Source organism: Puccinia triticina, chromosome 14A (assembly GCF_026914185.1).
Source record: "Puccinia triticina chromosome 14A, complete sequence".
Classification (NCBI taxonomy): Eukaryota; Fungi; Basidiomycota; class Pucciniomycetes; order Pucciniales; family Pucciniaceae; genus Puccinia; species Puccinia triticina.
Window position 1 is genome coordinate 1943644 of NC_070571.1, and position 140217 is coordinate 2083860.

The 140217-nt window shown below is 46.3% G+C and overlaps 23 protein-coding genes across 23 annotated transcripts; 11 read left to right on the plus strand and 12 right to left on the minus strand.

Annotated features, from left to right (window-relative positions):
• Nucleotides 1-9648: 9648 nt before the first annotated feature.
• On the minus strand, nucleotides 9649-10101 carry PtA15_14A167 (uncharacterized protein; the record flags this gene model as incomplete). The annotated part of the gene is made up of 2 exons (XM_053162855.1): nucleotides 9649-9817; nucleotides 9956-10101. The coding sequence occupies 2 exons, from the start codon at nucleotides 10099-10101 to the stop codon at nucleotides 9649-9651; spliced, it is 315 nt and encodes a 104-aa protein (XP_053026840.1).
• Nucleotides 10102-26803: 16702 nt separating this feature from the next.
• PtA15_14A168 (uncharacterized protein) lies at nucleotides 26804-27384 on the minus strand (the record flags this gene model as incomplete). Its single annotated transcript, XM_053162856.1, has 3 exons — nucleotides 26804-26829; nucleotides 26890-27319; nucleotides 27382-27384. 3 exons carry the CDS (start codon nucleotides 27382-27384, stop codon nucleotides 26804-26806), a joined length of 459 nt encoding a protein of 152 aa, XP_053026841.1.
• Nucleotides 27385-27800: 416 nt separating this feature from the next.
• On the plus strand, nucleotides 27801-29034 carry PtA15_14A169 (uncharacterized protein; the record flags this gene model as incomplete). Its single annotated transcript, XM_053162857.1, has 6 exons — nucleotides 27801-27803; nucleotides 27955-27986; nucleotides 28078-28180; nucleotides 28253-28379; nucleotides 28442-28783; nucleotides 28844-29034. The coding sequence occupies 6 exons, from the start codon at nucleotides 27801-27803 to the stop codon at nucleotides 29032-29034; spliced, it is 798 nt and encodes a 265-aa protein (XP_053026842.1).
• Nucleotides 29035-29850: 816 nt separating this feature from the next.
• Nucleotides 29851-33519, minus strand: PtA15_14A170 (uncharacterized protein; the record flags this gene model as incomplete). The annotated part of the gene is made up of 17 exons (XM_053162859.1): nucleotides 29851-29876; nucleotides 30147-30264; nucleotides 30381-30522; nucleotides 30623-30703; nucleotides 30789-30878; nucleotides 30941-31105; nucleotides 31193-31323; nucleotides 31391-31562; nucleotides 31651-31820; nucleotides 31918-32254; nucleotides 32328-32388; nucleotides 32464-32585; nucleotides 32674-32797; nucleotides 32894-32914; nucleotides 33003-33016; nucleotides 33139-33239; nucleotides 33334-33519. The coding sequence occupies 17 exons, from the start codon at nucleotides 33517-33519 to the stop codon at nucleotides 29851-29853; spliced, it is 2061 nt and encodes a 686-aa protein (XP_053026843.1).
• Nucleotides 33520-34913: 1394 nt separating this feature from the next.
• Nucleotides 34914-37047, plus strand: PtA15_14A171 (uncharacterized protein; the record flags this gene model as incomplete). The annotated part of the gene is made up of 10 exons (XM_053162860.1): nucleotides 34914-35184; nucleotides 35322-35349; nucleotides 35452-35571; nucleotides 35682-35697; nucleotides 35767-35819; nucleotides 35894-36236; nucleotides 36309-36477; nucleotides 36551-36650; nucleotides 36729-36807; nucleotides 36913-37047. The coding sequence occupies 10 exons, from the start codon at nucleotides 34914-34916 to the stop codon at nucleotides 37045-37047; spliced, it is 1314 nt and encodes a 437-aa protein (XP_053026844.1).
• A 5555-nt stretch (nucleotides 37048-42602) lies between these two features.
• PtA15_14A172 (uncharacterized protein) lies at nucleotides 42603-46856 on the minus strand (the record flags this gene model as incomplete). Its single annotated transcript, XM_053162861.1, has 13 exons — nucleotides 42603-42759; nucleotides 42832-43088; nucleotides 43164-43211; nucleotides 43300-43560; nucleotides 43625-44043; nucleotides 44148-44205; nucleotides 44286-44402; nucleotides 44471-44725; nucleotides 44796-44934; nucleotides 44992-45121; nucleotides 45198-45328; nucleotides 45403-45615; nucleotides 45691-46856. The coding sequence occupies 13 exons, from the start codon at nucleotides 46854-46856 to the stop codon at nucleotides 42603-42605; spliced, it is 3351 nt and encodes a 1116-aa protein (XP_053026845.1).
• Nucleotides 46857-47087: 231 nt separating this feature from the next.
• PtA15_14A173 (uncharacterized protein) lies at nucleotides 47088-49407 on the plus strand (the record flags this gene model as incomplete). Its single annotated transcript, XM_053162862.1, has 3 exons — nucleotides 47088-47202; nucleotides 49104-49183; nucleotides 49291-49407. The coding sequence occupies 3 exons, from the start codon at nucleotides 47088-47090 to the stop codon at nucleotides 49405-49407; spliced, it is 312 nt and encodes a 103-aa protein (XP_053026846.1).
• Nucleotides 49408-49450: 43 nt separating this feature from the next.
• On the plus strand, nucleotides 49451-50114 carry PtA15_14A174 (uncharacterized protein; the record flags this gene model as incomplete). The annotated part of the gene is made up of 4 exons (XM_053162863.1): nucleotides 49451-49473; nucleotides 49551-49666; nucleotides 49740-49937; nucleotides 50095-50114. 4 exons carry the CDS (start codon nucleotides 49451-49453, stop codon nucleotides 50112-50114), a joined length of 357 nt encoding a protein of 118 aa, XP_053026847.1.
• A 29675-nt stretch (nucleotides 50115-79789) lies between these two features.
• Nucleotides 79790-80570, minus strand: PtA15_14A175 (uncharacterized protein; the record flags this gene model as incomplete). Its single annotated transcript, XM_053162864.1, has 3 exons — nucleotides 79790-79981; nucleotides 80104-80226; nucleotides 80340-80570. 3 exons carry the CDS (start codon nucleotides 80568-80570, stop codon nucleotides 79790-79792), a joined length of 546 nt encoding a protein of 181 aa, XP_053026848.1.
• A 93-nt stretch (nucleotides 80571-80663) lies between these two features.
• Nucleotides 80664-80969, minus strand: PtA15_14A176 (uncharacterized protein; the record flags this gene model as incomplete). Its single annotated transcript, XM_053162865.1, has 3 exons — nucleotides 80664-80718; nucleotides 80770-80839; nucleotides 80921-80969. The coding sequence occupies 3 exons, from the start codon at nucleotides 80967-80969 to the stop codon at nucleotides 80664-80666; spliced, it is 174 nt and encodes a 57-aa protein (XP_053026849.1).
• A 556-nt stretch (nucleotides 80970-81525) lies between these two features.
• PtA15_14A177 (uncharacterized protein) lies at nucleotides 81526-81912 on the plus strand (the record flags this gene model as incomplete). Its single annotated transcript, XM_053162866.1, has 2 exons — nucleotides 81526-81670; nucleotides 81734-81912. The coding sequence occupies 2 exons, from the start codon at nucleotides 81526-81528 to the stop codon at nucleotides 81910-81912; spliced, it is 324 nt and encodes a 107-aa protein (XP_053026850.1).
• Nucleotides 81913-83969: 2057 nt separating this feature from the next.
• On the minus strand, nucleotides 83970-84613 carry PtA15_14A178 (uncharacterized protein; the record flags this gene model as incomplete). Its single annotated transcript, XM_053162867.1, has 2 exons — nucleotides 83970-84178; nucleotides 84268-84613. The coding sequence occupies 2 exons, from the start codon at nucleotides 84611-84613 to the stop codon at nucleotides 83970-83972; spliced, it is 555 nt and encodes a 184-aa protein (XP_053026851.1).
• A 2621-nt stretch (nucleotides 84614-87234) lies between these two features.
• PtA15_14A179 (uncharacterized protein) lies at nucleotides 87235-90115 on the plus strand (the record flags this gene model as incomplete). Its single annotated transcript, XM_053162868.1, has 6 exons — nucleotides 87235-87724; nucleotides 89182-89383; nucleotides 89446-89579; nucleotides 89656-89766; nucleotides 89849-89987; nucleotides 90088-90115. 6 exons carry the CDS (start codon nucleotides 87235-87237, stop codon nucleotides 90113-90115), a joined length of 1104 nt encoding a protein of 367 aa, XP_053026852.1.
• Nucleotides 90116-94434: 4319 nt separating this feature from the next.
• On the minus strand, nucleotides 94435-96062 carry PtA15_14A180 (uncharacterized protein; the record flags this gene model as incomplete). The annotated part of the gene is made up of 5 exons (XM_053162870.1): nucleotides 94435-94637; nucleotides 94710-94998; nucleotides 95066-95352; nucleotides 95432-95529; nucleotides 95743-96062. The coding sequence occupies 5 exons, from the start codon at nucleotides 96060-96062 to the stop codon at nucleotides 94435-94437; spliced, it is 1197 nt and encodes a 398-aa protein (XP_053026853.1).
• A 738-nt stretch (nucleotides 96063-96800) lies between these two features.
• PtA15_14A181 (uncharacterized protein) lies at nucleotides 96801-97573 on the plus strand (the record flags this gene model as incomplete). The annotated part of the gene is made up of 3 exons (XM_053162871.1): nucleotides 96801-96824; nucleotides 96884-97292; nucleotides 97356-97573. The coding sequence occupies 3 exons, from the start codon at nucleotides 96801-96803 to the stop codon at nucleotides 97571-97573; spliced, it is 651 nt and encodes a 216-aa protein (XP_053026854.1).
• Nucleotides 97574-102502: 4929 nt separating this feature from the next.
• PtA15_14A182 (uncharacterized protein) lies at nucleotides 102503-103557 on the minus strand (the record flags this gene model as incomplete). The annotated part of the gene is made up of 4 exons (XM_053162872.1): nucleotides 102503-102607; nucleotides 102668-102835; nucleotides 102907-103437; nucleotides 103516-103557. 4 exons carry the CDS (start codon nucleotides 103555-103557, stop codon nucleotides 102503-102505), a joined length of 846 nt encoding a protein of 281 aa, XP_053026855.1.
• Nucleotides 103558-114541: 10984 nt separating this feature from the next.
• PtA15_14A183 (uncharacterized protein) lies at nucleotides 114542-115362 on the plus strand (the record flags this gene model as incomplete). The annotated part of the gene is made up of 3 exons (XM_053162873.1): nucleotides 114542-114958; nucleotides 115051-115197; nucleotides 115258-115362. The coding sequence occupies 3 exons, from the start codon at nucleotides 114542-114544 to the stop codon at nucleotides 115360-115362; spliced, it is 669 nt and encodes a 222-aa protein (XP_053026856.1).
• A 3133-nt stretch (nucleotides 115363-118495) lies between these two features.
• Nucleotides 118496-118944, minus strand: PtA15_14A184 (uncharacterized protein; the record flags this gene model as incomplete). The annotated part of the gene is made up of 3 exons (XM_053162874.1): nucleotides 118496-118521; nucleotides 118663-118846; nucleotides 118912-118944. 3 exons carry the CDS (start codon nucleotides 118942-118944, stop codon nucleotides 118496-118498), a joined length of 243 nt encoding a protein of 80 aa, XP_053026857.1.
• A 31-nt stretch (nucleotides 118945-118975) lies between these two features.
• PtA15_14A185 (uncharacterized protein) lies at nucleotides 118976-119401 on the minus strand (the record flags this gene model as incomplete). The annotated part of the gene is made up of 1 exon (XM_053162875.1): nucleotides 118976-119401. One exon carries the CDS (start codon nucleotides 119399-119401, stop codon nucleotides 118976-118978), a length of 426 nt encoding a protein of 141 aa, XP_053026858.1.
• A 2567-nt stretch (nucleotides 119402-121968) lies between these two features.
• Nucleotides 121969-124699, plus strand: PtA15_14A186 (uncharacterized protein; the record flags this gene model as incomplete). The annotated part of the gene is made up of 9 exons (XM_053162876.1): nucleotides 121969-122047; nucleotides 122142-122272; nucleotides 122345-122450; nucleotides 122545-122683; nucleotides 122764-122866; nucleotides 122952-123789; nucleotides 123886-124090; nucleotides 124175-124577; nucleotides 124646-124699. The coding sequence occupies 9 exons, from the start codon at nucleotides 121969-121971 to the stop codon at nucleotides 124697-124699; spliced, it is 2058 nt and encodes a 685-aa protein (XP_053026859.1).
• A 4927-nt stretch (nucleotides 124700-129626) lies between these two features.
• On the plus strand, nucleotides 129627-130348 carry PtA15_14A187 (uncharacterized protein; the record flags this gene model as incomplete). Its single annotated transcript, XM_053162877.1, has 3 exons — nucleotides 129627-129648; nucleotides 129916-130250; nucleotides 130334-130348. The coding sequence occupies 3 exons, from the start codon at nucleotides 129627-129629 to the stop codon at nucleotides 130346-130348; spliced, it is 372 nt and encodes a 123-aa protein (XP_053026860.1).
• Nucleotides 130349-130752: 404 nt separating this feature from the next.
• On the minus strand, nucleotides 130753-134148 carry PtA15_14A188 (uncharacterized protein; the record flags this gene model as incomplete). Its single annotated transcript, XM_053162878.1, has 5 exons — nucleotides 130753-131057; nucleotides 131159-132516; nucleotides 132595-133412; nucleotides 133572-134054; nucleotides 134134-134148. 5 exons carry the CDS (start codon nucleotides 134146-134148, stop codon nucleotides 130753-130755), a joined length of 2979 nt encoding a protein of 992 aa, XP_053026861.1.
• Nucleotides 134149-134429: 281 nt separating this feature from the next.
• PtA15_14A189 (uncharacterized protein) lies at nucleotides 134430-136301 on the plus strand (the record flags this gene model as incomplete). The annotated part of the gene is made up of 6 exons (XM_053162879.1): nucleotides 134430-134579; nucleotides 134651-134815; nucleotides 134868-135410; nucleotides 135475-135583; nucleotides 135669-135896; nucleotides 135970-136301. 6 exons carry the CDS (start codon nucleotides 134430-134432, stop codon nucleotides 136299-136301), a joined length of 1527 nt encoding a protein of 508 aa, XP_053026862.1.
• Between the last annotated feature and the right edge of the window lie 3916 nt (nucleotides 136302-140217).

Here is a 140217-nt window from a genome sequence, read left to right on the forward strand (position 1 = left end):
TTTGGTCTTCATGTAACACTTTCAAATTGAAAAAAAATGGAAATTTAATTTAATTTTTTGTTTTATCCCTCCACATTTGATCACACATCTTCAGAAGCTAGTTCCAGGAATTTGAAAAAGGCCTCTGCACATGAAACTGATACTGCTGATGGTTACTACAGGGGAAATTTGATCCAGCAAAAATACCATGCTTCTCAATCTCATTTCCATGAAAGACAATCCCAACTCAAGAAAATGATTAAAATATCTTCAATTGAGGAGATATCAAATGAAGATTTCAGAAAATTTGGACAATTTCTGTCAACTACATTTCCATTTAGAAAGCAGACCACCATTGCTGCTAAACAACTGCAAAAATATGGTGAGTGCAAGGTGAAATTTCATTTAGATCAAAATGTTGAAGTGACTGAATCATTTTTCATCATTTGTTTTCTGATAAAACCCCCACTTCCTTGACCATGAAATAAAAACCTTAAGGTAATAATCTTGAATTTGACCAGGAACTTATAAGTGGAATATTAGTAGATATTGACAACACCATCAATGACATGCGGCCAATGTATGAACCAAGTGAACATCAAAAGGTTGAGGATTACATGAAGAGAATTTTTGAATTTCATGAAAATCACTCACATAACTATAGAAAAGGTTCCAAAGAAATGAAGGAGTTTTTGAATGATATTCATGATCATGTTCATTCTATGAATCGGAGAAACACTTCATCAGAAGATTTATATAAAATTTGTGTAACCATTGAAGATCTTGCTTATCAGATTATCCATTTGAGGTACCAGCAAGGAAAAATCAGAAAGCATCAAGTCAAAGATTTGATCTCTGGAAAATAAGATGCAATGGCAAATAGCATGGTTGTCAATTACAAACTCAAATATGGAAATATCTTTTCAAACAATCACCCCAAAGGAGTTACAAGCTATTTCACCAGTCAATCTATGTACAAAAACTGGCAATTCTTACATTACAAGACACTTATTGAAGGTGAGAAAAATTCATGATTCTCAAAATTCTACTATATGGAAAATTTCAATATACTGATGGTTCTTTTTCTTATCACTCACACACAAAGTGCTTGAAACCAGAAATCAAAGAAAATTTTGGTGGTCATTACAACAGGAGTTTATCAAAGAATTCTATGGTTCAAAATACCGCAGTGCAATTTTTGAGGATATTGATTGCTTTGAGGCTGCAGAATTCTATGCTTGCAGTTGGCATTCAAATATTCCTATAAATAAGTGGATTCAACCCAAAGAAGCTAGAAAATTATACAAACAGCATAAAGAGTATTTGGAACACCTACAGGAAGAAATTAAAAATTTGAAAGATATCTATATGGATAAAGATTATCCTGACCTTGAGAAAAGGTTATTTGCATTCCTTGATCTACAAACTCTTGAAGAAAACTACCCAGGAATTGGATTAGCAAGAAATTTATTGGAAAATGCTGACAAATTTGCCCCAGAAGAATACAAGAAGAATTTAGATTCAATGTCATTTTACTGTCACTACTTTCAAGACATTGAAAACATAACACGTTTTCTACAATACAAAGGTGGAAGGTCTGATGCTTTTGGGAAATTCTCCATTCCCAGAAGCTCCAAGTTTAAACCAAACAATCTTCTTGAAGATAATGAATCAGAAACTGAAAATTTGGTCAAATATGTCCAGATTACTCGTTCTACAGCTTCTGAAATAATTACTGAAAATAAATCTGAAATTATCAGGTCTTTATTGCATGTTCCAATGTCAAAATATGAGTGTATAACTGAAACGGTTATTATGGCTACATTGACAAATCCATGAGTGATCTAGGACTGTCTATGCTAGCCAAGCTCACCAGATTTTAGGTGTTTTTCAGCACAGTTTCATCAAAGTTTATATATTCACTGATTGAGGAATGGAAGGATCAACTACAGCCCAAATATTTCAAACCATTCATTCACAGATTTCATTTTTTTTTTTTTTTTGGTTGATCACTTGAAAAATAAACAAAAATACCTCCCCCTCAAAAATAAAAAAGGGTTCTTCAGATCAAGTATCCTGAAGCTGATAGGTTTCTCCTATCATTTATCTCTCTGAATGCAGGTGGATATTGAGAATAATTTTTTTTAAAATGGAACTCTCTTGGATATTACTAAATCTCATTTCATTCAAATTTCTTTTGTTTGAGTTTCCAGCCTTCTAATTAAAAGAAATTGGAGTTTTTTTACTCTTGCCTCTTTTTTATGGTCTAGTCTTGGGCGAGGAACGTAGAGAACTGGGGGATCTATCTGGGTTCAACTTCAGGGGTGCTGCATCCTAAGATGGTTATAGATTGTGTGAGAATACATGCCAAGGTGAAAAGTATCAATCCCATAAATTGAGAAAGATAGGCAGTCCAAGCTGCATTTAGAGATTGCCAGTAGCACACGGCCTGGCTTTGTACCCACCCAAAGTGATTCTCGCCGGGCCCTGGTGTCCAATACTGATGCACCATCCAAGTCAAAACCAAAATCAGCCGTTGTCCCCTCTGCTCAGGATGACAATCAGCACAATGAATCCACTGGCAATGTGGTATCAGCTCGACAGACCGTAAGTTCTCCTCCTAGCCCGATTCTTTGACTTCACTCCTAGTCTACTAAGTGTTCTATTCCTCTGCCACAGGGGTGTTCAGGTTTGAAACAAGTTAATCGCGCGGGCAAGGAAGTTGTTGTCAACACTGCACAAGACTCCGATGACGATAACCAGAAGGCAGTCAATCATGCTTTGAAGACCAAGAAGAACCCTGATAAAGACAAGGCCGGCCATCATCACGTGAGGCTCTACTTCTACACACCTGGCGAAGGACCAAAGCAGGTAATTTTGTATATCATTAATAGATCGATTTTGAATAAGAAACTATCATGTCGCTGACATTAGGACTATGAACATAGGATCCTGGCGACACAGCCTATGCATGTCAATGGTGCCCCAACGAATTCAAAGCCAACAATGGCTCCTACTACAACCTCAAATCCCATTGGGATGGTGCTAATATTAAAGGTTCAATCCGGGGATCTTGTCGTGGTCGGACCCAAGCCATCATATCCGGAGCTAACCTCCCTTTGACTGTTTCGGAGGCCATTTTGGCAAAGGCGAAGGAGAATTCATCGGGATTGGGGGCCGCAGGCACTCTTGTTGGATACATGACGAAAGGTCGCTTCAATAATCAAACCCTCAACAAGCTCCTGGTCATATGGATCGTGCGGCAATCACTCCCATGGTTGCGTATTGAGGACTTCCTCCTCCAAGTGTGTTTTGATTATGCTATCAACACATCTCAGATTCAATCTTGTGGCTGGGCTGCCTGGCAAGCTCACCTACTCTATATCGAACAGCGGGACCAGGTTATCAAAGCCATTATGGTAAAGTCTCTTTCTCCCTCAAGTCTTTTGACTTGATTTTTGATTCAAATGGTATCTTGCTTTATTTCCTGTTCGCTAGGACTCCGACTCTAAAATATCTGTTGTATCCGACGTGTGGACCACTAAGGGCAGTCACAAGGCGTACATTGGCCTAACTGTCTGCTACATCACCCCTGAATGGAAATCAGTAACTCAACATCTTTTGCTCAAGTATGTCTCTTGGCATCATAATGGGAAATACCTTGCCCCTCCCTTCGCCAATGTCTTAATCAAACATGGGCTACACAATAAGATAAGTATTTCCCAGCTATTTTTTTTAACTGAATTCTAATCAATACCTTTGAACTATACATAATTGCGCAGACCACCGACTCGGGCAGCAACAATTTTACAATGGCAAAATGTGTGGCTGAAATCTTTGAGGATCACGATTCAACCTACTGGAACGTTGCCGATAACCATCACCGCTGCATCTGTCACGTTATTGCACTAATACTGGGTGCAGGATTGAGAGCTCTCAAAATTTCCAAGAAGATGGTCCGACCTGAAAAAGCTGACATGTCATTTCCAGTTTTGGAGACCATCATCAAGGTCTCAGAGCCAACAGAAGAGGAGATAATTGTAGAAGGGATGGAATCAATGTCTTTAAAGCCGAGCCACTATATTGATCCTGACAACGCTGAAGCAGACACTCTTGAACCAGGCTGGGAAAATCACACAGAAGATGACAATGAACAATGTGAAGATCAGAGCGGATTTGGGTTTACTCTGAAGAAGGTTTGTCAACGGCTTGCATGGCATTCGAAATAAAAAGCTGAATAATTGATTATCAATATTATCATCCTTGATTTAGATCAACTATATCTGCCGCAGGATAGCTTTGTCACCGCAAAAGCAAGCCGAGTGGAAACTTTGGGCGGAAAAGCTAGATTATACAGGGCGCGGAGTCATTGGCGGTTACGGAATCAGATGGAACATTGCTTATGAAAGCAGGCAGCGTGCTTGTGAGGGGCGCAGGGTAAGTTTTATCTTATTTATGTATTCCAAACAAACATGAGCTAAAGGAATCACTCCTCAACACATAGGTCATCAAACAGTTGCTCGAGAACGAGTTGGACTTGTATGCTGGGAAATCCGCTAAATCCGCTGAGAAACATTTTTTTAAGTCGTACGAGTTTCATGTGAAGGAGTGGGAGGATGTTAACTCTTTAAATAACTTATTGAAGGTCTGATATTATAAATTCTCATTCCCTTGCCCGCTGATTGAAACTTATAGTATAATTCTCAACTCACAGGATTTTCTTGACATGACAAAGAGAATGGAAGGAGATGGTCCGAAACTGTCAATGGTTGTTTACGAGTATGTCCGGGTCATTGACAATCTGGAAAAACGCCAGGATAACGCAATCTCAACATCAAGCCCACTTGAGCCAATGTTTGAACCGATGCTCAAAGTGGCAAGGAAGTATCTGACCCTTGCACTCAACTGCGACACCGTTGTAATGGCCACCTTCCTCCATCCGGCGTGGCGCATGCAGCTCTTCATCAAAATGTTCCAGCCACACGTCAAAAGTATCAGCAAACTCATTTGTGATTTTTTCGATGATCGCAAGGCGCTCCTCAAGTCACTCAAGCCAGAAGATTCACCACCAAAGGAATCTCAATGCACCAATGACACTCAATCTGGATCAGAGTCCGATGGCAATGATTTCAATTTCTATCCGCAAGTCTCTGAAAGCGCCGAGGTGAATACAGAGATAGATCGCTACAACAACGGTGAATTCCCATTGGACAAAAAGGGTGATTTGCTTGTTTGGTGGAAGGTCAGTAGTGTTCAGTCTTATTATTAACTCGCTTGAATTCTCACTCATCCTAAATTATTTCCCCTGTAGAATCATAGCAAGGATTTTCCTACCCTGGCATCGCTTGCCAGGGATTATTTATCCTGCCCAGCCAGCTCAGCTAGTGTGGAGCGGACATTTTCAGCAGCGGCAAGAATATGCGCATCAGGGAGGTCGGGCCTTGCAATAAGGACGATCGAACGTTGCATCAATAGCCACATGTGGCTACGTGACGGAGTCAAGCTCGGTGGACCTTTTGAAGACTGCCAAGAAGTCATTGATGCGGCAAACAAACACCCCAAGTTCGATAAATACATAGTTAAACCCAAAGTTAAAACAACCAAAAAAAAACCCTGCAAATAAATCACAACCGTGAATCCAAGTCTATTAAAACCACAGTTTTGTGGAAAAAAAAATCAAGGGTTCCCCCTACAATAGACAAAATTTACAAAAAAAATGACGGGGTTTTCCCCACAAGGCAACAAATACAAAAAAATTGAAAGGGTTTTCCCAACTAAATAAATACAGGAATTATGTATAATTTGACAGGCTAAATTACACTGAAAATGGAAAAAGAAATATCAACCAGCAACCTAGCCCAACACCAGCCGAAGCTGCTGCACCCAGGCCAACATTGCCGCCCAACTCACCGGGAGGGACAAACAACATGTAGGGGAAGGCCCCCTGCAGCGCCAATGGCAGAATGCATAATGGGGGGGCCAGCTCTTTAACCCCCCAGGCTGTGCAAATGCATATGCAGCAGCGGGAGAGCGCGAGACGCACCACCAGCTGGAATTAGAGCAAAAATGGATGCGCCTGGGGGGATAAAAAGAATGGACAAAGCTCAGCTTATATATCCGAGCCTCACCCGCGGGTCTTGGGATTTTAGTTCGTTCACAACCCCAAAGCCACAGCAACAACACCACCAACACCGCCATGGCAACAACGCCACCACCATGGAACCACCAGCTTGTACACGCGGATAGTTTTTCAACACATCATTGCCAAGGCAAATCACTCAGGGTAAGTGGAACATACCAACCAAAGCCATTCCATATGTCAACTCAGCAACACTCAATCCCTCGGTCCAAACAAGCAGCGCGGCACACCTTGAGTACATATCCAAAAAGCAACCCTGAAAACAGTCTGACTTACTATTTTAGCTAGCATTGCTGCGTCGGCCATCCCTCCAGTTTACCAGCGTCCCGCCAATCACAATATCCATGAGGCACCGTCACAATACTTATCCCACTCGAGCTACAATACCCGCGTTGGCTGATTTTTTTTCAAGAAATCAAAACACCATCAAACTCACAATCTAACAAATTTCTAGCCTTGAATCCCTACACACCGACTCCCAAGAGTCAGACACATCAATCAGGATGAGGAACCAAAGAAAGACCACTACTCTCATTTCATACTCCGATTGGCTTTTTGTAAATTGTAAGTCGTTTTTTGTGTAAAACAGTGCTTGTAGCTGCTTTTTCATGGAATCATTTTTCAATCATCAAGAGATGAATTAAGAAATGTTTTGTAAATGCATGCGTAGAGAACCAGTTATTCCGTTACAGGCTAGAAACCAGTGAAACCGCGGAACAAGCTGGATTTGTTGCATCTTTGAATCTGGACGGGAAAGAAGTGAGTCCAGACGAGGTGGTCAAGGCCGGAATAGCATTCACCAAAGGTCAAACCCATTTTGGGGACAAGGTAGTTACTAGAACTTAGAAGGTACGTTCCCTGCATTAGTCTTGTTTTCCTAGCTGTCTCTTGCTCTTAGATTTGTGGCCGAGACTTCAATTCACATTAAATACATTGGACCAAAGTGTCTGATTTGGTTGGGCTCGTCGGGTTTACCTCTCTGGCGGATACGCGTTCGTCGCAAGTAAGGACCAGTCTTCAATCCTCACAGAAGGAATTCTCATCAAAATTTCTTCAGGCGTTGCCGGTGAATCACATTTTTTTTTGGCCCGATTTGTCACGCTGTTGGTATGATGATGATCAGTCTCTCGAATCAGATCACGTCCAAAGATTTGGCATACATGGACAAAGAGTCTCGTCCGTTACTTGTCCCGGAGCACTTATCAATCTGCTTCTTAGCTGGAATCTCTGGCTCGGACTTTGTTACTGCCAGTCTCAACCCGGACGGCGGTCAACTTGATGCTGCAATGATTGATGATCTGGCAAAGCAACACTTCCCTCCTTGCATTAAATACCTCTGGATCCTTTTACAACAGGAAAAACACTTGGAATATGGGGATTGCCAGCAACTCAGTCTATTTCTTAAAGTATGCTTATATCACAAGTTCTTCAGATGCATTCAAATGATACTGATTTTGGGACTCAGAAATTGCTGCTATTCCTGTGACAGGGAATTCAATTTCCGATGGAAAAAGCTATCATATTTTGGAGGCAGGTGTTCGGTAACATAACCAATGAAAATTTTCGAAAATATTACAGATATGCTGTTTGGCACAATCGCAGGCTTGAGTAAAGTCAAACAAATGACAACCCAAATCATATGTGACGATCATAACCGTATCCGATGGACCCCTCAAATCACACGGCTGTCTATTCAAGCACTTCAGTCAGGTCAATTTGACCCAAAATCTCAATCAGATTTACCAAATTGATCTCAAATCGGACCTAATGAAAGATATCATTGAGTTTGAAAAGAATGAGCACCATTATTTGGCTTTTATGGCTGTCTGGGAACACCAGCATAAATCTCTTGGTGTTGAAAAAAGGTGATGGTTTGGGTCAAGGAGAGTCAGTCTCACATCCAAACAGGTCGGATTTTTTTTATTCTTCATTTTTTGTCATGTCTTTTCTCCCCGGGTCAGGCAGTGAAGGTAACCCTGAATGTCCATTGGCAAACCTACAATTGCTTCTGTAGATACTATGAAGCCAGTTGAAATTTAAAAATGCATCCAATCCAACCCAGCCAACTTGATTTCAGTAATTAATTCAGTTGTAACATCAGTGTTTTTATGTGTATTAGCTGGCTTAATAGCATCCTCATCTAATCTCAATGTCTCATCTATTTTTTCCTCCAAATTTCCCACAGAATGTTAGCAGATTTTACAATACCAAAATTTGAGCCTTCTTATATGAGTTGCCACTTGGTTTTGATGATTATGTGTTTCTGTTTTGCTCAATTTTTGTTGGAACTATCCTATGTGATTGATGCACATATTGGATCAAGAACCCAAATAGTATTGAACCAAGTGAAAAACAGGAGTAAAGGATCTGAGAAAAAGCCATCATTAAATGAAGAATTGAATGCCGTATGAGAGAAGCAACCATCACCAGAAGACATAAAAACAAAAGCAGAAACCACAAAGGCAAAGAAAAGCAGAAAACACAAAGGCAAAGAAATTGTCAGCCCTCTGCTAGTTCCAACAGCGCAGAGGGCCAACAAGGAGTTGCGCTTACGCGTCCTCCAGCATGAGTAGCAGCACCAGCTTGGTGGTTGCTTAGTACGACAGCCGAGTTACTCGTATTGAGTAACTCAGTCTGCGCGATGTGTTTTATGCCCGCTTAACAGCGGGCAGGAAGTTAGGAGAAGAAAGGCTTCCGTGATTGGAGCGCGCTCTTCTCATATAGTAGGGGAGCTCTCGAGAGGGAGTTGGTCCCCCAGAGTTATTTGGTACCAAGCCCGTCCGCATTGCTGATCAGAATCAGCGATTGGGGCCTTACCTTCGATACTCGACCACCGACTTCACTTCTTCCTTCTCAGCTTCCTCGACTTCTTCACCCTCCGCCAGCCTCCGACCTTACTACTCGGTAATTTGTAAGTCTACGAGCCGGTAAGTTCGACAGGCTTTCCCTTCTCTCCCTTTTCTTTCTCTCCGGCTTCTGAATCGCTCCAATTCCAGCAAATCCTTGATCTGCTAGGCCCCGCTTCTCGCGAAGCGGTGTGGCTGCTCCTCCCGCCCTGTCGGTTGAGTTGAGAGAGACTTCGTTCTCGTGTGTTTTGTTCTGCTCGCCTTGCCAGCGTCATCCTTAAAGGGTACTAAAAGTACCATTCTCATTCAGGGCACCGCCTCATCATAGACGAGCCCTGACATTTGGGGGCCTCATCTCCTTTTCCCAGACCTCTGTCTTCGTCAGACCTCCTTTTCTTTGTTATCAACCTGCTTATCGAGCCCATTTCCCGAAGCCTTTTTTCTCCATCCGTTCTACTTTGCCAGTTCACTCGAACTGACTGGAGATCTCTATTCCGTTATTCTTATCGGCTACGTTGCTCCGCGAATCGTTTCGCTGAAAGCGCCATAGATAATCCTCGCTCCGCTCGTGACATAGCAACCTGATTCTTGTCCTTTGCCAAGCGTAAACATAGCAGTAAGCAAGTCTTCTCGACTGCCTTACACAACAATAACTAAATCCTATACGTTTCAAGTGTCGTCCCGTCAGACGTCGCTGCACAGCTTCTTTGTATCCAACCGTAGACCCAACCAGGCGTCGGCCAACAGAAGCTCGGCCCCGCCCGCGGTAGGAAACGCTAACTCTAGCGCCCCGGCCTCACCCGCAGTCAATACGGCGTCCACAGATAACGGAGTAGCTGCGCTCTTCAATTCACTTTTTGTCCCTACAGGCAACACGGCTAGGAGTCAGGCGGATCGTCCGGTTGCGCAAGAGAACCAAGCTGCGATTAACACGGCCCCAGCTGTGCTCCCTGTTAACCCGGTGTTGCGCCGAATCATTGATCATATTCACGCCCAAGCCCCAGTGGAAACCGTCCCAGCTTCCCCAGCGGTTAACGGCACCCCGAGCGTCAATCCAGAGGCGCAAGGCGTCCAAAACCGTATCGATCCACCGGCGGCGAGTCCTCCTCGTCCGGTGTCAGTAGCCTCAACGACCATTATCACTGAGGGTTCGTGCCCTGTACTGTATTTGCCATGGCACCACCAAAGAAAACCACATCTAATGCTGGTTCTAAATCTTCGTCCACCAGGGCCGCCAAACCCGAACTCGTCCCAGCCGGAGAATTTATTATCTTTGGTTTGGAACTGATGGGAGGGCGGAGCTGGATGAAGCTGATTGGAGCTGGCCTGGGTAATAAATTCTCCCAAACAGCCCTATGCAGAAAATGTTTCATAGCCTAGTGGTTTGTAGCTCTGCTGCAAACCAGGTAATAGGCAGGTTGCTGGTTTGATCCCCCCTGTCCCCATCCCCCATTTGGGGGGTAGGGGGCAGGTTTTAGGGGTTAGGGGTTGGGGGTTAGGGGTTATGTCAGGCTCGGTGATGCCAAGACACGAAGTCCTCTAGCTACACGAGTGACTGCGGCGAGTGGTCGCGTCTGTAGACGCGGTAAGATGATGGTTTATAAAGATTTATATCCCTGATGGGATGTAACGGAGGGGCCGCGAGAGCAGCGGAATGGTTAAGGTGCCCTCCGGGGCGGTTCTTACAGGGCCTGACAAGCAGGGGTAGTATGTCCTGTGTTGTCTGGGGTCCGACAAGCGGGGGTTGTTCGACAAGTTCCCAAGTATATAATTGATGGGGATTACTCCCGAGATGATAAAGAGAAAATGAGCTGGACTTACTGTTGGAGCAGGAGTCCAGCGACGAGCAATGAATCTAAAAACAATCTAACACAAGCTGAGAGCGAACTGATCAACGAATATGTTCGGCGAAGTAGTGCGCTGCTGGGCGGTTAAAGTGATTGATGATTCTGGGGAGCCAGAGTCCTCCCAACACCGGCTTTTATGCTGTTTCTGGGAGGCTCGTCGGCTCGCTATTCTCCTGGATGGCCTTCCAATACATTTTGTTGGAAGGCACAGCCTCTTTACTGGTCTTGCTACTCGTAAGACCCGTATCTCTTGGATACCGGTCACAAGGAAGATTCTTTCTTCTCGGAACTCGTTTAAAGAGTTCTACTCGAAATGACACGCTAGAGATCCTCTGCTCTCGAGTGGAGGATCACTAGGAGTCGGTTCCTATGCGGAGCTCTTCGGCGATTCGTGTCCGAGTCTTTCCGCTACTGTTGCTGCGACGGAGCTCGGAAGAAGATTGCTACCACGCGACCAGGTACTGTAGTTCTCTGAGTCGCGTGGCTTGATTGTTTAGCCGCCTACTGGCGGCTGTTGTTTCCATGCGACCAGGTACTACAGTACTCTGTATCGCGTGGCTGAGTGATTTAGCCGCTAACAAGCCCACGTAGTTTTCGCGCAACCAGTGGCTGTCTGCTGAGTATTACGTGGGTCTTCTGAGTGGGTCTTTTTATACATGCTCCCTTGTTTTTGTTACTTGTACCTAGTTGGGATATATTGTACAGAAGAGATTCTGGACCGCGCGGCGGTCCCGTTGGTGTCTAGCTTCTCTAGGAAGCTATTTGTAATATTTAAAACAATTTAAAACAAATCTATGCTGCGCAGAGATCCGCGCTGCGGTCTGCTCTGCACCCGGTTTACGGTGCTCTTGGCTGCGCTACCGGAGCTGCAGGCGGGGCTCTATTCTAGAATGGTAGCCCGGCTGACATTCCCCACCACCAAGATAAGTTACTCTTAACTTAGCTGACTTTCTAAAATTATTTACGTTTAGAAGCTCTGTAGCTACGTAGGTGAATTGCACCGTCCGGGATGTTGTCTTCTGGCAGCCATTCATCTTTATCTGCAGATTGGTTTCTGTATCTTACAAGGTATAACCTTGTATCTTTTCCTGAAATCCTCTCCTTTTTATCTTTGAGGATCTTATGTACCTTAAGTTGTTCTTTCTTTGAAGGTTCTTCTAATGTTTGTATCATGCGTTCTGCTAGGCCATCTGTCTGCGGATGGTATGCAGTGGAAAAAGCTAGTTTAGTACCCAGCATATCATGCAAGTTTCGCCAAAATTCTGATGTAAATTTAGGGTCCCTGTCACTTATAATAATTTTTGGGATACCTACGTCAGCCATTATTCTATTCCAAAATAATATGGCTACTTCCATAGCTGTATCATCTTTATGATGCGGGATAAACCTGGCTCTTTTTGAGAACCTGTCTACTACTACTAGAACAGAGTTGTAGGAGAAAGGTCCTCCAGGGGGTAGGCCAGTTACAAAATCCATGTTGATTATTTCCCACCGCGTTTTTGGTTCCGCAATGGTTTGTAATAATCCAAATCTCTTGCCGGTTTGCTTGTTAGACTTCTGGCAAATTTCACATGACTTAACATATTCTTTAACCTGGGTTTTCCAGTCAATCCACCAGGCGGTTTGTTTGACTCTTTCAACAGTACGCTCTTCGGAGAAGTGACCGGAACCAACATTGTCATGGCATTCTTGTAACATATTTTTTATGTGACTCTCTTTGCTTAGCACAATTACGCTAGAATGTCTATGGCGAAAATAAATTATGCCGTCTAAGAGTGTGAATTGTCCGGCTTTGTAAGGAGTAAGCCATTTCTCCGGTAGACTAGCAATCAATTCTGGCGCGCTGTTTTCATTGTCCAATATATTGATTAATTTAACTAGCTCCATATCTTCACTGTAACTAACTCTGACCTCTTCGAAGAATACATCATCAATGTCACATACATGAATGCCTAAGATTGGAAATACATCCTCATCTTCTGGGTCGTACGCTGGGTTATCTGGAGTATTGGGTAGAGCCCATCTACTTAGTCCGTCGGCATTAGTATGCTTAGCTCCCGCTCTATGAATTATAGTCATGTGGCCTCTATATTGCTGAATTGCGATTTGCCATCTGAGCATGTGACGGTTAGGTGTTTTCATATTCATGAGAGTTTTCACAGCAGTACAGTCGGTGACTACTATGATTTTACAACCTTCCAGATAGTAGTGTAATTTTTCTAATGCCCAAACAAGGCAGAGACATTCCATCTGACTAGCGCCGTATCTCATCTCTGTTTTACGGACTTGTCTTGATATGAACAAGATTGGTTTTTCTACCGGTACTCCATCTATAATGAATTCTTGGTGTAACGCGGCGCCTATTCCCTCAAAACAAGCATCTATGTACAGGATGAATGGTAGAGTGTAATCTGGTTGAGCTAAGACAGGGGCAGTGGTTATGAGTCTCTTTAGCTGCTCATAGTCTTCTACTCTCCCGTAGGTCATCTCAAAAAATACATCCTTGCTACATAGTTCATACAAACTTTTGGTTATGTTTGCAAACCTAGGGATGTGTTGACGGTAATAGCTACAGAATCCAAGAAATGACTGCATTTCCGTAATAGTCTGTGGCATAGGTTTGAGTAGTACTGCCGCCACTCTATTTTGATCTATAGCTAGTGATAAACCTGAGACAATATGGCCTAAGGCTTTAATTTCTTTGAATCCAAAGTTGCATTTCTTAATGGACATTTTCAAACCGGATTTTATTGCCGTTTTGAGTACTAATCTTATTTTCTCAAGATGTTCCTCCCAGTCCGTAGAATATATGATGATGTCATCTATATACACCATCATCCAGCTTTGTCGGATAAAAGATCCGAATATGGTATCCATCATACGCTGAAAGTGGGACGGCGCATTTTTAATACCAAAAGGCATGCGCAAATATTCGTAAACACCTAAGTGGCAGATAATTCTCATAAATTGCCTACTCTCTTCCTTAATAGGAATTTGGTGGAAACCTTTAAGCACGTCCATTGTCGTGATAAACTTCGCGTTAGCCAAGTTATGTAACAAGTGGTCTATACGGGGGATAGGGTAATTATCCGCTTTCGTATAATTGTTAAGCGCTCGAAAGTCTCCTACCATGCGGGACTTCTCATTATGCCATGCTATTATTACTGGTGTAGTTATTTCCACTTGCTCATTATGGCCTACTTTCCTCAATACTTTAAGTTCTAGAAGTTCCTTAATGTGAATTTCTAGTGCTTCACGGGACTTAGGGCTTGAGGGATACGCCGCTCTCCTCAGCGCGGGGGGATAAGGAGGTTTGCAAGTAAGTTCTATCTCAATGTCATGTCCGGAGATATTACCTATGGGCTCCTCTTTTGTGCAGAAAGCTTCTTCATGTTCAAAGCAAATTTTTAACACATCTAGATGTTGGTCTTTGCTCAGTGTGTCACTGACGGCAGCTTGAGACATGTAATCTTGACGGAAACGGTTCAGCTCTTTCTCGTCTTGGTTTCCTTTTACAGGGCTCTGGAAATTGATGTTACATATCTCAAACTTCCTTTTCCAATCTCCACCTATAGTGTAGAACCTGTCTTTACTTTGGAAAACATCTATCCCGTAAAGACAGAATGCATCATTTCCCAAGATTAGGTAATCACACACAGCATCTTCTAACACTACAAATTCTATATGTAGTCTAAGTGAACCCTTGGTGTGCGGGAAAATTAGTGGCATCTTTACAACTCCTATAGGCTTAAGTGCAGAATTACAACTACTAAACTTGGCACGCGGGGTTGGGAGTAATTTCTCCCGCCATCCTGGATAGTACCGGCTCAACAAGTTGGTACTGGTACATGAACAGAAGGCTCCAATATCTAGGAGAGCTTTAACTTCTTTACCATCATAGAGCACAGTAGTGTAACTTGTTTTGCCTAGGGTATAACTCATACCTTCTTCTGGCTTATTAGTCATCAATTTGGCATCAGATACATGTCCAACTCCAGAGGAAGGGTTCCATTTTTGTGGCAAGTTTGAATCACCTTGGATTACTGTAATGTGAAGGGGGTCACCCAAGTCTGCTTGAATCACGTTGCAGCGGGCTATTGGTTCGGATCCACAATCCCCGGTGACACTCTCCCGGTCATTTTCAAAATGTACTATATCAAACTGGGATCCAGTGTCAGAGTCGCCTTCGTCATCTGTAAACACCTCAATGTTGTTAATCCTTCTGCGGGGTTTGGGGCACTCAGGTCTCTTATGGCCCTTTTCCCCGCAATTATAACACTCAGGAATATTAGCCCTTTTTGGCGCAGTTTCAGCAGGTTTTGTGCCGGTGGGCGCATTATCTCTATACACAGCACTCTTTCTTTCTTCATAAGATTTGGGCTTCTTATCTAAACCTTTTGCAGCAATCACCAATTCTATAACTGAGACTAACTCTGCTAAGTCTACGTCAGGATCTCGCAGGCGACACATTACATCATGCTCTAAGTCACCCCGACACTTTTTCAAGATTTTCTTGGTGACAAATTTTTGAGAAGGTTGATCATATATGCAGTCAATTCTCTTCTTTTGTGTCAAGCACCATTTGTAAGGCACATGTTTCATAGGGTCAAAGAAATCGGTTTCATATGCGGCAAGCATTTTATCTTCCCAGACGTCAGTGCCGTATTGTAAGTGGATCAGTTTCTTCCATTCCTTCCAGCTGATTTTGCCAACTGATTTCTTTTTTCCTACAAACCAATCTAAGGCCATGCCTTCAAACAATCGGGGTAATCTGGATGTCACTATTTCATCTGACGCTTCGTAGGACTCAAGGAGATGATCTATGTAATTCATAAAGTATATGTGATCATATTCTCCTTCGCCGGTGAATTTGGGCCATTCTTTGATGGGTGGCAAGAGTTTGTTCATTGCAAACATATCAAAGTTGCTCAAATGTGATGAGGTCTGTCTTGCTTGGTTTTGGTAAGGAGGGGTTTGTTCAACAGGTTCCTCTTTTTTGGGAGGCATTGATCTTTCTTTATGTTGAAAGACTCTCTCTTTTGTGTTCAAGAAAGGGTTATTGAATTGTAATTCTTCTTGAACAATGGATTCCGCCTTATTGGTCATGTGGGGCGGAGTTTGAATACCAGAGGCTGCCTGTTTAAGGGACTTAATCTCAATTTTCAAAGTGCTAATTTGTTCCGAAACAGACTGAGTGATTTGTTTGGCAACTTCTTTGATTGTGTCATCCTGGTTGCTGACAAGGTCAATCAGAATTCTTAACTGAGCAGATTGGTGCTCCTCACGCTCACGCTGAGCTACCATTATCTCAGATTTAATCATGGTGATTACTTCATTTTTGAAGTCCGCCAGGCTGATGTCAAGATCAGTTAATTTGTCCTGCGCTGTGAGATTGGAGTCTCTTACTGCAGCAACAGTTTTAACTATGTCACGGAGTTCTCTCTCAGTTTTCTGAACTATTTCTCTCAGTTCTGGGATCTTAACAAAAGGTTCTTGGGACAATTCCAGAGATTTTTTTACGCCGGTCTCAATCATGTTACTCGTGGCTTTATAACAATCAATAATTTTGGAGACAGTAGTTTTATGGTAATTATTTGAGTTGTAATGTAATTTGTCTAGATTACTGTATACATTCTCAAACAAAGAAAAAATAAAGTCTCTGTCTATTGTAGGTGATCGTAAGCTTTGTCTAGTGTGTCCGCCACCTTCATCAGACGCTTCCATCGGATGACGTTGTCTCTGGCTGCTTGAGTTGGGGGTGCTTTGCGCTTTTTCCCGGTGTTTCTGGCTGGGTAGAGTTGCTTCATCACCGTCCAAGGATTCCAACCCTCGACGTAAGACTCTAGCTGTTTTTGAGCCATCAACTTCTGCGCCATTTTCTGGCTCTCTTGAGCTCTGCGGAGAGCTGTTCGCAGCTCTTCTGTCGCTCCTCCTTTCGCTTGGAGAGCTACACACTCCTGCCAGTTCAGGACGTGGTCGCGGACTAAGTCCTTGGTCTTGTCCAGCTTGATTAGCTGTTCTTTCGTCTTGAGGATAGTCCTCGCCGGATTGGTCGAGGTGGTCGTCGAGGTACTCGGAACCGGAGCTGGGTTCTTCTTCTTGAACTTCAGGGAGCTCAGCTTCGGAGTCTTCTCCTTGGGAGGCTCGACGGCTACCTCCGCGGCTTCCTCCTCCTCCGCGGCTTCCTCCTCTTCCGCCACTTCCTCGGCTTCCGCCGCCGGTGGCTTGTCTAGGATGCCTCTTGGGGGTGGACAGAGGTCCTTCGAGATCGGGTCTGCTCGATCGGGTGGACATGTTAGTTTATGTTTTTTTATTTATTTATTTATGTTTTAGTGTTTTTATACGGATTATTTGCAAGAGAAACTTGGACTAACCGAGTTCGTCCGCTTCAGAATCGCTTAATACGGGATTCTCAAACTTCTCGGCTTCTTTTGCAGTAAAGGAGCTTGTTTTTTCCTTGTTTTGTTCGGCCACTAAGCGGAAGAATCAATAATTTGTTAGAATTTTTCAAAGTAAATTTTTAAGTACGCAAAAAAAAAAAGCGATTTACTTCTTTCCTTTTTTCTTTGAATTCTATTCAACCGGTGTTCGTTGAGTAGAAAGTTCAGAGTGATTCGAGCCTCTAAATCTTTTTTCTTGCTCTTTTCAACTAGGATCGTGCCGAGTTGGATTCTTTCTTCGCAGGTTAACTTTTCAAAGTCGTCCGGCTGGTAGTTTTTAATAAACTCTTTGTTTCTGAGTTTAAGATAGCGGAGGTAATATTGAATCAGCTCGGCGTTCTGTTGTAAATGAGCCACTGATGTGGAAAAATAAGAACGCAAAAAGCAAGTTAGGGAGGTTCAAAAGCGAGTAAAGAGATGATAGGAGATAATTCTGAAGGATTAGTAGCTTCAGAATTGTTCAGGGGTAAGTTGCGCGCGAAAGAGCTCGGTTTTTGAGCTTTACTAGACTAAAAGGTCAATCTAATGGTGCGATATAGCGCGCCGTGCTCAAACTGCAGAGTTTTCTAGACACAATCTAACGGTGATGTAAGCTAAAAGAATTTTAGAGGTAGGTTTGGTTTGGTTAATCGTCAGATAGACGAAATAGTAGGATTTTTTCTGGTTTTTTGGGATAAGTTCCCGGCCAGACCCCCAATTGTCAGGCTCGGTGATGCCAAGACACGAAGTCCTCTAGCTACACGAGTGACTGCGGCGAGTGGTCGCGTCTGTAGACGCGGTAAGATGATGGTTTATAAAGATTTATATCCCTGATGGGATGTAACGGAGGGGCCGCGAGAGCAGCGGAATGGTTAAGGTGCCCTCCGGGGCGGTTCTTACAGGGCCTGACAAGCAGGGGTAGTATGTCCTGTGTTGTCTGGGGTCCGACAAGCGGGGGTTGTTCGACAAGTTCCCAAGTATATAATTGATGGGGATTACTCCCGAGATGATAAAGAGAAAATGAGCTGGACTTACTGTTGGAGCAGGAGTCCAGCGACGAGCAATGAATCTAAAAACAATCTAACACAAGCTGAGAGCGAACTGATCAACGAATATGTTCGGCGAAGTAGTGCGCTGCTGGGCGGTTAAAGTGATTGATGATTCTGGGGAGCCAGAGTCCTCCCAACACCGGCTTTTATGCTGTTTCTGGGAGGCTCGTCGGCTCGCTATTCTCCTGGATGGCCTTCCAATACATTTTGTTGGAAGGCACAGCCTCTTTACTGGTCTTGCTACTCGTAAGACCCGTATCTCTTGGATACCGGTCACAAGGAAGATTCTTTCTTCTCGGAACTCGTTTAAAGAGTTCTACTCGAAATGACACGCTAGAGATCCTCTGCTCTCGAGTGGAGGATCACTAGGAGTCGGTTCCTATGCGGAGCTCTTCGGCGATTCGTGTCCGAGTCTTTCCGCTACTGTTGCTGCGACGGAGCTCGGAAGAAGATTGCTACCACGCGACCAGGTACTGTAGTTCTCTGAGTCGCGTGGCTTGATTGTTTAGCCGCCTACTGGCGGCTGTTGTTTCCATGCGACCAGGTACTACAGTACTCTGTATCGCGTGGCTGAGTGATTTAGCCGCTAACAAGCCCACGTAGTTTTCGCGCAACCAGTGGCTGTCTGCTGAGTATTACGTGGGTCTTCTGAGTGGGTCTTTTTATACATGCTCCCTTGTTTTTGTTACTTGTACCTAGTTGGGATATATTGTACAGAAGAGATTCTGGACCGCGCGGCGGTCCCGTTGGTGTCTAGCTTCTCTAGGAAGCTATTTGTAATATTTAAAACAATTTAAAACAAATCTATGCTGCGCAGAGATCCGCGCTGCGGTCTGCTCTGCACCCGGTTTACGGTGCTCTTGGCTGCGCTACCGGAGCTGCAGGCGGGGCTCTATTCTAGAATGGTAGCCCGGCTGACAGGTTAGGGGTTAGGGGTTAAGGATTAGGGGGGATATAAAAAAAAATTGGGCAATACTGGTCAGAAGTGTGTGGTAACCTTGTTTTCTGCAGTTCTGACACAGCTCCTCCCAGCTCCATCCAGCCCTGCCCTCCCATTGGTTTCAAACCAAAGATAATAGCAAATTTATCTTTGGTTTAGAACCGATGGATTGAACAGCCATGTCTTGCTCACTGGATGAAAAGTTTGCTCACCCCCCTTGATTGGAATCATGCCTGCAAATGAAGCAAGACATCCAAAGCCGCAAGTGACAATGTTGGAACACTTGAAAACAAATTTTCCTCCTTCTTCCTCTCACTTTCTACTTAGCTGCTTGATTAATATCCAATAGGGGGGTTCACGATTGGATAAAACGTTTCTGGTGAACCCCTAAAAATTTTCTTGCTGGTGCATATTCACACTTAAAATTAAGCATAAAATCCCAACACAAACAACCACCAGAAGCGATAAACCGCTACTGGTCATCCCCCCGCCATCATAAAAATTTAGAAGTGCGGCTCCCACATCAGACCCCCCCCCTCACCCGATTCCGGCAATCCCACCATTTCCAACAGCCAACGTCACACCTCTGACACTCCGCCGCCGTTTCACCCACCTCGATTGATCTTTTTTTTTGGCTCAGTGTTCCCAAATGAGCATATCCAGTCAGGTATGTACATCTCCATTCCCATCCCTTTTGATCATAACTCACCCCCGACTGATCCCTTCCCCAAACCTTAGTTGGATCCCAGCTTGTTTGATAGCCCATCCGGCCTGTCTCCCAACGTATCCGACCTCCGCCTCCAATCCAATTGTAGCCCGTCGCTCTCGCTGAACACCATTTCAATGTCAGGCACCAGATCTCAATCGCCTCCCCTGGACCCTGCGCCAGCGAGTGGGAAGCCAAAACGGGCCCGCAGGACTAAAGCGCAGATGATCGCACATTGGGCGGAGCTTGCTCGAGCCGAGGCAGAAGAGGCAAGAATCAAGACTCACGGTGTTGCCGATAGGTACAAAGGCAAAGGCGGAAAGAAGAATGCCCCCCGCTCTCGTAACCCTCGCCGTACTTCTCAACCGTCGAAAGGTGCGACCACCCAAATCGGATCTGCCCCACCTGCATCCCAGACGACTGGCTCGGACGCTAACCCGCCGTTTGTGACTGAAGACTACGAGCATGTATGCTCTTATCTCGAGGAGGAGGCCAACTATACCCGCTTGTATGGTGATGGGGCCAAGACGGTGGTTGGCACAACCAAGGTCACAAAGGCAGCGGCGTACGACATGTTTGCGATCTACATTAACGATAAGTCTAACTCCCGCCTGCATCTCACCGGGTCCCAGCTCCGCCAACGAATCAATGGCTACAAGAAGCGGTTTGCAAAGGCCAAAGCGTGGGCCGATAATACCGGAGCCGGGATCAAAGAGGGTGAAGACCTGCCTACTCTGGCCGAGATCCTCGAGAGTAAGTGCCCGTGCTACGAACGGATGTACTCAATCTTTGGAGCAAAGGCAAACATCACCCCTTTGGCTGAGTTCGACTCCATGACGGGAGGCAATCTGTATGATGGCTCCGATGAATCCGATGCTCCTCAGTCCACTCAGGAGATCTTCTATTCGGGCTGGGATGAGACTCAAGACAAGCTGCCCCCCTCGGGCATCATCACTCCAAACATCCGGCTCCTTCCAGATACGCTCGCACAACCTATCGACGGCCCAAACTTCGTCGGTGAGGATGAAGAGCTCCCTCCGCCCCTTGATTTGAGTGGGACTGCTGCAGATCCCTCCCCAAGCTTGATATCTCAGCGTTCGATCCATCAAGCAACACATGGCAGTGCGGCCCCGAGTGGCTATCAATCTGCGGCTGACGAGGCCGCACCAGCTGGCCGCCGAGCGTTCGCTAATCAACAATCAGCTGATTCAACTCCTGTGGGACCCAATCGCAGCAATCAAACGAAATCCAAGAGTCTTGCCTCCGCCTTCGAAAGCGCCAACACCGAGAAATTTGCTTACCTCAAAGAGAATATGTCCTGGGATAAGGAGCGCGAGCGCAATCGCCTTCAGCATGAATCAGATCGCGAAAAGCTACGCCACGCGCAAGAGGTGGATCGCGTGCGAACCAATTGGTGACGGCCCAACTAACATTGGCTCAGGCAAGGATGGAAAGTGCACGCGAGTTCATAGGTCAGGGCAAGACCGCCGCCGAGGTTGAGGCGCTTTTGAAGGTTATTTATGGATGAAGCCGAGTGGTTTGTCACTCTTGTTCCCTCTTGACATAGTACTTCGACACAGACTAATACTGATATTTTCTTGGCGGCCCTCAGTTCGTGTAGCGGTCTCTCTTGACGCGAAGGAGGACGGATTTACTCCCACAATTGATATTTGCCACGTTTTAGATATGCCCCCCCCCCAACAATCACTGTGGTCATCCGATCCCCTCTCCCTTCACCTGCTGTGGTTGTAGCGGTCTCTCTTGACTGCCCCCCCCCCCAAACGTCTCCTCTCTCTTCACCTGCTGTGGTCTGATGTTTTCCGTTATCGGTTATGATTTCCTATCCGTCTGAATACCACGATATGTTTGTTGGCTTCCTTGGAATATAACTCATATTGCTCGCTTTTATGGAATCAAATTATTCCTTCATACATGATCATATGAGCGACTCAGGGGCCAAAAAATACCCCAAGCCACATCCAAACACACGGCTCAGTTGTGGTTTGGACAAGCTGTATTGCCTGTATTCCCTGTATTGCCTGGAGGTGGACGCCCAGGCTAACTCAACAGCTCTTCCTCCCACCAGCTCCCAGAAACCCGCCGGGAAAATGGCTATTAGGTATCAACGAACTGCCCGCAATCGCACTCACAGAGAACCCAGAAGAGCCTCATGGTCTAACGATGGCATCAACGGCGGGCCATCCAGCTTGATGATCCTCCTTGACTGGCTCGCAGTACCTGGCAACTACGACCGATGGAGGGGCGAGGGCCGTTTGTGGTTTGACTGTGCAAACCGAGAGCTGGTGACCGATGAGATTCAAGGGATCATGCTTGATCATAATATCCGACGAGATAATAGAGGTAAGACCAGAATTCCCTGTTCTTACCTACCCGTACAAGCTGAAGTGACCGTGATTTGGGCATACATAGCTATAATTGATCGAATCCGTTACCTTCAAAGGAGTTACCAGATAGCTCGTGATTTCATGGCCCGAAGCCGAGATGAGCTTTATGCCAGCCTAGGCGATGAGGGTATGCGGATCCTTTGCAGTGAGTTTCTCCAGGAATTCCCTACAAGCCACGCAAGGACTGACGAATTAGGGCCTTGCTACCTCAGACTATACCCTCCAACGATGTCCGCATTGGGATGTCCTGCATTCAGTTATGCACCGCGAAACCCTTAGGGATTTTGTACGCGTGTACCGGCAAGGGAGAGGCTCATCCGACGATGAAGCTCAACAAGTTGTGCCTGAAAGGGCAGACCGCGAGGACGGCAACAACTCAGATGCTACTACTATAAGCTCCTGAACAAGATATCCAGCACTACTAGTTATGAAAAACGTGGAAAGAAAATTAAATGTGAAAGAGAATCAAAACAAGAAAGAGGATGGATAGAAAGACAATCAAAACAAGTAAGAGGATGGATACCTATAGTGAGCAGAATCACAACGGCAATACTCCCAGGGAGTAATTGGTCTGAAGACAACGTGACTGTACACTATCACAATGAGATCTTGCGGAGTCATTGATTGAGTTTTCCGCAGGATGAGAATCTTCAGCCGGGGTATCCAAGACGTCCCAAGAATCGCCTAGACTAGCGAGCATGTTGTGCAGAGTGACACAACAGTGGACCCATCGGATAATTTCTTTCATGTCTGATGGCTTTTGGATAGCCAGACGTAAGTGCTGGAGGGAGGCCCATCGGCCCTTGAGGATCCCAATTGTGTGCTCGTTTCGCACGCGGGACCGCGCAAGGCAGTAATTAAACTCCGTGTTCTCCTTGATGTATGCGGCGGGTGCCTTGTACGCCGGGATGCAATGGCGAGTCAATTCATAGGCCGAGTCGGCAATGAGGTACTGGCCTGCGTGCAATAATGCGGTCAGTATTAGTTTAACCACAACCACATAGCACATGATCCCTCACCTGGGTCAAAATGAGCCTCGGGCTCTAACCAGAGCTTCATTTTCTTGAATACTAGGCTATCCCCGCAGGAGCCGGGCCAACCGGTCATGTACGCCGTGATGTACCGATTGCAGTCGCAGACTATCTGGCAGTTGATCGAGTAACGTTTTTTTCGATCAAAAAACACCTCGCCATCGATGCTCGGGCGCTGGTAGAGGGGGATGGTTGTGCCATCAACAAAGCCAACACAGCCTTTGAATCCTTCTGCCTTCATAACGTTGGAGATCTCTCTTCGTCTGTTTGCATCCGGCCATATCAGGTGAGAACCAGACAAGTCGTTGATCGCGCGAACCACCCGGCGAGTAATTTTGACAACAGTTCCACGGCCCACGCAGAGGTTCCTGGCAAATCTTCCCACCGAGGCCCCATTGCCGTTGGAACCAAGCCTTTCGAGGGTGAGGGCTAACTGGTGAGGTATTGGGAGCTGTTGTCGAGGTATGTTGCTCTGGAAGATCGGGTTAGCGTATATCTTTTCAAGAAGCCAAATGAAGCCCGATTGCGTCGTTCGGACCGCTTGTTTGAAATCTTTGTCCCTCATCTCAAACAGGCGCACCAAGTTGTATTCGTCGTGTGTCTTTCCCGGCGATCGAGTGTGCAAGTACCGGTTACTGAGCACCAAGCCGAGCATATCAGATATGGTTTCTTCATCCTCGAACAGGAGGTCCAACACCAAAGCATGCCCGGGATCGTCAGGAGCCACTGTCGCGCCAAGGGAAGGGACCGTTGGTATCCCCAAGATAGAATCGAGCATGTCGTCAGTCTCTTGATGATGAAGGAAGATGATCATCATGAACAGGTCACGAATGACCTGTTGCCGCTTGCTATACTTGTGCATCAGAGGTGAATGCCGGGGCGAGCAGGTGATGACGATACCACTTGGCTCGTGTGCTTGGAGGTGGCCAGGCGAGCGGGTGATGAAGGGATGGGTTCCAAGGTCGTCAAGGGAAGCGAGCAGTTTCTGATGGGCGGGTGATGGCCGGATGTGTGCCGGTCCAAGGTGAGGGTGGGTGTTTGGGGGCTTCTCCTCTGGCAGGTGATCGGATGCCAGTCGGTTTCCGTTGCTGAGCCGCCAGTAAATTTTGCTGGTGGGTCTTTTCTGGTGAGTTAAAATTGAGTTAAAATTTTAGGTGCGCAGCGTGCGCAACTCTCCTGGTGGGGTGGTTAAAAATTTCTGGTGAAATCCAATCGTGAACCCCCCTAATGCCAACTAAAAAGAAATCCGGTATTTTGTCACATGTGGTTTTGTTTATTGGTGTCTAAATGCCCTTTTTTTGTGCATACAGCGGATATACACTTATGGTCTTCAAAGGTGAAGTTCATGCATGTATAAATGCATAAATCATAAATTCATAAAACTTTGTTTGCAGGGGATCTCACCAATCTGCTTAAGTAATTTTTGGCTTTCCCAGCCAAAGAATTTTTATGAATTTATGATTTAGGCCCCGTTTGGACACCTGGTGTGATATTATAAATTGCATAATAAAATAAGGGTGTTCAAAGTTGAAATCATAAAATTTTCAATGCATAAAATCATAAAATCATAAAACTTTCAAGTGATGATTTCATATGTACCATTCTAGAAATGTTGCTCTAATTTGAGTGCTTGGGTGCAACATATTTTTTCAGCTTAGAATTTTATGATTTTATGGTGTTATGATTTTATGCAAGTCAACTTTGAACACCCTTATAAATACATAACACCCAAAATGAATTTTGGGTGTCATAACCGCCAACAAATTTATCATTTGCCTGTTTGGCGCATCCACTCCAGAACACCTCTGGAGTCCAGTTATTACAGGTCTGTTTGGCAAACCCAACCAGATCAGTTTCATAATACCCACAACCAACCCTCTGGATGGCCTGTTCAACAGGTCATTCAAAGGAGTACATGAATGTGTACCCTCTTGATGACCAGTCAACCGGTCATTGAAGAGAACACAACAACCTCTGGATGACCGTTTGGACAGGCCATCCAGAGGACTTCACCTCTCGATGATCGGACAACCGGTCATCGAAGAGGACTTCGCACCTCTCGATGACCGGACCAGTCATTGAGAGGGACTCTACACCCTCTCAATGACTGCTCAACCGGTCATTGAGAGGGACTCTACACCCTCTTGATGACTGGTTGACCGGTCATCGAGAGGGACTCTGCACCCTCTCGATGACTGGTTAACCGGTCATCGAGAGGGACTCAACACCCTCTCAATGACTGGTTGACCGGTCATCGAGAGGGACCCAACACCCTCTCGATGGCTGGTTGACCGGTCATCGAGAGGGACTCTACACCCTCTCGATGACTGGTTGATCGGTCAACCGGTCATCGAAGTGGACTTTACACCTCTCGATAACCGGACCAGTCATTGAGAGGGATCTACACCCTCTTGATAGCTGGTTGACCGGTCATCGAGAGGGACTCTACACCTCTCGATGACTGGTCCGGTCATCGAGAGGGAATCTACACCTCTCGATAACTGGTCCGGTCATCGAGAGGGGAAAGTCCTCTTCAATGCCCGGTCAACCGGTCATCGAGAGGTGAAGTCCTCTTCGATGCCCGGTCAACAAGTCATCGAGAGGTTGAACCACCTCTCAATAACTGGTTGACCGGACATCGAGAGGTGTAGAGTCCCTCTCGATGACCGGACCGGTCATCAAGAGGTGTTGTGTCCTCTTCGATGAGCGGTTGATAGGTCATCGATAGGTTGTGTAGTACGGGCCATGGCCACATATCACCCGGAAATAGAGGTCAGGACCTCTATTTCCGAAATGGCTGGGGATATAAATAGCCTGCAATATGGGGTGATGAATTTTACAATATTATTGGCTGCACCAAACATGAATAAAGCAGGTGCTATACCCCGAGCACCCCCGGTTATAAGTCGCGCGACTTATAACGGAATTTGGGGCGTCCAAACGGGGCCTTACACATTTATGCATGCATGAATTCCAACTTTGAAAACCATAACTGCAGTGCGCGACGTCAAATCCAACTGCACTTTTTCTGAAAGAAAAAAGAGTAAGGTTACTCCTCCTCAGTCTAAATCGTACTCCGAGGAGTTTACTCAGATTAAATCAGCCCCGATGCGGTTGCCGAGGAGGATTAGTTACGCCAATCCCAGCTTAATCCGCAACCGAGGGGTGCTGAGGTTCCACCCTCATGGTGGGAGCAGCCTTCGCACTGCAATCACAAGCTTTCTGGTAGGATCTGGCTCAGGGAGGAGTGGATCAGGGTCTCAGGTTCTTCTAGCTGTTTAGTAAATTGCTAGATGGAGAGAGTTTGAGGATCTCCCCCCGGCTTCCCCATAAGGATGGAAGCTGTGACATGTATGTGCAGGTTGACATGTACCGCGGTTAGTGCGCTCAAGTGATCCAGCAAAAACAGAAAACCGTAGATTGGCAAAAAAGGGGCATCAAATCATAGACGACGACCACGGCGACCACCTGAATAAAGAAGCCTGTAAGCATGGTCTCAGGGTCATGATGACAGATCGAGTGGCTTACCTTTTCTACGAGTGCTGTCAGTGGGGACAGGGGTGACATCTTCGATTCGGCCAATTCGCATGCCAGCACGGGCAAGAGCTCGGAGAGCGGCTTGTCCACCGGGGCCGGGGGTCTTAGTCTGAGTTCCACCGGTAGCTCGGAGCTTGACGTGGAGGGCGGTGATACCGACTTCCTTGCAACGAGCGGCAACATCTTGAGCGGCCAACATGGCAGCGTAAGGCGAGCTTTCGTCCCGGTCGGCCTTGACTTTCATTCCGCCGGTGACACGGGAGACGGTTTCACGTCCAGAAAGATCGGTGACATGGACGAAGGTGTCGTTGAATGACGCGAAGATGTGGGCAACGCCGAAGACAAGTTCACCTTCACGGACTTGAGGTCCAAGGGCGACGTTCACCTCTTCCTTGACAACTTTGGTACCTTTCTTTGGTGGCTGTGGACAAGAACGGTTAGTTTGTGGGTATGGGGAGTATGACCAACGATTATGCAACAAACCATGGCGACTCGTGGGTTTTGCTGATCTACCTAGATTGATCCTCAACTGGGGCTGACTTCGTTGGAAGCAGGGGCCGTGTCGAGTGAGGTGGTTGCTCGTGTGTCGGTGGCTGCTGGCTGGCCGCCGGCCGGGCGGCCGTGTTACCGCTGTTGGGGGGACTCGAAACCTAATCGTGTGACATTCGCCTTAATTCGTGCTGACGCATACTGCGGCAGGCACAGAGATGGTGGGCAGGACTGCGTAGCAGGCCTGTCCCGGATTTGCCCCCCGGCGCCCATGACCTAACCTGATGAGAAACACGCCGGCGACTGGTCCGAGTCACCTAAGGTCATCCCGATAGCACACTGGCCTCCGGCATCAAGCACCCCCGACCAGCAAGCACTCCGACTCGACCTCTCCAGCCGATCAAGACTTCACAATGGTAGGCTCCCCAACTCTATCTTGATCCATTCATCTGTTTCTCTCCGCTGGTCCCACTCGTCCACGAGCCATGAACCATGCCACATGAGAAGCGGACAGAAATATAGCTTTGGAGATCATTGGCCTGACTCCCTTGCTTCCTTGCTCTGCAGGGTGTCCGAGGGCAGAAAAAGCACATGAAGCGGTAAGTTAAGCCAACATTTTCCTCCATCTCGACATATATGACCCGCCCGGATACCCGTCAAGTGGTGACATTTATTCCTCATCCTAACCAGTCTCGCGGCGCCATCGTCGTGGATGCTCGACAAGCTCGGTGGTACCTACGCTCCCCGATCCAACCCGGGTCCTCACAAGCTGCGAGAGAGTCTTCCTCTGAGTGTCAGTGCCCTCACCCCACTCCGCGTCAGATCTGTCTCATCCGAATCTTCAGCTGACTCTTTGGCTGTATAGATTCTCCTCCGTCACCGTCTCAAATATGCCTTGACCGGGCGTGAAGTGACCTTGATCGTCGCCCAACGACTGATCAAAATTGACAACAAGGTCCGAACCGACCCCAAGTTCCCCACCGGTTTCATGGGTAGGTTCCTTGCCATTTAGCTCTCCGCTTCCGTATGCTGAAGCCTCCGCATTTCATCGCAGATGTCATTTCCATCGAAAAATCCGGTGAACACTTCCGAGTCATGTTCGACATCAAGGGCCGATTCACTGTCCACCGAGTCAGCGCTGAGGAAGCAACTTACAAGTTGTGCAAAGTCAAGCGTGTCCAGCTTGGAAACAAGGGCGTCCCGTTCATCGTCACTCACGATGGTCGTACCATTCGATACCCTGACCCAATCATCAAGGTCAACGACACCGTCAAGTTCGACTTGGTCCAAAACAAGATCGTCGACACCCTTCCATTTGAAGTTGGAAATCTGATCATGTGCACTGGTGGTCGTAACCAGGGCCGAGTTGGTACCATCCTCAGCCGAGAAAAACACAGTGAGTGCAACCCTATTCGAATGCTGATCCACAGGCTGAATAATAGTTCTCTTTCTCCAGTCGGTGGTTACGACATTGTCCATGTCCGAGACGTCATCGACCGAGCCTTCTCCACCCGTATCGGCAACATTCAGGTCATCGGCACCCACGGCAAACCAGCCGTCTCCCTTCCTCGCGGCGGTGGTGTCAAATTGACGATCGCTGAGGAGCGTGACCAACGCCGAAAACAAAAGGAGAAAGAAGGCCATTAATCTTGTTCATCGCCCCTTTGTTACCTCCATAGCCTCATGTGCCCCTTGTCACCCATGCCTTGACGTCAAAAGAGTCAATTAACCATTATGTTGCCCACCCCTGCAATTCATCTCGCAACGATACGCACCACAATGAGTCTGGAATTTGTATGTCTCCTTGGCTTCCCCCACCTGAAGCCGAAGAGATTCGGACCCGCGGTGGGTAGCCACCGGGTACGAAGCCAACTTCTACCCTCCTGGAGGAGGTCACGACGCTCCCCCAGGAGGGACTTCCCTCTCAAGTCGCATGTCCCGCCCTACAGAATTGTGGCAAATGGCAAGGAGGCTCTCCATTTTCCCCAATATCTCTCCCTAGAAATGTCCTATAAATGTTGTTACAAATACATTGTGGATTTCTGTAACCAATCCGCCCCCTTTGTGCCCGCGCAAGCTCAGGGAATTTCAAATTTTGTGCGTAAACGCGCCTGGAAGACCCCTTCAGAACTAGTCCACAGTAGGTGGATTGGGCTAGTAATTATGAGGGGCAGTAAGCTAAAACAAATAGCAGGCTACAAGTCTGTCTACTCAGTTTTTTTTTAAAACCACAAACTACACTTTTTAAATCATTTTCAAAAAACAAAAAACTTTTTTTTACAAGAAAAACTTGAGTCTGTAGGGCCAATGATGTGACAAAAAAAAAAACCAAGAAAAATAAATGGTCTATGAAATTGTGCAAGGGATTGTATGAGGTGAAGTGGTTTTGTAGATATTTGAGGGTGCTGGTTTATTGGAATTGAGGGGTTGAAATCAGTGACATCTCATCAAATTCCTGCCCCCCTATTGCGCTCTATCTTTTTCAACCACTAGAAGTCCAAGTTGTTTGTAAGCCTTTCCCAAAGCATAAATTGGCCTAATTTGGACATTGTTTTTGTTTTACATAAATTAAGATGTTTTGAAGTTAGTGATTTGTTGATAGCTTTGTTCAAAAAAATATTTCTCAAAATAAGATGTTGTGACGTACCAAGAAAAATTGAAAAGAGGGTAGTTCACAATAATTGTCTCATTAGATGAGCCTGTGATTGATTTGTCTTCCCAGTTACCGGAAGGCTTTTGTTTATCCATGAGTAACTTACAAGCCCTTTTGACAGGGCGATGATCTGGATACTTTGCTGCCAGCAATCCCAAGATAGCCCAAGAGGTTTGAACAACTTGCGAGTTTGTGCCCTGTATATAAACTTTCTGGGCGCAGGACTGAAGGTTTTGAATCCATATACCACCCACCCCATAAGTTTATATAGGGTTTTGCTTGAATTTCTTTTGCAACAATGTCAAAAGATAACGTAAATAAATATTCAAGTGATGCCTACCTCAAATCTTTCACTCCAGCCTCCATCTTTCATTTGCCGTTCTAGCAAGAAGTTGCACGCCTTTTGGGCTCGCGGGCTATTTTTGTAGGTTTCTTGATTGATGGAGAGTGATTCAAGACCAAACATGGTTGCATAGGTGAAGCTACATAAAGTACATGGTTTTCCCAGAAATCCAAGGTTGAAGAAATCAATCATTCATATCATCCTAAATTCATAGAATTATGGCTGCCATTTATGCTCACCAAACTCCCCAGGATCCGTACCATGACCCATCCTGCCTCTGAGTTGAGTGGACAAATTTTATTGCTGATTGGATAGCCTCACTGTAATAGTAGATTTTGCAGTTAAATCGGATTCTGGAAGAAGACATTATAATCTATGTTATTTTTGTAAAATTCTGATCCTCACTTTACTTCGAAAGTTCGGAACTCCGGATAGTACTTGGAAAACATGCTCATTGCAGTTAAACAGGCAGTTGTGCATTCGGTGTAACTATATCTGTAGGGAGTGATACTTACTTCAGCTTCACTTTTCAAAGGGAATTGTAAGCAATATCATACTCTATCATTGCATTCGCAAACAGCTCCGATGGATTCAGCCATTCTAACCACTTTGGTCCTCGTGTCAGCTCGTATGAGGCAAACCCCCCATCGGAATTTTGAAGTCCTAGGATGACTTCAATTGCCAGGTAAAGACGCTCGATTGTTACTAACTTGGGAGTGTAGCTGAGAAAAAAATTATAAACTCATGTGTCAAGTCAAAAAACAAGAGCAAACAGGATAATAATGATAAAATGAAGGCCTGGTGCTTACACCAGTTCTTGTTGGAGTAACATCACAGATTTCAAGGCCTCTGCTGTGCAATCGCTGACGGTGTATGATTGCTTCTTAGTACTGAAAGGCCAAGCACCTCGAGTCCTGTGACGGTGAGAAGCATGGAGATACTGAGAAAGCAATGGAGGATCAAAATCTGAGAGGATGTCAGAGGAAAATTCAAAGGGCAAAACAGACCTTGGGATTATCCATAATTTGACAGCGGTCAAGCCAACCAAGGGCTTTCACAATTGTTTCTTGAACGGACTGGTCTTCAGTATCAGCTATCCCAGTTTCTACAACCGCTTGTGTGATGAACGATAAATCCCACAACTGTGATCCATTTGTTGCCATCATAAACATCCCTTTGCTGTTGATAAGCAATGCAGCAGCGACAAAAATACAATGAGATCATGGATTAAAAACAGGCGCTCGATGGAATTGTGTTGGATTCCTACTTTGTCATCCATAGATAGTCTCTTAAGCCAAGCTGATGTCTTTCAAATGCCTTACTTTCAGGTCCCTCTCGGTCCCAGCAGACCATTAGATTGAAGATTTTGTTGATTGGTCCCAGATGTGTGAAACTCGTATTCTCATCTTCCATTCTGCAAAGTTGATAAACGTGATTCTGATGATAAATCCATTGAATTATTTTTATTTATAATTAAGAAATAAATGATGAGCTCTAAGTGATAAATTTTCTTTATTTAGAAAAAAAGATTTACCAGACCCATTTCTCTTAGTCTTTGGGGACAGATTTTTTCCCAATACGCCATGATTGGAAATATGCATTTTAGAGCCGGATGATGTGCGGAATGCAAGTCTGTTTTGGCGATGGAGATGCGACACTGAGGCCATTTGATAGCTTCATAAGGCTGAATATACAGCTCTGCTCTCAATGATTTGAGTAGAGGGTCCAATTCCGCTTTAATTTTTTTACCCGCCAGATAGCTCATTGGAGTGTAAACCTGGCGGGTATGAACCCACCACCTCGATGGATGAAAGGGCAGATAAGTGGGTAAAAGCCAGCTCTCTGGTGGCATCGGATTTACTCCTTCCCAGCTGATAAGAAATGGAGTCTGTTCAGCTAACCATGCCCTGGTCAACAAAAAATCAACATATGTGAATCACCCACTCATACACATTCAAAAGAGATAGCCACACTTTCCCCCATGTCGGAATACAAGAAGCCCCGCCTGTCCGTAGATAATTTGATCAAGATGTCATCAATCGCGTACCATAATTTGACCAATAAATAGAAGAATAGTCACCCAGTATGTGCAAAGTATTCCGCGCTTGTCTAAGCACAGGCTCCTGGGCATCCATGCCCAGTAAGCGGCAAGCCACATAGTTGAGAGAACTCCCCAGTACGGTTGATTTCTCAGAGATATTACTGAAAGAAAGGAATGGAACCTCGGTTATCAGAAAGAGGGGAGAATCAATGATGTGAATAGAAAGTGATACATAAGAGCTTTTCTCACAGTCCCCAACCTCGGTCACGAGCATCATTTCCTTGGCGTTGGTGATGAAGAAGATAACGCAATAATTCGGGTTTGAATCCCTCGGGTAATGCCGTCTTGGTAATGTAACACGAAATGACCAATCCTAATGTGGAATTCAGCCGGGAATCCTTATCAGCAAGTAGATACGTCCAAAGTATTCTTGTTCTAAAATTTTGCGTTAACTAGAATGTACATGTACCTGGCGTCAGAAATAGAGGGCCTATTGAGTTCAGAGAAGGATTTTTAGCTTTTCATTGAGATCATAAAGTGCTTTGTTTTTTAACTTTCTTTGAATTGAGAGCACATACCACCGTACTCAGAACTGCAGCCAGAAAAAATAAAAGAAGTTTCATCCGAATGCGGTCATTTTATACAATGATAGACACTTTCATCTAACAAGAAATCGTTAGGGGAACTATAGTGGTATGTATTTTCAAGCTTTACCTCCAATGTCCATCTGGGCTTTGAAGGCGTTTGAGAAACTTGAACCCGTTCCTTGCCGCGCTCAGTGGATTTCCTTTAGGGTCGGGCAAGAGAGGTGTTTCCTGTGACGGCAACGGAGGGAATCTCAGTGGCAGACAGTGCGCAAGGCAACTGTTGCGAGGAAAGGAAAAGTTCAGTTGAAGAAAAGTTACGCACATGCTGTATTGATAGCCAATATTTAGTCTCAAGCGTCTGTTCTCCCATTTCTCTCCCAATGGAAGTATCATAGGTCCATTTAACCCGACCTTCCTCACTGGAATCAAGATGCCACCTGCTGAGGTCAGTTTCAACCATTCCAGGGATCACGGTATTTTTGCTAGCTGTATCTTGACGGTTGTGCATGGTTTGAATTCACAATAAGTTGAAGTGGTCTACAAAGTTGATGATTTAATTTTTAGAACTGATTCAGCTTGGTTGAGGAATGTAGAGTCCCTTCACCACAGTTGTTCAACAATTCAGGTTATAAAATGACATACACAAACCCACAACATTTCACAAATCTACCGTGACCGAATTATCACAACATCTCAGGGGCACTCATCTCCTGGGTATTATCAGGATTCAGGAAATTTGTCGATGCAATGGTAGAGATGTAGGTTGCAACTGATCCGCCGTCGGTGTCCATTTGCCATCAGTTCCTTAGTTTTTCTGGTTCACCCGATTCACCCCAGGCGATTGATTTTGTAAAAGCATCCCATCTTTCTGGTTTCGCGGTAATATTATGTACCAGCTGACATCTTCGATCTAATCCTTAGAAACTCCACATTGAAAGACTTTGCTCCTCTGGACCGGCCAACTAGCCCAATGATTCGCGGGGGGGGGGGGGGGGCAGGAATGTGGGTGAAGAAAGGGAGGTTGGTAATTTCCTGGCCTTGCTTGGGTTGAGATCCGAACTAGGCGTCCTGATTACCCGCAATTTCCAAAATGTTTTGGGTGGTTTGATCAAGGCAGGCTGGCGATTGGCGTCTGTCAACACTGTCTCGGCTGACCAATGCGCATCCTGATTTCCACTTCTGCACATAAACCTGGCACCACTCAGTTTGATCTTGCCAGGCTAACTCAAGAAATTGATACCTACATAAGCCTACATATGTATGTAAATAGTGGAGGACTTCCCGTCGGTTTTAGAAGACCGGCAAAATGTGATTTTCCATTTCTATTTTCTATTCTCAAGCAGTTTCTCTGCTGAAAAATAGAAAATAGAAATAGAAAAAACTGAAAAGCCAGCTTTCTAAATTGGCGGGAAGTCCTCCAGTAGCGTCAATCAACTCTACATTGGGGGATGCTCGAGCTTCCGGAGCACCTCCGGCGCTGCAGAGAAGACTGTATTCAATTATTTACGCACAATCAGCCTTTTTTGTATGGTGGAGAAGAGACGCGCATTACTCAAGTCAGTATGTGTATACAGTCCTCAAAACCAAGACCACTGCCGCGGGCCAATGACATGAATTATGCATGTTAACAATGACATCGTGCCTCACACTGCGCCGGAGCCGTCAGGGTATGTAAACTGGGCGTGTGAGGTGCTACATTGTATTTATTTTGGGATGTACATAATGCACCACGACGATCGTGGCGAAGGTTTTCAACTGGGCCGGGCAGTCAGCGTCCCATTCGCCGCGCCGTTCAGCTAAGAAAATCGCCGTGGGGTGGGACGAAGAGTGTTCAGACAGACAAGAGCTGATATGGGAATTAGGGGTTCTGCGACTCTCTTTACGCATCGGACACGCATCATCATGGCCTCTCCACCACCCACCCTAGAAGCTATCCTCAATGGCTCCTCCCAAGATCCCAAGACCAATCCATTCCTGGTACTCATGCGCGGCCTGGATGCGAAGCAGAACCCACCCGTAGACGCATCACAAGCCAGAGATCTCCTCGTATCCGTCGCCACTTACATCATCATCTTCCTGGTCTGTGTCGCTATTATCTGTCTGCCCTATCTTCAGGGCGCCGGTGGTCACAGGAGACGACATTGGATGATTAAGCGTCAATACCTCGATGGCCGTAAGCTCTCTTTCCGCTTTATATACTTTTTTCCCTTCACTGTTTATCCAACTCCTCGCGGCCTACACAAAAACTGATGATTCACATTCTTTTTGCGCGTTTTCTCTGATGATTTGTTATGTCATCGACAACAACAGATTCACAGCCTTACTGGATTCCTAACAGGTAAGAAAAAACGCATTAAGCGAAATATGAGGAATGAGGTTTGCTTTTAAGCATTAACACTGATTTGTTATTTTTGTACGTTGCTTGAACCAAAACTAAAAGTGGCTTGATTGTTGCGGGATGCCATCTGGTTGGGAGCACCTTTTTCCTCGTCTTCCTGGGACTTCGGTACCAAGATTTCAAGTCAGGCTATGTAGCCGATGCGTTCTATGGTTCTGCGTGGTCAGTGCTATTTCTATTCCTGCAGATGTATCAAAAATTACTTCTTCATGTGGCCATACTCTTGACGTCCACCTCTGTTTTCTTTTTTTGCCTTTGATGAAAACTCACAGGCTGGAATTGCGATGGGTAAGAAGACTCGTTTTTTCAACCAAACAAATCAGAAGTTGCACTCAACAATGTTTCTTGCCCTGTTAGTATCCTAGTTATTGGTCATTCTTCACGCAAGCGTGGAGTACTTGGTTTGTTCGGTGAGTACACTTTTTGTTCTACTAATGACTAAATGAGAATTCCAAATTTGCTGAGTTGGACGTTTCAATTACAGAGCCTCTGATGCATCTCTTAAGGGGAAAAAGAATGGGATCCACCCGTTGGTCTTTAATGCCAACCTGATAATATTCCCCACGACCGCCTTAATCTCAGCACTGGTTCTGATTTCGGCACAGGTAGCCTCGATGAGTTCGCAGGTCGACAGCTACAAGACCCTTATTACCTCACTTAACCTACTCAGTCTTCACTGGCAACAAGGCGAGAATACCCTCGGCAGCCCCCAGTTCCGGACCGCCTCAGCTCAATACACCGAGTACGGCATGAAATCCTCATATATGCTCGCTAGGTTCAAGGACACTGGATTGTTCTGGAATTTCATGGCTGTACCCACCTTCATCGTGAGTAGAACACCAGGAAAAAAAAAAAACTGTGATAACTCCTGCTGATTGTTGTTTTGGTTGCTGAAATAGTTTTACGTCTTTGGTATCTCGACTTTACTCAGAGTCATGCATAAACGTTTCCAGGCGGTCAAGAGTGAATCTGACCAACAGAGCACCATCAGTCAGACCGATTCATTCGCGAAACGCTTGTTGAAAAATCATAACAAGAACAAATCGAGCCAGCTTCGGACTAGCTTCAGTAATTATCCCTAGCTTCCAGGCCTTTTAAATCTTGTAAATTCCATCTGACGTAATTTCCTCGTTTTGTCTAGTTTACTTGGGGGTCCATTATATGTTGATGACACTTACGCTGCTTTACCACATTATTATCGGCTTGACCTTTTATCACTCGGGTGAGGCGGCGATGGTCGAGTCAGTTTTCTTTTTCCTCATTTCTCTTTGGATTTGCTTGTTTGACAATCGAGACTGACGGGGTGGTGATGATCGTAGCAAGCCGTGGTTGGAATTGTTCATGGTGTTAAGTAACTCGGGCTCATATCTCTTACTATGCGCACTGGTTGTCCAACTAGTGAGAATTCCTTTCCTCCTCAGTCTACTCTGCTGAACGGAATGGTGTGTGTATGCGCATAGTGCTGAAACTGGCGCCGCTTTCTCGTTGTCTAACTACCAACAGCTTCGAATCATTTCTGAGGGTTGGGAACAAGCCAGCGAGACCACGAGTAGTAGCAAGAGCGAGAAAACTAGGGAATACGAGGACAGCCTCTCGGAGTCCAAGAATTGCCATCCGGATATCAAGTTAATGACGTGACCAATTTCAAGTCCAACCGTAGTTATACCTCCTGCCCCACACCAAAAGCTCAAAAACTGAATCCTGGCCTCCCATAATTATCACTGAGTCAGTATTCTCGAGCCCAGGAGGTGCGAGATAGAAAGAAGTCAAAGTGCAATTAATTTATCTGTCTGTTTTATCCCTCCCAACGGAGTAACTCCATTCTAGCAAATCCCGCAAATTGTTGTACTTCCCCTCTTGTAACTCTGATATTCTGTTTGAAGAAATCCTTCTATCAATTGATTGTAAGATCCCTGGCTCTTTTCCCTGAGTTTTTTGATTCTGGACACGTTTGATTTGCTGTGTTGTACTAAAGATTGAAATTGGGAACTGGTTTCTTACACATCCACATCACTGACAACTGCAAATGTGAAAAGAAATTGAATGTTATCTATCTTGACATCTTTGGGGACTTGAATATTGGCTCCAACATTGAGGTTCAATAACCCTCTCTAGTTGGTTTCAGCAATGAGTAGCAAGCCAAGAGTCATGCTACAGCTAGAACTTAGATGAATCAAGGCACAGCCAACGTGCAGAGGATATGCCTGGAATTTCCTCAGTCTTTTTTTTCTCCAATGCTGCTGGCAATGATGTGCAGCGGAGTGAGGGGGCAACAACCAAAATCTCCCCAATTGTTAATTCACAGGCTTGGATTTCAAACCTTTTATTTCATGTACAGGAATCATTTGATTACTCAGCATGATTTCACCTCCTTAATTACAGAGGAGTTTTTAGATGAAGCTGCGGAAAATATTTTCTGCAACTATAGCTATGTCTATTATCAACCATACTTTCTTGACACTGACTGCATAGAAGATTTCAAGAATTTTTTGAATGGCTGGTATGCATCACCAGACAGAGAGATATTTTCAGGGTATGGAGGGCAGTGCATATCAATGTCTGCGGCTCAGACAACAGTCAATATGGTGATTAAGCCAAACAATTTCAAGGTACATACATGAGGTGGGCCAAGTACTTAAAGAGGTGGATGCTGGAGCTGTTTCCCCCCAGGGGATCCAGTTTTGTCCTCCCCCTCCCTGGAGGCCCCCTAAATCAATATTTTCAACAGTTTTTTTGGGAGATCATTGACTTATATTGTGGTCTGAGGAGGGGTTTTGGAGGTTTTTTTTTGCTAAAGAACACACACCAAAACTTAGATCTGAGGCACCAGGATTGTGTGAATTCAATTAACTTGGATAAGGGTAAATAGATAGAGAGATAAGTTTATCTCTCTCTGCATGGCAAATACATAATCAATGAGAAATACTATTTAGGGTGTTCAAAGTTGACTTGCATAAAATCATAACACCATAAAATCATAAAATTTTGAGCTGAAAAAAATATGTACCACCCAAACACTCAAATTACAGCAACATTTCTAGAATAGTACATATGAAATCATCACTTGAAAGTTTTATGATTTTATGATTTTATGTATTGAAAATTTCATGATTTCAACTTTGAACGCCTTAATTGTTTAAATACATAAAAAGAGTGTGAAACATCCAAGTTTATTAAAACCACAGTTTCACAGAAAATGACTTCATGGGTTCATGCTGCATTTCATTGAAATTGCAGGCAAAAAAATAAAAATTTGATAAAGTTTAAAAAGTTCAAGTTTGTTTTTTTGTTTGAGTTTAGAGTTGTTTTTTTAAGTGTAAATCTTTGGTTTTGTTTGAGTTTATTTCATTTTTTTGTATGTTTTGATTGTGGTCATATTTTTTGTTTTGTGTGAGTTTGAAGTTTAAATTTTAAATTTTTGCTCAAGATTAGAATTTTTGTTTTTTCAAATGGAGGACTTCCCGCCAATCTGGAAACCCAGATTTTCCCAGATTTTGCAGGGAAATCTAGGCAGATCTATGATTTGGGACAATTGAGCCCAGATTTCCCCGCAAAATCTGGAAAAATCTGAGTTCCCAGATTGACAGGAAGTCCTCCAATCAAGAAGGGGCCTACTCAAGTAAAATAGGGGGCCTTCAGGGAGAGGGTGGGACAAAACCAGATCCCCTGGGGGGACAAACAGCTTCACCCCAGCCCTTTATGTATCAGTCCCAGCTTGCATATGACACCAGGTGAAAAAAACCCTGGTTGCTGAAATCCTTGTGTTTACAGGTCAGCTTGAGGGGTTTTCTTGAGAGGTTTTTTCCTCAGGGTGAATGGTCAGGGTCATCCAAACGTGTTCCAAATCCGAGGCAGTTGGCTTTGAGCAGAGAATGTGTCCACCCTTGCCGGGGTGGCTTAGACCTCCTTGGCAGTCAGCACATCTCTCAATAACCGGTCTATGCCTGCCATTGAGGGGACTGACAACTCTCGATGACCGGTCTGACCGGCCATATAGGGGAATCAGATCTTCTCCCGCTTCCCGGTCTGTGCCGGTCATCGAGGGGACTCACTCCTCTCAATGACCGGTCTGACTGGCCATTGAGGGAACTCACACCTCTCAATAGCCGGTTGACCAGTCTGACCGGCCATCAAGGGGATTTGGATACAGAGAAAAAGCTTAAAAGTGTGTATGAGAGGTTTGATGATATGTAATCACCTGTGCTGGGGTCACATGATTCTGTGACGCTTTGTTTGAAACTTATCAATGGCGGGGGCTTCACAGGCACCCAGGTACAAGGGGGAATGTTTAGTCTGTAAGCAAGGTGTATTACTGGTGCCAGATGATGAAACAGCTGCTTCCCTGTTTCATAAATCAGTTTCAAGTAAGTTTTTATGAGCTTTGTCTTCTGCTACAAGTTTCACATCAAACAGCAGGAATCTGTTTTACCAGGGTCCCTTGGATATGAAAGAAAGACCCACAAGTAGTACTTACTTTCAAGTCACCATTTTATGAAATTGCTGACCATTGGATAGAACTATTACATACATATATTCAAGTGCTCTTTACAATGATTTTTCACCAAATTTACCACCACTTTATCCTCTTACTTACAGTGTGCTGCTTGCAAGAAACTGCATCAACAGAATCAAAACAAGTGGATGTTTTGATGACAGAGGTGGAGAGGGTAAAAAACCAAAAAATGGTCGATGGGAGTAAGTTATGCTAATTTTTTGATATCCCTGAGCAATAGAACTAATATAAATGCTCCATTTTTCCTGTGGCAGCCATCATCAGTGATCCCCAACATGATGTGTTTCATGTCCACAAAAACTTGGAGTGTCTTGCCATATCAAATCATGAAGAATCCCCAGAAGAATACATTGAAAGGGTTCTGGACCCAATGAGGAATACTAGATTTAAAAGACATTGTGAGTTATAGCCACACAATATTCACCCAAGGAAATCCCCAAGATACTTATGGAAAAATTATAATTATACTTCATAGCGGTAGAGATTCCAAAATCTCAACAAGAAAGAGAAAGTAAGTCTCTCTGTTTCCATAACACAGATTGCCTTGAGAAGAAAAAAATCCTAGCGCTAAAATCTATCATTGGTCAGTTCTGATAAATCAGATGAGAAAGGAGTTCAAGTATCTCAGACACAAAGTGGAAACCATTGTCTCCCACAGTCATCATTTAAAACCATATCAATCAAAAATTCATGAGTCAATCTTTGTTCCATATGTTCCTAAGTTGAATGAAATCCATGAAACAATTTCTGTCCTAATAGACAGTCAAGCAGAAGATTTGAAAGTAAGATTCAAAACTGTTTCTCCCCACCAAACCAAGAATCCAAAAATTGTTAGCATGGTGGAGCCTGGGGCTTGCAGCAGAAAAGACTTTTGGGCTCCAAGTAGCATAATCAAACCCAAAAGTGCTGAAAATGATGAAGCAAAACATACATTTGGAGAAAAACAAAGGTATGTAGAATTATCTCCTTTTTTATATTAATCCTCTGGAGCAGAAGTACAATTCATGCTCACTGAATAAATAATTTCTCAAATGTTATTTTTCTGATCTCTTTTTTTTCTTCAGGCAAAATCATGATTTGGGTATTGCAACCAAGTCCAGGACAAAAATCAACAATGAAGAGACTGCTGAAATGTTTGTGGATAACCATAGTGAAAATCAAACTTTAACAGGAATTCTTCAAGAAAAAGCATTGAGATGGCCTGAAGATATCAAGACAACTATTATGAAAAAGATAGGGAAGCAATTAGCCAAAGATATCATGGATCTGATGAAGGAGACTAGTCCCAAAAAACACCAGGAACAATTTGCTGATTTCTTAATTCACAGGCTTGGATTTCAAACCTTTCATTTCATGTACAGGAATCATTTGATTGCTCAGCATCATTTTAACTCCTTAATTACAGAGGAGTTTTTAGATGAAGCTGCGGAAAATATTTTCTGCAACTATAGCTATGTCTATTATCAGCCATACTTTCTTGACACTGACTGCATAGAAGATTGCAAGAATGTTTTGAATGGCTGGTATGCATCACCAGACAGGGAGATATTTTCAGGTAGGTCACTTTCCACTTCCAAATAACTTGTTGTTTCACTTTGAACTGATAGATTGGTTTGTATTGGGATCCCCTTTTAATTTAAATGAAACATCTTTGAAAGTTATGGAACCCAGAAAACAAAAACTTTTCTCATTTTGTTCAGTGAAACAGATTTTCAAAAGATACTGGAAATTACCTAAAATCTCAATGCATCGATCTTTAAAAAACTGGATATATTTTTTCCATGATTATATTTTCAAAGATAATAGCATTTACCATCTATTGGAAAACATTTCATCCAGCTCAAAAGATTATGAGCTTCAAGAGCTGAAAAAAGATCTGCAGGATTTATCTAAAATTTTTGAAACTTATGGAGAGATAGATCCGGGGGAAGAGTTTCCAAATGAAATATCAGTTGTATTTCAAGTTATCAGATTTTTCAAGGAGAACTATCCTTCCTCGGCAGAGTTACTCTTGGAAAGCACAGAAGCATTTGACAAGAAATATTTTCTGATGTATGAAAGCAGTCAATTCCATGGAAAATTAGATAACATCCAAATCTATTTAAGAGTCAAATTTGGTCAGAATAATTCGCCTCCCTTTGTTTTTGACTTCATTCCCCGCAGCACAAAAGGATCATCAATGAAACCAATTGATGAATTGAAACAAATCTCAAAAAGGCTTGACCAGATTTTCTCAGAACACAAACAATCCCTTCATGATATCCTTGATGGTGAACAAAAAAATAGATATTGTGATCACAATAAAATAAAAGGAAGGGTTGATTCTCTGAAATTTCACATAAGTAACTTGCAATCTTTCTACCAGTTTAGATCATAAATCTATGAAAATAAAATCCCTTCAGAATGATGAATTTGGTGTTTGGATAGTTCTTTCTGAGTGTGTGTTTGGTTTTTGCAGCATTGTTTTTCTCTTTCTTTCTCAACATTTATTTTGTCTTTTAGGCTCCATTTGGACACCCCAATCTTGGCTATAAATCGTGCCACTTATAACCGGGGGTGCTCGGGGTGTATAGCACCTGATTTACTAGATTACAAGGCGGCTACGCCGCTGCACTTTCAGATGCATACCACTTAAGTACCGAGCAAAAGTCCAGGTCGAATTGCTTTGACCATGGATACATCACTCTGAACCAGTCGACAAACACAGCGAAGAGAGCAGGATTTGTGCGCGAGAAAGAAGCTCGAGATCGGGTGCACAGCCTGACGAATGCTTGTCGTTTCCTGAGGCAGAGGAAGAAGAAGACAGAGAGAGTAAAAGGTCCTTGATGACCGAGGCCCTACGACGCCAAGACAAACGCGTTCTGGTTAGGCAGACATGCGGACATGAGATTCGGAGATGAGATATGTACCTATGGGCCAGATTCTTCCGGCCGACAGACTCTTCCAAGGTCTTTGATTTTCGACGGGCCCGATGCAGGACAGGTGACGGAAGACCGGCGAGACGGGCAACATGGATCCCGTGACTCTTGGTCGCTAACCCGGCCGCCAGCTTGTAAAGAAACGTGATCTGCCCCCCGTCCCCTTCCCCTTCTTCTTCGTCTTCTGTTTTCGAGCCAACTTGGCATTCTAGGAACTTCATGTGGTAGCTTTTCACCCTTTCAGGATACTTAAGATGAATTGAAATCATCGGATCAAAGAAAGTAAGCTTCGTGGCTGGATTCAAGAAGAGTTTGGGTTTTACCTTGATTGCAATCTCATTCAATTGGGGATAATGGGTGATGAAGATAGTCTGCAAAGAGCCCGCCAAGAAAAAAAAAATTAAAGGGGGGGAGAGTAAGAGGTAGAGATCGAGAGTGAATGGTCAAGAGAGGACGAACAAAGCAGCGGATGGAGGAGGCGAGATGGTCAAGGACAGCATTAGCAATAGCGAGACCGTCATAAGTGCTAGTGCCGTAGCCGAGCTCGTCGATGATGACCAAGGAGCGCGGAGTGGCCATCCGGAGGATCTTTGCCGCCTCGTTCATCTCGACCATGAACGCGCTCCGGCCCTGGGCGAGCTCCTCCGACATACCCATCCGGGTGTAACAGCCGTCAAAGAGCCCGATCGTCGCGCGTTCGGCGGGCACATAGCTGCCCATCTGGAGCCCACAGGAGAATCCATTCAGTCTCTCGCAAGCCAGCCCTCTCAAAAGGGCCACTCACTTGGGCTAAAAGGACGATGCATCCGATCATCTTGGCGGTCACCGACTTCCCGCCCATATTGTTCCCAGTCAAGATCATCGTCGAGAGGCCGTTAGGAGCGAATTCGCAGTTATTGGGGACGAGCGGATTATCGATGATCTGTTCGACGATAGGGTGGCGTCCGTTGGAGATTTCGATGGCGGGATGTGGGACGATGCGCGGTCTGGAGTACCTGTTCTCGGCGGCCACGGTGGCCAGACTGAGCAGACAATCCGCCAGGCCGAGCTTGTTCACCGCATCCCTCAGCACGTCGTGCGCTTCCCCCATCGAGCCCAGGAAGGCCTCGAAATATCCCCGACTCGCACGCACTATCAGGTCCCGATACTTGTCCCGCTCGGCCAACAATCGTGTGGCTTCCGCCGTCCGGAACCGTTGCACTGCTGCAACGTCCTTGCCCCCAAGTCATCCATCTTGCGTCAGTACTTAAATCATCCGATTCGCAGTTCAACATTACTACTCTTCACAGTTCAACCTTACTACTCACCACGTGTGCTGCCGTATTTCATCCAATTCTCCGGCACCCGGTCCACTTGTTGGTGACGCTACAGAGACAACCACCGCACACCAATTCTCGCGGGAGAATTAGCGCCAGTCAATCAAAGCCTTTGAGAAACAGACCCACCACCTCGATCAGCATCTCCTCTGATCCAACAGTGATATATTCGAGCTTCGGGTTCTCGAGCGTGACCCGACAGGCTTGCAAATGTTCGGCGCATTCGGCCTCGATGCAAGAGAGACACTAGGGGGAGAGGGGCACGAAACGGATGAGCAAGGCGTTTCTGGGAGACGAAGGAGAGCCGGACGGACGTCTTTAAGGTCGGTCAGTTCGGGATAGAGCTCCTCGGCGTTGACGAACATGTCCTCGTACTCGCCCTTGAGGATCGCCTTGGAATTCAGCTCGGAGCGGTACTCCATTGTCTGCTCTCGCGCCGCCGAGAAGCCTGCAAAGATCTCCTGCAACAGACGCGAGCCGAAAATTGCCTTCCCCGTTGACCCGCTCCCAAACGTCGCCGTTAGCTCGACCATCACCTCGAGAAATCTCAGTAACTCTTTCTCCGTACACTGCCTCCCCCCAAGAATTTTAGTCATCACGGTGGACAGCCTGGTGATGACGGAAAGCCTCAGGCCTCACCTTTCCATACTGGATTCTGACCAGGGTTTTCTCTAGATCAGGAAGTCTCATCCCCAACAGCCGTCGCATCTTGATCAAGATTGGATGACTTTGACTGGCAATCAATTCCTCAACCGCGTCTGCACGTTCTTTCAGCATGCTACAGTTCATAGAGTGTTAACCTTGTGCGCTTCAATCTACCCAATCTTGTGCTTACTTTTGGTCGACTAATGGTTTGCCTATCCATTGCTTGAGCATCCGTTTTCCCATTGCGGTTTTCGTGCGGTCAAGGACCCAGAATAAGGAGCCTCTCTCCGTCCGATCCGTCGAGTTTTCAAAAATCTCCACTACAGTTTTTTTCCCGTTGGTAAATAAAATCGTGCCGCAGGAAACGGAATATGAGAGATGGGAGAAGATACGGACGATTTTTGAGCGTGTTGGCATCGAGGATCATGTAGCTTTGGCTCGAAAACGATCTGAATTGTCCGGGTTGACGAAAGATGGACTCGAGCTGATAAGACTTCATATGAACAATCAAGCCGGCCAATGCGATCCTACGAAAGCCGAAATTCAACATGAAAACCTAGTTGTTTTTTGGTGCAAAGAGAGAAAAATAGAGGGGAGTTACAGAACGCCGTCAGGAAGCTCAACAATGTGATGGAGGAACTCGGGCTCGGCCGAGTCTCCCTCGCTGGCCTCATCCTGTGATGATGGCCTTGAGACTCGCGGTTTGCGCTTGACAGGTTGGCAGAACCGGGAGACCAACTGGTAAGCGGCCTGGGGCGTATAGTCTTGGTCGGTGGATTCGAGGCGGGGCTTGACGGTAGATCTGGCCAAGGGGCTGAGAAGATGGGCGGCGATTCTGAGCGCTCTGGGGTGCGGGGCTGGGGGGGGAGGGAGGGAGGAGGGGACATACTTCTTGATGATCCAGTTGATGAGCTTCTCGCTGGGGCCATCCAGGCCGCTCAGGGGCACGAGGATTTCGACGGGTCTGAAGTAGGACATCCGGGTCTCGAGCATCGAGCGGATGGGGTCGTCAGCCCAGGAGTCCCAGACGATCTCCCCGGTCTGGGGACAGATGGCGGCCATGCTCAGCTGGGTTTTCGGCTGCGTGTCCTGCGCGTTTCGGCCGCTGGTCGGGGGGGAGGATGCATGGAAGCTGACGATCCAGTTCTGGACCAGGCCGGGCTCGGCGGCGGCGGCGGCGGCCGCAAACCCCTGGCTCGGGTCGCTCTCCGTCCACGTCGAGAGCGAGTAGACTCCGGCCAAGTGCCGCGAAAACACCCGGCCCTTCGCGCCCTTCACGCCCACCAACTCCGGGTTCCGTAGCGCACGCGTCTCCGACTGCACGAAGAGGCCGACCTTGTGTCCGGCCATGATCATCCGACTCAGATGCACATGCAGACTCGTCTTGGGGAAAAACGCCGTCTCGCGCCCCGGGATGGCTAGATGTCCGATCGAAAGCACTTGGGATGCCAGCACCGCATCTGGCCCAAACAGTCGAATCTGGAAGTAGATTTTGTGGTGAGCATGTGTGTTTTGATAGGCTGCCATCTGGATGGTGCTGACCTTGTATCCGACCTCCATGAAGATCACCAATTTGGGGTACTGCTTCTTGAACTCCGCCCATTGCTGTTCCAGCTGGGTCGATTTCACAGCCTGTGGATTTTTCTGCTTCTTCGTCTTCTTTTGTGGCGACAGTTCCCGATCTTCCTCGCCCTCATCATCCTCGTCCTCGTCCAGCGAGTCCTTGGCGGTTGCGTGTCCCGCAGGGTTTCCTGCCTTGTGTTTCTTCTGCTCGACCCCTGGCTCCCACATGCTCTGTGGCTGTTCCCATTTGACGGCGGTGGATGCTGCTCTGGCAGCCGCAATCTTGGCTTGCAAGGCCCTGGCCTGTTCGGACGAGGATGCTGCTTGGCGTTGTTCTGTTGCTTTTGTGTTTAGGAATTGGGCCAGTCGGGAGGCGGTCGACAGTCGCTTGTGCTTCTCGGCCTCGTGGGGGTGGTGGTCCTGCTTGAGTTTCTTTTTCGCTGGGGGTGCGTCTGGGTGCTGCTTGGCTGGGAAGAATCGGGAGGGAAGCATGCTGGCGAGTGGCGGAGGACTGCAGCCGCTGGCCTCGGCACACGCACACACACAACCACCCACACACAACCACCCACACACACCCACTCAGCATAATAGTCCTCAGCAACCCTGTCTGAATACACAACGCAGAGGAGCAACTCTACGGCCAACGACGGACGCGCTGATGATGGTCTGGCGATCGGTTACTAGCTCGGGACGGAGGATCGGGCGCTGCACACAAGGAAAGGGATGTCCAGCCGCAACAATCAGACCCACCGGCCTGTCGCGACCGATCATTCGGGCGATGTCGAGGACGGCGATAACCGAGGAGCCAACGCAGGAGCGGAGGAAGCTGCTGGCGAAGGCAAGCGAGCGGCCGACGACGGGCTCGAGCGACCCGGAAGCCTTCCGGCAGCTGATGCGCCGGCTCAGCTACCCGGTGACCGTCGTGACTGTCGAGCTGGACGGCGCACAGCTACACGGTGCAACGGTCTCCTCGTTCAGCTCGGTCGCACTCGAGCCCCAGCCGCTGGTCTCCCTCGCACTCCGTCGGCCCTCCCGACTTGCAGCCCATCTCGACCGCACCCCTCGCCAGCCGTTCTCCGTCTTCCTCCTCACCCACCACCCCCTCGCCATCGACCTCGCCGGCCTCTTCTCCCGCCCCAAGGACCGCATCCCTGCCGCCGCCTTCGCCTCTCTCGAACAGGCTTGTTTCGCCAGGCTCGATTGCCGAGTCCTCACCTCCCTCCACCTCTCTGACCTCACAGAACACAGCGAACTTGCTCTTCCTCCTCCTCGTCAGTTCGGAAGCACTCTGTTCATCGGACAAGTCCTCCAATCCACTTGGTCAACTACAAACATTAATCAACAGTCCCCTCTCATGTACCATAACCGATCCTACACTACTATCAAAAATGACGAATGAACACTCGCATACTTCAATCCACTTGATAATCCTGTACCCATCATCATTCTAACATAGAACTCATTCTTGTCTATTCCTCCCACCCACATTACACGCAGACACAATCCAAGCAATCTTAGAAATCTCGGTGTATGTGGGCGAATCAACCCGACACGATTCGAGGTGAAGAGGACGAGGGCCGCAGGAGAGAGAAGCAAATTACTAGGTGTTTTACATATACTGTGAGATTTACAGGTTGACAAAGCCAGATTGAAAACAAAAGATGGAGATGAACATAACAAAATGGAGAACAGAATCAACTGCATTGGCTTTTCATATCAGTGCAGCGGATGCCAATGATGGGTGCCGTAGAGCAGGCGAAGCGGGTACGCGTGCACGTGCATTTGCCGGTGGGAGAGCCTTTCGGCTTGCCGTCCACCACCTCGGTGACGCCTCCATTGCTGTCAAGGACTGCTACAAATTTGGTTTTTCCGACAGAGTCGCTACTCAGAGTGTTCGAACAATCGATGGGTTTTAGTCACAGTCGAAGGTAAATACATCATCAGTCCTTGTACTTGACCGTCTCTTGGGCATCATTGAGCCATCCAAAGGAAATCATTCGTGCTCACGTTTGTGTAATTGGTAAAAGAATTTGAACAACTGAAATATGTATTGCTTATTAGAAATGAAACTACACCACGGACGCACTTCCTTGCATCTTTTCCGAACGCCGTTCGAAGTGAAGGAAAATTAACGAAAAAACTTCGATGTGGCCCCACTCGAGGGGATTTCGAATACTCCTCAATTTTTTTCCCAAGAATCGGGAAATAATTTGAGGAATAATCGAGTGAAAACTCAATCCGGCAAATATCCGGAATATCCGCGGGAGTTGCCGGATAAACACCGGTGAAAACCTTATTCAACTGCCATTCGAATAACATTTGATTACCCTCCGAAGGGTTTTTGAAGTCTATTCGAATTAATTTTGATTTGTATCGCGATATTCGAACACAATTCGAACAACGCCAGCGATATTTGAACACAAATCGAACAACGCCGACGTGTCATATCTCCCCTCAGACATCGCCTCCCTGAACAAAAATTGTGAACTCAGCCTCCCAGCCACCTCCAACCACCTCATTCCCCTGATAACCATAAACAACGCAAAAACCTTGATCAAGGGTCTCGCCAGATACCCTACACGCTCAATCAGCTTGATCAATGTTAAATCCTTGTATCTGAACATCAGGCTCCCCGGTCTTGTTGACTCTGTTTGCCGTGTCAATTCTCTAATCTCTCCAAGCTCCGACGACTCCATCCAAACTCATGCTTTGGCGACGCCATCATTTTGCGACACCCAGTTGTCGGGAGCTCCCAAAACGCTGCCAACGTCTCTCCCGTTCCGATCATCAATGCAGGTGAAGGGGAACACCCCACACAGGTGAGCTTACTGGTCGCTTAATTCCTCGGCATCAGCGCCTTTCCTCTGCCGTCACACTGAACCAAGCGTAACTCACCTTATCATTGCTTTTTTGTGACCAATCTCAGGCCTTCTTAGACGTTCACAAGATCTGTTGTAAGCATGCCATTGTCCTCCATCCTCTCCCAAGGAATGCTGAGATTGATGCCGAGGTTGACCTAGACCCTCTCAAAGTAGCCTATTAAATAATTATTCCAACGTCTCTCACTCCGTTGGGCATTTTCATGCATGTTGGGTGACTTCTGTCTCATGTGAGTGCTTGCTTTCCCTCCCACACCCACCTTCCTTCGGCTTTGCTCATGATCATCCTGCCCCTTTCGCCCGACAGATGCGGTGAGATGATTGATGGACAGGGATTTGATGGCAGCGCTTATTGCTCTGCGGAATGCAAATATCACCAACATATTATGTCCGAGTCAGACTGGTGCGACCTCAGCTTGGAAGGTCAGTCCAAGGAAATGCCCCGCTTGAAGATGCTGTATACTAACTCTGAAATGGGGGTTTGTCATTGATCCAGGTTGGTTGACCACGGTTTTGTTGGCCCAGACAAGTCCGTGGAATTTGCAGAAACTGCAAGCGTCTGGAAGACTAGCAATCCTCTGTTTGGGCCCGCCGGCTTGCAAGCTGCTGTTACCATTGGATCTGGGCGAGCAGTCATTAGGGGCAAAGGCAGTGGCCGAGCAATACCTCGAGAACCGGCCGCAGGATCAGGAAGGTGAGGCGGAGGAGAGGGGGGCATTAATGAGTCCATTCAAAATGACCACCCCACTAACCCGCAACCAAATTCATGTTTTTCTTCTAAAGAACACCACAACACGGAGCAAATTCCATGCATATTTTTTCAATCCTGATCTGCAATAATATTACAATAGTGCCCCTTGTAGGGCTCTGAGCCATTTGGATGCTAGCGAGGTAAACAATGAAATTGCGGAGGGGGATCAATTGCCCCGGTCTGCTTCCCAGTCAGTTTGAATTCATTTTGAACTGAGTAGCTTTACGAGGTACATTCGAATTTCAATCGAGTTTGCTTCGATTGAAATTCAAAGGTATCCCAAAGTCAACATTCAAATAGAAATCGAACTCCGCGAGTTCGATTTCTATTTGAATGTATTTCGAATATTTCTTACACAAACTTTGCGTTGTATTCAAAGTCTCCACCCAAAGAATATTCAAAGTCATGGGCACATCGTATTACATCCGATGGGCGTTTGAAAGGACTTCGAAAACTCAGTTCGAACTCACTTGGTCAACTAGTTTGACGAAGTTGGCGACGTCCCCTCTTGCTGGCGGGGAGTTCGAACATCTTTCGATTGAACTTCGGAAGGCTTTCGATCTTTTGCGTCCGTGGTGTACAAATGCTTAAGAGCTAAACATTAATAGTGCAAAACTATTTATACCTGAAAGCAGATCAAGTACTGCCTGAGCTGTGGGGCTGAGTGGGGTTGTTCTTGGTTGGACAAGGGAGAAGGGCTTTGAGAGAATGGTTTGCACAGAGATCGAAGTGCGTGAGACGAGCCTGCATGACCGGCACCAGTCCTCGCAGATTCAGCTTCCGTTTCCTCTTTCTTTTTTCTGTCTGTCTGTTTCTACTCACGGGTATGTCCCTGCTATCTTAGTAGCTTGAGTTTATCCTGACGAAATAGGTTCGCTGAATCTGAAGCTGCTTAACAAACATGGTTTGTCTAAGTCAGCTTGCTGTCTTTTTATTTTCTGTCTGTTTGATGCAAATATCCACTGGGCTTACACGTAGCTGTCGCTTCCGTGATCCTGTTGAGCAGGTCTGGGTTGAGCTTGGATCCGAGAGGTTCCGCGAGTGATCTTTAACAAAAGAAGGTTCAGTCAGTCTCAGGGTGAGATCTGCTTTCGCCTGAGCTCGGGTACGTACCGAGCTTAACTAAGCCTCTCCGAGGAGGCGCGAAGCGTCTCCGAAGGAGAGACTAATGTCCCATATTTGGCCTGAGAGCATCCGCATCCGTTGCTAAGTTAGTGGATGACTTCCCGTCGTTGTTTAGAGAGCTCTACACGGCGGACGCAAAACTCCAAAGTATCTCCAAAAGTATTTCGGAGAGCCTCCAAAGTACCCGCCAGCAGCAGCGGACGGTTGGCACTTGGTCAAAATATCTGACGAAGTTCCTCCAAAGTAAGATTTCAATGGAACTTTGAATGTCCTTTGGAGAGCCTTCGGAGGAAAACCTTCCTCCAAAGTCTCTCCAAAGGACATTTGAACTTCCTTCGGCAGGCCTTCGGAAAAACTTTGAAGTATTGCTACTTTGAAGCCCCTTTGAATGCTGACTTTGAAGAGGCTTCGAATGGATTTGAACAGGCCTTCGAAGGCACTTGGGAAATCCTTCAAAGGTCATTCGAAGTGCATCCTGATGGGCCGCTCCAATCGGGCTCCATTTGAATAGAATGCTCTGGGATCGGGCCGCCCCTCACAATTTGGTTGGTTTGCTTGCATCCTGGTGATGCACACACCAGCGGAGAGTGTATATGTAATAGGTTCTGATTTCAGGGGATTATCAGCTATTCATTTGTATATACATGCTTCAATAAAAGTAGAGGTGATGAAGAATTGATAAGAGAAAGAGGGGGAAAGAGAGAGACTAGAAGTAAAGTATTACTGCTTCCAAAAACATCCTTCAGCCTCAGTGCTAACAATCTTTAAGACCTTCCGAATCTCTTTGGGTTGCTTCCCTTGGATCATGTTGGCAAACGAATTGCAGCTGACATCCCTACAATCAAGAAGGGAGGGAGAATCACCATTGGATGCCGACCGGTTATGTTGCAAAAGAAGTGGACTAACAGTAAAGGCTTGATGTCCAAGTAGTTCGCAGCCAAGATGATCTCAAAAAGTTTGGTATCCCAATTGCTGATTTCAGTAGCTCGTTTCCGAGCGTCATTGGGATCCTTGGTGGAGGGCTAGGGATCCTTTTTATGGTGCTCGCACCATTCAATGACTTTCTTCAGCACACTGGCTGAGAAGTTGGGCAGTGAGATCGAGTTGTCGGACTCTCCAGCATCTGTTGTTTTATTTTTTTGAAGAAAGAGCCTAGTGAGTTGCAGTTGAATCAAGTCAAGCAAAGATAAGAGGAATGAATGAGCAATTGACCTTCAATCATGGTCTTGCTCAGAACACTCCTGATCGCAACCTCCTGGTCAATGGTAAACTGCTTGCCATCAGATCTGGGGAGAAAGAGAAGTCAGACGATCGGACAAGGAACCAATTATTATGAATGAGCTTGCCTCTGTGCGACACATTGTTAGATAAAGGCTGTGACTTGTCGTGGGGAGAGTGTGAGGGTGGCAAAGAAGTGAAGAGGGGCTGGCGGTGGTTCAGGTGGTGATGTGGTTGTGTTTGACTGCATGATTCCGATGGAGTCGGATAAAATTGTCACCCCTGCGGACTGTCGTTCGAAGGGCCTCCAAAGGGGAGGGGATGGCGTTCGAAGGGCCTGCCTCCAAAGGCCCTCCAAAAAATAATTGGAGGGGAGGGCTCCGCCTCCAAACATCCTTCAAAGGGGATGACATTTGACGGGCCTCCGAAGGCCCTCCGAAAAATAATTGGAGGGGAGGGCTCCGCCTCCGAAGATCCTTCAAAGGGGATGCCATTCGAAGGGCCTCCGAAGGCCCTCCGAAAAATAATTGGAGGGGAGGGCTCCACCTCCAAACATCCTTTGAAAGGGATGACATTCGACGGGCCTCCGAAGGCCCTCCAAAAAATAATCGGAGGGGAGGGCTCCGCCTCCGAAGATCCTTCAAAGGGGATGCCATTCGAAGGGCCTCCGAAGGCCCTCCAAATAATATTGGGAGGGGAGGGTCCTTCCTCCGAATGGACTTCGGAGTAAGAGTGAGATGTCAGATAATAAGGTTTTATCCGGTCCAACCCGGTGGTCGGACGGATATTTCTGTCACCTTCGAATGTCATTCAAAGTTTTTGCCCCACCTTTGGAAAATCTTTGGATTTTCTTCAAAGATCATCCAAAGGACCGCGACTTTGGAGGTCCTCCAAATGAAAACCCTCACTTCAAAGGTTTTTTGGAAAAAAACCTTAAAAGTGCGTCCGCCGTGTAGATGCCCCTCTAAATCCTAAATTAAGACAGCTTTCAAAAACTCAACCAGTCCACATTAAGTTAATGAACTGTAGGGTTAGGAAAACATTTTCCTTTTTGTCAAAAATTAAGAATTTGGGTTTGTAAATTGAGATCTGGGAGGCTCCCAGACTCGACGGGAAGTCCTCCAGTCTGGACTAACTAGCTCGGATTACGGTTGGAGTAGGCTAATCCGAGTGGCCGACCGCATCAATGTAGATTGGGAGGTCCAAGGCTGTTGGAGATTATGTGATTAGGTGCCTGTATGGTATGTGTTTGGCACCTAAACACATAGAGTTCATGCCCTTGAGCATGATGCATATGCATTTTAGAGGTTAGTCCGAGGACTAGTGGGGGCTAGATTTATACCCCACTAGCTCCAAACCAAGCTCCGGGTCAAGCTGATCCCCGGTTGATCCAGCCCGATGCGGTTGCAGGGTCGAACTAAGTGCCCTAATCCGGGCTAACTTAGCGCCCGGTGCGGATGGTCTGAGGCTGACAGGTTTTTTCAATGAAAATGTGTGATTTTGCGTTTACAACTCTCCTACAACTTGGTATCACCTCATCATCCAAATCCCAGTTGGCCATGTCTAGCCCTTGATCTCAGCTGTCTTGTACATGTTTTTTCAAGTAAATTCATCAAGAACTGGCCGCTCAGCAGCCATTCTTGTAAGGACATTTTCTGAGCAATGTGACAGACCCGCCGGGCCATTTGCAGGTCAAGTACAGACACTTTCTCACGGTTTCAGCCTTGCAAGGCCTCGCAAGCCATGCTTTTACAACAATTTTTTTTCAAGGGATGGGGGTAGGTGTTGTGTTAAACACACCAGAATATGTAGAAAGAAAACCTGATTCTAATGATGCCAGAGGCTGTGAAGAAATCCGATGGGTATACGGTGATATGGGGGATATAAGGAATTTTTAGATGTTTGGCTGGGCAGCCTCAGGCCAAATATCGGACATTAGGCACAAGTCCCTCCCGCAAGCGGGAGGGTGCTTGCGCCCCGTGAGCACAGGGAGGGACTTGTGTTAAGTTCAGGTACGTACAAGGTTTGGAATCTTGTTTGTTCTGTTTGCTGGGCTTTGACCGTTAAGGTTCTCGCTGATGCTGCTTGCGTAATCAACGGAGCAATATACTTTAGCTGTCTGTGCCTGGGTTAGGTCTTGGTCTGGGTTGCGAAAGGGCTTACCTTTCTTTGCAACTGGATCTGGGTCTTGGCTTAGCTGGGCTAGCTTTTTTGCTGGTTGCTGCGGGTCCTCCGCTGTATTCCTACAGCCTCGCATGCTTCTAGTCACAAGATTAGAAGTAACCTTGGAGATTTGGATGACACCAATTTGCGCAAGAGACCAGCGGATTACTGATCTTCCTAGGACCTTGGTGAGGAAGTCGGCTGTGTTGGCGGTGGTTTTGACGTAGCAGAGCTTGATGAGGTGAAAGTGGATAAGCTCCCTGACAAAGTGTAGTTGAATATCCATGTGTTTCGTCCGGAATCCGTTCTGGGAGGTTTCACTGTTGGCGAGATCAATAGCTCCTTTCTTGTCAACCAATACTTTGATGTTCTCAACTTTTTCCTGCAGCTCTATCTCCTTGATCAGGCTTGCAAACCAAGCTAAATCTCTGCCAAGATCTGATAAGGCCTTGTATTCAGCCTCCGCGGTAGAGAGCAAGACCGTGGGCTGTTTTGTTGACTTCCAGTTGAGGAGGTGGGACCCGACTGACACTACAAAGCCCGTGGTGGAGCGGCGGGTGTCCGGGCAGTTGCCCCAGTCGGCGTTGGAGTACGCTTTCAGTTTGGCCGAGTCTAGTCGCTTAAATGTCAGGCCTACGTTACTTGTGCCGGACAGATATCTGAAGAACTGGACTGCAGCTTGGTAATGCTTGATTCCGGGGCTTTCCAGGTGCTGCAAGAGTTGGCTGACAGCAAATGAGATGAGTAATTGCAGAGAAGCTGCTTTCCCAGTTGGAGCGTAGGTGATGTTGAAGTGCTGGCCGTGGATTTGTCTGAAGCCCTGCGCACAAATGCGCGCCTTGAACTCGATCACCTCGTTCTGTGCGCCCAGTTTTTGATGATATGCCCATATTGACGGTATGGGCTCATCTGAAGCCAGCCGCTGCCGCACAGTCCAAACATGGTGCTTGATCATGTTGGCAATCTCCTTTTGCTCTGCTTGCGTCCAGCTGTTGCGGTCCCTTCCGCTCATCGCTTGCCGATGGGTCTTTGGGTCAATCTCGATCTCAATGAGAAAGGCTTGCCTCTGCCTCTTGCCCGTCACTATGTTGCTTGGGTTTATTCCACTGGAGATCTCCTTTGGTGGTGGCGCTGTTGTCCAGGCGTATCCGGGCCAAGTTTTTGATTCCGAGGAGGCTTGATCTTCCCCTATGATTGCTGCTGCGGCAGGTGCGGGAGAGCTAGAAGCGCAAAGCTCTTGAGTGATTCTTGATATGTCTCTCTCTTCCTCTTCGAAGTCCTCCTCAGCCGGGGGTAGGTCAAGCTCTCCTGGTAGCGATATCTCCTCGCTAAACGGCAAAGGATTGTTGGATTTGAATGTGGGCATGCTGTCCATGGTCACAGATGTGTGGCTCTTGTTGAGGGCTGGGCAAACAGGAAACTGGGCCTTGTCAAAGTGCATGTGCTTTGCGGTGATGATCGCTTTGTCCTTGAACCAATAAATCCTGTAGGACAAGTAATTGTTCTTGTATCCCAGAAGCGCTCCTTCCCAAGAGATTGAGGCGAACTTGGTTTTGCGCTTAGGCTTTGGTTTGACAACCCAGGCGCAGCAGCTGAACAGCCGGAGGAAGTTGACGTTTGGCTTCATTTTGAACATCAGCTCTAGCGGACTCGTCTTTCCTTTTGCGAGCGATGGGAGACAATTTTTTGTCGCCGTGGCTGTCTGGACCGCTTCAGCCCACCATTTGGGGGCCAGGTTTGCTTGCATTAGAAGGCATCTGGTCATATCAATGATAGTCCGGTTCGCCCGCTCGGCCATCCCATTGTTTTGCGGTGTGTACGGCGGAGCCATGTTGTGCTGGATCCCTTTGCTCTTGAGGTGATCGCTTAGTGACCCATTAACAAACTCGCCTCCGCCATCAGAAATGAGCTTCTTCATTGGGCGTCCAGTCTGCTTTTTGAAGAACGTCTGCAAGTCAATTATGGCCTTGCTAGCAAGGCTGAAACGCTGCGCTGCGCTACAAAAAAGCGATCTTTTAGCGCAGCGCAGCGGGGAACCGCTGCGCGGTCAGCCCAAAAAGCGGTAGCGCAGCGCCAGTCCCGCTGCGCTACCGCTGAAAATAGCGGGGGCCCGCTTTTTCCCCAACTCAAAAAGCGGTAGCGCAGCGGACGGGGCCGCTCCTTTCAGCGCCGCGCAGCGGCCACCAAAACAGCTGCGCTTTTTTGGCTGGCAGTGGGGGAGCGCTACGCGGCCAGGTCAAAAAGCGGTAGCGCAGCGATGGTTCCGCTGCGCTACCGCTGAAAGTAGCGGGTCCCCGCTTCTTGCCAGACCCAAAAAGCGGTAGCGCAGCAGGCGGGGCCGCTACTTTCAGCGCAGCGCAGCGGCCACCAAATCCGCTGCGCTTCACGCTGCGCTGCGCTTTTTGAAGCGCAGCGGTTTCACCCTTGTTGCTAGCTTGGCTTTTCTCCTTGAGGATCACTGTGTGGATGTAACCAGTAAATTGGTCGACCAGAGTTAGGAAATATCAAGCTCCGCCGTTTGTTGGCGGTGAAATAGGCCCGACCAGATCGCCATGGACTACACTTAGTGGTGCGTTGGCGCCCTTGAAGGTTCCGTTGCATGGCAGCCTAGTGAGCTTGCCTTGCATGCAGGCTGCGCATGAGTGAGTCTTCACCATGCTGATATGGTCTGGGACCGCCTGGGAGATTCTTCCTGAGCTAGCGTGGCCCAACCTATTGTGCCACTTTTGAAACTCCGAGATGGGTGGCGACACCATGGTGTTCAAGATGACTTCTTTGCTGACGACCGGTGTGGCCCCCACAATTTCAAGCAAGTTGTTGCCAACATCGACTTGGAACGGCTCCAAATTGTCCATCTTCACCTCAAAAATACTGTTTTTCTCGCTGATTGTGGCTTGACGGTTCAGGAGCTGGATCATGGAAACCAGATTTTGGGTGAGGTTTGGCACTTAGAGCGCCTCTGTGAGTGTCAACTTTGCTCCTGAGGGTAGCTGTAGATGTGCAGTTCCTTGTGCGACTGCAATGAGCTCCGATTTTCCGCTGCCAGTGACAATGCTGATGTGCGCTGGGGTTGTGGCCAAGAAGTAGCGAAGCAAGTTCAACATATGGCTACTTGCTCCCAAGTCTAGAATGGTCAAGAGCTGGTTTTCCGAGGTCATCGTGTTATAGGTGAACGACGGCTTGACGATGGCGGTGTGATGAGCCTCCTCCTTGTATTCTTTGGCCGTGGTGTGGTAGGACTTGCACATTTTCTTGTGCGGTTGGTTCTGCTCTTTGAGGGGCCTGTCTTTTGGACGTGAGTTGGGGTTGATTGTCCAGCAATCAGCTTCTACATGGGTGGTGGCTAAAGGGTTGTGTTTCCCGTTGCTGCATCTAATCCCAGACGGTGTGCCTGGTTTTCCTTGCCTGTAGCTTGCGCCGGTAGCCAGTGCGGTTTACAATGACTGTTCCGAGTCCTCTACAAACTTGCGCTTAGTGGCGGTCTTGTGGCGGCCGATATCCCGTAGTTTAGCAATGATCTCTTTTGGTTTGGCAAGGGCTTTTAGGTCTGCAAAAAGCGCCTGCATGAGCATTGGACAATGCTTGGTGATTTTTCCTACAATGCCCCATCCAACTAGCTTGTCCGGGACTTTGAGGCCAAGGGAGCTGAATTCTGCCAGGCTCTCTTCCATCTCCGCAATGTAGGTATTCATATCCTTGTTGTACTGGATATTGATCCATTTCACCAGGGGAGATATGTTCCCACTCCCCAGGGAGTGCCAGAGCTGAATTTTATGTGAGTTTTGGTAGGATGTGAGCCTGATGTGGATTAGTAACTCATCCCCAAAATAGTAAATTGGATGGAGAAGTTAGTGAAAAGTCAGTCACAATTGATTTGGAAGTCAACACAATGTTGTGTAGAATTCTTTTGTTTTCTATGTACAACTGTAGGAAGAAATATGATGAAATGATATTTCACCAAAGTCCAACTCATCAATTGCTCCTGTCTACTGATTTTTAAGTATAGCAAAGCAAAATTCCCATTCTCAAAAGTAATTCTTCCAAAAAAATGGGTTTCTTGTAATTCACATTATATGCCCTGATGTACAAAATTAAACTAAAAGTCAACTTGGTATTATTGGCTTTAGATTTTTGGAATGTGGTAATGTTGCAGTCATTGAAATTGAAACCCATTTTCTTGGAAATGTGGGAATTAATTTGAATTTGGCTGATAAAAATGACAACAAACTGTTTTAATAGGGTGAAAGTCTGAGTTAAGTCAAGGTTGGATTGCGGTGCCAATTCACTTTGGCCATATATCCTGTCCTCCTCACGAAAATGATCTAGTGAATTTTGTATTTTTTTGCTTTTCAAAATTCTCATGTGCACATGCAAGTTAACCTTTTTTCACTTTGCTAATAGTCACCCTGATGTACGCGCGTACATTGAGGTGGAAATATCACAGGATGGGCCTTTCACAGCCACATGAAAAGTAACAAATTTGTTTTGAGACACCAATTGTCCCCCTGATGTACGCGAGTACATGAGGGGGAAAAAATCACAGGCTGGGCCTTTCACATCTCCATGGAAAGGACACACTGGTCATGGAGCCAAGAAAGGACTATATTCTGGATGAGTTCTGGATGAATTATAGATGAGTTCTGGATGATTTTTTGGCAAGTTATGGTTTATTTCAGGATGATTTCCAACTGATTTCCACGCTGACTTCCAGTCTTGTTCATACCTATTCACTATTGCTTTACCAAAGGCCTCCAGCACAGTTATGGAAAAAAATTACGGTAAGGCACTCCCTGGGGAGTGGGAACATATCTCCCCTGGTGTTTATTCCACACTTGGAATACCAACAGGAGGGAGTCGGACTCGGAGGCGTAGATGGTCTTAATGTCTGACCAGATTGCAAACGGGTCCTGCTTGTTTTTGTTGTTTATCACACTTGTGAAGATGGCGTTGGAGATAGCCTCGCTTAGAATGCTACAGGTACGTAGCGCTTGTTGGAGTTCTTCTTTGTTGGGTTCCTTGGGGAGAGGTTCCTCAATGTATGTCTCAAGCCATCTTGGACGTAGGTGCATTTTAATTTTTCTCTCCCACAGCGGGAAGTGGTTTGTCTAAGTCAGCTTGCTGTCTTTTTCTTTTCTATCTGTTTGATAGAAATATCCACTGGGCTTACACGTAGCTGTTGCTTCCGTGATCCTATCGAGCAAGTCTGGGTTGAGCTTGGATCCGAGACATTCTGCAAGTGATCTTTAACAAAAAAAGGTTCAGTCAGTCTCAGGGTGAGATCTGCTTTCGCCTGAGCTTGGGTACGTACAAGGTTTGGAATCTTGTTTGTTCTGTTTGCTGGGCTTTGACCGTTGAGGTTCTTGCTGATGCTGCTTGCGTAATCAACGGAGCAATATACTTTAGCTGTCTGTGCCTGGGTTAGGTCTTGGTCTTGGTTGCAAAAGGGCTTACCTTTCTTTGCAACTGGGTCTGGGTCTTGGCTTAGCCAGGCTAGCTTTTTTGCTGGTTGCTGCGGGTCCTCCGCTGTATTCCTAAAATTGGGACCGGCCAAGACTACCATGTCAACAACTACCAAGCACGAAACCATCAAGAGGATAGCGCGTGCAAGCATTGTGGTACCTATTTAATAGGTATAAACCAACATAAGTTCTCACGTGACTGGAGCATAAGATAAGCACAAAAATTTGATCACCTTGGACTTAATCTGGGTAAGCTTAGCAGGACTATCTAGGTATATTTCTTTGTGGAGTGAAGAATGATGTGGTGCACAGCTTCTTGGTAAACAGTGTATGAGATGGGTTGAGTGGGAAGAAAGAAGCAGCTGATCTGGAAGGCTTTTTATATAGACGCCTTCCTCACCAACCTTCTCCGTCCACAGTGTTGAAAACACTGGGTCGCTATGCTATTTCAACGCTACGTGTTAGCGTAGCGGCAAAAAGCGCCCATCTATTTTGCATAGCGTTAGCGCGCTGTTAGCGCCGCTACGCTGCGCTAATTTTCAGCGGCGCTAACAGCGCGCCAATTCTTTGTTAGCGTTAGCGCGCCGCTACAGTCGCTACGCTACGCTGCGCTGCGCTACAGCGCTTTTAGCGGAAAAAGCCCTTTTTTCCCGCTAAAGGCGCTGTAGCGCAGCGTAGCGCGCGCTCTTTTGCGCCCTGCATGTGTAGTGTTAGCGCAATTGCGCGCATCTGCGCTAACGCTGTGAGAACTCCTTTGGGACGGGTGGCAGTTCTGCGAGGGGGAAATACCAGTTATAATATTTCAAAGATGTAAGAAGCTATTACAACTGTTACGGGTGGTTTGAAAGACCTGCCCCTCTATGATACTACACAAGAGCTATCACAACAAATTTATTTATTGTTGTGGCAAAACTAATGATAGAGAAAACTATGTGCAGCAGTCTCTTATCAGACCTAGATCAAACTTGAATTCAGCGGAAAGTGGATTTTGTATGGGAAATGGAGTTAGAGTGGTTTTACAGCAGCCTTGAGTCAGATAATGGAAATGAGTCTTTAACGTAAGATATGTTTTATATGGTTTTATATGTTTGTGATATGAAAGGTGGAGATAAACTGATACAAAACTTGTGAGAGAACTGATGTTATATGTGAACTATTCAAAGTGTCTTTGCCCTCTTCCTTAACCTTCAGTTAAGAGCACAATGGGTTAAGATCACTCTGACTTGTTAAGAGCACAAGTGGGTGATGCTTGCTACTTGACTACTTAGAACTACTCTGAGGCATGAAAGATGTTGATGGGCAACTTGATTGAGATCACACTACTGGATTTTATGTGGATGTGACTAGTAACTCTGAGTGAGATGTGTGTTCTGGTTAGGATTGCCTGAGTGGCATGCCGAAAAACTGAGGAGGGAAAATCTCCTCCTTTTATAGTAAAATGTGAGGGATTTTTGCTGGTGGGGATCCTTGTGAGGGATTTTTGCTGGTGTGACCACCACACAGGTGTCCATGTGGTGATGGTATCCACGTGGTTGTGGTGGTGGTGTCCATATGGTACCCACGTGGTTGTGGTGTCCATGTGGTGTCCACGTGGTGGTGTCCATGGCGCCTACACAATTATGGAGGTGTCCACAGGTGGAGCCATGCTGTGGTACGTGGGTGGAGACAAACAACAACCCTGGAGGTGTCCACAGTTGGAACCATGCTGTGGTGCGTGGGTGGAGCCAAACAACAATCATTGAGTTGTCCACAGGTGGAACCATGCCATGGGAAGAGCCAAACCACGCCACTACATACACTACAAATATGTCCTTGAGTCTAATTCTATAATATGTACTATCAAAATACCTCTACAGTATGTAATTATGCTTATGAACACAGTATAATACTAGTAACTTTTGACTGAGTGCAGCTAGCCTAGTGGTTCCAGTGAGTGACTAGGGGTTATATGACCTGTAGAATCCAATTATGCAATAATACATCTAGAAATATGTCTCCTTCTCAATAGTAAACTGTGACTTTATGTGATTTGATACTTGAAACACATTTGGCACACCACATCCTCCCCCAACTTAATGCTGTCCGCAGCATCCCTGTGTTTCAAGTATCAAGAACATGAAAAAATCTCAACAAAAAAAACAGGAAGTACTAAAATCTATCATCACCTTCAAAGTTCCTAAGCATACTATGACCCATTTATCTCTGCCTTTATTGTTAGAATGAAACCATGCAACCCATTCCTAACTAGTAGCTAAATCCAACAACCTCAAAACAACTTGTAAATTTGCAGATACAACTAATTTAATAGCTATCCCCATTCTAACCAATACCTCTAATCTAAACTCTAAAGTAAACCATCTGGAAATTTGCTACTAGTTCTTGAATCCTGCATAATCTCTCTTCCATAATAAAGAAATCGATTCCTTTCCCATAGTGAAGGCCTTAGTTCCTCGCCATGATGCAGCTGGTACCTTCCACCTTCTGCCTTTATTTCCTCTTTTCATGCCACCTGTACAGTTGTATATGTATACACGAATCCATCACATAATCTATGTAACATTTCAGTATTCTGTATTGTTCAACAAATCTTCATCTTCTTCATCTTGTTCTATCTTGTCCTTGTCTTCATACAGTTCTCCTCTAGGGTAGAATTTCTTCACTTGATTTGCGGCGTACCTTCTTGCCAGTTTAGTTCCATCAAGCTCCTCGAGTTCATAAGGTCCATTTAATATCTGCTCCTTAACTCTATATGGTCCATTCCATCTGTTCTTAAACAGAAGTCCCCATTGATTTTCCAAGGCTTTATTATAAACCAGGACCAGATCCCCAGGTTTAAGTGGATCTCTCATACGATGTGCAAGCCTTCTGTCCCAGTACTTTACAGAATCTGCCCGCGCTTTTTCCAATGTTTCTTCTGCCTTCAGAATATTTTCATCCCGCTGAGCTAACTGTTCCGCTCTTATTCCCAACAAGTCTGCCGTGGATTTAATTTCTGTCCAATCTACACTGAGGTAGCTCTTAAGTTCCATGTCTACTGGCAAAACAGCTGGCTGTCCAAATTGTAGCTCAAATGGCGTGTATCCTGTAGTCCTCTTGGTTGATATCCTATCAGCTAAAGTTACTAAGGGCAGGTACTCTTTCCATTTCTTTCCGTCTTCCCCACACATTTTTATTAAAGCGTCCTTAATTTCTTTATGCCCTCGTTCTATCATTCCCTGCGCTTCTGGGTAATAGGGAGTCACAACTCTAAGCTTGATACCTGTTTTCTTCATGGCTAGTTGGAGTTCTTTCTTAAATTCTGCACCTCCATCCACTGTTACTTCTTTTGGGATTCCATATCGACAGACCCACTCGGATATAAACCATTCCGCAATAGTTTTTGATTTGAGATTTGTTAACCCCACCGTTTCTGCCCAACCGGAGAAGTCATCTCTTGCAATTATAATATACTTCCACTTCCCTGCCTTTACATGTACGGCATCCATGCTTACTCTTTGGAACAAAGTTGATGTAGCAGTAGACTTTCCTTCTTCCTTTGGCAGATCCTTGCTCCTCTTCTGACAAGCTTCACACGTTTGGACCCATTTTCTGGACACCTTCTTCATTCCTTCCCACCAAAATCTCTCTCTGACCCTTCTGTAAGTTTCAAGTACCCCTCGATGCCCCATGTCCTCGTGTAACGACCTAAGCACCTGAGCTTGGATATGTGGATTTGAGACCACCAATTGATTGTAGGGTATCCGCCTCCTTTTGAGTTGGCCCCCTTCCACAAAGAACATTGGAGACCTACGCTTGATTTTTATGAACTCTTTGTCTTCACAATTTTCAGGCCTCCTCCAACTCAACAGATAGTCCGCCATCTTCTGCCAGAAGGGTGTTTGCGTGTTGGATTCTATCCCTACCCCAAGGGTTGTTAGATTGACTTCCTTGGCTCCAAACCCAGGATGTGGTGTGACCCAAGTTTCCTCCTCGTCAAACTCTTTCAAGTCTTCATTTTCGTCTCTTGGCCTTCGTGACAGACTGTCTGGCATGGTGAATGTCTTTCCTGGCTTGTGTACCAAATCAAAAGAGAAAAGTTGAATAAATGCCACCCATCTCGTCATAGGTGCACTTGGAAGACTTGGAGTATTAATCATTTCAATTAGAGCCTTGGCGTCCACTTGTAACTCAAAATGTTGACCCCAAAGCATGGTCTGCAATTTCTTCAAAATTTTTGCAACCCCGCATAGCTCAAGTTTTGACTGTGAGTAATCAGATTCCACCCTAGAAAACCCTACCGACTCGTAGATTACTGGTCTATAAGCTTTCTCCTTGTCTTCTTGCATGAGCACTGCCCCAGCCGCAATATAACTGGAGTCCACGGCCAATGTTATTCTTCCCGCTCCTTCACCGTATTCCAAATTCTTGAGAACTATTTCCTCCCCAACAATCTTCTTTAACTCCTCGAAGGCCTGTTGGCATTTACAATCCCAGTAAAACTCTATGTCATCCCTAGTAAGTCTTCTAAGGGGAGAAGCTATAGATGAAAAGTTCCGGATGAACATCCTGACGTAGACACAAATGCCCAAGAAGCCCCGAATATCCTTTTTACTCTTAGGTGTTGGCCAACTTTGAATTTTATTGACCTTCTTAGCGGCCATTATTCTTCCTTCCTGAGAAACAACATGACCTACTATGTCCAAAGCAGGAACACAGCAAGCAAATTTTTCCCCTGATATGGTGAGCCCTGCCTCCTCTATTCTAAATAAGATTCTCTCCAAGGTTATTGCATATTCCCAAACAAATCTACGTATTCCCGGGTTCTCCTTCAATGTCTCATTGTTATATGTCGATACTGGTCCCTTAATTCCTCCGTCATCGATAAAGATTCCCACATGATCAGGTATTTCATCTTGTAGAATCCAAGTCATCTGGGCCTGGTAGACTGCCACTGAGTTTGTCGCACCCTGAGGAAGTCTGGTTAATTGTAGTCTTCCTAGAACTGTCTCAAATGTGGTCAGTGGTCTGGAGACAGGGTCAAGTTCCCGTTCATCATAACCACCCATTATATCTCCTAAGCCGTAACATGCCCTTCCAGAAAAGGATTCTACAAATTCTTCAATCTTGGGGGGTAGTCCGGCATCCTTGATTGTTACTTTATTCAAAGCTTGAAGATCGTGGACAATCCTCAGCTTCCCGTTGGACTTAGTCACACAAAACACGGGGCTAGAGTAGCTAGATGTGGATTGTTCATACAGTCCAGTATCTATCCTCTTTCGTACTAGCTTTATAAAGTCTGGTAAAATAGGTTTTGGGATCGGTATTGGCTTCTTTTGCCATGGCTCATGTGCTACAACTGGAATTTTGTATGGCTTGCCGTATGAATGATGTAGTAAGCCTCTTTCTTCCTCCCCAAACGCTACAGAGTTCTCCCTTAACACTATTACATTTTTTAATAAGTTCAATTCTTGCTCCCAAAGCCAATCAGGTGGCCCAAAATTCACTTCCTTCAACCTCTCATGTGTGATTCTTTTAGTAGGAACAAACTCAGGAGGATGGGGAGTAAGTGGCGTCTGGTACGGATTCCTTGATAAGGGTGGCCGCTGAAGAGGGGGGTTGATATCTTGTGGCATGGGATGATTAATTGGTCTAATTTTCTTGTCAACAGTTTTGTACTTTGCTGCTAACACTGATTTGGTCATTGTGTTGGATTCGAGAATTGTGAATTTATCAAGTCCTCTTAGAACTTGTCGCAGTTTAAGGTCATACAGGACCAAAACATTACTAAATAAAAATCCGGGATTTCCTAAGTTAACTCAGGTTATGCCTCTCCATCCTTGCCGTACCCTCACGCATACCCACGACTGGTATCCGCTGATTTGACTGTTGTCAATGCTGATCAGCTGGACTCCTGCTACATATGCTATGTCCGCGGATGATCTCCGAGAACACTTGTGTTCTTGCTGATGGACCTGCGTCCCTCCTACGGATTGGTAGCCCGCAGCTACTGTAAGTATGTACCCCCCCGCTCAAATGTTTTCATCTATCTTCGTTTACCGCCGCTTGAACTAAACCTTAAGCTGGCCCGCCTTGGATCCACCGCTGCAGGACTTGAATTGACCTCTATTTATTCCCCAAGAAGATCAAGGATCGTTGCTGATAATGGCCTCTGATGGCGAGTCGAGTACCACCGGCCTCAACTCAATCGCCAGGAATAAAGTGAGTGTGTTTGGTTTCCATTAGCCTTATGGATGCCTGCTGCTCGTATATTGTGGACAAGGTTTATTGGCGTCGTTTACCAGGAAGAATCCCTGGCCGGGCTGGTACCACCGTGGATGGATACGGACTCCTTCGTGGAGGTTGGTCCACCGTGCCGATCGGACACCCACAACCTCTCCATGGTGCATGGGTCCATACCAGGAAGAAACGACCGAGCTGGTACCACCGTCCACGGTTGGCCTGCTGCTGGATAAAAAAACTATTGCCGCTCCCTCCTCGACTATAAAAGGCGAGGTCATCGGATTCTTCCTCTCCTCATTCGCACTCATCTCACGCCATGTCTGGCTTATTTTTCCCTTCGCGTAGTCCTTCCATCTATTCAATCTCGACTGATTATGCGCCTACCAACCCCTTCAATGAGGATGGCGACTCCGTTACTAGTCTTGGGTTACTCCAAACCCCTCCCCACTTGAGAGAAGCAATCCGTCATATCTTTGATGGGGAGTTCCCTAGTACGCTCAATCCTATTGTCTTGATAAGAGCTTCTAAAGGAGAACTCCAGCTTGTTGATTATATCCACTTGTTTTCAGCCCCATTTAATGTTTGTGCGCATTCGGACTTGCATACCTCTGGTCCCGGTTCTCCGCTCGACGTCATGTCCAATCACGGTATGCCCATTCTGATTCCTCATCTGTGATGATTCCATCATTAGCGCTGATCGTGTTGTCTTTTATATCAAGTCCCCGCGCCGGTAATCGGAGACAACCTCCGTGAGGGTATGTATCTTTTAAGCCTGATTCATTAAGCAAGTTTTAACAAATACTGTGTAGTTGGTTCCTTGCTAGGCGAAACGTTTGGCGATCGCCGAAACCGCCTGCTGGCCGCCGCAGCATCGCCGGCTTATCCTCCAATGCCTGAAATTGATGGCCGTCCATGGTCGGAGCAAGACGAGCAATACGATCTTGAAGACAGTAAGCCTCCTCTCTTATATCTAGCCCTCTTTACTTTTTTTCTTGTGGAGCACTGATCCTCGGCTTATACAAATTGTTACAGCCATAAGTTCTAGACACTCGGCTATTGGGTTGATTGAACCTTCTCCGACCCATGGTTCAAACCTGCAGACCAACCCGCCCGTTGTGAACGACCTAGCCAATCGTGAGTTATCTCTTTTGTCCCAAATCTCGTGCATTGTACACTTCTGACTTCTAGCTCCTCTTGGGTTATAATATTACTAGCAGGGTGTTGGGATGATCATATTGCGAACTCGTTTAACTCTACCTACGCGGCCGGGTTCCCCAATCCAACGATTTTGGATGGTACCTACCATGCTGACGACTCCGCTCGGTCCAATCACTCCATGAGCAGTGTGGGGCTTGATGTTCGTCCCCCCTTAACTGCTGGGATGATCGCTGCCACGGACCCCTCTCCGCAGAGCTGGCCAAGCCAAGATGCGGCTCACAACGATAGTCCGTTTGATTTGTTCAAACTAACATATCTGCTCCCTACTGTTTGCTGACCTTACTCCTTTCCTGGATTATATAGTAGCTACCTCGATCTCCTCGTGGCCGAGCATCGAGGATAACTCGAGTGATTCTTCATACGTACCTCCCAAGCCCGCTAAGAAACGATTGAGGGTTGCAGCTGAACAGGTGAGCGAAACCCCTAGTCACCCAGCAAAGCCTCGTCTCAGAGATGCCCGGGGACGTTTCATATCCGCTCGCTCTCATAGTAAGCTCTCCCCATTCCCAAAGATCTCCTGGTCGGCATGGCTACTAATTGTATGCTTAATCAGCCTTGATCAAGGCAATCGATATGGCGCCTCCAGATGTCCCGACTGCTAGCGCCTCTCGCCCGACTGCTGTTGAAACGGCTGCGAACACCTTCTTCAACTCGCTCTCGGCGTCCCCTGAGTTTAACTTTGGGTTCGGCATGCCCGACCCACTTCAAGCCCACTTGAGTTTGAATATGCAGCCCCCGACTCTCCCTGCTTCCAGGGTTCTTCCCGTTTCCGGGGGAAACCTCACCCCGGATGATCCTCGCATCCAATTCCGCGCCGCCTTCCTTCAACTATCCGAGGTTCTTGATACCTTTATCAAAAGCTCCAACCCTTCGCGCCATGACTGGGGAGATGTGTGCACCATCAGTGAGGCGCTGTTTACTGCACAAAAATTTTACATTGATTCCTGTCGCTTCTAGTAAGTCTGGTCCCCTTTTTTTATATATATCCTATGTACATGTGACTTTAATTGAGTGATTTCTGACCAACTCCTACCCGTTATCAATCCTAATTTAGTAAGTCCTATTTAGACCAAATCTGACGGAACAAAGGTACCAAAAAAAAAAAAAAAAATCTGTGGCTAAAAAAAACTCTTATTGCAGCAGTGTCTGCTCTTTTCCTATCTGCTTGCACCTATGACCTAGAAAAAAATCACTGTTTTCTTTTTCCTACTATCTGTCTACCCAATGTTGGTACAAAAAGAAGCATAAAAAATTGTGAAAGGTTTTTTATTGGCTTTAACAAAAATATGATCCCACATAAGTGGAAACGTAAATCTTGTGTTTCCTCCATTTCTCCGCTCTAGCCTTTTTACTAGATACATGAGCCTTATACCATTTCTTACCTCCCCCGGAATAAAGTTTCTGTCTTACTTTGCTGCTCACAAAGCCAAATCTGGAAGTCCAAGATCCCTGCTTGACAAATGCTTGCCCCCCTGAGTAATTCAGAAGCTGCAAAAAATCTAGTGAGTCTGTGAAACCTCCGGGTAACTCTCTGAGCCACTCCTGTCCCTTTCTCTCTCTCTTGGGTCTATTAGTTTCGTCAAAAACTTCTCTGAACCTGCGGGGTATATAATGTTCGACCCAGTATAATTCCAATCGCAGGTCTGGATTGACTATAGGTTCTGCTTCCCACAGCACTTCTGCTTCTGCAAGTTGGGTGTCCACTCTAATCTGCTCCTCTTCTGTGAGAATAGCTGCTCCCAACTCATTTGCCCAATCTACTGGTTCGGCAACAAATACTTGCCAAGGGTCCTCCCTTATTAAGACTGGGTTTGAATCTATGCTGGACAAAATTTCTTCTTGTGGCAACTCTTCTTCTCCTGAATTCAGCTGGCCGGTCCCTAGCGTAGATCCCAGTTCCTCCAACTGATCCCATTCAACCACTGGAACATTATTGTCTTCCCTTCCCACTGTTCGATTAGCAAATTTATTAAAAATATCCCAATCAACTACTTGGAAGGAGCAATTCTGCCTGAATGTTGGAGCTTCTTTGTGCCACCCGGGTGTACTAGGCAAACAGATAGGTATGCATACTCTTCTTCCCTCTGAATCGGGAAAACTTAATACCTCGCCCTTCTGATTGGACAACTCTAATCTTATGTTATGATCTGCTAGGAAAGGTCGACCTAAAACTGTATGAACTGAGCCTCTTACTACGAAAAAGTTGGCCAAGTGGACGTAGCCGGGAAGAACACTAATGGGTATTTTTTCTGCTAGTCCTACAATTGGTGTGAAGTGACCCCCAATCCCTCTGAGACGCATAAATATCTCTGTAGTTACTAGTCCCAACTGACTTGCCAGGGTGTCTGGAATGATGTTCATTTCTGCACCTGTATCAACTAAAGTCCTGATCTTCCTACTATTGATGGTCATATCCACCATCCCAACAGGACAAGCATAATTGAGCCGTGTGTCATCTTCATCTTCAGCGTCAACACCAGTAGAACAGTTTAATTGCCCGTGATTTACTCCTTTCCCTGGCGTTTCAGGTTCTGGTTGGCATTCTTGTAGACCTCTCAAGAAATGTGGGGCAATTTTTACAATTTCCTCTAAGGTGAGAGTGTATGTCTGTTTATAGAACTTGTTGCGGATAGACTTGTCTAATCTGGGGTTTGATTCTTCCTTACTTGATGGAGACTCTTCCCTGGTTTTGCTTGCCTTCTCAGAAGCTGGTGCTTTGTGCTGTACACCCTCTTCTTCCACATTTTCTTCCTCTTCCATCCAGGACCCAGGAAAGCTTTTCCTCCTAGTGGGGGCTTTTAATGCTTCCTGATTTGGTGGGGGTGCTTTGCTGATTGACTCTTGTGGTTTAGTAGGTAAGGATTGACTAGTTCCTGAAGTGGTTTTCTCCTGAATTCTTTGAGATTTTCTGAGTCCAAACCCTATATTGTTCTGCACCTCTCCTTCTTCAATGTGCATTTGAGGTGGAACCCATGATCCCCATTCTTCTAGCTCTATGACGGCTGATGTTGATTCCGGAGCCGCAGCAGTGGTCTCATTTACCGTGCTTTGTTCATCGTGGAACCTCTGTACCATTTGCCGCACAGAGGAGTCTTTATCTACTACAATAGGCTGTCTATTTGGGTAGTAGTAAACTCCTTGATATCTGTACATCCTTCTAGTCTGCATGTCCTGATTGTAAGATTCACACTCAGATAGGGTATGTCTCTCTTTACAGTAGTAACATTCTAATGGTGCAAACCGGGGCCTTGTGTCTGAAAAACCTGGTCTTGATTCTGAAAATCCGGGTGAAGAGGGTCTGCTAAGATGAGGAGGGGCAGCTCTAGTCTGGTATTCTAGTGCATTGGTGAGCTTCTTTACTTTCTCCTTCAACTCCTCTGTCTCAGTAGGATCCTGAATGGCAACCTTCTTCTTGGGCCCCTCTTTTGTAATGGATGCTACCTCGTCATCGTCAAAGTCAATAATGATTAGGGCCATGTCCACATATTTCTTTAACGTGTCCAATTCGGGGATGATATTACGTCCGTCTCTGGTTTTCCTGAGTTCCTTGGCATGAGCTAACTCTTTGGTGACTTCCTTCTTCAGCTCAGCAGAAAGAGCCCTCCAAAGAGGATTACCGCTTTCTGGATTCAAGTGACTGTATCCCATTTGAGTAAAATAGTCTGTCATTTCTTCAAGCTCACCAATGAACTTCTTATACTCAATTCTAGTTTTGATACCCTGACTGTCACGGGCCTTCTGGATCAACTGTGGTATGGCATCTTCCCTATATTTCCTAAAAGGAATAGCCCTGCCCCATTTCCTGATCATCTGCTTCTTCAGAAGCTCCCAGTTACCCGTCTCATGTCCGTCCATCTGCTCAAGAGCTTCACTTATCTTCTTATTATTGATGATAAGTGGCAATTGAAATGCCAGGTCAATTGCACCGGCGCCTTGAATTGAAGCAACCTTCTCTACCCTCTGTATGAATGTCTCTACTTCCGTGCCATCAAAGTGAAGATTTGTCTTCTTGACGTCAAGTATAACTCCTTTGCGCTCGTCTGGCAACATGATTTTGGTATGAGGTCGGGCCTGACTTGACTCTAGCGATGGACCTCCGGCCACAGGTAATGGTCCTGGTGACATCAAAAAGCTCTCGTCCCCTGCACCCAGAGTTGTCTCTAAAATCTGTGTCCTATCCGTGTAAGGTGTTGACTCTGCAAATCTCAAAGAAGTTCTTTGTGCTAGCGCAGGTGTTTCTGAGATTGGTCTCTGTTGAGGTGTGTCTAGTACAGCCTGCATCTTCTCCTGATTTTTGCGCATTTGCCGCATTTCTTCCATCATTTCTTGCAGAGAAGCTTGCAACTTAGATATCTCTTGCTCTTTCTCCTGGAGAACCGCTGTAGGATTTGTTGATTCTTCAGCCATTGTGTGGTTTTCTTGTAGCACGCTTGCTAGGGTTTCGTGAATATCCGTGTTGCCTCGCGGGACCTCGTCAATGTATTTGCTTACAAACTCTCGTTCCTGTTCTGAAAAGCCGGGGTTGTGCCAAATACGCTCCTCCTCTCGGTTTCGGTTCGTATTGTTATCCACTGTTTATTTATTTCCGTGTTGCTGATGGTGATTTGTTGTTGATCTTCTGAATTTCGTCGGCCACTGTTGGGACGCCAGATGTGAGAACTCCTTTGGGACGGGTGGCAGTTCTGCGAGGGGGAAATACCAGTTATAATATTTCAAAGATGTAAGAAGCTATTACAACTGTTACGGGTGGTTTGAAAGACCTGCCCCTCTATGATACTACACAAGAGCTATCACAACAAATTTATTTATTGTTGTGGCAAAACTAATGATAGAGAAAACTATGTGCAGCAGTCTCTTATCAGACCTAGATCAAACTTGAATTCAGCGGAAAGTGGATTTTGTATGGGAAATGGAGTTAGAGTGGTTTTACAGCAGCCTTGAGTCAGATAATGGAAATGAGTCTTTAACGTAAGATATGTTTTATATGGTTTTATATGTTTGTGATATGAAAGGTGGAGATAAACTGATACAAAACTTGTGAGAGAACTGATGTTATATGTGAACTATTCAAAGTGTCTTTGCCCTCTTCCTTAACCTTCAGTTAAGAGCACAATGGGTTAAGATCACTCTGACTTGTTAAGAGCACAAGTGGGTGATGCTTGCTACTTGACTACTTAGAACTACTCTGAGGCATGAAAGATGTTGATGGGCAACTTGATTGAGATCACACTACTGGATTTTATGTGGATGTGACTAGTAACTCTGAGTGAGATGTGTGTTCTGGTTAGGATTGCCTGAGTGGCATGCCGAAAAACTGAGGAGGGAAAATCTCCTCCTTTTATAGTAAAATGTGAGGGATTTTTGCTGGTGGGGATCCTTGTGAGGGATTTTTGCTGGTGTGACCACCACACAGGTGTCCATGTGGTGATGGTATCCACGTGGTTGTGGTGGTGGTGTCCATATGGTACCCACGTGGTTGTGGTGTCCATGTGGTGTCCACGTGGTGGTGTCCATGGCGCCTACACAATTATGGAGGTGTCCACAGGTGGAGCCATGCTGTGGTACGTGGGTGGAGACAAACAACAACCCTGGAGGTGTCCACAGTTGGAACCATGCTGTGGTGCGTGGGTGGAGCCAAACAACAATCATTGAGTTGTCCACAGGTGGAACCATGCCATGGGAAGAGCCAAACCACGCCACTACATACACTACAAATATGTCCTTGAGTCTAATTCTATAATATGTACTATCAAAATACCTCTACAGTATGTAATTATGCTTATGAACACAGTATAATACTAGTAACTTTTGACTGAGTGCAGCTAGCCTAGTGGTTCCAGTGAGTGACTAGGGGTTATATGACCTGTAGAATCCAATTATGCAATAATACATCTAGAAATATGTCTCCTTCTCAATAGTAAACTGTGACTTTATGTGATTTGATACTTGAAACACATTTGGCACACCACAACGCTACGCTATCAGCTAAAATAGCTGCGCACCGCGTGCGCGTAGCGTTAGCGCATATGCGTGCAATTGCGCTAACGCTACACTAAAAAATAGCGCATTTGCGCTGCGCTACGCTACGCTAACCGCTATGGTTAGCGTAGCGACCCAGTGTTGGTGTTGAACTTAAAGTAGTTCTTTTGGGTCTTTCTCATTTTCCTGCCTTTAGTGTAGTTGTGCCGCAGTTGTTCCAAAACCTAGTTGATCATATAAAACTCCGTTCTTATCATGTATTGGTTCTTTTCTCAATCAACTCATATAGTTTCATCAAACAACTCTTTGCTAACTCTCATCACAACTGATCAGGTTTGTTACTCATTAGGTTATCTTATCATGTATCCTTCCATCTTAACCAACTCTTATCTTGTTGTTCAGGTTAGTGATTGTTCGCGGTACTAAGTCGTGCACTTGTGTAGTTACTTATATCACTACACCTTAAAGGTGTGCAAAAAGCAATCAACTCATATAGTTTCATCAAACAAATCTTCGCTAACTCTCATCACAACTTATCAGGTTAGTGATTGTTCGCGGTACTAAGTCATACACTCGTGTAGTTACTTATATCACTACACCTTAAAGGTCCGAGTTCATTACACAGCACAGCCAACGCTGAGCCGCCGGATGTCTTATCAATTGTATCCAAGCGTAGGTAGCATAGGTGATCAAATGAAGCGACCAAACCCTACCGAGGTTGCTCGAGTATAGACTGCTTGGAAAAGCAGGCAATGACATCCTGAGCGGCAGTACTGGGGGTAGCCAGGATGACCAACATAAAGTTTACTCCAGAAGCACTGCATCTGGCTCAATTTTATTGGGTGTGGTCAAGTATTTTTGGTCTACTCTGCTTTCTGGCTGCCAATAGAAACTTGCAGAACGACCAGAGGCCAATAAAGGGAGATTGCTGATGTCAAGGACCGGTTCCTTGGGATAATCCTTGATGGTAAACAAACTTAATAGTCAGCCCCTCTTCTGCCTTGCCTCCGAAAGACCCTGCGGGGCTCTCCTCCAGAGAGGCTTTGTTCAGCTCGGATGGTAAAGCATCCTGATTCTCCGGTTGCAGGTCCCAAGGGGGGTTCACGATTGAATTTTACAAAAATTTGGAGTCAATTTTAAGGTGTACTTTATGAACAACAAGTGTAAATTTTGGAAATTTGTTTGCATGGAGATACTTCTGATAAATCAGTCCAATTCATCAATTTTTATAAAACTTGTTCAGAAGCACCTTAAAATCTGCCCTACAGTTAAGCAAATTTAATTATGAACCCCCTATGGTTTCTTGGGCAGCATGGGTGTCCCCTTAAATCAGAGCAACTTCTGCATTTTTTCATATACTGTTCATAAAGGCCTTAAAATTGGCTCTAACTTTTTTTATTTTTATCCTATTGTGAACCCCCCTGATATATCTATCCTGAGTCTCCTCCGCCAGACATGCGGGCCCCCATGAAGTGCTCCTAAAGTCTAAAGAGAGCATTCATCTCTTTCCTGATTTTCCAATTTTTTATGCTTGAAAAGGGCAATGATTTAAGACTCAGTTGGCTGTTGAGCCCTGGATTTACGCGTGGATCTAGTCTTGGGGCTCCTGGGAGGCGATGAATGAAATATTCTAGGGGGTACGAGAATTTTCCAAAGTACCTTTTGCAAGGCTTAGATATTCTAGTACAAAAGACACTGGAAAACATTAACCTCTAAAATCAATACTGAACACTCATCTTGTCTTCTCCAACTATCAATGCACTTGATATTCTTTTAGGGCCTGTACCATACAAAATCTGTTTTTTTGGTGCAGGTAAAATAGTTTTTTTTTTTGTGCTTTTCCGTTATTTTGAAAAACACATATCTGAAAAAACAGGATGTGATAAACGTGTACCACAAACATCCCCAAGACTCCAGAATTTCCACAATCAACCACCACCGGTCCGCATCCACATCATCAAGATCCAGCACACCCAACACATCCACCAACCATTACAGCCATGGACAACAACCTCTTCGTCACACTTGCCGCCGCCGCGACATCGCTCATGGAGATGAACAATATTGTACTGTCATTTGCCGCCGCCGGGGTTGCTTGCAAATACCTCGGAAGCCTTTGGAACACATACAAGGCATACTACGGCGATGGTGGGCGAGCCAGGTACACTCGGTTCCTACTAGACGAAGTCAGACCAGAACTCTTTCGTGAAATAACTCGAATGGAACGAGCAACATTCAACAGTCTTGTTGAGGAGTTGACAATGAATGGGCTGCTTAAAAATGGAAGATCGGTCTCGGTTGAAGAGCAGGTGCTCATCTTCTTAGATATTGTTTGCCATAACAACACCATGCGCCAGACGGCGGTCAAATTCCGGCGTGGTTTGTTCACTATTACCCGGTAAGCCCTCCTTTTTTTTCTTCTTGATATTTGAATTTGAATGATCAAATATCTAACAAAGATTCCCTCAACTAGCTACTTTGGAATAGTCCTCGACTCGTTGATAGCAATCTACCCAAATTATGTCAAGTTTGACATGAATTCATGCAAGCAGCCAGAGGAGATCGCGCGAAACCCAAAGTATCAAGCATTCAAGAACGCACTAGGAGCCATCGATGGAGTATTTATCCCAGCACAAGTACCTGCCGAAGCCCAAAGTCCTTGGCGAAATCGCAAGCATTTCATCACGCAAAATGTTCTTGCTGCTGTGAATTTCAACTTCGAGTTCGTCTATATTCTCGCGGGTTGGGAAGGAAGTGCCCACGACACTCGAGTGTTTAACGATGCGACTTCGAAAGGCCTGAAAATACCTCAAAAGCAATACTTTCTTGCCGATGCCGGTTATGGCCTTCAACAAGGGTTGATGACTCCATTCCGAGGCACCCGATACCATCTGAAAGAACAGGCCGCTGCAGGACTCAGGCCAGCGAACAAAAAAGAACTTTACAACTTACGACACGCAACACTTCGGAATATCGTTGAGCGCATGTTTGGATGCATAAAGAGGAAATTCACCATCCTCCAATCAGCCCCCGAGATCAAACTAAAGAAGCAAGTCCGATTAGTCTACGCGCTATGCATGCTGTGGAACTACATCCGCTGTCATGAGAGTGTTGACAATCTCTTCGACGATCCGGACGAAGACGCACAAACACTTTTACGTACACGGATGGGGGAAGATGAATCCTTTGATGTCACTGAAGAGGATTCAATAATGAAGCATCAACGCGACCGTCTAGCTAAAAAATTGTGGACTCAATATGTCACCTACAAAAATCAAACTTGATGGCCTGTTTCTTAAACATTTGATTTTTTTTCTGCTAGCTTTTTTCTTTTCTTTTTGGTCTTCATTTTTCTCTCACATTTGGCAATGCAACACTCTTGATCGACCATGTAACCTTTGAGCAAGACATAATTGCAAAGCGAGACAAATAAAGACACCCAGAGTGCGACCAAGAAATATGACTATATGATTTTAAGACCGAGTGATAAAAGCAATGGATAACGGCCGATAAAGACAAGATCAGAGCAATAAATCACAATTGGGAAATATAACTGTATTGATTGATCAATCAATCGAGAAAGAAAGAGAACTGTATTTCGATCGATCGAGAAAGAGGATCATATTATGATCAATCGTAAAAGAGAACCGTATCAATAAGAGCGATAAGAGCAATAGAATGCAACCAAGTGACTGTTAAACATGATTGATGTTCAAAAGGTGAAGCACATAAATATATCAGCGAGGGAGGAAGGACAGATTCACAATACAAGTCATGCTTACAATTTATTCTTTCTTTTTGTTTTCCTTTGCCTCTTTAACCTTCTTCTCAAGCCACACCTGGCAAACATGATTGTTCGCAGTCCGAAGGAGGGTAAGGAAGGTGCGGGCCGAGCCGTTGTTCTCAAGGAAGGTATGGAGCTCCGTCCGGTGCTAGGCCGGCGGCAGCGCTGGGAGGGGAATGGTGCCTGATGGCTGCCCTCACGGATTGGTCCGGAAAGATGAGTCAAAGGAATTCGAGGTGATAGCTTGTGTGGAGGTGGTTTTGAGGTATCGTTGAGGTGTAGATTCTCAACGGCGGTTGTTGGTTTGGATACTTGAGGATTCTGGGAAAGGAAATGGATCGGATAGGACTCTTGACTCAGGATTCTTGATGATTGATCGAAAAGGTGATGCCCTTATTCTTGGATCAGAATGGCATGCCTCTCCCATCCTCCAAGTTCGGCGAACTTGGACTCAGGGAGACGACCTGTCACATACATTTCATCACATCCTCCGCGCGCGCAAGCGCGCGCAACAAAACAACACAACACAGAGCAGAAGGAAGAAAACAAGAAAAGAACAAACAAGAACAAGAAGAAAAAACCTGAGCCTGACTGAGAAATGAAAGAGAAGAACAGAGCACAAAGAAATGAAAGATCACAGAGCAGCAACAAAAACCATACAAGTGAGAATGGAGGAAAGAAAGGAGGAAACAGGGGATAAAAGGAAAAACAAAGAAAAAAAAACCAACAACAAACCCACAGCAAATGCTGTGTTAGGACCAAGAAAGGTGAAAAGGATAGGTGAGAGAGGGAATGGAAAAAGGGAATAGGGAAGAGAATTTGAAGGGAGGGGAAGATCTTGAAGTCTTGAAGAAGGTTGAATATTGAGGATCTTGAAGAATGAAGTCTTGATGATCTTGAAATCCTGAGGGTCTTGAGAGTAGAGCTGATCTTGCTGGTGGCGGCGGAACTGCTTCTGACTAGCTGTCAACCAAATGGGCCACCACAACGGATGCAAAATCGACATAAGTTTTGTCCAAGACTTTGTTCAAGTATCGGTCAGCACAAACTTGAAGTGCAGTATCAGAAATGGTACTTTGGGTTTTGCCATGAGCAATCGCAGAAGTGGAAGGTTGGTGGGGTGGCTGGTTGCTAGAGACGGCTGAGGCAATCTTGGCGAATTCACCCATAAGATTTTTCGAGTTTTCCAATACAGCATTTATCGCGCCGCTGATGCTTTCCATCTCGGATTTGATGAGCGCATTCTTTGATTTGCGTACTCGTTTTGTCGTATTTGAACCAGCGGTCTTGAGAGAGGATTTTGGTTCAATATCAATATCGCTACTGCTGTCATCATCACTGAGCGGAACAATCTTTCTCTTGGCTGCTGGAGTGAGCTTGACTGCTTCGGTGGTAGTCGGAACAAGCTCGGAATTTGCTATTTCTCCAGTTGCCGCCTTGCCCGTAAATACACTGTAGGCAAGATCGTATACCGGAAAAGGTTTGTCCTTGAGTCTTGCAAAGTTTCGACGAGGATGAGCGGCTATCAACTCTTCCCACACAGATTCATTGGCGGTGACTGTACCCCGTTTGTCGTTCCAACCAAAGCCGCTTTGGTCTCAAAGAAATTTGTAATCAATGTAGAGGGTCCGGAGCGCGTTCTTCTGGTTTTTGATTTGATCAAGGCTGAGTGCGAGACTGTACTTAGTATTCAGTTTCTCCTGGACGATAGGCCAGGCTTCCTTCTTCAAGCCACCGTTATCAGTTTCTAAGCCAGCGGCGTACTGAGTTGCGATAGACTCGAGAAGAGTCATCTTTTGATCGGTGGTCCAAGTGTGGTTGGGAGTTTTGACATTGCTTTCATCGAGTTTCTTCGGTTTGGCTGTTGGCTTCTTGGGCTTGGTTTTCTTGGACTGAGCCATTGGAGTAGGTGTTGTTGTTGGGTTGGGTGTTGATGAGATTGGTGGGATGGTGTCCATTAGGACAATTGGATCAATGGGATCGATGGACTTGGGCATGTGATGCTACCGGGATGGCGGCGGAGAGAAAAATAGCATCCAAAAAACAGGTCCGGACCTGTTTTTGAAAATGGGTGATTTTCAAGGGAATCTGTTTTCTGGATTTCACAAAAAACAGGTGCTGTGGTACGTGTTTTTTGGGGAAAACTGTTTTTTGTAGAAAAAATCAATTTTCCCGGGAAAAACTGTTTTTCCCCCCGCTATGGTACAGGCCCTTACATATCAATTTTCAAACATGGATCTTTTTCTTGTCTATTGCTCTCGCGCACATTTGGGGTTCTCAAAGTTGCGACATAGCGGCATATGTCATGCAAACATACAACTTTATTTGCAGGGGCTGTCAAACGTTTCCCTGCAAAAAAGGTGTGTATGGCAGTATGTCACATTTGTATGTTTTCAACTTTGAGGACCCTAATTGCACACACAAACACTCCAAGCATTGCAAGAGGTCTTGTCATGTAGCCGTATCAACTCTATACAATTCGAGGTGAAGAGGGCGATGGAGACAGGAGAGAGAAACAAATGTCTAGGACTAGTATCGACTGTGAAATCTGCAAGTTGAGGAAAGAGTTCAACAAGAGATGGAGACGAACAGAAGTGTGTATACAACATACAACAAAATGGAGAACAGAATCAACAGTGGCTTTTCATGTCGATGCAAGTGACACCGGGCATATCAATGGGGGGTTGCGTAGAACAGCTAAATCCCATAGCGGCGCATTGACACCTGCCGCCGGGAGAACCGGTGGCCTTGCCGTCCTGCACCTTGGTGACGCGGTCATTACTGTCGAAGAATCCTACGAGTTGGCCTTGCTTACAGAGTTGCTACTCGAAGTTTTCGATAAAAGGAAGGGATTCATTCCCAATCAAATTCACATCGTCAGTCCTGATATATTACCGTCTCTTGGGGAACATTGAGGTCTCCATAGGAAAGAATTTGTTCTTACATTTTTGTATTCGGGATCGGCCGAGGCTACCATCTTAGCAACTAATACGCACGAAACCAATGAAAGGAAAGCGCGAGCGAGCATGGTGATCGATGATATCTGTTTTCGTTTTTGAAGGGGAGACTGCAACAGATAGAAGCAAAAAGTAAGCTTTCATACATCTCGGGCCTAAGACGGGAACACAAGCGTGTAATGACCTTGAGCTAGTTTTGGTTAAGCGTTGCAAGACTGGTTACGTATATACTTCTGTGGTGGGTGAAAAATGATGGAGGGGAGGGCAGCTTCTTAGTGGACAGTGAATGAGGTGGGATGAGTGGGAAGAACGAAGCGGCTGGTCTGGGAGGCTTTAAATAGGCGAGCTCTCCAGTCCCAGCGTCCTTCTGAAGTTCTGCGTGCAGTCTCAGAGCAGAGTCGATGACGCACACAATCTCAGTCCGAGGCGCTCGATTGTATCCCGTTCCGTGCATCACAGTGTAGTCTAGGCGATCAAATTGCGTCTACATATCTCGGCCGGAGCTTGGAATGTTCCGAGCTCGCTGAAGTATTAAATATATGTTCCTTCAGAACAGGTGGCATGTCGACTGTTTGGCTTTAATAATAGGGTTGGTGGTGATGCTGGGTGTCGGTCAGCTTGGAAGAGCCGGATAGCCTGGACGACACACTCACTTCAGCAGCATCACATCCGACTCGGCCACACCGGCCATCATGAACTCACCCGGACTCCGGAGCAACGGGGCTAATCCAAGGTTATGACGTATGCGGGTGATTCAGCATCGGGCGGAGTTTCTGGAATGGGCAGACTGTGGAGACCACTGACGCAGGATGCCGAGGGCCGGTTCCTGGGGATAATTGAGCCTGCAAAGCATCCTCGGTTGCCGGTCCCGACTCCCATCGTGTTTCATCCATCCCCTCCCCACAACGATTTGGCATCCACGGAGAGAGTAATGATGAAATGCTGTCTCCGACCTCGACTCGCGTCCCAAGGCTCAAGTATCTTCGACCTCACCGGGAGCACTCTGCTATCCGGTTACATGCCAAGAGCAACCAGGCCATGCAAGGATGTACCGGCGAAGCATGCAGAGCGACCACATTTCACTCAAGCTCCTGCAACGGTGGCATATAAGCGACTATGATGAATTAAAATTTAGGGCAGCTCCGAGTCTCTTCCGCCAGACTCGCGTCCCAAGACATGCCCCTGAAAAGAACCTATTTCTCTGCCCCATTCTTTTCGTTTTTCTTTCAAGCCAAGAGGGTGGTGAGGAACAGCGATTTATTCTTGCAACCTGATTCTCTGCGTGCAAGTCTCAGGGCAAGTGCCGAATCAAAACCGAAAAGTGAAAACAATTGACGTCTTTGCGGCCTTGTGGATGATGTGGATGAAATTTATGAGAGGATGTTATCTCCGCTAAACATATGCTCAAAATGGGCCGAAATGGACGGAAAAAATGCCTCGAAGCCCTTGCCAGAATCACCCTCCATGCTGACTTGACCCAGTCACTCGATCCAGAGGACCTGGTGGCTGGTGGCGCGCGAAGAGATCCTCCCAGCTCCAGAGGGAGCAACTTGGGTTAACTTAGTCCTCCCTGAAAGACAGAAGTGTGAATTAGGGCGACTGGAACAATGCGTGCAGTCGATGTCATCCACTCTGACTTGGTCAACTGCAAACATCTGCGCGCCAGCTCAGGCTGCGAGGGACTGGCGTTGCGTTTGGGTAGGCGCGACCTCAAGGATCGCCTCTACCATAACGATTCCCATAGTGCCACCGAAAAAAGTTTCTCTTCTCAACAGCAACCACAGCAATCGACCTGATAATGCTCTACTTATCCTTATTTGTTCCTTCCACGCATGACCCACACATACCCCAAGCATTGAAGCAGAATCTAGACATATACAGGCTCTCATCCAAGAAGAAGGGCACGATGTAGACAGGAGAGAACTGAAATGCTGTGACTAGTGATAGTCATGTAACTGTGACATTTGTAGGTTGAGGATAGAGTTACATCGAGAAAAATTGTAAACAAAATACGAGAGTGAACAGAAATTTTTACATGTATGTACAACAAGGGGAAGGAGAACAGGATCAATATCGGGTAGCCATACTGGCACTAACTTAGCTAATTTCCCTCCTCGGGGGAGCGCAGCGACCTCCGAAGGAGGGTCCCTGCGGGACGGCGTCCCCCCTCCACATAGAGAGGGACTTAGTTAAGTTAGATACTGGCATAGATCATAGGGGTTCTGGGCAAGACAGCTCTGTTGGGTTGCTTGGAGTAATTGTACCCTTGAGGATGTGGGCACTGACAATCGCGAACTTGAGGTCGCTACTTCGGAGACGCTTCACGCCTCCTCGGAGAGGCTTTGTTAAGCTCGTGACAATCGCCGCTCCCAACACTGGTCAGAATTTGGCCCTCCTGCGGGACGAGTGCCATTCTTATCAAGGAATCCTACGAAGTGGCCTCCACTGCAAAGTCTCTACCCAAAGTAATTGAAAGCAAGCGGTATTTCATTTTCAATCAATTCACATCATCAGTCCTGATCCACTGAGAGGAGGGCCTCCAAAGGAAAGACTATAGATTGCTTACATTTTTGTGCGGGCCCTCTGAGTTTGAGACTACCATGTTGACAATTAACAAGCACAAAACCAACAAGAAAGAAACGCGAGCAAGCATCGTGAGGCCTGTTTTTTTATTTGTAAGGGGACAAGCTAAGTAGGACTTCACGTGGCTGAAGCGTAAGATAAGTGCACAACAATTTAATGACCTTGAACTTTTTCTGGTTAAGTTTTGCAGGACTGCCTCTAACCCTTTTTGGAGAGAAAATTGGAGTGGCGTAAAGCTTCTTGGCAAACAATGTACGAGGTGGGTTGAGTAAGAAGAAAGAGGCGGCTGGTCTGGAAGGCTTTTATAGACGCGAGTTGGGAGCCCTGGCCCCTAGGTTAGGTGATGAGATAAGTCGAACGTCAGGGGGAGCTCTAGGGGGCACCACTACCGAGGTCGCTGATGGAAAAGTGTTGGTGATGACATGCTGAGCATGCTTGGAAGACCTGGAGGCATGGGTATTTAGCCAGGACAACAAACATAAACTTCACCAAAAGTGCAACATCCGAATCGGTCATTGAACTAGATATTCATGTATTGTTATCCGGCTACCAATAGCAACCGGGCCATCCAACTTCCAAGGACGTGGTCCGCAGGCGATCTAACGTAATGTCAGGCGGAAGTTGTAGAACGGCCAGAGACCAATGAAGGAAGCTGGTTCATGTGGAGGTTCCTGGGGATATGTCTGCATGGCAAAGCATCCCGATCATTTGGTTGCAGGTTCCATTGTGTTTCTCGAGCAACAATCCGTATAACAATTCTCCATGATGAGTATTCCACGACGTTTTCCTGAAGAGTATCTTTCTCTTTCCCGTTTTTTAGTCCTTTCTTTAAGACCTAGGGCATGTAATGTTTGATTTTCATGGATTGCTCCATCACAAACTGAATGTGCGTGAACAGTGTGGATCCAAACTTGAGTCCGAAGGTGGAGGCGAGCACGACCTTCCCATGGGTGGGACTGGAGTTAGGTGTGGATCAAGTCACGGGGCTTCTGGAATGTAATTTGACGATGCAACACTGTTACAATGCTAATTTCGGAGACGGCTAACGGCGTGTATAGATTTATTGCTAGTTCGTCCTTCAAGTTAGAAATGTACAAGGAAACTATTCAAACAATTCCATAAACTGAATGAACAAAATTGGAGATGGAGGATAGAAGAATGCAAAGGTGCATGAGCAAATGTTTCTGACAGGTGGGTGTCAAGAAGCAAAATTCATATCCTGAGAAAGATAAACTGCAACTCTATTTTCAAGTATGGTGATCCCATTTAATCAACGATGCTTGGTTTTTTCGAATTGGGCGAATATTTTAAGACTGTTATTCAAAATCACTTGATCGTCTATCTCTTCTGCTAATTTCATGCTTGTCTCTTGAATGTTGCTGGTGTCTTCATTTTGATTGAGTCCGTTCCTGTGCTTTAATGACTCCAGATATTCTTCTGATTCCTGGGCGTAGATGTCATACACACAGATTGCGCAGCCTACATCAGATCAAATGGTAAAAAAAGAACAATTTGTTGGTAAGACCATCTTATAGCGGTGTTTCTTTTGACTCAATCCGACGAAGTACCTGACATGCAACAATCTTCTGGTCCCGGCGGTTTTGGAGGACCAACGACTTTTGGAAAGTTTTTCGCATCCGTGGGCGTATCCAACCGATTGGGGCCATTGAGCCAATCATCTTGGGAGAGTGATGCTGGTGATAATCTGCTGAGATTATTGCTTGAAAACTGTTGGCCAAGGTTCAGCCGTGCGCTATCGATTGGACGCCACGACAAGCGTGAGGGTTGGTTGAGGTTTGAAGTCGAGTGGGGGGCGTCGCCATTGAGAGAACTCGGAACCAGAACATAAGTGAATCGACTGGTACTGTAGAGCCGACATAAACGGTGCAGGGATATTCTATCGCAACCTGGCATGTGGGAGAGGACATAAAACTTCTCAGCGGGGACGATCAAAGGGTTTGTCGTAGAGAAAATGAAGTGCTTGGATTACCTTTGTTCCGGTGCACAGATGTTCGCCCGATTGGTCACGACGGTTGCCGTCCGGAGCCCCGGGGTACTACCCTCCCCCCCCGTGCTCGGCGGGGCTCCGAATTTCGTGACTACACGCACCACAATCGACTATCCTCCCCCTACTACATAGCCTCGCTCGAGGGAGTTTTCAGCCTATGTAGAAGGGGTCGACCGCCCTCGCAATCCCTCGCGCGCGCCCCTTTACATTGCAGACTGTCTTTAGAGCATCTCCAGCAGAGCTTGGACCGCGCGAGTTTTGGACTCGTTTGGCAGGTCGCTCAACATTTCCGGGGTCCAGCAGACCCCCTAAACGACCTTTGATTGATCCAAGTCCATCCCATCCCAGACCGCGGCCGGCTATTTTCCCCATCCCATCGCCACCCGCGACAGAGGCTGCTACACACCACACATCACCTACTCGCCACTCCGCCATCACCTACTCGCCACTCGTCACCACCGCGCCAAAAACATGATTGACCCAATGCTTGAAGATCTTGCTCGTAGTCCGCCACCGAGAACACCCTCTCCAGAAATTCAACCGCTTCAACCCACCAAAGGAAGGAACGGACCTGCAAAAAAGAGAACATCAAGGCCAAAAAAATCCGCTGCTGGGACTGCTACCGCTACCGCGACGACTGCTACCGCTACCGCTACCGCTACGACTGCTACCGCTACCGCTACGACTGCTACCTCTACTGCTGCTACAACTGCTACCGCTACGACTGCTACCACTACTGGCGAATCTGAAAAAAACAAAAACAACAACACAAACAAAGAGAAAGAAAAACGAACAAAGAATCCAAATTGGAGAGTTGAAGAAGATAAACATTTATGCATCTCTTGGCTCAACACAAGCAAGGATGCTGATATTGGAACAGGTCAGAAACTCTCGGCTTTTTGGGAACGGATCCATCAATGCTTCCTCGACATGATGAAAGAATATGTTGAGGAACATGCGAACGACAAGAACTTCAAACCTTTTCTAACCCGACTCCAAGGGGCCCTTGAAAGTAGATGGGGTATTATCCTCCATCAAGTTAACAAGTATTGCGGATGCTTTTTACAAGCCAAACGCCGACTCGGAAGTGGCAAGACCCGCGATGAAATTGTGTGTTTTTTTGGTTGCCTCACTGATTTGATTGTTTCTAACATTTTTTTATGATTGATTATTAGGCCGTCGACGCGAAAGAGATGTTCAAAGCCGAGATGGGCTTTGTGTTCACCCTCGATCACTGCTGGCTCATTCTTCACCATTCACCAAAGTGGCAAGACACCATGGACGAAATCACGGTGCGATCGAAGAAAGAAAAACGACCCCCCAGTTCAATTTCAGCCTCTGAGCCCACAAGTGTCAAAGGAGGCGAGGGAGATGACAAAGGAAACAAACACAAATTCGAGTCAATTGGATCTTCGCGACCTGAAGGACGAAAGGCGGCTAAAAAAAGAAAATATTAAGAAAGCGAGGCCCTCGAAGCACAAAAAGAGCTCATCAAGATTTCTCGTGAAAAGATGGCCGCCATGCAAACTGTTGCTGATCATGTAGTTATGTCAAAAGATCTCACGAACTTGGATCCTATTTCTCGTTCTTTCTACACCGCTAAAAAAGAAGAGGTTGCCAAACGTCTTGGCTTGATTCCCTCCGACTCTTAAGCTCATCAAAATCTTGGATGATCTTTTGTCTACTGTGAAGCTTTATCTCATATTTCACTCGCTTTTGCTTATTTATCTCACTTTTCACCCACTTTTTTGTGCTCTGAAAACTTAACTGTGAAATCTGAAAATTGAATGAATTGTGAGTGAGTGAGAGAATAAATGAAAATATAACAAAGATAACAAAAAACAAAACAAAGAGATTCATTGCCACTCAGAGATTGCGAATCCATGCTGGAGATATCGAATTCCATCGCAGTCGTGTCGTCCAGCATGGCAATCTAGCTATCCACCCCCGGCGTGATCGCCAGTCTGCTGTGGAGCTGCTGTTGAACAGCTGAGACAGGTGTGTGAAAGGTGGTCCCGGCCGGCTATAGGTAGCGGGTCTCATCCCCGCTCTGCTGGAGATGCTCTTACATGTGTAACACGAACCTGTCTAGAAGGCTGTCCGATCCGCAATTCGGATCAGACTAAGTTGGGGAAAATCCGGATACCTACCTGATCGGTGATCACTGTATCAGTAGGAGTGGTGATCCAAAGATAAACAGCTCCTTCTCGAGAACACCACCCTCCCGTCCTGCGAGAACACCGCCCTCCCGTCCTGCGAGAACACCGCCCTCCTGTCCTGGCCCGCCTTGACCACCCAATCGACGGCACTCCTCAAGTCAAAGAGCTACCCCGCCGACGAAAATGCTACCTACTACAACGACGATACTACCAGCTCCGAAGACAATACCACCATTGCTAGCACGGCTCGGGGCGACCCTATCCGTGCGACAGGCAGCAGGATGGTTAACATGATCTACAATGGACCGGCTCGCCGCCCTCGAGTCCGCAGACGCGGCGACCCCCGTATCCGTGCGACAGGCAGCAGGATGGTTAACATGATCTATAATGGACCGGCTCGCCGCCCTCGAGTCCGCACAACACCAACCCAGCGCGAAATCCTTCAGCAAGCTCGCTTTGACCAGAATATCCGCGATGGTCAACGGCTGGGGGCTATTCCTGAAGCTCCAACCCCTCTAGCTAGACCGACCAACCCCACAAACGATGATATAACCAACCCTCCGGACGGAGCTAACCATCAGATGCCATTTGAGGACAATCTCCAAGACCCCGCGTGGCTGGATGACGATCCTATCGTGGCTCATGCTAGCTATCATCGAATGCGCCGTTACGCTGAACGCCGAGAGATCATTAGCACCCAATGGACACAATTGGAGACCCAAGTCACATCAGCTTACCTGCAGTGTCAACGTGATACCTCCAACTGGACATATCAACCTCAAGGTTTACCAGCTGAGTTGTGTACCTGTTCGTCCGACGATATTCATGAACGACAAGTAGATCTCATTGATATTCTCCGTAAGTCCCTCTTCTCCTTAGTTTTGAATCAAGAGGAACTAATCAGCCTCAATTTTGTAGAACATCGTCCGCGCACCGCTATTCCCTTCTGCAAGTGTGTACCAGACGTAGTTCGATTAATTCACCACGGATATTTTGCCTCTTCTGCCGATCAACCACGAACAGCATTTTCAATACGATTGGTCCAGTTCCATCATTTCATGTGGCAATCAGCTGTTGTCTCTTCTTCAGCTTTTGTGAAAGCCCTCGCCGCCTTCTTAGGACCTCGAAGTAACCAAGCAATGTTTGCTCGTGGCAACAAATACCGAAAAAGAAACCTTCAGATCCCTTTCACATTTAGCACCGACCTGTTTGCTCGCATCCTTGTACGCACCAAGAAAATTCTCAACGATGGATTGCAGCTCTCCAAAGTCGATCTTTGGGCCAATAAGTGCCCTCAATGTTTTGGTCCCAGGTTGAATGAAGTCAAATCGAACCCAAACAAACCAGACGTGATCATTGCTATGGATGGAAACTTCCAACAACGACACTATGCTCATGCCAGTAAAGACCGCCCTCGTGATGATCAGTATCCAGTCGATTTTCTGTCACCCTCGCAGCTAAATGCTGATGTTACAGCAGTAGAATCTACCGAGGCTGTTGCTGTAGGAATTGATGTAAGTGGCCTCTCTCACCAGGTAGAATAATTGCTTACAGCCAATGTACTCTAGCCACCATGTTCCGACTCGCATAAAGCCGCAAATGATACTCAAAGCGGGACAAGCTGGGAGAAGTGTGATGATAATGGTCTTTTTGCCGGCGCATGTCGACATGATGCTCCTTTGCTCTTTGCTAACATATTTCAGACTGGTGAAAAGTGAGCCCAGCTTATTGCCTGAAGTCCGAAATGTAGCTAACTACGTCAATATCTACAGGCTATATTATCCGGTTTTGATTGTGCGCAATATCATTGATGACTTCCCCAGCCACAAATTTGGCATTCTTTATGACCTTGGGTGCCATCTCGAGACTCATGTCAGGAAGGTAAGATATAAAAACATCTTGATTTGGTTGCAATCAAACTAACAAGCATACTGTGTAGAGGGGATTGTTAGACAATCGGATTGATGACCTGATGTTTGGGACATCAGTGTTCCATTCATTTGTGCATGAATGGTCATGTCAAGTGAAGTATAACCCTTGACTGAACCCCTGGTGGGGATTATCAGATGGCGAAGGTCTTGAACGCCTCTGGTCTTTTTTTTCACAACTTGTTTCCGCACTTCGTGTCTCAACTCGACTACATCGGCTCACTCGACTACAGGCCCGAGCCGATTACTATACCCAAAACCTCATGGAAATGACAGGTGATTAACCCGCATTATCCATCCACCCAAAGCGTTGAAGAGAAATTCATCATGATTTCAACCCCTTAGCCAATTGGCTTTTCAAACGGCTGGTTTATGCTACGGAGGTAGTTCGGTCATCAACTTCTGAACTCAGCAAGCTCCATGCTAAAGAAAACAGGTTCACTCCGGGACAGAACTACACGAACAAGTTCTTTGAGGAGCAATGGCGGATGGAGCAGGAATATCATTGTCGGACTAATCTAACTGTGAACAAACAGAAGCTTGAACTTGGGAATCTTTTATGCCTCGAAGAAGCCCTTGACACTGCATGGTAAGTTTCTTGACTTCTATTTGGGGCACGTAACCATTACTTATTTTCTTATTGCATCTCAGGAGAAATGTGGTCCTTACACCTGAGCAAGCACTTGCACGTGCAACTGCGTGTGCTACTCTTACGCGGAAGATTGCCGACTTGAGGGCATTGGTTGGAGACAAATTGCTCACAGCAGTGAGTGGTATTGAGACGGGTAAATCAAACTGCAGCCTTTTGTTATAAATGTTAGAAATTGACCTACCTACGCTTTGGATCTTCAAAAACAACAGTGGAGGAACAAGAACTGCTGATGAAGATTTGGTACAACAAAACAGAACTACGACAAAATTTCTTAGCTTTGCTCCAGGAGAAGCAACCATTGGTACGAGTCCGCCACGGAGGTGAATCAACCTCAATTGGTAGGCCCTCCTTGTTGTATGTCTTTTGTTGAGGAATTGAGCAATAAACAATCTCTACTTGCAGGTACGCGTGGTCAGCAAAAGCTCATGGCTTTGCTGCGAAAACATGCAGAGCAACTGCATACAGTCCTGGATGTGTACACTAAGCAAGTCCATCGGTATGTGGCAGCCTATCCTGCCCGACCAGCTCCACCCATCATTGGGTATTCCCAACTCCTGGAGCTGCAATCCGACGACCCTTTCTGGAACGATGGCTTGTTTTCCGAATCAAACGAAGCATGGGCAATTGACTTGACAACCCAGCACGGAATCCGTCACCTGGCTTGCTTGAATCGAGGGAAGGAAGAGGTCCGTCGGCTTGGATGGGAAACTAGGAGGGCGATGCGATGGGCCAGTCACCGCCATAATCAACTCAAAAAAAACATTCGGCTGCTCTCTGAACTATCGGAAGATCAGCAGACTTCCGATGATCTACCTGAAAATCTCCGCCCACTTGTTGCACATTCTTACCTCCTTGACGATGACAGCATGTCTATTTGGCTTCAGCGTGTTCGTGTTCTTCTCCACTCGGCATACATTGAGATGATGGACTTGCAGCTTGAGTGGGACCCACTGATAAGCGAAATCTTGAAGAACACCGCTCCTCAGAATGACGATGGCGAAATTGAAACATCTTGGAATCTGCAGATGAGTCACATCCATTGGCTTCACAACACAGATTATTTCTCTGGCATACCTGGGGATATGCATGACCTAGCCCTTGCAGCAGACAAACCTCTACCAGATAATTTGCCTCCCCCATTATCAGCTCCAAATTTTCCTCCCCCATCTTCAGATCCAAATGACAATGAGGAGGAAGATGATGGCCAACAGGACTATCTGGAGCAAATGGAGAATGTTTTGTCAGCCACAATGTTTAATGACTTGATTCAAGGTGGAGGGAGTGTGTGAATCATTTGTTAGCCATGTACTTGGATTCAGTTATTGTGTTAATACCTTATTTTATTTGACTGGTCAGCAATGCTGCCTATTATTTGATTGGCCAAAGTTGCTTCTCATTGTTAGAGCCAAGTTGCTTCCCATCATTTTTGCCAGAAATGCTGCCTATCATTAGACTTACCAGAATCACTTTCCATTATGAGAATTTCCCAAAATGTTTGTAGGGTGCATACTCAGTTGTAGGATGATAGATAAAAGTTGAGATTTGAGCAGTGAGTGGGAAAAATGGAGTGAAACATTTATGATTTCATTACTTGGGTCATATATTCTGTGGAAGATGCAAGCCACACAAATTTGAACTGTGCAGTATCTAGAAAGATCACAGGTTAGTCATGTGTATTTACCAAACTATTCCAAACAAAGTATTGAAGAATGTTTCACTATTCCACAATTTGGAATCATGATGTGTGTCATTTCTAATTAGTGCACTTCAATTCAAATTGAACATATGCTGGATGAATATTAATAAAGCTGTTCAAAGTATGGAGAAATGTTTGAAATTGATTGAAGTCAAAATCCAGAACCCAACCAGGGTTCACAATTTCTAGTTTTTGGGCTTTGCAGTTAGGCTGGATGAGTATTACACAAACTGTTCAAATGATTCAAAAGCATGAACTTTTGTTTTATATTAATTGAAATCAAATATTCCATGATTTGGAATCATTGCAGCTGCAGCAGCTTGGCTTACTAAATTGGGACTCAGGAATGAGGGGGCACCATTTCTAGTTTGTGTACAATATAGCCATACTTGGATTTAAAATGAGAATGTTTCTGTTGGATGAATATTCTGAATCTGTACAATATATTCAAATCATTTTGAATATAATCAGACTGATTTGAAATGGCACACCTACTGAGTGTCCAGTGTTACCAGAACTGCAAGTCCAGTGTGATTCTGATAGGCATATATATATAATGAGTGCATCAGAATTTTTGCTGAATGTATTATAGAGTGATTGGTGTATCAATTAATTAGGACCTTTTGTTAGTTTCATCAGCGAGCTTGATAAATAATCTGAAGGCAGGTTAAATCCAAGTGAAGCCCCCTTTTTTGCAGGGAGGATTTTCACATGTCACAAATATTACATTGTTTATCACACTTGATTATGACACAGCAAATGGGGCCTTATCACTTCAAACTATTGGATTAATAGATTGGTACACATTTTTTTTGTTATCTCAACTATCAGTCAGCTTCACAAATGATTACCTTCACTACGGGCAGACAGGTGTTGTTCCAGCACGCAATGTCACCCCAGCAGTCACTGCTGTCACCAAGTTTATGTGCCACTGCACACTTGTTGGTAATGAGCCTGTTTGAAGTAGCCTGTGCTTGATTTAGGTTGTGTGTTCAAGCCCCACATTGGTCAGCAGTACTGATGTTGACAAGTTGCATTTGATAGAAGCAACACCACACATATTACGCTACACTTAGTGTAGCGGTTTTTTGGGGCCGCTACGCTAATATTACAATGTAGCTTATACTCTAGCTGGTAGTTCAGTTGCTTTATTTAGGGTATCATCAACTTTAAAACTGCTGTGCTGTGCTGAAACTCAGTGGGTCAGAGGTTGAGCCCACTGCTGATTAATATCACCAGACAAAACTGGCAATTTTCAGCCAGCCAAATCAGCAGTAAACTGCTGTGCTAACGCTGCTTTCAGTGGAAGACTTCTGAAAACAGCGGCAGCACAGCAATCAAAAAACACTGATCTGGTTACCAAAGGATCAGACAACGGCTGATATCAGCGGTTGAATGATAAATTTTTTTGGGAGTTTTGGAACAATCATTTTTTGGGATGTAGCAAACTTGGATGTTGCACCCCCCTGCAGCTGGGGGAGTATTCAGTGCTCCCAGCAGGGTGCAGAAATGTGCGCGCACTGAAACCGGTCAGCGGCTGCGGCAGCAGTCAGTGCTGCCGGCGCAGCAAAGAAAAATCAGCACACTAACAGTGGGAAAGCGGTCAGTGGCTGTGGCAGTAGTCATCCCTGCCAGCGGGGCGCAAGAAAATCAGCGACAAAGCGGTCAGCTGTTTGTTTGCTGCACTAATTCTCAGCTTTTGTGCTCCTTTTGGCGCTGTGTAACACTGATCAACATCAGGTGTCAGCAGTGGAACACTGAATTCAGCCTTAGCTCAGCACTCTAACCGCTTCACTAAAACTGATTGGGCTAGAGGATTGCCAGTAGCAAGACCACACATATTACACTATGCGGCTGATGTGTGTGGACGTGATCGCGGCAGCCTATCCGCTAGAACAATCAAACAATGTGTTAGCTCAAATCAGTGGCTACATCAAGGTTTCAAGGCCGATGGAGACTTTGAAGATGCCCAAGTCTTGGTTTCTCGAGCCCTTCAGTTCCAAGAAGAAAATAATAAGAAGCAGAGTTGTGAGAAAGATTCCGAGCCCACAGAAGCTGAGACTTAGATCATCCGGTATCAGGAGTTTCTTTTCTTTGATTCTAATTAAAATGCATGTTTATCGCCCTCCCCTCAATCAATCATGCAACTGTTATGCTACATTAGCAAAAAATATCCTAACTTGGCGGTTCTTTAGCGCCCTTAAGCTACCCTTTTTTCTATTGTCTTGTGTATTACAGCTACAGCTAATACAAATCTCAAAATATATCCGTGTATTTTAATCGCTAGAATTATCCTTTTTTAGCAGCTATTTGCTAGGCTTCAGCTTTTTCTAGCATTGCTAAGCTATTTTAGCGACTTATTTAGCGGTAATTGTCGCTAATTTAGTCACTATGTTACAGGTAAATCTCATGTGATATAGGTCTTTAATGGGAATTGAACTCTTGACCTGGTGAGTATCTATATATATTCAAAAATGGGGGCCAGTATCAAAGGTGACATGCATGGTCAGTTGTGACGAAACTTGTCTGCCTGCTGTACACAATCTTGACTAGACTCTGCTTAGTTGCATCGAAATCTGGAGATGTGTAACAGTCCTGCTCAGCTTGTCAGCTGGGTAAAATTTATTTTTGCACATGTAACTATTTCATTAGCGCATGAGGCAACTAGGGCGCTAAACTACAGCTAAGTTTAGCTTTAGCAATGTCAGGAAGCTAAACTGCATTGGGAATGAAAGCATTGTAGCAAGCGCCACAATAGGCTACCTGCTAAGTGTAGTGCTGTTCAGCTAGCGCTAACGCTAACAGCTGGGATTAGTAGCGGGGACCATTAAGCTAATTCCTTTTAGCGTAATAGGTGCACCGTTGCCTCAATCATCTCTTAACCCCCAATTCCCCTAACAGGCTAGGAGTATATTTGTAATCTTAAAAAAATGGTCTAAAATTACCCCAGATACAGTGTTGGTATTGTATTGGGTACCCAATACAATACATCTGTAATCAAATATTTGTATCATGTAATTAATACTTTGTAACTGGTGGAAAGCAAGATAAATGACAAGAATAAAACAGGAAGACAGTTTTCATGTTATGAAGATCTAGAAGAAGAGTAGTGAAAATATTTCAAGACAAAAAATAAACAGAAAGACAACTCCAATTTGAGTCTGAAAATGTAAGAAAAAGTCTTGGATCAGGGGGGGATGGGTGGGAAAAGTGGGTTTCAAATGGTAGCTGCTTTGATGTTGTTGTCATAAGGGCTGGACTGATGAGTTGCATTGGTCTGGTTCCACGGAGTTCAAACGATGTCAATCAGATTATCGTCCAAGTCCAAATGAATAGCTGTTATGTGGTCAACATGGAGCGAACGACTCGGTTGGCTGATCCACTCAATTTTGGTCCTGGCCAGAGGTGCGAGCGCCAACTTATACCCGGAGCTGGCCAGTCTTGATTGAGTATTGGTCCACGGCCATGTCTTGACAATACCTTCGGTCTTGGCCTCTGGATTCATGATTGTGATTTCAGAAATGACATATTTGGATGCAGAACAGGAGACATGATGTGTGCGCTTACTAATGAATTCACGCAGCCTGTCGGTGACCTTAACATCATGTGATGGCTTCTTACCACCTTTTTTTTGGGTTTTAGTTGCCAAGTCAGTGATCTGAGCAATACTGTAGCTGGTGATGTAGGATTGCAATTGAGCAGCATAATGCTTTTCAGCATCGACATCTTTGGCGTAATTGAGGAAAACGTTGGTGCCAGGTGTGCTTTGCGAGATTTGATAGCTGCTTGCGCCAAGGTGGGTGGACACCGCAAAGACCACAAACTGCGCGTTGTGGGTTGCTGCGACTGAAGTGGCCTGCCACAGAAAAAAACAAGCTGTCAACTAGGTGTATCACAATAAGTGTGACGAGCGGGAGGCACACCTTTTCAATAAATTCATTAACACATTTCTGAACACGATGGTAGTCATTCTTGAGGGAGACCTCACTGCGAACGGAAGTAACACCACCAACCACCTGTCCTGAAGGGGCCGAGGAAAAAGGCTCTTCAGGAAGGATCAACTCACCCGACTCGTCTTCATCAAGGGCACGTTCTTCATCAGTCAATCCATCGTCAAGGTGTTTTGCGAAAGCTTTTTTCTCCTCCGGGGTAAGCTTCTTCCACAACTCAGAGACTTTCTTCATCGCCGAATCGTCATTGACGCCACCAACTAAAGATGATAGAAATGTTAGCCACCACATGGACATATGAAAAAGGTCAATCAGAACGGAAAAACATCAATAACTTACCTTCTTTGAATATTGCTCGAGCTTCAGGGGTCTTGAGAAAAAGATTCCAGCAGTTAGGTCCCTTGAGGGCAAGGCGCTTTCCCCTTGAAAGGTCCAATCTGTTATTCAAGCAATGTTAGACAGGGCGTAGGTTATGGGAAGAAACTCACAGAAAGCCATCAATCATTGCAATGGAGAGCTGATTCTCGATTGCTTTGATTGCTAGAAGTTTCCTTTGCTCCTTATAGAATTCGAGAAAGAAATCGCGGTCTGCTTGGGACATTGATCCTTTTGAGTTCTCTTGCGCTTGGACAACAAGTTCGTTGTAGGACTTCTGAAGGAGGACTTTGATTGATTGGGGTGAAGCAGAATCATCGTCATTGGTGGTACGTTTCCTTTTTTTGGTTGGGCGTTCGGTAAGAGAGGTGGAAGCGGGTGGCTGAACTTGAGGGATACCAGCAGGTGAGTTGGGCTGAGGATTTTGGCTGGCAGCATCTTCAAGATTGTCAATAATCGGAGCGCTGTGACCAGATCGAAGAAGCAAAGAGTGTTGACTTGGGCTGGGGATAGATCCACGAGGATTCAGGATGGGCCGATCAAGACCATATTGATACTGAGGTGGGACGATGTGGGCAGCGGAGTGAGGAGGCATGTTGAAGAGACCGGGTGACAGCTTGAGGAATAAAAAAGAGCGGGTTTCTGAGGTGGTGAATGTGATCATCTTCCAACAAACCAAGGTACCGTTTGGACACTGTAAGGTTAGGTCTAGCTTGCAGCAGGGGATACGCTGCGCAGCCGCGGCTCTGTCCGAACTTGAAGACTGATGTTTACATGTAAGACAGTCTGCAATGTAAAGGGGCGCGCGCGAGGGATTGCGAGGGCGGTCAACCCCTTCTACATAGGCTGAAAACTCCCTCGAGCGAGGCTATGTAGTAGGGGGAGGATAGTCGATTGTGGTGACTACACGGCGGGGGTACTTCCTGCCGCGACCTTGGGTGGATCCGACGGGTCGCGCTTGATCCGTGAAACGGACAAGGGATCCACCGTGGATCCGACGGGTCGCGCATGATCTGTGAAACGGACATGGGATCCACAGTTTCCCACGTGATCGTGGGCACGCTGTCGGAGATGGACAGGGGTCTCAATTCCTCGTCACTCCGATGAGAAAACTTCAGTAGACTCTACGCGAGGAGATTGAATCTCGGCGGAAGCCATGAAAGCACTTTTTTGGGTGCGTCAAAACCACACACTTGCCATGTGGACTCCACATGCCCCAACTGGCTGTTGATTGGAAGTCTCATCACTCGCCCAGTTAGGTTTCGATACCCCAAAAAATTAACAAGTCCTGATCTCCAGCTGCCTCTCGGAACCAAGGCCTGAACCAACCTCGATGACCGATTCGACCAAGTTGAGTGTCTCACACCTCCCCGTCCCTCTCCCAGCCAAGGTCTGACGTTGTGTGTGTGTGTGGAGATCGAGAAGGAGTACGAGTGGTCGGACACGGAGTCCAAGGAGGGCTTGGAGGCCTCCAACGTCACCGCCACGCCCGGCCAGCAGGTGCGGGCCGACTTTGAGGAGATCATGGACGACTTCCTCGGCCGCTTTGAGGTCCTTGGCGGCAAGATGAAGCCCGTCATGGCCGGCAACTCCCCCCTCGATAAGCTCGACACCCTCCGCTCCGAGCTCCTCGGCCCCGCCGCACAGCCCGACTGCCACCTCGAACGCTGCGCCGTCAAGGAGCAGATCCTCGCCAAACTCAAGGCCGACCAACGTGCCCACGACTCCCGGCTCGCATTGCCCTCCCAGGCTGCCATCAGGGAACAATACACCACCCTTGATTGGCACGATCAACAGGACAAGTGGGACTGCCAAACCATCCTGTGTAAGCCCTCGCATTCCTCATACCCCTCCAAAAAAACCCACTGAAGCCTTTGCGTTTGTTAAGCTACTTATTCCGACCTGGAGAACCACCTGCAAGTCATCAGGATCAGGGACGCGATCGGCGCCGCGGAGCGCAAGCCCCGGGACGAAGCCGTCGGGGCGCGCGTGGAGCCTGTGTGCGTGCAAGGATTAGTCGCGCCACAACAAGAGCAGATCACTAGCCAAAGCCTCGCCCCGCCGACCACCGATGAGGAAGCTCACGTGCCGGCGGAGATTTTCTGATTTCGTAGTTGTTTTCCCTCCACATAGTTTTATGTCTCTCTCTCTCCCACCTCTTAAATGTTTTTTTTTCCTTTTTTTCCTCTCATGATGGCCACTGATATGCAATGTAGTACGGATACCCGGGTGGTACCCCTACGGATTGTAAGCCGGTGTGCACGATCCGGAGCCTGCAATGTACCTCCCATGAGCCCGATGAGCCCATCATATTAGTGGAGCGCACCATGAACCCACGTGGAACCAACAACTTGACGGATAGTGGGGCACCCGTGGGCGCTGCAAATGTTTTGTATCACGGGGAGGCTTTGAGGTGTCCACGGAAAGCTCATGGCTTCCGTGGATTCCTCGGGGTGATCCCGTCGAGGCCACCCCTGAGATATGGGTGGTGACCTCGCAATACCCTGGACCGTCACCTGCAGGTCCGACCTCGCGCACGGGTTCCTGAGGAATCCTCGGAGATTTTCAGTTAGGTGCACGTGGAGGTACTCCCGGGGTGCACGCTAACATTTGCACTAGCGTAGCATGGTGTTAGCTTTTTTGAGCTACACTACGGCGGCTCTAGTGTTAGCGGCCGGATTTGCCTGCAACACTACTAAGATAGAAAAAAATGTTGGCGTAGCACTGGCGGTTGTTTTTGTACGGCCGCTAACACTACAATTTTTCTGCATAGCATTAGCAAAGAAGTGTTAGCTGAGAAAAAAGCTACACTAACTTTTAGCATAGCTTTTGTGTATGCTAGCGCCGCCTGTGGAAAAAACTAGGCAGAAACAGCCAAATTTTTTCCCTGCACAACTACAGGGATGAAACTGGGCATAAATAACAAGTTTATTCCTGCAGTCACGCAAATACAGGAAAAAACTTGATTTTTTTTCTGCCCAGTTTCTTGAAATTGGACGGAAACATTCAACACTTCAATGCGCTTCATGTACCTGAACTGTCTCACGTGACGCACTTGTCAGCTTTGGTCAACTTTTCTCAAACAAATGTGACTTGATCCAAGCTGGAAGTTCCTCTTTCTTTGTTGTTGATCAATCCAAGTATTTGACGGATCCATTGAAAGCCAATTTTTCTCCATGAAAGCCAAAATTGTCTCTCCAACAGGTCTGTCAATCACCGCTAAATCTCTTCAAGCATCAGCTCCTGACGCCTTGTTAATTCACAGGCGAGACGGACATCCTAGCGCTGAAGCTTTGAAAATCATGTTTGGAATTGATTTCTCCACTTTATCTTGTGACTCCTGCAGATTATCTAAATCCACTTGTCTACCCTTTTTCAGCACTCTTCTTAAGCCTCAAGGTCTGGGGAAATATTACTCCACCCACAATTGGTGGAGTTTTATATTACTCTAAAATTACAGATGCTTACTCTCTTACAAGCATGTGTATATACTATCCTCCAAATCTCAAGCATTTGAAAAATTCTTCCACTGGAGGACTTCCCGTCAATCTGGAAAGTCAGATCTGAGCTGCCAGATTTCAGATTTTGCAGGGAAATCTAGGTCCCCAAAGATCCCCGAAGAAATCCAGAGTCCCAAATTCCAGATTTCCCTGCAAAATCTGGAATTCCAGATTTATTCAAAAATGACAGGAAGTCCTCCACTGTCTAAATGAAGTAAATAATTTTCATGCGTCTGATCAGGGCATAGAACATCAAATTGAATGGATTCGAGTATTTGTATTTGAATTTGATTCAATTTGAATAATGCCTGGGCAAATTTAAGCTCAAATATTCAAAATATTCAAATAATGGTTCAAAGGGGCGTGTAGAGGCCCAATGCAAGCTTCTCTGGGGCCCAAAGGCCCCAGATGAGTTTTCACAGGCCCTCTACCAGCCCCTTTGGTGCAGCACAAAAAAAAATCTGCCTCTGGCACTTTGAAAAGTGCATCCGCCACTACAAAAAGTGCATCCACCACTACAAAAAGTGCATCTGCCACTACAAAAAGTGCATCTGCCACTATGAAAAGTGTGTCCGCCACTTTGAAAAGTGCGTCTGCCACTATGAAAAGTGCGTCCGCCACTATGAAAAGTGAGTCTGCCACTATCAAAAGTGCATCCGGCACTATGAAAAGTGTGTCTGCCACTATGAAAAGTGCGTCTGCCACTATCAAAAGTGCACACTCTGATTTGAATAGTGCGTCTGCCATTATGAGATATGCCTCCGGCAATATTATAAGTGCCTGTGGCACCATGATATCTTTGACGGATGACCCCCTCAAAATTATGGGACCCAGAAATGGGCCAAAATCAGTCAAAAACACAAAAAATGTAATTTTTTGGTGTTTTTAATGTATTTTGGAAGTTTTTACATTGAATATCTCCGAATGATTGAATATTTGACAAATCAGTATTTGAGGGGCCCAAAAAACGCGTTGAATACCACCGTGCTATGCCCTGCGTCTGATGTTGTCAATGTTGTCACCAACGGAGGTGGAGAATTATGCTCAGCTGAATTTGAATCTTTCTTCAAAGAGAAAGGAACCATTTACCATGTCACCACAACCTGCACTCCGCAAAAAAAATCTATTGCCAATCGCAGGAACAGAACCACATCTGAGAAGGCTAGGGCTCTGCTCAAACACACCAATCTTCCTTCTTTGCTATGGGGAGAAGTGGTTAACACAGCTGTTCTTTATGAAAACATCACCCCAATGTGCCACAACAAATGGGTTACTACTCATGAGTTGTGGTTTGGCTCCCAATTCAACACTTCATGACTCTGTGCCTTTGGTTGTAGAGCTTACATAAACATCCCAAAGGAGCGTCACAAAGGCAAATTTGGTAATACTGCAAAGAAAGGGATTCTTGTTGGATATTGGCAAGGTATCCAAAACTGGAGGATACTTACCACAGGGAATAGGGTTGGGTACAGTCATGATTGTTGGAATTCCAACACTGGATCATTTTCTCGAAAGAGAAATACCTCTTGTGAGTTGTACAAGTTGTACATACTCTTGAGGATAAAAATGCTGAAATAATTTCTTTCACGCATAGGCTCGGCAAGCTCTGATTTAGAGCAGTCAAAGAGAAAGCGCACAGCGTATGATTTGAGAGATGAAGCAAGTGACGTCATCATCTCTGATGAGAAGGATCAGTGTGTGTTGAACTCAAGGTGAGTCAATGATCACACTGATTGATGATCAAAGAAAAGAAGTCAAAACAATTAATTGCTTCTTCTCTTTCATCATCTACCTAGTCTTCCTTCTCATCGCAATAGCGTAACGCAACAAACACAACCAAAGCTCATTCTTTGTATTTCCTCACTGAGTGCTAGTGAGTAGGAAATAACAAAAAAGATAATGATTGCTATATCTAACAAAGAATAACTAATGATTATCTCTCATTATCTGATTAAGATAAGTCTCCAAAAGACTAATTCGATCAAATCAAATTGATTAAAAAGAATTATTTTCGTAAAGTAAAATTGATTGAAAATACTTGTTACGTACTGAATGATAAGCTAACAATTATGATGCAGCATTATTTATTAATCAGATCACATTATCGAATCTTATCCGCAGACTCAACTTGACTTTTCAATCAAACATTAGTTGAAAGACTAGAGGCCAAGGCGGCTCCGCCGCTGCGGGGATCAAAGTTGTCCCCTCTCATGCAATAAGTTCATGCCATTCAGTGTTCCAGTATTACACACAATAATTTTATATTCTACATCAAATGTGTAGTCATTCCATGTAAAAATTTTGGATACCAAAATCCAACAAAGTATTGCTCACAGTATTAAATTGCTTACTTCAAAGTCTTACTCACCCCACATTTCCAACTAAGTTGATTTTTCTTTTTGACCAATTTCAAGATAAATTGAAATTTTCAGGTGCAAATGCAGGCCAATAATGTTCCAACAGGTCAACTCAAATTGTGGAGTGCTGCCATGGTTGGACAGGTCACAGCCAGCAACAAAGCTTGCAGCCCAATTTCATTGCACTCAGATTGAAATGCACCTTCTTGTCATCCAGTCCTCATGGTTTGAATTCCAGTGAACCCAAATCTCACACCCAGGGGCTCTATCCATTTCATAAATTTTGCACTTCAACATGGTGAGAGCTCAACAGGTTATGTTTTCTTCTACCAAACCATATGTTTATATTACTTGAGGGAATCCTATTTCCTTACTTTGGGTTAGTTTTCTGTGTGTTATTCAAAAACTTCAAAAACACAGTCAGAGGAAAAGTAAAAAGGAAGTAGGGTAGATAATGGTCAACAAAAAATTGAGATGGAACCATTGAGGGTTAATGATTGTGGGAGGGTGGTAGAGTCTGAACTCAATAATCATCAGATACATCCTGTCATGTTTCCTCCTCTTGAGTTCAATAGGAAACCAGACCAGTCCTCTAACTTATTTTGAGGTTGTTTTGATAGTTATCTTCTTGATTGTAATGAGCCCCATTTGAAAAGTGAAACCAAACCCTGACAAACTGAAATTTAATCAGCTATCTTTTTCAAGTCACTGTCTATCCAACTGAATGTAACGTAGAAAGAGAATAATCTGTTCAAGTACAAAAAACGGACGGGCATACATATGCATATTTACCATCTCTCTCCTGGCGAATGTCAACCCTTGTGATAAAGTGGAGCTTGGATTCAATACAGGGGACAAATCTAGCCTCGAGAGTCTCTGTAAGATCTTGTTTTTTAGCATCATGGGTAGATAATATTCTTCAGTTTTTCCAGTGATAAAAACAAGGAAAGTATTGTTGGGTGCTTACCAACGGTAGCGTTGCAGCGGTCTTTGCTGAACGTGACAGCATGAAACTTGATTTTATTATTGACCAAGATGACTTGACTGGACCCTAGTCGTCAGCTTCCCAGGTTGCTGAGAACGTCCAGGAAAAGAAAGATAGGGCTGAGGCGAGAGCAAAAGGAAGGGAGGGATGGGCTCTGCATCACACAGTTTTCCAGCGAGTCCAAAAGGAGGGTTTATTGGTCAACGGTGCAGAGGCCGAGCGGGACGGCAAGGCGCAGGAAGTTGCCAAAGATGTGCCAGTCGCCCGGGCTTGACTTGCTTGCAAAGGGGAAGCCCGGCTAAACAACACAGGACCCCAGGCTGAGCGTCGGGCAAGGCAAGATGAGGAGAGGACGTACGCTGTAGCCGCGTTCGCTCCATTCGACCGCGTCCTGGAGCCGATCCAGAAAGGCCTTGAGCAGCTGGAGCACCTCTATCCCTTCCTCGCGATAGAGCCAGGAGTCGAGGAGGGCCTTCAGGAAGGCGGATCCGACGATGGCGCGGGTCTGTCTGAGGCCGAGGGGGAGCTCGAGGTGCAGGAGGGGTCGCCGGGAGGGCGGGTGGGGGCGCTGCTTGGCTGGTATTAGGCGCGCCGGACGGTCATCGCCGCCTGTCGGATCGGCCGGGGGTTCTGGTTGTTCAGCAGCAGCGTGGTCAAGTTGTTCAGCAGCAGCGTGGTCAGGTACACAAACATCTCCAGGTCGTCCGGGTTGATCTCTGCCGCGGAGGCCAGTCGCGAGTTGAGCTCATGCAACGAGCGCCCCGTGTGCTGTACCGGCGGGCCTCGCCCGAATGGCACGAAGAAGGCCAGCTTGCTGTCCTGCGTCCACAGGTTCAGGAGCGCCCGGACCAGTTCCGTCTTCTGTGTATTATCCTCGCCGGCCATCAATTTGGAGTCGGAGCACATGAGGATGTGGAACTGGTTGGACTCAATCACAGCACTCGTGAAGACGTGACGTAGGGGGGAGGCAACGGCAGGGTAGAGTTCTTTGAGCTTGACGTTCCAGTTGGCCATTTTGGCAGGGTTGTCCTTGTTGGCGGGCGTTCCATCGGGCTTGTTGGTGTTGCTGGAGAGCTGAGCTTGTGGCAGGCCTTGATGAAGGCGACCTGTAAGGGCACGAAGCTGTTCCTGGAGAGACACTTCTCAAGCAGGGTGGTGTCAACAAAGTGGCGGTCGAGCTTGCAGAGCGCGGCGAGGGCCTCGGACATGAGCGGGATCTCGACGACGAAGGGTTGAGGGTTGGGGCATTGTGTCCGTTGGTGAGGCCGCGGTCGTCTCAGTGGGAACGGTGGTGGCGGGTGGTGTATGGTTGTGGCTGGAGGGGAGGTGGTTGTTGGGTGGTATCTCTGGGAGTATCACAGCAGATTGGATTGACTATAAAGTCGGGTCGGATTGGAGGTGTTATTTCCTCAGGCGACTCGAAGGCTGTAATTCCAGCTGGAGAGTCGTCTCACCCCCGTCCGCTGTTGCATTTGCGCAGTTTGGCGGGGGATATTCGTGGGCCCCCCTTGTGCTTTAGGGCTGGGGGCCTTCCTCCCAACACTTTTTAACCCTGCTAGACAGGGATGGGTGTTGGGCCACGGTGCGTCAGCTTGCTGCGCTAGGTGGCTGGGTGCAGGTTTTTTTGCCACATGTTGTGCATATTTTTTTTTGTATTTGAGCAGCATGTGCCGCTTTCTCTTGTAATTAGTCTGTTTGTGGGTGTATGCGGTCTTTTGGCTCCCTGTTTTGTAAGAGGGAAAACCTTTGACCTTGTTTTTGTATTTTGGCAAATTGTAGGGGAAACCCTTGAATTTTTTTTCTACAAACCTGAGACTTTAATATACTTGGATTATCTTTTTTGTTATAACTATTATCACAGATTATATCTGCCTTAAGGTATAACGCTTTCTTTTCTCTAAAATACTTCATACTAGAGGCCAAAGCGGCTACGCAGCTGCAGGGTGCAAAACACCCCCCTGCCGCCATTATCCGCAGGCCCGACGCGGGCAATTACCCGAGCGAGTTTCCGCCTCACAAAGCAAGATACATACGTTGAGACCACCACCAACACGCTCCCAAAGCAGCAACCAAAATTCAGCAAGATATTCCTAAGTACATATTTACATGCAATGCAGCTTCAAACAAGTCTACAAAGGCGTATGCACTATTCAGAACAACTATCGATTTAGCGTATGCTCTAATTAAAATTTCACAACGGTCAGTCATCGTCTCAAGTCGACGCGGCAGCGCAGTTGATCACGCGAAAAGTTTTCTACAAATAATGAACGCCTTCATCGAAATGAACCTCTCATCTCACCAATCAAGTGACCATCGCATGCTCAACAACCCTTAATTCCTCGCTCTCAACACATAATGACAGACGGTGGAATCTGGTGGAGTACAATTGATGTATTGATCTTTCAACGTGATAGTCACGCCTTTTTGCATTGGACGGAAGCCACATTTAGTAATACATATATTACATCGATGACCTGCCATTGTGCACGCAGACCGCGAGTTCGCGGGCAGTACAGATCTCAAGAGTGGCATGCTCCTGATAGCTTGCTATGTATCATTTTACCCGGAAGGCCAATTAGGCGATGTGAGGGTGCCGTTCGGTAGGCTGCTGCTTGAGTGGAGCAAATAATTAGTGACGGTATTATTACGGACACTCATGATCAACTCCGACTCACGCGCGTGAGGAATATATCTCGATGAACCACATTGACTACGCCGCATCGTTCTTGAGGCTTCGTGATAAGCAAATCTTCTACATTCGAAACACGCGAAAGTGCCACATAGAGCTGCCCATGCGAAAAAACGTCTGTGCACAAGAATACACCAACTCGCCCAAAGGTCTGACCTTGTGCTTTGTTGATTGACATCGCATACGCGGGAGTGATAGGGAACTGATACCGATAAAAGCTCAGTCCGGAGCGAGGTGATCATTTATTATGCAACTTGACTCGAGGTAACATAATAGTCCTTCCTTTGAATGGTCCTGTCATCAATTGGCCCTTGATATAGGAATGGGAGAAGGCTAGAATCAGCATTCGAGTGCCGTTGCATATGCCGCCATTGATATTCATGTTCCTCGTCACGACGACAGGCATTCCAATCTTGAGAGATATTGAGTGCTCTGGAAAGCCCGAAATTGAAATTTTGTTCAGGCATTCTTCTGGAAGGCTATCAAATCCGTCGGGATCAGGCGTGTCGATAGACTTTAATTGCGTCGCCTCCCCGGGCAAACTGTTCATCATGTCCTCATTAACTTGCTTGACATCGCGGTTCAGAGGAGCGAGGATACACCTTTCATTCAAATAATTGACCAGCTGGGATTGGTTGGTGGGATCGATAGCACGTAGTCCGCCATAAACGAAATCCGTGACTCGAGCACTCATTTCCCTGGGGTTAAGGAACGATTCAATCCTCATTCCATCAAGAGGGAGGATACCGAAATCGTTGATCTGATCTTTCCCCTCGCCCAAACGGAGGAGAGCCGTAGCAAATACTTGATTGTTGTGAGTCCCTTCGCCGCGTAACGCTGCCGCAAGTCGCATGTTTTGATGGAGCTTGAATTCTGTCACTGCGCCCCAGATAGTCGACGATTTAATTGTTGCCGCATACGATGGGGGAAACTCGTTATATTTGACTACAGGCAAGATTTGCCGGGAATCACCGGCGAAGATCACCGTTTTCCCGCCAAAGGGTTGAGTAGAGTTGCACAGACGTTGAAGTGTCCGATCCACAGCATCGACACAGCTCTTGTGAATAGTTACGACTTCATCCCAGATAATCAAACGGGCTGAGATCAATTTGTTAGCGAATGTGTAGTCGGATTCAATGGGACACTCGACGTCCCTCTCAGTATCGAGTGGAATATTGAACGCCGAGTGGGCCGTTTGCCCGAACTTGAGCAGGAGGGCGGCGACACCCGATGAGGCTGTGATGATTTTCTGCAATAGGTGGGCCGGCGACACGAACCAGGCCAGTTCGATTTGATATAAACTGAGTTGAGCTGGACTGGCCTGGACGCCATTGAAGGACCGATGGACAAGGCGTTGAGGGGTGACGAATTGGCCGCTGGTGACGTGGCGTGGCGAGATTTAGAGCTGTTTACAGTTAAGGATAAGGGGGGGAGAAGCTTTGGGAACGTAAAAGGGTGCGTGCCTGTGCCGAAACGCGAGGTGTTCAAGTCTGCCCGAAACGTGTTTGCCCATTGGTCGGTAGCGCCGCGCATGACCTGTTGTGATAAGTGCGGATACAGTTAGTGGGCACCACGGTGAGGATTGTCCGGGCCAGATGTGGTGGCAATACCAGCGGTAATGGGCGTACCTTTTTCGGATGCGAAGGGCCTGTTGTTAGTGTGGTGGGGAGGGCGGTGGCGAGTGTTCCCAAGGGGACAGTGGAAACGCGCGTTGGGGGCGGCGGCGTGGGGTGTGTGCAGTTACGGCGGGGCATTGTGTGAAGGCCAACCTACTCAGCTTATCTCAAATGGCAAGATAGCCTAGCATAAGCGAGAGGTGGAAAGGTTATTCTCGTAGAAACTCTAATGAGAATAGCCTTTATACAATAGGGGATGTTTTAGAATGTTTTCTTTTCTTGATAATAAAATAAAGGACAATAATATCGAGATAAAGAAAAGAGGAAAGAGGAACAAAGGAAAAACGCGACCCGACTATAACAACAAATCCGAGATAATATTTACAACCCAACTGAGTATTAATTCGACATAAAAGACTTATAACCATTAATGACAACAAAGCGCATGATCCCACAATCCGAGTGACATCATCCTTATGACTTACTTAAGCATTCGTTAACATATCCTTTAATATTAACGAAAATTAAGTCAGTCGTTACAAATTAGCCTGACCTTATACTCGCAAATCTTGTAATCCTTTGTCAGCAATTTTACCTTTCCTTTTCTTACTCAAACCAAATAATTCGCCATGAGCTTCACGAAACCTTTCAATTGAAGCTCTCAGCCGCTCTGGAATATGAGATTCAGTAATCCAAGTATCTTCTCCTGGCGTCGTGTTTTTCCAAGAAACCAAGTACTCATACTTACCTTTTCTAAATTCCCGCGCATCCAATATCGTCTTCATAGCACTCCAATCTACAACTTGATCGTCAGTATAATATTTATCTTTAATTCCTTCATTCAAACCTCTATTTAAAAAACTATTCGGACCAAAATACCTAACTACCAACAAAACATTAAACACCGGATGTAACTTTGGATACTCTTTCTGTATATCCAAATGAACCGCGTTAGTTCCGACCATCTTTTCTACCCGAAAAGGTCCAATATAACGGTAATCCAATTTTGAATTCAAACGTCGAGTCTTTATGAATTTTCTCAGCAACAATACCCATTCACCCTCCTTGTATACTGGCGCCGGCTTCCGCTTTTGATTGTAATATTTCGCTTGCTTCTTTCTCGCCAAATCCAAGCATTCCATCGCCGTCTCTTGCGTTTCCTGCAAATCTGTAATAAAATTGTCTAAATCCTTGCGGCCCCGAGACTCAGTCAAGATATTGAACTTGGGATGATGACCATACGTGAAAAAAAAACGGAGAAACCTTCAAACTTGCCGAATCCAGATTGTTTATAGCAAACTCAGCCATATCCAACGCTTTATCCCAGTTATCCTGATAATAAGAACAATAGTGACGCAAATAGTATTCTAACACTTGATTCATTCTTTCAGTTTGCCCATCAGTTTGTGGATGATAAGCTGTGGACAACGCACTCTTAATGTTTAACGAAGTCATTAAAGATTTCCAAAATTCGCTCACGAATGTAGCACCTCTATCCGACACAATACGTTCCAGCAAACCGTGTAACCTAAAAATATTCTTTCGAAATAGAGCTGCTAACACCGCCGAAGAAGAAGCTTCTTTACACGGAATGAAATGAGTCAATTTACTTAACAAGTCAATTACCACCAATATAGAATCAAAACCCCCTGACAGAGGCAATTTAGTAATCATGTCCATACCAATCATACTCCAAGGCTTTGCGTCCGCTACTAATGACACAAGATTACCGTCCCCCGGTTGCCGCCGTGCCTTTACTCTCTGGCAAGAATCGCAAGATTTCACGTAATCGATAACCGACACCTTAACTCTTGGCCAAGCAAAAGTCCGAGTCAGAATAGACAGCGTTCGCGCTATTCCTGGATGACCCACCGTTGGTGCGTCGTGATACATACCCAAAATCCTGACACGTAAAGGTGATGGAACCAAGATCCGATTGTAATACCAAACTATTCCGTCTATCACTGAAACCCCTTTCAAACCTAAATCATCGTGAGTATAATGTTTCCCAAAATAATCTAACAGTTGTTGATTTGGGCGTTGAAAACCCATATCGTGAATACCATGAAAACCTACCCTTGATCCATCTTCATTCAAATCCATCTCTTCGCACAATACTAACTTCCTCGAGATTATATCAGACTCCAAAATCGCTGAACGTGACCCTACAAAATCTTCACGCCGACTAGGCCCATCAGCCGGACTCTTCGAGCCTGCAATATGATAAATCAACATATTGAATCCATCTAAAAAACCCGCCCAACGTGCTTGTTTCGGCGAAAGATATTTAGCAGTTTTGAAGTGTAAAAGATTAGAATGATCTGAAAACACTTGCACTGGCTCCACTGTACCCATCAACCAAGCTCTCCAGTCCTCGAATGCCGCCACAATCGCTAGCAACTCTATGTCAAAAATCGGCCAAGACCTCTCTCTGTCAGTTAACTTCCTAGAAAAATAACTGACAGGGAATACATTTCCATCCGCATCTTGCTGACTTAAAACCGCAGCGACGGCAAAACCCGAGGCATCACAATGTACTATACGCAACTTCTCAAAGTCAAAGTGTCGAAGCAATGGCTCATCCATAAATAAAGCCTTTAAACGTTCAAAAGCTTTAACAGAATCATCAGTCTTAAATCCCACACTCTCTCCTATTTCCACTTGCGTCAGCGTTGTAAGAGGACCTGCGACCCGAGAAAAGTTTGGAATAAATTTCCTGTAGAAATTTGTAAACCCTAAAAATTTGCGTAAACCCTTCAAGTTTGTCGGATATAACCAATCTTTAATAGTGTCCAATTTCTTTCTGTTCATCTTTAATCCTTCCGCCGTAATATCAAAACCCAAAAATGTTACTTGTGAGCAGAAAAACTCACATTTTGATAATGAAGCCTTTAATGAATACTCTCTCAACTTGGACAAAATCTTTCTCAAATCTTCAAAATGTTGCTGTTCTGTTCGAGAAAAAATTAGTATATCGTCAATATAAACAAAACAACATACGTCCAAATATTCCCGCAACACATGTTGAATAAAACGCTGAAAAGTCGCCGGCGCATTTGCCAAACCAAACGGCATAACCAAATACTCGTAAAGACCCCAAGGAGTGCGAAAAGCCGTTTTCCACTCATGACCCTCGGCTACCCGCAACAAATTAAACGCCGCTTTTAAATCAATTTTCGACAAAAACTTGCAACCCTGCAAGTTATTCAGCAACTGAGAAATAACAGGCAAAGGATAGGAATCTCTAATGGTCATACCATTCAACAAACAATAGTCCACGCAAGGCCGATCCGCCTTACCCTCCATTTTTACATAAAAGATGGGAGAAGCCGCCGCAGAGGAAGAAACTCTAATGAAACCTTTCCTTAAGTTCTCATCAACATACGAGCGCAATTGATCCCTTTCCACTTTGCTTAGATTATACATCTTTCCAAAAGGAGGGGTTGAATGTTCCTTTAAATTTACTTCACAATCAAACCCAGCTCGATGAGGGGGAAGGGAGGATAAACTTTCAGTTACAAACACATTGGAAAATTCCTTTAACAAACACGAGCCCTTCGGAAAAGATTTAACAGGAGTAGAAATCTCACAACCATGAATCACAATATCATTCGAAACTCCACCAATAAAAGTATTGGTCGCACATAACCAAGTACTCCCTAAAATAACAGCCGCTGACGACAATTTAGTAACGTATAATCGTACGAAAGAATGAAGAAATTTGCCCCCCACAGTGGGGATTAAAATGAAACCATCTATAAAATAAAATACATCTCCGGATACGGGAGCCGATCCATCGAACGAATGCACTCGAAGCCCACAATCCAATTTATGCTGTTTCAACCTATTTTGCATCACAAAAGATTCATCAATAAAAGAGGTCGAAGCCCCCGAATCAACCAAAACAGAAATATCAATTAGTTCTGCCTTCCGCACCAACAACTTCCCGTCAAAGAAAGGTCTGTTGCTTGGGATATTAGGCTTCATAACAATTTTTCTCAACTTACGATTTTCTTCCTCATCGTCATACTCAGCCTCCATCATTTGTCGGTGAAACAAAATTTCGCTAATTGACCAAGGTTCTGCCAAAACGGAATCCAAAGCTTCCATCCGCGGAGGAGCCTCTTGAGGGTCGGATGACTGAAAACCCCTCGAAGGACCAGCCGAAGGACCAGAACCACCTTGCGCATGAGAACCAGAACCGGAAGCCACAGCTGAAGCCCTAGAACCATTCGGAAAACCCAAAACTCCAGGAGACTCCGAATGAGATCGCTTTGCCGACCCTGGTTGAGTGATTTCTGAAATGGATTCCCTCTTCTTCCCTTTTCCCACCGTGGGTCCGCGCGAATCCGATCGATCCTCCCGAGAATCCTCACAAAGCACTCCACCCATCTCCTTCCACAATCAAAGAATATCCGGTCAACGCAATCGCTGATTCTCAGGGAGAGGACAACCATGAATGGATTCATGCTCGGTATCGTAAGACTCGCCACATCGAATGCAAAGATGTCGCTTGTGACATTCATTCCTAAAGTTGACAAAAGAAAAACCCTCCGACGCCTCCATAGCGTCCAAATCCATAGGTACCGGTTGAGACGGTCTGACAGGAGGGGGCGGGTTAGCTGGTCTTGATTCAATTTTGGGAGCGGCAGGTGGATTAGGAAGGTTAGAACGGCGCTGATTAATTAAAGCCACACGCGGAACGTCAACCAAGAGCTTCACCGCCATTTGCATTTTTGCCTCCAATGACGTCAAGTCATTCCAACCACCCCTGATCGCCTCCAAATCTAAAATCCTCGGATTGATAGCCGACTCATAAACCTCCATCTGAGACGCGTCAGAAAGCTCCACTCCATACAATAAGGTCCGAAAATGGATGTTGAAATCGCCAATGGGACGCGAACCTTGACGCAACGCCAACAACTGTCGTCGAGCATCTTCTTCTTCAGTATGATTGGAAAAGGTGTTCTCAAGAGCAGAAAGAAATCCGTCCGAGGTCAACAACTCGTCGATGACATACTCCGTCAACGCCAAAGCCCTTCTCGCATCCAATCCTTGAGTGTGTGCATTTCGAGCCAACAAACTATGCCACCAAGAATACGAAGCGCATGGATCACCAATTTGTCCTGAAGCTGCCCTAAAATACAAAGCTATCCAAAGAATACGTTGTCGATCACCCGCAAAATGATTTGGAAGTCAAGCAAAAGTGTCTCGAACAAGCAAAGCAAAACGATGAGTCTTGGTGACATCCCCAGAGAAGTAAATATGAGAGAAAAAAGGGGGCTCCGGGATATTTTGCACAGCTTGTTGAACTGGAGTCGCAACTGGTTCTTCCAATCGAGTTAAACGAACGTGCGTCGCCACGTTTGCCGCATCAACCAACCCGCAAACCTCTTGAAATTCACGCTGCAAACTACCCCTCAATCGAGTCACATCCGCCGCAAAAACCCGTAACTCGTTCAACTCGCGAACCGCTGCTTCAGTTCGACGAAGATTGTCCTCCATTTGGCGGGATTCAATTTGCAAATTAGCGATAGATTGAGCGTGAGAAAGAATCGTATTGTCCCAATCCAGACCGTCGTTAACTCTCAAATCGGCTAACAAGTCGGAAACATTAGGAGTAGGGGGAACTATAGGAATGATGGGAGTTGTAAAATGTGGACCATGAACCAAATGCTGATTAATGTCTACTCCAGGAATGGGACGAGGAACAAAATTTGGAGGTTCCGGTCCGGGAGAAGGAAGAATGTTATAAGGAGGGGGAATAGTGCTATCAATAAGAGTAGCTTGATCAGGTTGAGGGGGAAGAACATTAGGAGTCGGAGAAAATTGAATAAACGGAGTCGAAGAAGAAGTATTGGCGTTGGGAAAAGGCATTCAATGAGAAGATCTCTCAATAGGAGAGGAATCATCAGACATGATGTTACTTAATCGATCCGTTTATCGCTTTGTTCAAAAGAATTTGAATGACGGAGAGATGATAGAGACTTGAAGAGCTTGAAAGTTCTGAGTGATGGAGAAATTTGAGCTTGAAAGTGATAGAGACTTGAAGAGCTTGAAAGTTCGTTATCGAATCTGCAACGGAGAGAGAGAAAACTTAAAATGAACAAGATTCCGAGAACGTTGTGAAGATATCTGAGGAATCTGAATATTGAAGATCTCGATATAATTGTGAAGGCCGACCTACTCAGCTTATCTCAAATGGCAAGATAGCCTAGCATAAGCGAGAGGTGGAAAGGTTATTCTCGTAGAAACTCTAATGAGAATAGCCTTTATACAATAGGGGATGTTTTAGAATGTTTTCTTTTCTTGATAATAAAATAAAGGACAAGAATATCGAGATAAAGAAAAGAGGAAAGAGGAACAAAGGAAAAACGCGACCCGACTATAACAACAAATCCGAGATAATATTACCCAACTGAGTATTAATTTGACATAAAAGACTTATAACCATTAATGACAACAAAGCGCATGATCCCACAATCCGAGTGACATCATCCTTATGACTTACTTAAGCATTTGTTAACATATCCTTTAATATTAACAAAAATTAAGTCAGTCGTTACACATTGGAGACAGAAGGCAGATGGAAAGGGCGAGTACAAATGTATTGAAAGCTTATTTAAGGAGGGTGGATTTGCGTGGGATTGATGCCCCAGGGGCTCCGGTTTTGTCCTACCCCCTCCCTGGAAGCCCGCTAATCACTTGATTAGGGCCTTCCTGGACTACTCTAACAACCGGCCCACTTTTGCTCGTTGCTGCGGCACAGCTGGAGGGTCATCCATAGGGCCTTCGGGCCTTTGGGGATTTCAATGATTACTGTTATTTGTGTGGCTGTTTGAGCCAATTGTGAGAAAAAAACACCCCAAAACTTAGATCCAGAAGTCTAGATTTCTGTGGATTTAAGAAAGTGGGATTAAAATTGTATTTAAAAGATAAATAATTACTTACCTTAAGAAATAAATGCCTTAAGTTCTCCATATTATTTCAATGATGAAATTTTTGACAGGACTGAATATCCAGGAATCTCCCCCAATTCCCTTGCCAATACCTGAAGCAAAGGCTTTGTTTGGAGCCAATATAAATATAGGTGATATAATCATTGGTTAATCCAAGTATATTAAAGTCTCAGGTTTGTAGAAAAAAAATTCAAGGGTTTCCCCTACAATTTGCCAAAATACAAAAACAAGGTCAAAGGTTTTCCCTCTTACAAAACAGGGAGCCAAAAGACCGCATACACCCACAAACAGACTAATTACAAGAGAAAGCGGCACATGCTGCTCAAATACAAAAAAAAATATGCACAACATGTGGCAAAAAAACCTGCACCCAGCCACCTAGCGCAGCAAGCTGACGCACCGTGGCCCAACACCCATCCCTGTCTAGCAGGGTTAAAAAGTGTTGGGAGGAAGGCCCCCAGCCCTAAAGCACAAGGGGGGCCCACGAATATCCCCCGCCAAACTGCGCAAATGCAACAGCGGACGGGGGTGAGACGACTCTCCAGCTGGAATTACAGCCTTCGAGTCGCCTGAGGAAATAACACCTCCAATCCGACCCGACTTTATAGTCAATCCAATCTGCTGTGATACTCCCAGAGATACCACCCAACAACCACCTCCCCTCCAGCCACAACCATACACCACCCGCCACCACCGTTCCCACTGAGACGACCGCGGCCTCACCAACGGACACAATGCCCCAACCCTCAACCCTTCGTCGTCGAGATCCCGCTCATGTCCGAGGCCCTCGCCGCGCTCTGCAAGCTCGACCGCCACTTTGTTGACACCACCCTGCTTGAGAAGTGTCTCTCCAGGAACAGCTTCGTGCCCTTACAGGTCGCCTTCATCAAGGCCTGCCACAAGCTCAGCTCTCCAGCAACACCAACAAGCCCGATGGAACGCCCGCCAACAAGGACAACCCTGCCAAAATGGCCAACTGGAACGTCAAGCTCAAAGAACTCTACCCTGCCGTTGCCTCCCCCCTACGTCACGTCTTCACGAGTGCTGTGATTGAGTCCAACCAGTTCCACATCCTCATGTGCTCCGACTCCAAATTGATGGCCGGCGAGGATAATACACAGAAGACGGAACTGGTCCGGGCGCTCCTGAACCTGTGGACGCAGGACAGCAAGCTGGCCTTCTTCGTGCCATTCGGGCGAGGCCCGCCGGTACAGCACACGGGGCGCTCGTTGCATGAGCTCAACTCGCGACTGGCCTCCGCGGCAGAGATCAACCCGGACGACCTGGAGATGTTTGTGTACCTGACCACGCTGCTGCTGAACAACTTGACCACGCTGCTGCTGAACAACCAGAACCCCCGGCCGATCCGACAGGCGGCGATGACCGTCCGGCGCGCCTAATACCAGCCAAGCAGCGCCCCCACCCGCCCTCCCGGCGACCCCTCCTGCACCTCGAGCTCCCCCTCGGCCTCAGACAGACCCGCGCCATCGTCGGATCCGCCTTCCTGAAGGCCCTCCTCGACTCCTGGCTCTATCGCGAGGAAGGGATAGAGGTGCTCCAGCTGCTCAAGGCCTTTCTGGATCGGCTCCAGGACGCGGTCGAATGGAGCGAACGCGGCTACAGCGTACGTCCTCTCCTCATCTTGCCTTGCCCGACGCTCAGCCTGGGGTCCTGTGTTGTTTAGCCGGGCTTCCCCTTTGCAAGCAAGTCAAGCCCGGGCGACTGGCACATCTTTGGCAACTTCCTGCGCCTTGCCGTCCCGCTCGGCCTCTGCACCGTTGACCAATAAACCCTCCTTTTGGACTCGCTGGAAAACTGTGTGATGCAGAGCCCATCCCTCCCTTCCTTTTGCTCTCGCCTCAGCCCTATCTTTCTTTTCCTGGACGTTCTCAGCAACCTGGGAAGCTGACGACTAGGGTCCAGTCAAGTCATCTTGGTCAATAATAAAATCAAGTTTCATGCTGTCACGTTCAGCAAAGACCGCTGCAACGCTACCGTTGGTAAGCACCCAACAATACTTTCCTTGTTTTTATCACTGGAAAAACTGAAGAATATTATCTACCCATGATGCTAAAAAACAAGATCTTACAGAGACTCTCGAGGCTAGATTTGTCCCCTGTATTGAATCCAAGCTCCACTTTATCACAAGGGTTGACATTCGCCAGGAGAGAGATGGTAAATATGCATATGTATGCCCGTCCGTTTTTTGTACTTGAACAGATTATTCTCTTTCTACGTTACATTCAGTTGGATAGACAGTGACTTGAAAAAGATAGCTGATTAAATTTCAGTTTGTCAGGGTTTGGTTTCACTTTTCAAATGGGGCTCATTACAATCAAGAAGATAACTATCAAAACAACCTCAAAATAAGTTAGAGGACTGGTCTGGTTTCCTATTGAACTCAAGAGGAGGAAACATGACAGGATGTATCTGATGATTATTGAGTTCAGACTCTACCACCCTCCCACAATCATTAACCCTCAATGGTTCCATCTCAATTTTTTGTTGACCATTATCTACCCTACTTCCTTTTTACTTTTCCTCTGACTGTGTTTTTGAAGTTTTTGAATAACACACAGAAAACTAACCCAAAGTAAGGAAATAGGATTCCCTCAAGTAATATAAACATATGGTTTGGTAGAAGAAAACATAACCTGTTGAGCTCTCACCATGTTGAAGTGCAAAATTTATGAAATGGATAGAGCCCCTGGGTGTGAGATTTGGGTTCACTGGAATTCAAACCATGAGGACTGGATGACAAGAAGGTGCATTTCAATCTGAGTGCAATGAAATTGGGCTGCAAGCTTTGTTGCTGGCTGTGACCTGTCCAACCATGGCAGCACTCCACAATTTGAGTTGACCTGTTGGAACATTATTGGCCTGCATTTGCACCTGAAAATTTCAATTTATCTTGAAATTGGTCAAAAAGAAAAATCAACTTAGTTGGAAATGTGGGGTGAGTAAGACTTTGAAGTAAGCAATTTAATACTGTGAGCAATACTTTGTTGGATTTTGGTATCCAAAATTTTTACATGGAATGACTACACATTTGATGTAGAATATAAAATTATTGTGTGTAATACTGGAACACTGAATGGCATGAACTTATTGCATGAGAGGGGACAACTTTGATCCCCGCAGCGGCGGAGCCGCCTTGGCCTCTAGTTCAATGAAAACTACAAAATTTAACATAAAGCTCCAAATATTTTTTCTAGGCAACCTAAAATACTGGTCTCTTCAATTATGAAGTCATATTCAACTGATTCAGCCATATTCAGTACTGTAGTAACATTATATTGCTTTTGACCAAAACAAAGCAATATAATGGTATTATGGATGGCTGAATCAGTTAAATCTGACTTCATAGTTGATGAGACCAGTACTGTAGGTTTCCTACAAAAAAAATTGGATTCTTTATGTTGAGTTTTGTATTTTTTATTGAATTTACAAATGACTAGAGGCCAAGGCGGCTGCGCCGCTGCAGGGTTGTAAGCTCTGAAGACCAAGCAGCACCATATTCATTTGGAGTAAAATTTGAGTTGGGGTCCAGATGGAGGTGATATGAAGAGTAATCTTCAGTGAACATGAGGCAAATATTGATCATTTGGGGTTGTGATTGTTACTTGGGCAATTAAGTCTTGTGATTGGTAACGAGTAAGCCATGCATTATGGCAACAATGGGTGACTACACTACCTGTAGCGGTAGTGTGATGATAAAGTAGCAATTTTTGGGTCGCTACCGCTACTTTACACGTAATTTTTATGCACTACACTATTTGCAAATTCATTTACCACATTTTGACTGCAACTACCCTATCAGGGGCATGACCAGGGCCCAAAAGGGATGTTTCCCCCCCGGATAGAGAATCTCTCTGTCAACCCGGGGTGGGTACCCACTTCACACCTGCCAGACAGTGCCGGTTGTGAAATCTTGTCTACCAGGCAAAGGTAATAAACTGGGTGGTACCCGCCTGTGCTCCGCTGGCACCCGCCAGTACTCCGCCGGTACCTGTGAGTGCACTTCCGGCACTAGCCAGGCGCTGGGTCCCTCTTTTGGGCTGAAAGCCATGGAAAATGAGTGGACCCGTTATCCAGGGCCAAAACACACTACGCTACCAGATTTCTGGGAGAAAGAATTATCCCTGGCATTTCTGGGGGAAAGAATTATCCCTGGCATTACGCCACGGCTCAAGATGTAAATTCCCCACTACGGGTAGCGGTAAAGTAGTGGGGCACTCATTTGTATAATTACATTACTGGAAAACCCAGATAATGTAGCGTAAGTTGATTATGGATTTCCATCTGATCAAATGTAATCTAGTAGCTGGCAGAGTAATCATTAACACTTCCATTGGTGGCCAAGTCACACTCACATTTGGTGTAGGAAGGGAAAAGTACATATGACCTGAATGAATAATTGTTGCCTCTTGTATAAGGTTCTATGTGGCAAGGTAAATGAATGGTTTGTAAGAGTATGCAAAGGTGATGTAGGGAGGTTTGCCATAGAAGAATCATCAGTTGAATAGAATTGCTGTTGCAATTGTACCTCAGACACAAATCTTCATAGTTTTCAAGTTTTCAGAAAATGTGCTACAGCTTCAACATAAGTGTGTCTTCATGTATCCACACCGCACAAATTGAGCGGATAAAAACTTGATGAATCTTTGCTGCTCTAATTTATGTCCCATCTTGCTCTGATGTGTGGTGGTGCTATAGTACCTAAGTTTCCATTCTGCATACAGGCTGTCCTCGTCCAAGCGGCCGACCTCATTGATATTGCTCTTCTCTGACAGGTTGCCTGGGAATTGGGTGATGCCTCCAGATTAGTGTGATTCAAAGAGCAAGAGAAACCGGATATTTGCATGAGTGTCATACAAGACTTTGGATGTTGGAAAATTGGGATGGTTGAGAAGGTCGGGATGCTAGACAAATGGAGATTGATCGAGGCCTGGAAAAAGAATCGGCACAACATGATCTGGGAGAGAACGGGGCAAAGAAGGAAACATTGCAGGCCCAAAAAAAACATGCATGTCAGCTTGCACATCTAGGGGTCTATCATCGGCCCCATTAGCGGTATGCCACCACTGACTGCCAGGTTTCGGCTCATCAGGGATGAGATAAGTCTGCCCAGTTTTCCTGAACCGGAGCAAAACCTCCGTCGAGGAGGGCAGGCCAAAGAGCAGCATCTCGCGCGAGTCGAGCAGCCCGCCGAGACACTCAGGGGCCACTGGGGGCTCGTAGCTCCCATGCCTCCTCGTCTTCACTCCCGAAGACTGCCAGGCTTCGGCTCATCAGGGATGAGACAAGTCTGCCCGGTTTTCCTGAACTGGAGCAAAACCTCCGTCGAGGAGGGCAGGACAAAGGGCAGCATCTCGCGCAAGTCAAGCAGCCCGCCGAGACACTCAGGGGCCACTGGGGGCTCGTAGCTCCCATGCCTCCTCATCTTCGCTCCCGAAGGCCCGGTCAATGGCAGTGATTTCCTGAGCCAATCCTTTGTCCTTCTTCGGCTTCGTTGTTCCCTTGGTTGGAGTCAACAGGGATGAGGGAAAGGAGGAGTGCAGTTGCTCAACCAGCTTGAGCTCGGAGACCTGGAGGCGGAGTTGCGGTCGCTTGGGGCGAGTGAGCAATGTCTGAGCCGGCGTAGGTTGAGGTGGGGCAGGATGAAGAGACGCTGCGGTGGAGGTGGGAGGTGAGGGTTGAGGAGGGGTGTTTGGAAGGCAGGGACAGCCAAGACATTGGATCGAGCTCAATTCCAGGGACAAAGACGGGTCGCCGGCTATCATCCTGATCGCCGCTGCATTTGGACATGCCAAGGCAGTCAGCGCCATTGCCCTACTGGTTTAAGCGCTCCATGCGAGGTCAGCGTCTCGGCCCTGAAAAAACAGGCAGGCCTGCATCAGGGTTGTCTCTTTTGTTTGGATGAAGGGGCAAAGGTGGGGGCGGTACGCACCAGGTTTTGAGCTCAATCTGGCAGTTCGATGCCTTCTTGGGAAAATAGTTGGCCAGCTGTTGTAACGTCGAGTGGGAGACAGTCGGCCGGCCAACAACGTTGAAGTGATGGCGAGGAAGAGATTGCAGTGGAATCTACCTTCATCGTCAGGGCTGCATGGTTCGTAACTGGGGCAGTGGCGTGGCGGTGGCTTTTTGTTGTTGCATGGGATGCGGTGGAGCTGCTGTATTGAGTTGGTAAGTGGGTATAAATAGGAGGTCCTTGGGTTCAATAAATCCCCGGGGCGTCCTCTGCCGCTGTACTTCCAGCGTGCGGTTCGTCCTCACCCCCTCCGCTGTTGCACTTGTGCAGCTTGAGGGGTTAAAATTGTTGGCCCCCCTTTGCATAATGCCTTCAATGCGGCGCGCTGGGGGTCATCCTCTCACCATTTTTTAACCCTGCTAGACAGGGATGGATGATGGGCCACGGTGCATCAGCTTGCTGATGTTAGGTGGCTGGGTGCAGATTATTGTCCTCTTTTTGGCTGGCATAATATTGTGATTTTTTTTGTTAATTTTTATATTTGTAGAGGAAAAACCCTAAGTTTTTTTTTCTGGAAGTTGTAGAGGGGAACCCCTTGATTTTTTTTTGTGTTTTTTTGTGATTTGTAGGGGAAACCCTTGAATTTTTGTTTTGTGATTCAGAGGCTTTAATAAACTTGGATTATATCACCTGTATTTATATTAGGGGGGTTCACAATTGAAATTTGTAAAACTTTAGGACCCATTTTAACCTGTTTATGAACATATTTTTAAAAAGTTGATAAATTGCACTGATTGATCAGTCTCATCTTTTTCTGGACATCTTGCCAAAATTTTAAAATTATGTTCATAAAGGCCTTAAATTGACCTCCAAAGTTTTTTGAAATTCAACTGTGAACCCCCCTATTGGCTCCAAACGGGGCCAAAGATCTTTTTGAGGAAGTCGATGAATCAGATCAATCACAATCTCAAATTGATCCGCAGATGATTTGATCTGGTAAAGAAGAAGAATTCTTTGATCCGCCGCAGTGTCTGACACTCATGCTGCGCTGCAAGCCCAAGTATCATCATCAAGCTATGGTTGCATGAAGCCTGGATATGATTACATTCCTGCCCGCGTCCCTGCCCCCAAAAAAATATCCTCTGACTTTGACACATCAAACATCATCCATCAGCACAGTAAACACATTGACATTAAATACTACTTCATCCAGGAGGCTTTTGCCAAGGACTTGGTCAACATCAGCTCCATTCTAACCATCAACATGCCAGCCAACAGACTGACCAAATCTCCTACCAAACTCAAACACCTCACAATGATCAATCACCTCAAGCTCCATATGACCAATGTTCAAAGCTAGGAAATGCAGGGGGGGGGGGGGTATTAGATGGTTTCATTTTCCTGTGACATCTCTCATTGTACTTCCTGGCAATGGATGAGGAGGTGTTGCTGGAGGAAACAGTGTGTGATGGTTCAACTATTGTTGAATGATTTTGAGGGTGATTCTGCCAGGCCTCCCCGGCGAATGTGCCATCTACAGGAATCTACAGGAATCCAGTTAATCAAACTCATTCATCTGATATATTGTGTTTTGCTTAATGGTTGGACTTTGAGAGCGAAGTTGAGTGCTTTAGTTATGGGGTTGTCTGGCACAGCCCCAGTTTAATCTCCACCATTCTGCCCTACGGAGCCCGCCTGTAGCTTCGTGAAAATGATCATGATGATCTTTATTTCAAAATGCGAGGCAAAAACAAAAAAAAGTGGAATTACGGAATGCCATGATTTGTGCACAGCAACAGGACTATCCGTCCAAGCATTCTACAAAACACAATACATGTTTACGACACTGCCCTATCCCTGGCTTCAGCATCCAAACCAGGCTCTTCATGCTCTTTATGCATATCAACTTCCTCAGGTCCAAGGCTGAGTTCTACGCCATTGCCAGTTCATGTCTCCTTTCTTTCTTTGTTTCTTTCAGCTGCTATGTTGTGTATCCCTCTTTTCTTCTCCTCCCGCACGTTGAAAGGGTAGTATGTGATCCAGCATAAAATCGTGACGCAAGCCCAATATGGCAGGTATTTTCATGCAACAAAAAAGGCACAACGCAGATCTCCAGGGCGATCGAAAACCGAAAGACCGGAGTGTCTTCCCGGTAGCCAATGCACAGGGTGCAGGTGCAGATTTCTTTTGTGTTCAAGTCGGAAATAGGAATATTGGAACAAGAACTGCAAGCTTGATGCTCTTGCAGTCTTGATCAGCTGTGAATACAGTTCTAGCTTCTCTATCGAATGACTGAAAAGTTTATGTACTGCCATCGAGCGTCTTGGGCACAGGATTATTCCAGTCATCATTCGAAACTCGTAATTTTCCCTACCAATCTAAATTTTGTACCTTGCCACTCCTTTTGAGCACCGAAACGAGACGATGACCGAGCATCTTCGAAAGGTATTTGATGACAAGGCCAGCCAGAAGTTGCCGGTATTCGTCGCCTTCATAACCGCAGGTTTGCATATCCATTAAGCCATTGGACCTTCTTTGAGAGTTTACTCACTCTTTTTTGGCTCCTTTTTTCTTTCTTTGTGCGCTAAAACAACAAGGTTATCCAAGCCCTCAAATGTCGGTACCCTTAATGCTGGCCATGGAGGCCGGTGGGGTTGATATCATTGAGCTCGGAATTCCATTTAGTGAACCCTCCGCCGATGGTCCAGTGATTCGAGAATGTCATGAAGTCAGTAACAACAGCAAACGTATTGTCTGCAGTGAAATTAACTCCGTTTGGGCACTCATTCATGTTACACAGGTTGCTTTATGGTACAAAGTGGATTTCAAAATGTGTCTCAAATTCATCTCCGAAGCCAGGTCGATGGGGTTGAAAGCCCCAGTAATCTTGATGGGCAAGTGGATGTGTCCTTGTCCTCATTCCAGCTCTCCAACGTACTCTGGGGGCGAGAAGTTCTGACCTGAAGAAATAAAAAACAAAACCCCGGTTCGAGTATCAAGGTTATTACAATTCGATTTTCTCGTATGGAGAAAAGGCTGCGGTGGTTGAAGCCAAAGCAGTTGGAGCAAGCGGATTTCTGATTACAGATCTACCATTGGAAGAAGCTTTCCAGTTTCAGGTCTTATGTGCCAGATCTGGGTTGGTTTATATAAAAAATCATTTAACAACAGAATCAACTTGGCTCACCAGGACTGGATCTTTTCTCCATTCGGGCACAGATTAAGCTATGTGCCGTTGATAGCACCAAACACGACCGACAGTCGGATCCGCTCGTTGGCTTCGAAGGCCGATTCTTTTATCTACGTCATTTCACAGGCATGTGTTGATGGACCTTAAACCCAAGCCACTGCTCACACCGTTTACTGATACATCATCTCTTGCCTAAACTCCTTTTTTGAATAATTAGCTCGGGCCTACAGGGGCCAGGAGCCAGGTATCAAGCTCATTGCCTGAGCTGGTAACCCGAATCCGGAAGCTGGCCGTCCGGGCCGGCGGGATCCCGATCCCGCTGGTCGTCGGCTTCGGGATTTCGACGGCGGCCCAGTTCGACTACGTCGGAAGATTGGCGAATGGTGCCGTAGTAGGCTCGAAGCTCATCGAGGTGGTCAATTCGAAAAGGATCCCGATCGACGCGCTGACCAAGTTCTGTGAGGAGATCTGCGGGAGAAGACCCGCGGGCTCGACACCATCATCCTTGTCGAGGCCTTCAACGGCTGCTCCCGGACCCAGCTCACTCGAAAATTCCAGCCCTGGCCGGTTCGGCGTGTTCGGTGGACGGTACCTCCCCGAGGCGTTCATCGGAAGCTTGCTAGACCTTGAGAAATGCTATCGTCAAGCTATGGCTGATCCCAGTTTCCAGGCCGAGTTGAGGAGCCATTACGAGTACTTGAACCGGCCATCTGAGTTGCACTTTGCCCAACGACTCTCCGCCCATGTCGGCGGGGCTAAAATCTGGTTCAAACGCGAAGACCTTAACCTGACGGGCTCTCATAAAGTCAACAACGTCCTCGGTCAAATCCTGCTCGCCCGGAGGCTCGGTAAGACTCGGATTATCGCCGAGAGTGGCTCAGGGCATCACGGCTTTGCAACTGCGTCTCTTTGCGCAAAGTTCGGAATGGAGTGTGTCATCTACATGGGCGAGGAAGATGTTCGGAGACGGGAAAATTCTGTGCTCAAGATTAAAGCACTAGATGCAAAAGTTGTAACTGTTAGTAGTGGCAACAAAAAACTAAAGGATGCAATCAGTTAAGCATTTGTGTTATCTCTTTCTTTTCGTTTCTGTTAACTTGAACGCTTTCAACAAAACTCATCACTTCGTTTTTTTTTTTTTCAAATCGCAGATGAGGCGATGTGCGCGTGGGCATCAGATTTTGCCTCGACCCATTATCTCATTGGCTCCGCGATCGGGCCGCATCCACTCCCGACATTAGTCCGAGATTTCCAGAGCGTGATAGGTCGAGAGATTAAGGAGCAACTACAAGCGAGGCAAGGTAAGTTACCGGATGCGGTAGTAGCCTGTGTGGGTGGGGGTAGCAATGCGATTGGGTAAGTCAGTCCTCTGCCGTGTCAGTCACAGTGAAGGTTTGGAGGGGAAAGTGGTCAACAACTTGAAATCATTCAAAATTACAGCACCTTTTATCCGCTTATCGACGAGCCGAGCGTGAGATTGGTTGGCGTGGAAGCTGGCGGCAATGGGATTGATGACGAGCAACACTCGGCGGCGTTATCCAAAGGGACCAAAGGCATCTTCCATGGCGCGCTTACCTACGTCCTGCAAGACCAAGCCGGCAAGATCTTCAACTCCCGCTCGATCTCCGCCGGCTTAGACTATCCTGCCGTCGGGCCTGAATTGGCCTGGCTCAAGGAGACCGGACGAGCGGAGTTTTGCTCTGCCACGGACTTCGAGGCGATCCAGGGAGTCAAGATCTGTGCCGAATTCGAGGAGATCCTGCCGTCGATAGAATCCGCACACGCTGTCAATAAGACTATCGCAGTGGCCAAAGAGCTCGGCAAAGCTTGCGATGTCGTCCTGGTTTGCCTTTCTGCTTTTGTGCATAAGTCCGGTTAGACTTCGTGACCCTGACTTGCTGCCCTTTGCAGTGTCTGTCTGGCAAAGGAGAGCCAAACTTCGAGGGCGTTCTGAGCCAAACCTGAATCGACTTTTGAACGTACTTCTTGGACCTCCTTTAATTAGTTCTAGACGTAGATTGTTGCATGAGCAAACTTCTTGGGCCCCGTTTGGCAGCAGTAATGTCATGTGATGACATGCACTTACCTAATGTGATGCACATCACTTGTGTATTTTATATATTTCTACATAACTCGAGTGTTTGGCAGACACTCGAGTCATGTACTTTGATCTACATAACAAGCTGCATGGCCGGTACATACCGGCCATTGGATTGTGTATTCGATGGCCGGTAGAAATGCTCATCGAGGCGAGTTCAAGGTCGTTTCAATGACCAACTTGATTGTTCATCGAGATCAGGGAGTACATATACATACATGTAGACTCTTTGATGAACGATAGAATCGGTCACCAAAGGGAATACGAGCTCATCTCCCTTTGATGAATGACTGTATTGGTCATCAAGGGATCATCCACTCCCGATAATGGCCGACACAGTTGGTCGCTAACGAGGATGGTCGGTAGATCCAACCTTGCAGGGGGCATATTCTCTTGATGAGCGGGTGTGTTGGAATCAATGGGAGTGGAGTGTGGACTAAGTTCGATGGCCGGTACAAAGTCTGTACCGGCCATTGAGGGGAGTACCGGAACAAATGTACTGGTGGGAGGGTATGGTTGGGGATGTGTTGTGTAAGTGTGCCGATATCATCCCAAATACACCCCCAGGGGTACTATGTGGGAAATGGCGGGGATGATGAGCGGTGATGACAAAAGTCGTGATGACCCTCATCACTTCTCAAATCTACCAAACGCGCGAGTGATATGATTTGGGCCTCGGTGAGGCCTGGTTATAGAAAAGCAGTAGTTATTACATAACATCACTGCTGCCAAACGGGGCCTTGATTTTCTGTGTTCCATCAATGCGCTTGTACATACACAGCGGGGCAGATCGGGCAAAGCCGATGCGTCCAGCTGGCGTCCCAGCACTCCATGCGCCACGGTGGTGTGACAGGGACCCAGGGCCGTACAGGCGCCACTCTGTCATGCTAGGGGGCGCCACCGGGACTGTGGGCATAGGTGGTGCCCCGAGGGGCGCCACACTGAGATACCACCAATCTGGGCGCCAGATGGCCGCCCCGGTGAGATGCCAGCGTGACGCACCGGTAGGGGAGGCGTCACTGCCGGCTGTCAGGGGGGCGTCCATGCCGGTCGCCTGGATGACGCAGGGGTCCAGATGGCGCCACTGGTTATGGGCAGCCGCCACTGCGTCCTGGGGTCGCCGGAGCAGCTAGGACGCCTGATGGGCTCCCCGTCCAGGTGCGGGCAATCAAAGGGCCCATGAGTTGCCATCCAGCCGGCTTGGCTCCGGCAGGCCCGCGGCATGGATGAGGGTGGGCAGTGTCTGTGGTCCTTGCCCCGGCTCCCCCTCAGATGCCTCAGACAAAATATGTACATACAACAGAGCCCCTTTGTTTTGCCTCACACAAAGGTTGGCGAAACCGGGAGCCCTGTTTCATGAAGTGAACCTGAGCCAACGCCGCTCAAGGACGCTTCCCTGTTATAAAGGCTCGGAAACTGCACGGTACAGTCCGGCGGCGGTCAGCTCTCCACGCGTCGATCCCGGTATCCAATCTTGGTTGAATTGCTAAGAATAGTTGACTAACCTGCACGGTACAGTCCGGCGGCGGTCAGCTCTCCACGTGTTGATCCCGGTATCCAATCTCGGTGAGGAAAGAGAGAGGATCCCGGGCGTGCAAGTGGACCTGTCACTGACGGAAGCTAAAACAAACTATGTACATGTGATCTAAGTACATAGTTAACCACTATAGTTTGCCTTTGTGTATCCTGGACTCTAACACCTGTGAATCACTCCAGCAGGAAATCAGTTGACTACAGAAGCCCTAGAGGGACACGCATCCGGCCACCGTTTGGAAAAATCAAAAAAATGCTATTTCACAAAATACAGATGCATGAAACATGTACCACATGTATAAACCTTCCAACTTTGGGATTCCATGAATCTCAGAGCTCATGTTTTCATGTGAGAGCTTGAGAAGGCGTACCATGGGACCGCGGATTCATCAACAACTCCTTGGTCACCGGTACTGACCAGTCAGCCAGAGCGGTACACACCGGCCATCGGGAACGTATTCCCCTCGATGGCAGGTCCGTTTGGTCAGTGAGGGCTCCCCTCAATGGGCTGTCCTCTTGGTCATCGAGATGAGTATATGCTCCTGTAGATGAACGGAACGAACCGGTCATCGAGAGGAGTATGGTCTTGCAAGCCCGTCTGGGCACATACCAAAGTTCAGCCAAAAAAAGGCCAAGCGCGCTTGGCCGATCCCAAAGCCCGCTTGGCCAATCCCCAAGCCCGCCTGGCACACTCCCAACCCCCGCTTGGCACATTGCAAAGCTAGCAGGGTTTGGGACAAAGCCCCGCTGGGCCGATTTCAAGCAAGCGTGCCACGCACGCCAAAAGCCAATGCACCACATGGCTTCAGGGTTGTAGTGTGCTTGTCTCTCATTTATTTTTTCTTTTTCTCAAATTATGGTTTAAGGCTATTGCTTTCTGTCTATCAAACTACATACATTGTTGAGACAATTTTTTTTTGGTTTTTAGATGTTTTCATACTTTCGGAGCTTTTTTAAAGTAGTTAAAATGAAGATGCAGAATTTTAAAAAAAACTATGCGGCTGGGCCACTCAAGATTGGCCCAGTGATCACTTGGAATTCTGCACAGGGGCGGTAAAGGCGCTGACAGTGAGAAAAGAAATTTTGTGATTTCTCCGGTGTGATTGATTCATTGATTCCTTTTTTGATTTCCGAAACCAATGCCGCTTGATTAGGCGGCTCCTTGGATTGGACATAGTTTTTGATTGAGTGGAAACTGTACTCAATTGGATTGAGGAATGGGGAGTACGGAGGGAGAAACTCGAGTTTGATTGATTTAGAGCTCTCTAGCAATTCTTTGACCTCCTCGAAGCGGTCACCTCGGTGGATTGGTGCGTTGTCCATGATGACGACCAACTCCCAAGGCAACCAAGCACCAAGGCTACTGAGGAACAAACAAAAGTCGTCGGCACCGACCCCCTTTGCTTTTGTATTGTCGGCGTTGAGTAGTTCGTGGTAAACAAAGCCCTCGTCCAACAGGGCACCTATCAAGGTCACCTGCTTGGCCTTGGGCACAAGGCTCAAGAAAGCAGGTTGACCTTGATCAATCAAAAATTCAGCTCAAAAATAAACAAAAAGACTGCAAAAGAATCAGAAAAGAGGAAAAGGTACATACCAGACGGAGAGTATCCAAATGCTTGACCAGAATGGAGATCAAATCCCAATTCATCGACAAAAACAACCTTGCGTCCAAGGTCCAAACCATGTCGGTGTACAAAATTTGCCCGCTGCTCAATCAGGTGTGGCTCGTTCCAGGAAGCTGGAATATTAGTAACCTGTTTCCACGATATATCCATATCATGGATTAGGTTACTAACCGCCTGCGTCGAGACCTTGACATCAAAGCGGTCCTTGATGAAACTCGCCATCTCAGCTAAAGTCGTTGTTGATTTTTCTTCGAGTTGAAGGAGCAGATCCGTTTTCATTTCATCTGTAAACTTGCCCGGTCGTTTTTTCTGTGTCTTGACAAGATTGGGGTCTTCGGCCTTGATGCACTGTATTTGGCTTCGGGAGACTTTGAATGTCTTCATGGCATCAACGACCTTCATTCCATCAGTAACGTTTTCACGGATAAGCTGTCGGACTTCGGGCTTGATGACGGCGTTGGCTTTGCGCTCCTTGTGCGTCAGACGATCGTTTGTGTAGGTACGTTTTTCATTGATTTTTACTTTTGCTTTCTGGACCATTTCTTTTCGGAAGGTCTGTTGGTTTAGTTTTTGGAGCTGGCTGGCGAGTTCGCGGGCCTGTTCTTTCTTGGCTTGAATTTCCAATTCGGTCGAATCCATGATGTTCGATCCTGACATCTAGAAAGCAGTACAGTACAGAATGGTCAACAAGCAAAAATAAGTTAACCAGATAAATAGAAAACCTACCATGAAGTATTAGTCCAACCAGGCCAGAATCGAAGTGAAGTACCGCGTGATTGAAGTCGATAGTGATGCTTGGCGAGGCTATCGGCCCAGAGCTTGATTCCGGCCAAGCGGGACTTGGCTGTGTGCCAAGCTCTCAACCCTCCTGGGCACACCCCAAACCCCCGGTGGCGCTCGGCCAAGCGGGACTTGGGCATGTGCCCAGACGCACTTGCAAGACCATATGTACTCCTCAGGATGACCGGAACGAACCGGTCATCGGGAGGAGTATGTACTCCTCTAGATGGCCGGAATGAACCGGTCATCGGACGGAGTGCATACTCCCTCGATGATCGGAACGAACCGGTCATCAATCTACTCCTCAAGATGACCGGTTTGTTCCGGTCGTTGTGAGGAGTACATCACTCTCTCGATGATCGGTTCATTCCGGTCGTTTTGAGGAGTACATCTTTCTCTCGATGACCGGTTCGTTCCGGATCTTGGGAATTACATAACTCCTCTCGATGACCGGAACAAACCGGTCATCTCGAGAAGCACATCTTCTTCTTCTCGATGACCGGTTTGTTCCGGTCATCGAGAATGTGGCGAGTGACTATTGACGGCCGGTACGGGCCGGGCATCAACGGAGGTGTGGACTCCTATCGATGACCAATCTCCACCGGCCATTGATTCAAGAATCCAACTTCTGGTTTCATGGAATCCCGAAGTTGGAAGGTACATGTGGTACACGTTTCATGTATCTGTATTTTGTAAAATCACATTTTTTGATTTTTCAAAACAGTGGCCGGATGCGTGTCCCTCTAGGGCTTCCGTAGTCGACAGTCCACCCCGTGAATCACTCCGGCGGTCAATCTTTCACATATCGCACAGTCCACACGCCCACCAGGCCACGATCGAGGAACCCGCCGCCGTCATGGATCCGAACGTACAGCAAGGTACGCATGCTAAAGTCCTATGGTGGTGACTGACACTGGCTGATGATTTTTCACCGTCAGACTACACCTGTGAGGACGGTATGACCTACTGCAACATATGTCCCCTGGCCAGAGGGACGAAGAACTGGCGCAAACATTTGAGATCGGCCGCACACCTCAAAAATCTCCAACAGCGCGAGGAGATCAGGAGGACAAGTTCCCCACCCCCAACCCCCCCTGCGCAGGATCCCGGTCGATACCCGGAACAGGAAAGCTCGCGGACCCAAGATGATCTCGCGCAAGAGGAACGGGCTTGGGCGCGCCTAGCCGGATTGCTTGCCCTGAACACTGAGGAAGCCGAGCCAGATGAGAATCCACGCTGTCTAGATGCTGACCTCGCCAGGCTGCACGCCTCGAGGAACACAAACTCTGCTGATCCGCCTAACGCCGGGGCGATGAGGAGCGCAATCATTGTGACCGCTGTCAATGCCATCGCTGCAAATGACGACCGTCACATGGAGGACAACGACGAACCAATGGAGGTTGAGCGTCCTATTCTTTGGACTGACAAGAGGTCCGACCGGATAGACAAGAGTGCCTGGTACCCTTTCAAGAACAAGATGGTAAGACAGGCCTGTTGTATTTCCCATTTCCAAATCCTTCCTTGGTCACTCACCACTTGTTTGACATGCTGAACAACAATCAGAAATCAAACCCATAGATTTGTAAGCTTGACTCGATAGCAATGTGGCAACATAAGGACAACCAGCCTGTTTACACAATGGGGTTGGGGTTCAGTTCACTATGAAATCATGAAATAGCGTGGATGTGAGCGACAAAAAATGTTGCTTCTGGGTGAGACACTCGGCTATGCAATGCTTTGAGGAGAGCATGAGGAAGACTAGTAAAGCTCCAGTAGTACAATGTCCCATGTTAAAATCAAAGAAAACGTGATTGAAGCTAAGGAACATGATGGGGATCATACTTTGCTGACTGCGTGAAGACATAGGAGTAAGAAAGAGCATTCTTCGTCTTCTTAGAAACAAAAGAGAGGAAAAGGGGAAAGATGTATGTATGTTCGTAATGATATCAAGCATGTATAGAATGTTTTGTTTATGACGATGGTTAAGCAAAGCTCCAAAACAAGCCCGGGCTGTGAGGTCCTGTGGCTGATGGAGGATTAACTTGGTTGGGAAGGAATTTAAGGTTATCACGAGTGAGATCTGGAGAAGGATTGGACAACGATTGGCTGAGATTGCTGAGATGTGAAGTCAAGTAAATAGTCTTAATCGAGTCCACAAGTTCTTGAGGATGATGGTTCAAGTTATTCAAGATTCCGATCCCAGAGACGCCGATTTCGGTTTCATAAGCATTCATCGCATTGGCTTTAACATTTTTAACGATTGCTGACATCTTTTCTTCCTCAAACGCTGTTGCGATTGTCGTTGTCGCATTTGGTCATTGCAGGGAGCAAGAAAGAGGAACAAGTCAGCGGGGATCAGCGAATGAAGGAGAATTTAGAAAAACTGACTGTCGGGTATTAAGGTAATTGCACATCCACCACCACCAGCTCCAGTCAACTTGGTTTCCAAGCCGTAGGAGGCGGCAAACGATTTGACGAGGTCGAGTTTACTATGGCCAACGCCTAGGGCAGAAAGTAACGAGTGATTTCTGGCCATCATTAGTCCCAATGAATTGATGATTTCAGGCCTCATTTTCTTCAGTAAGTCAATAGCTGGCTTTTCAGCATTGGTCGAATTTGATTCTCCGATTTGAGTCAATTTTTTGATCGATTCTCGTGCGGTAAAGGTGATCTCTTCGATTTCGTCCAGGATGCGCTCGATATGCTCAGGATCATTTTCTTTCCGCTGAGCGACGGCAGCGACTAATGATTTGGTATCTCTTGGCACTTGGGTGTCACTGATCAAGATTCTGATCGCTCCGAAGCCCTGGATCTGTTCGATCGATTGCTTTTTTTGTTCGCCCCCCTCCCCGACTGATTTTTGGAAACAAATTGCTCCTCCGAAACTTGAGACCGTGTTATCTACTCCGCTTGGGCTACCATGCAAGATCTTTTCTCCTAGGAATGCCCATCGGTTGATCGTTTCGACATCGGCTCTCTCGATGGCTTTTTGAGTGGGCATTGCTATGTGCTGGTGGCTGTATAGTAGGGCGCTAGCCAAGCATACTGAGTACGAAGCCGAAGAACCTAACCCTGCTCCGATCGGCAAAGTAGAACGGATCGTGAAGACTTGCGATCGCCTGTTTTCCTTCGTAGCCAAATGCATGAACAAGTACAAGAAAGCATGTGCAGCTTGAGCCAGGCTAGTTGTTTCGGCTAGCTTCGTGGCTTTGATCCACACAGCTTCCGATAATTGAGGATCCACATGCAACTCGCCTTCGGCGGTAGGCTTGACAGTATCCCAAGGTAATGAATCGATGAACCAAGTGCAACTCCATCCAGAGTCAGGAAGGCGCAAGGTGACGCACTCGGCCGCGTGTGGTCCTTCAGGCTCGACCAAGCAGTAACAGCGTCGATTGACAGCAGCGGCGATTGCTTTCTTGCCATACACGACAGCGTGTTCTCCAAAGAGGATAATCTTGCCTGGTGCCGAGACCAACAGGGTGGTAGGGTTTGCTGAAGACCCGAGACAGTCTTTATGGGGTATCATCGCTTCCGCAGGAGAAATTGGTAAGGGAGTCATTCCGACTCGTTCGTAGCCTGAGTCGACCCTGGTCTCGTCAAGAGTTCTGATGGCCCCGGCCTCGACTAAGGCTGCTTGAAGGTCTTCTAATAGATCATCTGGATCTTCGATCCCTACACAGAGCCTGATCAAGTCTTCAGGCAGATTACGAGCGGCCCGAACAGCGGGGTCAATCGATGCGTGACTATGAAGGATATTCAAAACAATCAGCTGAGCTAATGAATGAGGGGATCAAAAGAAGTGCCCCTATCGGTTAGCTTACGACATCAAGCAAGGCATGCTGATCAAGCTGTTGACGCATCCGAAGCTGACGCTGATACTCCACAATCGGGCCGAGCTGACGATCTTTTCGCTCAATTGCTTATCACCCGTCTCGAAGCTGAGGACGGCACCGGGACCTTTGGCAAGACGGTCGTGTATCTCCTTGCCTTTGTGGTGGGCTAGACCGGGGAAGTTGACCTTGAAGCCCAGCTGGTCGAGATATCTAGCAACTCGGATTGCAGAAGCTTGCTGACGGTCGAGACGGAGGGAGAGGGTCTTGATGCCTCTGGTAAGTAAGAAGCATTCGAAAGGGGCCAGTCCGTTGCCGATACTGTTGATGACGAACGCCAGTTGTTTGGCAATCTCATCAGAGTTACAGGTCACCAATCCGGCCATCAAGTCGTGATGTCCACTGAGGTATTTAGTGCCCGAATCGTAGACCACATCGGCGCCGAATTCGAGTGGCTTCATCAGATAGGGGGACATCATCGTATTATCGACGACGATGATGGCCTTTGGGATGTGGGCTTTGACTAGCTTGATGACGGCTTGGATGTCGACAATTTGGAGGAGTGGGTTGGTGGGGCTTTCGAGAAGGACCATTCGTACTCGACTGTCTTTGACCAAGAACGGGCTGAGATTTTCCAGGTTGGTGGTATCAATATGGTGAGTAAGGATTCCATTGTGTTCCTTGATGTAGGCTAGCAATCGATTCGAGCCTCCGTACAGATCATTTCCTGCGATGATCTCATCGCCGGGTTGAAGGGTGCGCAGGATGACATCCAATGCGGCCATACCAGAACTGACGGCAAATGCGTGCTTGGCGGCAGAAATTTTCGCAACATGGTGTTCTGTGTGTGTGTGTGTGCGTGTGTGTGCGTGTGTGTGGGAGGGCGGGAGAGAAGTGCAAGTCAATTAGCACCGATCTAAATTTTCCTGTACTTCGGATTGGATGGAAAACAAAATACATAGACTGACGAAGGAAGGTCCGACTGGGATTACCACTGCGAGTATAGTCGTACGGGCCATCGACCCCTTTGAAGGTCGAACTTTGATAGATTGGCACGCTGCTCGAGCCATATCGATCCTGGTGGTCCGCATCGGGATTTTCGACGGTTGCGCAGAGGGTCGAGAAGCGATGCGGGGCAGGCTGTCTGGAGCTGGAGACCAATGAAGCAGACAATGGGTTGGGGGTGCTACTGTTCTCCATCTTGGAAATTTTTCTTGCTCGCGGACTTGGTTCTCTCTTGCGGCTCTGCGTTGGGCGGGTGTTTTCCTTCGGTGCAGCGTTTTGAAAGGACCGGCGACCTTTTGAATATCGAAGGAGAGTTTGACTGTTCTCGACGGGGATGCACTTCGCGGGACGAGGGCAAAGTCGTCATCGGACTCCGGTTTACACAATCTCACACATGCATCATGCGGCGCTTCGAAGCTCGCATGGGCGGATGAAACCTCGAAGAACTGCCCCAAATGATTTGATAAACCCACTCAACACAAACAGTTGAGCTTGCCATATTGGGCTGCTTCGTTCCAAGCACACGATCGGCGATTCCATGAGTATGTAGTCGGCCAGGCTCCTCGACAGAGCATCTCCTGTTGTTGCCTGACACGGTTTGGTAGATCCGGCGCTACATGTTATGTATCGCCTGGATACCCAGGCACCTGAACCCCAACTTCTTGACGCGGCTGGCAGTGCGGCATCGGCGCGTGCCATGTGGTGGTGCCGGCGGGACATAATCACGCTTTGAAATGGCCGGACAAAGGGCCATCTTGCCGCGCCCGGCTGTCCTCCTATCCTGGCCGCATGAATTGGTCAGAGTATACATCCACAAACTTATGAACTTCCTCGTTACCCGAGCCATTGTCGGAAATAAAATCGGCTCACCTGGTCCACCCGGCTCATCTCGAGCTGTTGGACAAAGTCTGGATAAGAGCAGTGAGGAGGCGCCGGACCCTGATGGGTCGACTTTTAGACTCATTGCGTCTGTAGGCATACCGACCCGGTAGTCCATGAAACCACCCAAGGGTCCGGCAGACCGCGTCCTACCGTGTACCAGAATCCCTCAGCAGTCAGCTGCCAGCCGCACCACCATCAGCGTCTGCGCAAATATCCAGTCATCCATCACAAGCCAACCGATCGCCATGCTCTTTCGCACTTCCTGTTTCCATTCGCTTTGCAGCGGCAAGGGCCAGCGCGCACTCAAAACAGGACCGGTACTGTCGTGAATACATTTTGCCCCAAATTCATTGGCTCGAGTTGCACTAACCATCCAGGATAGCTTCTCACTTTCCAGATCGTTTCCTAGCGGAGGATCGGCACGCGCGTTCCACAACCAAGATCTTCCTCGCCATCCGTTCCCCTTTTATTACAGCCGACCTCAAGAAGAAAAAGAGCTTTTTCGTCGATTGAAAGAAAAGCCCCATCTTACGGTCTTGCAAGGACCCTCAGCTTGTGGAAAAATCGCACTTTCGCGACATGTCACAACCCAGCTTCGATCTGATGGCACCCCAGAGTTCCATCCGCTGACCATTGGTCTTTTGGCAGTGCATAAGGACCGGTTTCTCGACGCCTTTACGGACGGTATGAGTGGATCGGCGGCGGAGGAAAACGTATGGAAGTATGTATACAACAGGTTGAAGATTCGTAGCAACAACTCCTCTTTAGAGGCAGTCGGAATCGAATCTTACAAACAAACGGCAGCCGCGGTTTTCAAACAAGTGGAAAACCATCTCAAGCCATCATCGTTTTCCTACGAGGAAAGAACCCCTGTACTAATCATCACAGAGGCAGATAAACTCAAAGGCATGGGTGACGAGGTACATCCCTTGCACACTGCGCGTTGACATGAAAGCATTATGTACTGATAAGATCGCATTCAAGGCAATACGGGCTTTTCTTGACTTTGCCGTTCGAGTGACCGAAGAAGAAGCAAAAATGCACATCATTTTCACGTCGTCTGATTCGCTCTTTGTGAGTTGGCTCAAACAACGTATGTATCTCCAAGTTTTCATCATGAGCATTCCGTCTCAGAATCACACATAAATATGTTCACCATTATTCTCTCAATGACTCAGGTATCAATCCCGCCCACTTCTCGACGCTTGTTGTTGGTGACCTGTCCCGCCAGCAGGCACATGATTACTTCCTCCAAGTGGTCAAAAACGATCGACAGCTTTCAGAAGAAGACAAAACTCTACTATCATCCGTGAAATTTGATATTCCTTTTAGGATAACCGGGGGAAGAATGTACATCATTAATAGATATGTCTCAGAAGTAAACAGTTCTGGTTATTTCGATGATCGTGCGTATGAAAGGTTCACCTAACCTGAACTCATGCAAACAGGAAGCTAATTGTTTTCACCCTTTCACTCCAGCTATGCGCTTTGGGGTTACAAGTAATGCATATTCCAGAATGACAGGTGAATTTGTTGGTGGTGCAAAAAAAACTTACGGCGGAGCAGAAGCTCTCACTGTTGGCCAGCTCCTAATCAATTCCCCTGGATATATACCCTACTCCACTCTGGTGGAAAAGCTGGGCAGGGAAGTTGTTGAAGAGATGCTGGAAAGAAACTTGCTTGATTTACGATCAAATTCAGACTTCTCCAGTGACCTGGTACCTTCTCCTACTGAACCAGTTTTAACCCCCACAAGTGAACCTAACCTACGCGCCATGGAAAAACTAGTAAAACAATTTCAGGAATATTAGAAGGTTAGAAAAGGAAGGTTACCAACATCATATCAATAAAATAACTTTCATTCTGGTGTGCTAACTCATAATATTCTTGTTATAGAATTAGTGCTATACGCAACGGTGGGCCAGCTACGCTAACCGTAGCGTTAGCGTAGCGGAATTCCGCTAAATTTAAGCGTAGCGTTAGCGGATTGCGCCTTCTCTGCGCTAACGCTACGCGCAAAGGGTGCGCAGCTAATTTAGCTGTTAGCGTAGCGTTAGCGCAGATGCGCGCAATTGCGCTAACGCTACACACGCAGGGCGCAAAAGAGCGCGCGCTACGGTGCACCACAGTGCTTTTAGCTGAAAAAAAGGCCTTTCTTTCCGCTAAAAGCGCTGTAGCGCAGCGTAGTGACTGTAGCGGCGCGCTAACACTAACAAACAATTGGCGCCCTGTTAGCGCCGCTGAAACGCAGCGCAGCGTAGCGGCGCTAACAGCGCGCTAACGCTACTCAAAATGGGTGGGCGCTTTTTGCCGCTACGCTAACGCTAAGTGGCCCTGTAGCGTAGTGTAGCGTAGCGGCCCACCGTTGCTATACGGCTGTAAGCTGCATTAGTTCTGTTACATCCTACATGTTTTATTCTTGCTGCTTTCAATGGTTTTGATTTTTTTTCCTATCCAACTTGAACTTGGAATGAAGACAACCCTTTTCTTGTCAGAGGACACTCCTTAAATCCACTTTTGTGAACAAAACTCTAAATTCTAAAAAAAAAAAAAATTAACATCAGGATTCAATTGAGAACACAAGGTGGATGCTTACAACAAAGGTCAGTATTTACCTCCTTCTGCCAGAATTTGTTCATGACAGGTACTTGACATCTATTTATCTTTTTAATTTTAATAAATTTGAAAATTCATTTGATAGTATGGATAGATAGTAAACAAGCTTTGTACACTGCAAGGCAAAATGTGGGAAATAATATCCAGCTTGAAGTCCAAGAAGGTTTGTGCTTTTAATGTTGTTGAATGATGATTTTTGAATCTAATTACATAGCCAATAACTCCCTATCTCATCCACTCAACTAAAATTGTGTAGAGATCAGCAACATGGTAATGAGCCATGTCAGAAGCAAAGTTGAAGAATTGAATCAACAGATTAAACATACTAGGAGGAGTAGCAAGAACTACTTATCTTATTCATTCAATCCAAATATTTTAAACATTGGAAAAATGTTAAAGATCCATCAAAGAATGAGATCTGAAAAATTGGATCAACAGATTATAAAAAATTGGACCAGTAAGATTTCATTCTCCTAGCTTTCATTCAACTGATAAATTACTGAGAATTTTGACAAGGGTTGATTGATTATTCTCACCCAGATGGGGAATCTGAAGAAGATTTGATCAAGGAGTTAAGAAAAATCCTGGGAGATGAAAACAAAAATGGAGAGCAAGAAGGTTGGTGATATAAATCTCTGATTGTGAAAACAAGGGCCAGGGAACTGAACCTTCAAAATTTATGCAATAAATTAGTTGGAACAATCAACCAAGATATTTCTGATTTGGAAAAAGATGGTGTGCATCATTTTTTATATATTTAACCGCAGGTGATAGTTAAGAATGTTTTCTAATATTCAATACTAATGACAAAAATTGATTAAAAATCCTTTAGGCAAAGGCAAGGAAGAAAATCTTTTGAATTAGAAAGCAATTTTGGTACCATTCAGCACTCCCTCACCCCCCCCCCCCCCCCTCAAATCCCAGTGAATGATGTTTTCTCATCCAAGTAAATTTCCTGACTGTTCATCCCATTCATCATAGTCATGCTAAAGAATCTAGGAATTGTACATATAATTTCCACTATTCTGAGACTTTCAAGCAACATCAAAGCATATTAAGACCAAATTTTTCCTGGAGCTCTACAGTTTATCCTTTGAAATTTTTTCACAAGAGAAAAAAACTTCTAACAATAACAATAAGAAATAAATAAATTGCTTATCTACAACATACATTTACAAGGTTATGAAAAGTGTAGTTCATTTTGGCCCATAAGGATGAGCACCTCACTAGACTGAATTTCTGAATCCCAAGGCTGTAAAATGCAACCTTCAAAACCTTTTCCAATCATAAGTAAATTCAGGGAGGGCCAGGATTAACACCAACCATCTGAAAGGGTTTTGAGAGGCATAGGGGCAGTGAGCTTTAGTGGAACAAGTCCAATATTGCCTGGGTATATGTATGTATATAGATGATTTATATGCATATGTGCTCCAAGCCATATCTCCGGTGTGGTGGTTGTTTGGCGTGGGGTGCCAAAGTGTCTGATAAGGTTTGGGCGCGCGGCTGCGGCGGGGCATGAGGGCTCTGCAGGATCTTCAAGCGGCAGAGGCGGAGCGCATAGGCTGGGCGCAGAGCGTGAGGTCAAAGGCGGCAGAGCTGCGGCGTGCGGAGCGGAGCGGACTTGCTGAGTCCAGGCATTCCAGCGCGAACTATCTAGAACAACGCGGCACTTGGGGGAAGCCGTGGCAGCTGGAGCGGGTTACGTCAGCAGACGTAGCTGGGGCGGAGGCGGCGTGTGGGATCCCAACACCGGAGGCTAGACAGGGGCGTGGATGATGGATGATTGGGGGTCGGGCGGCTGTCTACAGCAAGCAGTGGAGGCGCAAATGACAATGTGGGAGTGGAGGCATGTGCTGTGCGTGGGATGGGAGGAGGATTTCTATTTGTTATTTTCTTTTCTATTGGTTTATGACATGTGGTGGAGTTTTCTCATGGTTCATTTTTCTATGGTGAAGCAATGGAGAGTTGTCTATATGAGGGGAGGGTGTTTTCCCCCTGCAGGGGAACTCATCATGATCTTTTGATGGACCTTTTTTTATTATTATTGTTGCAGATTCTTACTTTACTGGCGGATATTGATTGCGGAGGAGTTTTATTATGGCTATCTTTTCTTTACGGTACTTTGAGCGGTGTTTTACAGACTTCTGCCTTCTTGTTTGAGTGTCTTATTATTATTATGATTGCTTTGCGGATACTTTACGTCTGCAGAGCTATGTTGATGCTCTTGCTATGCAGAGTTTGGAGTATCCCTTGACTACTCCGGATTATCTTGCGTAAAAGAAGGCCGCACCGGACATTTTGTCACGGTGGGACACTTCTTTCTACCACACTGGCCAAAATGATCCACCAGGTTAGGCGGAATAATCCCTCACAAGGAGCTCCCCTGGAGAAAAAATCCCTCATCCTTCAATTTATAAGGAGGCCCCTTTCCTGCCCATCTGATCTTTTTCCCCATCAGCCTACAGATGTTTGGTCACATATGGTAGTTTAGTCAGTAGTGTGGTCATTAGTGGTGTTAGTATTTAGTCCAAGTAGTGTGGGAGTGTAGTAGCAGTATTAGTGTGTCAGCAGTAGTAGATCAAAACAGATCTCAACAAAAAAATTGAGTTTAACAGCTTATCATCAACTGTAGAATATTTACATTAGCAATTGTGTGCAACAACAGCCTTGTAATAGAAGTATAACAAATCCAGTATATTGCCCACCTACGCAGAAGTTGAAGCAGATTTACTAGCTTATTGAATAAAGTGATCTAGGTCTGATAGAGATTACTATATAAAAGTAAGATCTATCTTGGAATCAGCCATCTCTTTATAAATATTGACTGCAAGACTTATCATTTGGATAGTATTATTAGAGGGGCAGGTCTTTTAAACCATCCATAAGTTGTTATAGCCTTTCAACCTATTAGCAATTTATTTCCCCCTCAGTGGATAGTTCACCAAATTATATTCAGTGTCCCACAAGAGTCCCTACATCTGGTGTCCCAGGTTGCCGTAGGCGGTTGTCTCTCTAGTGAATCAGAACTTTATCCATCTTACTGCTCAAGTGTCACTAGACTTTTGTCTGTGAGCCTCAGTGTTCATCTTGCGTCCTGAAAGAGGGAGTCAA